Source organism: Miniopterus schreibersii, assembly GCF_964146895.1.
Source record: "Miniopterus schreibersii genome assembly, chromosome: 3".
NCBI lineage: Eukaryota > Metazoa > Chordata > Mammalia > Chiroptera > Miniopteridae > Miniopterus > Miniopterus schreibersii.
Window position 1 is genome coordinate 11143848 of NC_138103.1, and position 140315 is coordinate 11284162.

At 50.4% G+C, this 140315-nt stretch overlaps 5 protein-coding genes across 5 annotated transcripts; 2 read left to right on the top strand and 3 right to left on the bottom strand.

The window, feature by feature from the left end:
• The first annotated feature begins 4334 nt into the window (after window positions 1-4334).
• On the top strand, window positions 4335-33699 carry KCTD5 (potassium channel tetramerization domain containing 5). The gene is made up of 6 exons (XM_081131467.1): window positions 4335-4652; window positions 17296-17404; window positions 19846-19937; window positions 21797-21892; window positions 25163-25288; window positions 31929-33699. The coding sequence occupies exons 1-6, from the start codon at window positions 4401-4403 to the stop codon at window positions 31956-31958; spliced, it is 705 nt and encodes a 234-aa protein (XP_080987593.1). The 5' UTR covers window positions 4335-4400; the 3' UTR covers window positions 31959-33699.
• Window positions 33700-39082: 5383 nt separating this feature from the next.
• On the bottom strand, window positions 39083-46532 carry LOC308554735 (serine protease 27-like). The gene is made up of 6 exons (XM_081132234.1): window positions 46109-46532; window positions 42639-42665; window positions 41804-41966; window positions 40451-40722; window positions 39931-40100; window positions 39083-39516 (listed from the first exon to the last, which is right to left on the bottom strand). The coding sequence occupies exons 1-6, from the start codon at window positions 46158-46160 to the stop codon at window positions 39223-39225; spliced, it is 978 nt and encodes a 325-aa protein (XP_080988360.1). The 5' UTR covers window positions 46161-46532; the 3' UTR covers window positions 39083-39222.
• Window positions 46533-87218: 40686 nt separating this feature from the next.
• LOC308554410 (brain-specific serine protease 4-like) lies at window positions 87219-92321 on the top strand. The gene is made up of 6 exons (XM_081131685.1): window positions 87219-87356; window positions 88446-88472; window positions 88918-89089; window positions 89337-89614; window positions 91063-91220; window positions 91884-92321. Exons 1-6 carry the CDS (start codon window positions 87275-87277, stop codon window positions 92112-92114), a joined length of 948 nt encoding a protein of 315 aa, XP_080987811.1. The 5' UTR covers window positions 87219-87274; the 3' UTR covers window positions 92115-92321.
• A 35508-nt stretch (window positions 92322-127829) lies between these two features.
• On the bottom strand, window positions 127830-132137 carry LOC308554542 (testisin-like). The gene is made up of 6 exons (XM_081131762.1): window positions 132114-132137; window positions 131998-132024; window positions 131631-131796; window positions 130718-131001; window positions 128433-128587; window positions 127830-128160 (listed from the first exon to the last, which is right to left on the bottom strand). The coding sequence occupies exons 1-6, from the start codon at window positions 132121-132123 to the stop codon at window positions 127921-127923; spliced, it is 882 nt and encodes a 293-aa protein (XP_080987888.1). The 5' UTR covers window positions 132124-132137; the 3' UTR covers window positions 127830-127920.
• A 1119-nt stretch (window positions 132138-133256) lies between these two features.
• LOC308554485 (prostasin-like) lies at window positions 133257-137327 on the bottom strand (the record flags this gene model as incomplete). The annotated part of the gene is made up of 5 exons (XM_081131716.1): window positions 133257-133487; window positions 134203-134369; window positions 135795-136009; window positions 136591-136720; window positions 137210-137327. The coding sequence occupies 5 exons, from the start codon at window positions 137325-137327 to the stop codon at window positions 133257-133259; spliced, it is 861 nt and encodes a 286-aa protein (XP_080987842.1).
• Between the last annotated feature and the right edge of the window lie 2988 nt (window positions 137328-140315).

A 140315-nucleotide genomic window follows, 5' to 3' on the forward strand; every position in this document is an offset into this window, starting at 1 on the left:
TGACTATAAGTGATGAATGAAGGCAAAGTACAGAGATAGTATTTAGAAAGATGGACATAAATCACAGGAAGAACATTGAAACCAGTAGTAAGTGGAATGAGTAGGGAGACATGAGGCAAGGGCTGCTGTTTCTCATTACAAGCCTTTTTAGAACTATTTGGCCTCTTCAACATTGATGCAAATAAAAATTAATGAAATGGGTATATATTCTTTGTGGAAGTTCTAAGAAGCTCTCACTTGTGAATGAAAAGCTGTGCAAGGATCTTCGTGACAGCATGGCTTTAATGTGATGCAAAAAAAACACCCAAAAACAACCAACCAAAATATTTATCAAGAAGAGAATGGTAAATTATTGCACATCAGTGCTGGAGAATATTACACAGCTACTAGAAAGAACAGGTCAAAGCTCTGCAGAGAAGGAGAGTGAAGGCAGAGCAGCAAGTTGCAGAATATAAACTGGGGTCTTTAACTTTTTTTTTAAATCCTCACTCGAGGATATTTTTTCCACTGCTTTTCACAGAGAGAGGGAGAGGGAGAGAGAGAGAGAGAGAGAGAGAGAGAAACCGATGTGAGAGAGACACATCGATTGGTTGCCTCCCACATGCATCCTGACTGGGCCGGGGATCGAGGCTGCAACCGAGGTACATGCCCTTGGCTGGATTTGAACCCGGGACCCTTCAGTCTGCAGGCCGATGCTCTAACCACTGAGCCAAACCCGCCAGGGCTTTAATTTTTTTAAAAAAATTAGAGCCTATTACACCAAAACATGGCCATGTAGTTCTTGAGTAACTCAGAGTACAGAGAGGGGAGAGTGACCAGGTTGAGCACTAGAGCCCAGGGAAGCAGCAGGGGGAGCCAACCTCGTTTCAGCCAGCCTCAGGGAAAGGGGGAGGGACAGGGGGAAGTGGTGGCCCTGAAGCGGGCAGCTGAGCAGGTAGCAGGAGCGGGCAGGGCGTGGCAGCGGAAAGAGGAACGTAGGACAGTTCTTAGTTCTCATGGGCCCTCAATAGCGGCCAGTGTGCAAAGCCCAGGCCAGGCCGCTCCTCAGACCTGGCGAGAGGCACGGTACCCCCTCCGTGCGGTGGCTCTGGATGCCCTTCCCAGGACAGTGGACAGGAAGGGATATGGGCTCACCTGGCCCAGCGGTGTTCACTGGCACCCTGGCTGGAGGAATGGAAGGGTCAGCCCCCAGTTTTCTCTGTCCCTTCTGTGCCCAGAGCCTCTGTGCCTGGCACAAGGGTGACCTTGGGCCAAGAGTGCAATGACTTGCCCTGACATTGTGAGGTCACCCAGGGAGGGGGCTGAAAGGCTGCCTTATGTCCACGGCCCATGTGTGTGGAGTACTCAACCAGGCTCTGTGCTCGCACCTGGTCTGTGCTAGTTCACATGTTTCTCACTCATTCCTCTAACCTCACCACACAAGGGAGGAAACGAGGCTCAGTGGCAACGGAACTTGCCTGACTTCACACAGCTAGTGTATTAGTTATCTAGCACTGTGTAATGGAGTTACCCCAAAACGTACAGGCATAAAACAACAAACATTATTTCTTGGTTTCTGAAATCCAAGAACACCTTGGGTGATCCTGGCTCAGAGTCTCTCATGAGGTTGCAGTTGAGATGTTGGCTGGTACTGAGTCATCTAAAAGCTTGACTGGAGCTGGAGGATCCACTTCTAAGACTGGCCATTCACCCAGCTGTTAGTAGATGCCTCAGTTCCTCACCAGGGTGGGGCAGGCACACCACCGGGCTGTCTGGTTGTCTTCATATCATTGCAGCTGGCTTTCCCCAGAGTAAATAAGAGAGAAAGAGCACACACAAGATGGAAGCCACAGTGACATTTATCACCTAACCTCAGAAGTTATACAGCATTACTTCTGCCATATTCTATGTGTCACCCAGAACAGCGTTAACATTTTTTAACATTCCCTTTTCAACCTGGGTACAACTATCTCTGCAGATCCCAGCTTCCTCCGCTTGGTTTTCTTTCTCTCTCCTGTTCTAAGGGGTGGTGCAGTGCAGGGTTTAACACAGGGCCTGACCTACTGCTGAGTGGTTTGAGGGTGGTCACCGTACACTTGGTGGGGTTCTTCCTGGGGGAGGGAGGGTAGAATCTACAGGATAGATCAGGGTCTCTCAAACTGTCATTGTAGGGTATTATAGCATTCCTACCCCTATACACTAGATGCCAGTTACACTTTCTCCTTTTCCTGGCTATGGCAATTCAAAAATTTTCCAGACATTGCCAACGGTCCAGGGGGTTAGGGGGAGGCAGAATTGCCCCAGATGAAAACCACTGGGTCATAATATGCATCAGAAGCCCCAAACTTCCTAAGACTGGGAGCTCAGGGTGGTGGTTTCCCTCCTAGCAGACTGCATTTTAGTGTCGCCCTGGCAGCTCCCCAGGACAAACTCCACACTGGGGCAGCCACAGGACTGAGCCCGTTGCCTGTTCTCAGCCACACTGCTCATGGACTGGACTTGAGCTTTGGTAGCACATCTGGTCTGACCAGGTGTTTTCAGGACGGGGATGCCACAGTGTCAAGCTTAGGATCCTCTACATCCAAACATGTGGACACAAAGCCACACATCTGACATTTAAATTCTGCAGAGAGAAGGGCAGCTCTGCAGAGCCACCTCTGTGGTAGTTGTTTTCAAGTCCAGACTACCTAAATTTGTTTTTTTACTTAATTTCTCCACTTTAGTTTTGGGGGCCATTAATTCTGAAGGGAAACATGCATGAGAGATTTTTCTAGGTACCATGCTCAGTGCCACAAGACTCTGCCAAAGATTATGGCTGAATTGTACAGAATTAGGTCTCCTGCCCTCTTCTGATACCCAGAGCCCCCTCCCTTGGCCAGTCCATAGGCTGAGCGTGCTCACTGCCCAGACTGCAGCGGCTGCAGGTGCTGGGAGAGTTTGGTGCCGGTATTGTTCTTGGACATGTTGCCATACACGTTTTTCCATATTCTTTCTTTTCATATCCAAACCTAACCTGAACTGATGGTGACTCAAGTGGGTGTGGCCCTGGCCTCTTGAGCAGCTACCTGTCAAGTGCTTTAAATCAGGGCAGAGTCACCCCCAGAGCCTCTGAGAGGGGCACAGGCTGCTGGTGGGGCTGTAAATCGGGCTGCCTGAGGGGAACTGGTCTGGGGAGGAAGCTGTTCCAGCAGAGAGCAGTTTTCTCTCTGGCTCAGACAGCTGCGGCGTGCCACTGAACAAGCTTACGAGTATACCTGAATTTTCCCGTAACTAATTTCTTCAATGTGAGGAAACACCAAACTTTATGTACAGAGACCTTTTTACAAAAGGCAAACCTTTTTTAGCTGCGAGATTCACCCTAGTTTAACCCATCTGGCTGAATGACTATGAATAGGGGTCATTTTGTGGGTGAAAAGCCTCTATCACCGTCATGAGTTCGAACATTGGCAAAATTAAATTTCGCAGTATTTAGAGCTGCTGTACCTGTTCCTTAACACAAAACCGGACGAGTCAGTAGTCTGTTAGCTGTCTTTCGGGTTGGTGGCAGTCAGTTAGAACATGTGTAATATTCTCTACCTGGTCTGTAGCTGTAACTGTGATGTACAGGCAAAGCAAAATTTTAAAAAAACTTATGAAAACAAATAATGCAATGATATTAGGATATACACTTTTGTATTTTTATTCTTATATAAGGTTATTTGCTGGCTATTGTTGGCCTCTAATTCAGTCTGTGTTATTTAAAATCAAATACATAGCCTGGGCCGTGGTGCGCAGTGGTTGAGCTTTGCCTCAGAAACCAAGAGGTCACCGGTTCCATCCCCGGTCAGGGTACATGGCGGGGCCTGCGCGCAGGCGACGTGCAGGAGGCAGCCCATCAATGCTGTTTCTCTCTCATAGATGTTTCTATCTCTCTATCCCTCTCCCTGCCTCTCTAAAAATCAATAAAAACATATTTAAAAATATAAAATAAAGTAGAATACGTATACAAATTATTTGGATTGAATTGTATTGATGTACAGCCTTGAATGTATATAATTATTGTAAACTATACTTTACAACTTTTTTCTGGCTTTATTATATAAATTTTCTATTGGGCCAAGGATTTAATCATTACGGTGGGTCTTCGTCGCGACCTGGATTCAAGCCGGAGTCCGGGGACCGTCCAGCAAGACGACCCCCATCCCAGAGACGGTCTCGGCCGCCGCACTTCCGCTTGTGCATCTAGGACCACGCGGCAACTAACTCCGGCCAGAAGGGGGCACGATCGTCGGCTTACTCCGGACCGGAATTTTCTCGTGCCTCGTGACTCCCCGACGGGCGCTTTACCAGGGAGGACCCGTGGGCGGGTCAGAGTTCGGAGGACGGTATTAAAGAACGCACACTTCCGGTGGAGGGGAACTGTGGCTGGGCTTGCTGGGATCATGGCGGAGAATCACTGCGAGCTTCTACAGCCGGCCCCAGGCGGTTTCGGGGCGGGGTTGGGGGGCGGCCTGTGTCGCCGTTGCAGCGTGGGGCTCGGTGCCCTGGCCCAGCGCCCCGGCAGCGTGTCCAAGTGGGTCCGGCTCAACGTCGGCGGCACGTACTTTCTCACCACCCGGCAGACGCTGTGCCGGGATCCGAAATCTTTCCTGTACCGTTTGTGCCAGGCCGACCCCGACCTGGACTCGGACAAGGTGAGGGCCGCGCAGGCCGGCCAGGAGGGGCCGGGTCGCCCTGGCCTGCGGCCCGCCCTGGCCTGCGGTCCGCCGAACACCCCCTGCCCCAGGCTGAGGAGACCCGTTCCGGGCTCCAAGCCCCGCAATCCCTTTTCACTATCTCGACCCGAGCGCCCAAACTCCCTGCCCGGGGCCGGGAGAAGAAAGGAAGGCGCCCTAGCTCCTACTACTCTTGAGGATCTCCGCCACTCCACCCTGCATCTCTCTCTCTAGCCCTCACTGCTCTTTGGTGAAGGTGTCCCACATCCCGGACTTTACAATGGATCTACTTTCTTTTCCTCCCTAGATTCTTTTGCCTCTGATGTGTCAACACCTCTTCTCCATCCAGTGTACTTACTGGGTTTGGAATCAGACAACCCTGGCGTTCTTCGCTTTTCACATTCCAGACGTTTGACTTAATGTTGGCACGGGGGAGTTGACACGGTGGCTTTCCTTTCCCAGTGACTTGAATTTAGAGAATTGGTGCTCCATCGTTTTCAGCTACAATGCGCACCCCGTTCAGCACTCTTAAGGTGCTGTCCATAGAATGATATTTCAAAGGGAATGTTCGTATTAAGGGGTGGATTAGGGATGTCATGGAAGGACCAGGTAGGAAATCTTTTTCACTCTGCTTTATAATTATCCTAGTTTTCCCACTGCCCTCGCAAAAGGATAGGAATTTCTAGGTTGGTTTGCAGCTTGTCTTTTGTATAATAGAATGCTCACACTGCTGTTCCAGATAGTAATAGAAACTAAATTATTTTGTTAATTACCTTTATAAGATTGTGTGGCTGAGGAAGAGTATCTCAAGCTGTACAAACTATACAGGATAGAAATTCAGAAAAGGCGCTGTTGGAAAACTAGTTATTACCTATATTTATTCTAGGAGATTCACAAGCCTTCCTGTTACTTTCCTGGGTCTTTCAGTTGGGCCTACATAATAGTACTTCGCTTTGTTCCTTGCCAGCCCAGTATTTGCCAGGCATAAGGCTTCCCAGAAAAATTCACATCCTTCAAGTTTGAGAAGCATGCCAGAGACCATTCTCAGGGTGGCATGACCTATGATCAGGAAATGAGAACTCTTCAGTTACTGCAAAACCACTGCTAGTGGATAGAAATCAGAGATTGAGATGCCAGCCCTCTGGCCCTCTCCTCCACCCCCAAACTCCCACTCCTCAGCTATTTCCATTGCTCATTTGAGCAAGCTCTCTAAGAGAATTGACCTCCCAGAAAATGACAGTCATCTCAAGGATAGAAATAGGCTTTGTGAGCTATGATTTTCCTTTTATAGCTTGGGTGTATGTTTTACTGTTTTGTTTTTCTTTTTAAACAGTGGGTCTTAGTGGTCATTCACTAGTATTTCTACTCCAGCATTCCTGTGTAGTATATTGAGTCAGATTTTAAATTGCTCTTGTCCATTGGGTTATTTTGAGGCAGTGGCTGGTATTCAACACTGAAACAATTGATTCAGAGTTAGTTAACTCTAGCTTGCACAGTTAAGTCGATTCATCCCTTTATTTTACTGTTTCAAGCCTACTTAAAAAAATTATGCTTTACTGTAATAGGAGTTCTCTGGGGGAGGGTAATTAATTTATCAGACTATTGTTGTTGCTTTTCCAATTATCCACTTAACCATATTTGTTTTTTTCTAAAATGTAAAACAGGTTTAGAACATGAAGGTATTGTAGTAGTTACAGTTTCTGTCTCATAAAATAGTTGATTGTAAATAAGGGTTGGTTTTAGTCACTGATAATGTGAATTTGCCAGAAAGTAATGCTAATTCACATTAGTCATAGTAGGGTTTTTTACTTCAAATAAGGAAATGTATAAGATACTCAGTCTCTTCAGTTTTTTTCTCCTTGGTTCTAATGAAAGAATGTCCCAGAGCACTGGCCCATTGTGGATCAGTTGGTTGGAGTGTCGACTTGTACACTGAAAGGTCACCTGTTGGATTCCTGGTCAGGGCACATAACCAGGTTGCAGGTTCGGTCCCCAGCCAGGGTTTGTACGGGAGGCAACTGATGGATGTTTCTCTCTCTCCCTCTCTCCCTCTCTCCCTCTCTCCCTCTCTCCCTCTCTTCCTCTCTTCCTCTCTCCTTCTCTCCCTCTCTCCCCTCCCTTCCCCTCTCTCTGAAATCAATAAAACATATCTTCAGGTGAGGATTTAAAAAAAAAAAAAGATTGTCCCAGAGATTCACTCTTAGAAAATTAAACACTGAATGAGGAATCTGAGGATTAGGGAGGAGTGGAAGGGATGTTTGCAGGAGTGGGACGCTAGTAATTACAAAATGGAAGAGAAACAGGATGTTGATTCACAGGTGAAAATCTCAAGCCCTGACCTCCTAGTTAAGATTAATGAAAACATACCTGGCAGATAATCCTAGGACTGAAGCTAAGTGTGGGCCTGGTGGAATATTTCCTGCTGGGCATTTGAGTAGTGTTTATTGAGCACCTGGGCTTACGGGAGGTGGTGCTTGGATAGGGGTTGGGTGGGGAGATTTAAGGGGGAGGAGTTCCAAGAAATGGAAGACCTGGAACCTTTCAGGAACCTAATGGGTTTGGAGTTCACTGAGAGAATGCTTCTGGCCTGCTGTTAAAGAACTGTGTCTGGTGGGGAGCTCAGTTGGTGAAGTCATGTGGGAGAGTTGGAGTTACAGGACATTTTCTGGAGGAATGCTTTTTAAGAAGTGGACAGACAGGTTGTTAGGGAGGGTGGGGAGCTAGGCTATGACTGGTCCCCCTCCTCCTAAGTCTTCACATTCTCTGTCTCAGGACTGAGCCTGGGACCCACTGTCCACCATCCCACAAGCCCCCAAATCCTTACCCTCTTGTCTCAAGTTCTGACTCTGGGCTCATTGCCACCATGAAGTTCTCTTTATGGACAGTGTATGTGTGAATTCTCTTTTACTCCTGGGGCTTCCTTGTTGGGGCTGAGTCTGCCTTATTCATTTCTGCTGTTCTGGGTCATTTTTCTCTCCCACAGTCCCTTAGGTGCACACCAAGTGTAGCACTCCTTCCCGGAAGTGCTTCGTAAATACTTGATGTGTGATTCATTCTGGTTATGTCTCATATTCCACTGTACCTGGCTCATAGGTATTGTTGAGCAGGTTAGACCTTGTTTAGAGCTGAATCAGCCCCTGTCTCAGTGTGGAGATGCTTTAGGAGTTTAAGGGCAACAGGAAATACGACTACTTGATGGGTAGCCACTCAGATGAAGTAAGATTTTGGGGGGGGGGGGTTGGTCTCTGCAGCTGAGCCAGGCCTAGAGAAAACTGTGGGTTGCCCATTTGCTTTTGTCTTTTGACAGGGCCATTGTCCTGGTTTGGGGTTGGAGATTCTGTGGCGTCAGATGGGTCTTTGAGGGGTGGGGCCATCATGGTGCTTCTGATGACTTGCCCTTTGCAAGTTCTTTGCTTGTATTCACTCCAGGTGAGTACTTGGTGTTGGCAAGAAATCTCAGGATTGGAAAGATGGTGAAAGGAATTTTATAGACAGGGCTAAGTGATGGGGGTGCGGGTGGAAGTATGAACTTTTAAGCCACTTGCCAAGAGAAGTGGGGATTATTTTGAGTGGAAATGGCAGATTATTTTCATTATAACTAAATGAGAGGTAAAGGGCTAACTCGCCGAATTCTACCAGTGTCTTGTGTACTGATGAGAGCTGCACGCCAGCCAGTCTGAGACCATGAGTGGGTATTGGGTGTCCTGAGATATGGGTGCATGTCAGTTCACACTTTGCTTGAGGATGTGGCTCTGAGAATGTTCTTAGCCCTGACCACACATCCTGGTTTGTTCAGGACCTGAGGGAATGGTCCCCTTGCTTTCTGGGAGCAGTTCCTCTCCTCCCCCTAGTACAGCAGGTACTTGCCCTCAGGGAATGCTGTGGTCACCTCTTCACAAAGTGCCCTGTTTGAAGGCTCCTCTGACCTGAGCCAGCCCTGGAGTCAATGCTAGATAGTCTAAAAAAAGAGTGAGAAGAGCTTGCTTCAGGGCATCAGCCCCCAGGCCATCAGCTGTCCCACCCTCAGTGATCTGAGGGTGGCCTGGGAGGAAGTGGTATCTGCTGCACAGCAGTTCCTCTTTCTGCCCAATGCACATGCATCCTTCAGTTGCTCTCCTCCAGCAGCGGAGTTACTGGTCTTGGCTTAGAGCAGCGGTTCAAATACTGTGGTCCAGCTCATTTTGCAAATAGAGCTGTAGGGGAACACAGATGCCTGCCTGTGGCCAGGTTGTCAGTGGCTGCTTTGACAAGTGGGTCCTCCAGGGACTCTCCAGGTCAGCAGTCACTGGGCAAGCAGTCTTTCAAGTCCTCTAAAGGAGTTGACTGCTTGATACCAAGGGAGAGTTCTGTGTGGCCAGGGTTCCTGCACGCCACCTTCAGGACCAGTGCTCTCACCAGGCTGTAATAGGGCAGCTCTCCCCACACTACACAGCACCCAGAACGATCCAGTCTGGAATTGGTGGGATGTGCATATTGGGTGGGATGGAACATTTTCCCTTTGGTACTCTGGGCTTTTGACTGCCCACAACTTAACTGGCTGTGTTGATTGGGGTGAGTTAATGTGCCTCTCTAGTCATGGGGCGTAGTGAGCCTTGGGGAGGGGGAGGAATGGAACGCCTGCCTCACCTGGTGCTTGGGGCTGGGTTACTGCAGTCAATAGTCTGCTCTTAGTCTCCATTTTTCTTGTGTACTTTTAGAAAGCACCCAGAATGTGTGTCGTGCCCCCCCCCCCATGTCATGATGTGTTTTTATTATTGTTTGTCTCTTACACATCCTCACTGGCTCACCTAAACCTCAGGGTGCCTGCCCCCCCCTTGCTTCCTGGCTGCCTCATCATGCTCCACTCAGAGCCTGTGGCTGGTCGTAGGACAGGCCCTGGAGGGGCTGTTTCTGCTGCGGGCCCTGGAGCCTATGCCCTGGGAAAGTTGCCCAGCTTCCTGGGCAGCCAGTGAGGCTTCTTGCAAGAGATGAACACACTGCTCCAGAGGTCACATGCCATCGCGTGTGTGTTGGGATGGGCTTGAGGCATGAGGGAGGCATCTAAGAGGGGAGTGCCCCCACTGTCTCTCCTGCAGCTGGGTTCTGGTGGGCTCTGTCCACTGTCTCTCCTGCAGCTGTGTTCTGGTGGGCTCTGTCCACTGTGTCTCCTGCAGCTGTGTTCTGATGGGCTCTGGTTTCCTCAGCATTGGGCCACCAGGATCTTGGCCTGCTTTTGCAAGTCAGCTTAGGTGTGTGGGGATGGTTCTGGAAGGATGAGCTGGGCCAGCCACTCATTGCCGATAGATAGGCTGAGGTAGGTTTTTCAAAAGAGAGATGTAGGAGCGCCGAGTGCAAGGCAGTCCTTGTTATTTGTTTAAAATATCTTCAAAACATTTTTTCATATCTTCAAATATTTTTGTGTGAGAAGTACCAGAACCCATTTATAAGACAAAAAGCATAAGAATTAAAAAGAACACAATTTTTATAGGCAGTTTTCTATACAAAAGGTTAGGCGGGGGTTAGGGAGCAGAGGAGCCCCAGGCCTGCCCTTCAGCCCCAGAGCGAGGAGGGGTGGACTCTGCACTGGATCCACCAGCAGAGCCAAGTGCAGGAAGAGAGCAGAGGTCACCTGGGAGCCAGCAGGGCGGTGGCTGTGGAGACAGCTGGTGGTGAGGGCTCAGGTGCCTCGAGAGAGCAGTGGGCCAGGTATGACCCCTGGCCGATGTCCTATCTGCAGTGTCCTGCCTTCCAGCTCTGAGCGGCTGGTACCCAGGGGGACTGAGACTCTGGCCCTGAGGAGTCCTCACTCGCAGGCTGGCAGACCCACCACAGAGTGTTTGCAGCCAGGAACCCTGTGTTCTCACCTGTTTGCATCTCTAGTTGATTTTCTCATGCCAGCAGTTTTATGGTAAACACCCACACTCACACCACGGAGATAAGTAACATGACATCTGCGGGGGATTTACGTGCAGGTGTTGTGTACCTGAGATGTCTCTTGGGAGGGAAGTACCTGAGAAAACCAGGCAGATGGAAGTCCCCTTGCTTTAGCAGCTGTGACCTGGGCAGGTGGCACTGGAGCTGGCAGGTCCACCGCATTCTGCTCACTGCTGTCCGTCCCCCCTCAGGTGACCTTCTTTAAGCAGGTCTGGTCCTGCCGGATTGAATGGGGCCCTGTAAACCGTCTCCACTATTCCTGGAGCTCGGTGGCACCCCCTCAGTTGAATGTGAGGCCCATTTGTTCCAGGAGACTCCTCAGGAGCCTCACGGGTGGGGGCTTTTGCTTCTGGTAAGCTTCATTTGAGTTGTGGGTGGCACCCGATATTCTATTTCTAAGCTACATTGAACAGTGTGCGTTTGCGTCTGGGGAGGCAACCTGGGGTCAGGGCCCCTATGTCTGAGGGGTTTTGTTTCTCCGTGGGGTGCCCAGGGGCCATGCTGAGGGTCAGAATGACTGGGAGCCCTGACATTTGCACCCTTGTCTCTGCCCGGAACCCTGATTTTCCTTTATTCCCCAAGTGTGCTGGGGGGTTTCAGATCTCTGGGTGCACACAGGGCATTGTGGGGTCTCCCTAGTCAGAAGCAGCTGATCCTCCTGCACATGTGCAGCATGTTTGCTGTGTGAGGGCCCAGCCCTGCTCTGTGCATCTGATGCCTAGGCTAGGCCTCTGGTCTGTTTCCTCATTTGTAATTGGTATGTCTGCCGCCTCTTCCTGGTTAAGGATTTGAGAAACTGTAGAAAACAAAGCAGAAGACAAGGCATAGGTGAAGGTTTTATGTGCAGATTTGAAATAGATAATTTCAGGGAAACACACTAAGTGTTTCTAATTAGGTTGATTGCAAATGTTCATGCACAGAAAATCCTATGCTTTTGCCTTTGGATTTCAATGGGAGAAATCTGACAGAGAATATATCTTGCGTTTAACTCGGGACACCCAGCCCTCTTATTTTCAGGTCTCCAATGGCCATTCCTTTTCTGTTGTAACAAAGTAGTGGTTGTGCCCATTTCCTAGTGTGTTTGTGGAAATCTGGAAGTGATTGAAAGGAGCCAAGTGCAAACGCTCTATAAAGGAAACTCACAGAGCTGGAGTGTGACATGTCATCAGAATTATTTTCTGTTTAGAATCTTGCACAAGAGCCTGACATTCTCGACCCTTGTTCCTCGCCACTTTCAAGACCAAGTGGTTTTGTCACGGAGTGGCAGCCCTTAGGGGAAAGTAGCTTCCAATTTATCCACGATGCTTGGCTGGGCAGTGTATTCAATTCTTCCTTTAAGGGCTGGGTCTTACTGCTGGGCCCGCAGCATGGGCAGGGAGAACCTAGGTGGGGGGGCTGTTTGAGAGCGCTCGGTGTCCTGAGCTAAATGCAGGATGTAGTCTCTCTGTCAAATTTCTCCCATTGAAATCTAAATGCAAAAGCATAGGATTTTCTGTGTACAAACATTTGCCATCAACAGCCTCTTGGGCCCCCTGGGAGTGGGATTCAGGGATTCAGCCAACCTGGCATCAGTGGAACCACCCCCCACTCCTCACTGTGTGGCCTGGAGGAGGGGGTATGCTGGCTCTCATTAAACATTCAAGAGTCAAGTCCAGCATTTCTCTTTTTTATGCCTTTAGAGTAGATGTATGTTTTAAGGCCAGCACTTCACAAGTAGGTCAGATGCTAACCCAGTGAGAAGTTGGGAAGGTCAGTAGAGGGAAATGATTTAAAGAGAATGCAGTGTTAATTCTGGCTCTTCTACAGAAAAAGGAAACCCAGCTGGCCACTCCCTAAATGGAGCGCCTGCTCCTTATGTAAATTGAGGGAAGGACAGAAAGAGGGAGGAAGAGGAGAGATCCGGGAGTCTTACTAGTGTGGGTCCAGTTCCTTGCTGTGTAAGTGTGACCACTCCAAGTTTCCATGACCAGGGTCTCCTTCCCGGGCTGGTGCAGACTTGGGGAGTGAAGTGACGTACTGCAGCGTGCTGATAGCTGTTCCTCAGTCATGCTCCACTTGCTAGTGTAGATATCACTCAGGTGGTCCTGTCTGTGCTTGTGCAAACGTGAGCCTAAGACTTCTGAATTTGGGATATTTTGTATTTCTGTGTTCTGTAATTTTCTTTATTTCCACAGCAGCGGCATAAGTGCATGAGGTGCCAAGGGGCTGAGGCCTGGCACGTGTCAGTTGTGGTCTGGTCGGCTTGCCCAGCAGTGATGTCCCAGGGTGCCTGTCCATGGCCCACATCTGCCAATGCTCCTCGCCTCTGGAGCTGCTCATGCCCAGGTGCTTGGAGACATGGCTTTTACAGAGTCCTGCTCATGGGCTTCTAAGTGAGAGTCAAGTCTTTCGTCATCTGGGCTGCAGCTGGAGGTTAGGCCCCATGGAATTTCGGGGTTTTGGTACAAGGGCCTTGGCACTTCTTGTAGAGTTTGAAATCTCCCTTCTGGGGAGCCCAGTGCTGAGACCATAGCTCTCATATGCCTGTGCCTGCCCTGTCCTAACCCTGCCATCTTGGCCCTGTTTCTTATTTTTTCCCCACATCCAAGGATATTTTTCTCCATTGCTTTTCAGAGAGAGTGGAAGGGGAGAAAGAGAGCGAGACATAGATTGGTTGCCTCCCGCACACATCTGACTGGGACTGGGGATCGAGCCTGCAACCGAGGTACGTGTCCTTGGCCGGAATCTTGGAGCCACACCGGGCAGGGCTTGGGCCTGTTTCTTAATGAAGCTAGTCCAATCGAAAGGAGTCCACAAGAAGAAATTAAGGCCAGAGAGTACTGACACGACTCCAGGGAGACAGGCTGGCTTGTCACTGGTGGAGGATGGTGTTGCCTGTCATTGAAGGCCACTTGCTCTTCAACATCTCGGGCTTCCCCTGGTGAACTCCCAGGGCCGGGCCCAGGTGGGTGGGCCTCAGTGCAGGTTTGGCACGTGGGCTCTGAGTCTTGGGTCCCCAATACTAGGACCAGTGTGAAGGAGCCACTGGGCTGAGCATCCTGCTCTCAGAGCCTGGTGATGCCTGGGCAGACCAGGAGCTCAGAGAGTCGTGCCACGTGGGAGAAATGGTATGATGAGGGCCCCTTCTAAAGGCCACTCTGGGTGTAGGTGTCCTTGTGGAGGTCAGCCCAGCAGCAGGTGTATCTGGAGTGACTGGCAGATTCTGGATGCCCCAGAGAGCTGGCGTGTGTTCAGGGAGCATGGAAGTGTGCCCAGCTCTGGTCAGGCAGGGTTCTGTAGTGCATCTGAATGCCTGGCCTCTGGTACCTCTTTCTCTACAGTGTACTCAGCCGAGCTCTCTAAATCGTTGTGTTTTATCGAGTGTGTCAGGGTGGCCCGCACACCTGAGGTTTGGGGATTTGATTCCTGGTCAAGGGCACATACCTGGGTTGCAGGTTTGATCCTCACCCCGATCAGGGAGAGTGTGGGAAGCCACCAATCAATGTGTCTCTCTCACATCGATGTTTCTTTCGCTCTTTTTCTCCCTCCCCCTCCATCTCTTCTTCCCTTCCACTCTCTAAAAATCATTGGAAAAAATATCCTTGGGGGAGGGTTAACAACAACAAAAATAGAACAAGGATTGAAGTATAAAACTCATATGGATTTTTTTTTTTTAATCCTCACCTGAGGATCTGTTTTTTTAAATTGATTTTTTAGAGGGGGGGGAGAAACATGAATGTGAGAGAGATACGTCTATCAGTTGTCTCCCCTATGCACTCTGACCAGGGATCGAACCCTAAACCTGGGTATATGCCCTGATCGGAAATCAACCCAGCTCCCTTCGATGCACAGGTTGATGCCCCACCTAACCAAGCCACATCGGCCAAGGCCACTTGGATTTTTAAAGTAGGTCACACAAAGCACTTGTTTAACTGACACAGAGCTGTTGAGCCTCAGAAAGGGACATGTATTGTGTCCCTTGAGGCCCATTTTCTGGATAAGCCTCACATTTCGAGGCCCAGCCCCAGGGCCAGCTCGCCCAGTCCAGGCTCCTTGTCCAGGTTCTGTCTGTGCCTGGGCTGCTGCCCTTTTCCCTGAATCCCAGTCTGCTGTGTGCTGCAGTTCTTCTGGCTCTCCTGCCCTTCCCTTCTTTTCTGTCCCACCTTTCCCACCAAGTTTTTTAAGCCTGGGTCACCTTTGTGTATTTCATGCTGCTCAGCATACTGTTGGCATGCAATAAACGTCCTTTTCGCCCTGGTTAGTGTGGCTCGATTGGAGCATCACCCCTGCACCAAAAGGTGGTGGGTTCGATTCTCTGTCAGGGAACATACCCAGGCTTCAGGTTTGATCTCCGGTTGAGGTGTGTACAGAAAGCAACTGATTGATATTTCTCTTTCTCCCTCTCTCTAAAATAAATTATTAAAAAAACCCACACCAAAAAAAAGTCCTTTTCTTCTGCCATGTTCCAGCTCTAATTGCATTGCCTAGGTTGTGGTTTGTGTTCTTGAGTCCAGGGTATGAAAATGACCACACTGAGGCTGGCCCTGAGTCTAGGCACCTTGTGACAAGGGAGGCTCCCATCCTTGCCTGAGGATGAAGATGAGCCTCGTCTCCTGTGATCTTTCCTGCGTAACCTTCTGCCAGCTGTCTGTGAGCTAGCAGTGAGCTAATGAATAATTACTGAGATTGGTGATGTGCAAATGTCATGGTTCTGCTCTTTTCAAACATGGGGGGGAGAGGGAAGTGCCCCTCGATTCCGTGTTCTCGCAGCTCTGTCCCTTTCCAGACCTTGGCTCCTTTGTAGGAAGTGATGGTCATTTTCACCTGTCTGGAGGCTGCTGAAGTGACATTCTTCCAGAAGTTGGTCTGTGGGGCCCTTTGCTTGGAGAACAGTAGAGATCCAGAGGCTGGGAGGCAGGGGCCAGTGGGACATTGTGTGACCAGTGCTTTCTTAGATGGGGGATCGGGCCAGAGTATGAATTTGGGAAGTCTGTGTGGTTGGGGCACTGTCCTGGGGGACAGGTAGCCCATGAAGGGAGAGGGGGAACAGGTAGTAGCTGGAAACTGGTTTGAGTGCCAGGTTTACAGGAGAGAAGGCATAGAGATGCTCTGGGCTGAGTGGGGACTGCATACAGTTTAGCTTGGCTCCATGTCCAAGTTCCTGCATGTGTGGAACCTAATTGATCTGATTTAAGAACAGCAACTTTGTGAAGGTGGACTTAAGAAACTCTGGAAACTATGAAGTTTTACTACACAAATTCCAGAATTTAATGTTCATGTATGGAAAATAGGGTCCTACCATGGTGTATTGCTTTGTGGTCAAGACACTGCCTGCCTCCTTTTGTCTCTGGGCTCTAGGGCCTGTGGGCATGTCACATCTGAGAGGTTTAGGAGTTTCCACTCGCCACCTCCCCTGTAGAGATTCCTGATGCTGTCCTGGGCCTGCCACCAGCCAGCTGCTCTTGAGGTCCTTAGTTCTCGCCTGCTAAGAACCTCTTGTGAGCCCTGAGAGCCACTTTCTGGACAGGGAGGCCACATTGACTCAGACTGATTTACTGAGTCAGCCTGAGGGTGGAGATCTTGGCACCCTCTGCCCTCCTTGGGGCCGCTGGTGCAGGTACCGGGCTCTGCCTGGAGAGGGCAGGCTGGCTTGCAGGGTTCTTGACAGGCTGAATGCACTGGTGTGGAGGGAGAAGCTGTTTGGTCCCTCATACACCCAGTAGCCCCATTGGAAGGCTGCCTGGGTAGGGTCATACTCATCAACCAAAATCAGATAAGCAGCCAACATGTCTTCAGTGTCCTGGCATCATTGGATCCATTGCCTTGGTGGATCCCAGTCCCTGTCACTCACTCCTATACCAATGTGGCTTGTTTGCCATAGACTCCCACATGCCTGTTACTCTGCAGAGCCTCTGCAGGGTCCACTCTGGTGGTACCATTGGGTTGGGATTGCCTCTACCTAGTGTCTACGTCCTCTAGGCACTGCTGTAACAGCCAGACAGGCTGTGGTTTTAACTGACCCTGAAGACTCTCCAGTGGGTGGCAAGGAGTCCCTGACTCTCAGAAAGGCTCCCAGTCCTGGGGGCGGAACCAGGGCTAACCCAGGTGGAAGAGGAACACTGCTCACCTGTTTTGTGGACAGCTTGGATTCTGGGACCAATGGGTGAGGCTCCCTTGGTGGTCAGCAGTCACTGTGTGAAGCTCTGGGGAAAACGAGGTTCTGTTCCATGTGCCTCTCACCCGGGCCGTCGCCCCTCACCCCCAGTCCTGCACGCTTGCCCATGGAGGAACCCTAAAATGAAAAGGGCAAGCCGTTGCCACAGAGGCCCATGTCTCGGTGTCCTTCAGAAGGGGACCTGTCAGTGTCAGCCCTTCCTTTAAGAGCTTTCCACGAAGGAGAGTCTGTGAGTCCCCCTTGTGCGATAGTTTCTAAAGTGAAAAAGGATCGACTCTTCTTGAGAAATCTTTGGGGCTGTGAGGGAAGAGGCCCCATTCACAATCACCGGGCCTCGCAGGGGATGAAGGAAGGTACCTAGTTACAAAACAGAACTTAAACGTGGCTTAGACCTGAGATGGCGACAGATCAGGGTTGGATGCTGCAGACGGCAGGAAGCATACAATACTACTTAGGGGTTCACTAAAGTACCATGAACGTTGATCTGGTTTTGCGTTAGCTGTGGGACCACTGCTTTCTTGTCTAGGATTCATGTTGGTGCTTTGTTCTTTATAGGATGAAACAGGTGCCTATTTAATCGACAGAGACCCCACCTATTTTGGGCCCGTGCTGAATTACCTGAGACATGGAAAGCTGGTCATTAACAAAGACCTTGCAGAGGAAGGTGAGTTGAGGGTGGGATCTGGTGAAGGTGCCAACTGGATCCCTCTGAGCCTGAGCAGGTCCTGTGCACTAGGGGCCAGGCTGGCATCTGAGTGCCCATGCCCCCCGCAGAAGCCTAGTTACCCAAGTCCCCTCACTTGCCGCTCTGCTTTCTCACAAATGTGTCCCATGAGGCAGCAGATAGTGGTCTCAGAGAGGCGGAGGGCTGCATGGCATGGCCTCTTCCCCTTCTCTCCTCCAAGAAGCGAAGGCTCATTAGAGCCACGCTGGCCTGTTAGGACCATTGTAGCAGAAGGGCCTGGGGACTTCAGACCAGGCTCCTGCAACCCCACTCCCTGTCTGCAGGGTCCCCCTGGCTGTTGGCAGATCCATGGGCTCTCTCCTTCAAGTGTCCTTGGGAGACTGACTACCCATTCTTACAAGAGCTTTGGCTAAAACAACATTGAAGGCCGTGTGTTAGGAATGTGCCCACCATGTGAGCCTCCCAGGTATCCCTCAGAGTCTGTCACCCTGGGCCTGCTCTCTTTCCAGGGCACCACTGTGCCATCACCTCTGAGTTCTGTCTGCATTCCTAAATGCTGTACTACGTTCTGACTCTGGTCACAAGGAGCAGGGATGGCAGGCACAGCCCTGTGAGCACCAGGTCTGAGGCTGGTGTCTGCATGCTCTGGTGTGGGTGTGGCTCCAAGCACCAGGGTGGTTCAGGACACTATGACTCAGAGTGGGCTCTGGCTTCTTTGTTCTTGGGTCCTGGATTGACTGCGAGTACTAAACTGTGTCCTCCCTCAGCTCTCATCACATCTTACTCCATGTCTTTTCTGGGCCTCTGAACCCCTTTTTTCTTGCTCACACACTTGTATGGTTTGCTCACACACTTCTTTGTTGTTGGGTCCTGGATTGACTGCGAGTACTAAACTGTGTCCTCCCTCAGCTCTCATCACATCTTACTCCATGTCTTTTCTGGACCTCTGAACCCCTTTTTTCTTGCTCACACACTTGTATGGTTTGGATACCATTCCTTTGTGTTGTGTGTGGGAAGCTGTACAATTTGAGGGTAAACTTCACAGCCTCTTCCCAATACGATTTGCTTAGAAAGGGGTACTTTCTGTGAGCAAGCCCTGCCACTTGGCCTCACTCATTTGCGTTCCTGCTGGACTCAGACACTGTTTTCAGGAGAAATGCCCATTTGAGCACCATTTCCTCGTTCTGCCCTTTCGAGTATAACGCGGAGTGTCCAGGTGGAGGAAGAAGGATGTCCTAAAGCTTTGGTGCTCATTTGCAATTCCCTTCAGTCCCCACCCATGGGTCTGAAGGGAGGGGTTGATAGTTACCTCAAGTCATCCTGAGAAGTGACAATTTGGCCTCTCTTTGGGTCGCCCTAAAGAAAGACATCCTGCCATAGCCAGTTTGGCTCAGTGGCTAGAGCATCAGCCTGCAGGCTGAAGGATCCGGGTTTGAATCCAGCCAAGGGTTGCAGGCTCGATCTCCAGCCCCGACTGGGGTGTGTTCGGGAGGCAACCAATCGATGTGTCTCTCTCACATCGATGTTTCTCTCCTCTCTCCCTCCCTCCCACTCTCTCTGAAAAGCAATGGAAAAAATATCCTCAGGTGAGGATTAAAAAAAAAAGACACCCTCTGTCATCTTACCTGGTGACTTTATTAGGAGGCAGCCTGAGTGGGTCCAGCAGCTGGGTGGTCTACTCTGAGCTCCTGATGCTGCTAGTGGAGGAATCGTACTGTGCAGTGAGGTCAAGCCAGGATAACCAGGCATGGCAGCAGAAGGCAGACTCTGAACCTTCTGGAATACCAGAGCCCTTCCAATTTGTTCTTTAGAATTCTTAGAGATTTCGAGTCCCTAAATAAGGTGCATTACAAATGGCCTTCTTTGGGAAGAAAGTTCCTAAATTGGCAAAGAGTCCTGGAGTGAGGAGCCACCTCCTCAACCAGCCACAGTCTGATACTTGAATAGGGAAACGGAGATGCTGAGTGACTCAGACACCTGCACAAGGTCTGGCCAGGCCTGAGCCTCTTGTGGAAGGGAGGGAAGAGTTGGCCATCCCAGAGCAGACATCTGCAAGCTGTGGAGGGAAAATGCCTGTGTTCTGTCCCATGTGCCCAGCGTGGAGCTCGCAGTCCATGCTGGTGGACCTGTGTGTGAACCTGCTGTTCTGTTGTGAGATCTGCACCCAGCAGGTCACTTGGAGGGATTCATGCCAGAGTGTGTTCAGCCAACACATCATTCTCCACCTGAGCCCTCTGTCCCTAGTCCTGGGGAGCCTCACCGAGAGCCAGCAGTGTCTGCATAGAGACTGGTGGGATGTTAGGATGGGGGCTTAGGAGCCTTTAGTGGGCCAGGCACAGGCCATAGGTCCACAGCAGGGCTTAAATAAAAGGCTTCTCCTTTGATTTGGTGAAAATTATAGTTATTTTTCTCTATTCCAGGAGTTTTGGAGGAAGCGGAATTTTACAATATCACCTCACTAATAAAACTTGTAAAGGACAAAATTAGAGAACGAGACAGCAAAACATCACAGGTGAGACCAGTGACGAATGTGCTGGAAGCTTATGAGGCCTGGTGCATATGAGCTGTAGAAAACTGGGCTTAGGAAACAAGTTACAGAGGCAAAAGAAGGGCCCTTGGAGCTTAGGAGAAAGAGAGAAGCAAGGAAAACACACCTGGGGGAGGGGAGTGGGGAAAGGCAGGACCTGCTCCATAGGGGGAGCTGGCCAGAGCTGCTGTTATTATCTGGAGAGTCTTTGCCTGCATAAAACCCTTTCCACACCCCTCCCTTCCCCACTTGGACACCAGCAGGCCCTAAGCCAGAGCTTTTGGCCTGTGTGACGAGGCTCGCTGACAGTGGCTGGTCAAGGGGCCTGGCCTGGGGCGAGGCCTACCACAGTGAGAGCCTAGGAGACTGGGACCACTACCTGCACCGCCCCCAGCCCTCCTGTGGGAGCCAGTTGGGTGCCAGGACAGTTGGGAGCAGACACGTCCATGAACTCCCTGGTCATCTCCAGGTACTTGGCTTCCTCTATCCAGCAGTCCCACTTAACACCTTACTGACCTGCTATTTCGAGCCAGAACTCACCTGTGGGGCCGTCGTGACTAGTCAGCGAGGTGTTTAAAATTACTTAATGTTAAGTGCAAACGTGAGTTATCTCGTGACCAGTCAGCAATATTTAGACATGGAAACACGTGTATACTTGTGACCTGTCAGCAAGGTGATTTTTTTTTATATATATATCTTTTTTGATTTCCGAGAGAGGAAGGGTAGGTAGAGAGAGATAGAAACATCAATGATGAGTCAGTCATTGATCGACTGCCTCCTGCACGCCCCCAACTGGGGGGATTGAGCCCACAACCTGGGCATGTGCCCTGACCGGGAATTGAACCATGATCTCCTGGATCCTAGGTCGATGCTCAACCGCTGAGCCACGCCTGACCGGGCTCAGCAAGGCGATTTAATGAGCCTTGTGACCTGGGCTGGCATAGCCTGTGTGCCTCAGTCTTCCCTCACATAGTGGCATAGTGGAGGTAGAGGAGCCCCTTGTCACAGGGCCAATGTGAGGATTAGAGGGCTCAGGCCAGGTAGTACTCCAGTGTCACTTACTGTCTCACAAGGGAAAGCAGTGTACTTAACGCTGTGACCCTGTCACTTGAGTGTCACCTGTGTGAGTCACTGCCTTAATGTCAGAGAACTGACTGGCGCTCCTGCAGCCCCTTGGTTACACATGTGTCGTGTGTGGTGGCCTCCTCCTCCTGCTGGAGTAGCAGCTCTATGAAAGCACACCCCCTCAAGGGTTCCCAGCACCAGACATGCCTGGAACAGAGCTCAGGGAAAGTCAGATGGTGGCTGGCTCAAAAGATACGTCAATTTTTTGGAAACCAGTTCAGTCCAAGGGAGGGCCCATGTCTGAGCTGCTGTGCGTGTCTGAAAGCTTTGCTAAGAGCAGGGGCCTGGTTGGTCCTGCATTGCTTTCAGGCTTCCCTGTCAATCCCTCCCCAGTTGGTGGATTCAGGGACTTTGCATGGTTCCCCCTTAGAACAAAGATGAACGTCCTTGTGCATTCACGCCTAGACACAGGTGCTCTTGGCATTTTAGGAATGTGACTTGTTTTATTTTAAAATGTAGAAATAGAAATATATTGGGAGGCAGACAAGGAAGCAGGAAACAGCAGCTGTTCCAGCCTATTTTTGTTTTGTTTTGGTGTATGTGTTTAGAGCTGCTTTAGGCATCATGACCTGAGCCTGAGAGGTGGAAAGAAACATCAGCCTCACTGGGTCTCCTGTTGGGCTGTCTCCAGGATCGGCAGCCTCGGCAAGGTTACTGGACTGGGGCAGGAGCAGCAGGGTATGTGGGGCCTATCTTACCTGTGGCCCTCGTTCTTGCAGGTGCCAGTGAAGCATGTTTACCGTGTGCTTCAGTGTCAGGAGGAGGAACTCACGCAGATGGTGTCCACCATGTCCGATGGTTGGAAGTTTGAGCAGGTGAAGTCTCCAACCCCCTCCTGAGCCTGTTAATTACAATGGCCCCATCTGCGTCCTCAGGGTTGTTCACCCCAGGGACCAGTAAGTAATGAGGCATTGGGCGCCTGTGGTTCCTGGAAATGTGGTTTTACTGGCACCTCTTGAAAACCAGTCTGTGCCTCGGAGTTTTGGAAGAGAGGGTGGAGTTGTTTTTAGAGCACTTCTGCCCTGCACCGCCCCCCCGCCATTCATTTTGCAGTTATTCTTGCTCTAGCTCATTCTTTTAGGGGGACTCTTCTCTGAGCTTCTGTCTTGTCTAGTGTGTGTGTGGTTGACATTATGACCATTCTGGCCTGGCCCCACCTCCCTGTCCTACCTCATGTCTGACCAGCTCCTCCTGTGCTGGCTGAGCAGATGGTGCCTCGGACTCTTTTGTGCTGGAGGTGGCACAGGTGGCCTTCCCAGTGGGATGGCTCTTCAGCCCTCCAGCCCCTTTCCTGCCCTTGATTGGAAAGATGCTGCTGATGCTGGCCTGGCTGTGCCCCTCCACTTTCCTCAGCTCTGCTCTTGCCACAGGCTGAGACTGATTTGACAGTGTGTGAGCGCTGGGTCCTTTTCCCTGCTCTCTGTTCCTCCCTGCACCTCTGCATGCTGCTCTCGTCCCCTGCACCTCGTGCAGCTGCATTCAGTACCTGTGGCCTCCTAACACATCAAGGGTGTTCTCTGAGTGGCCAGCACCTTTCCTATCAGCTCGCCGTTGCTATTCCATTTTTTTTTTCTTTTAAAGTATGTTTTTATTGATTTTAGAGAGAGACGGGAGAGGGATAGAGAGATTTTAGAAACATCTATGAGAGAGAGACCTCGATTGGCTGCCTCCTGCATGTCCCCTACAGAGGATCAAGCCTGCAACCTGGGCATGTGCCCTGACCAGGAATTGAACCAGGGACTTCTTGGTTCATGGGTCGACATTCAACCACTGAGCCATGCTGGCTGGGCACTAGTCTACTTTTTTAGGCAAGACTCTGAGGTTTGTGCTTGTGACCCTGTTGGCCCTCAGCCCAGAGTACTGGTTGTGACCCTGTGACCCCAGCTCGTAGTAACTGCCTTGATCTCTGGGCCCCCTCTGTTGTTAGCTGCCGTCTGGGGCAGGTGCTCTCCAGAGAGAGTATGGGAAATTACATGGTTACCCCAGCAACCCTCCTAATTCAGTCTACCCCTATTCTTTGGGTCTTTTGAAATAATGGATTGCATTGTAGAGCACTTGGAGTCCCCTTAAACCATCACGAGAGACAAGTGCAGTCAGCTTTTGTGTCCCTCCCTCCACCCTTAGACCAGCCACCAGGCCTGTGTCGCTGCTCTGATGGTATTGCAGCTTGTCCTGCCCTGCCCTTGCACTGGGGAATCCAGGCACGGTCCTGTGGTCTACATGTGTGTTTCTTGTGCTCTGACTTCATCAAAATCCCACCAGAAACTCAGGAACAGCAGTTTCCTGCTGCCCCTCCTGTTGCCCCTTGGTGTGCTGCCTGGACAAGGGCTGGGGAAATGGGAGCTGCAATCACCAGTTCAGGATCTGTGAACTGGGTCACCCTCAGGTAGAGCTAAGCACCTATGTGGCTCCTGCTGGGAGGGAGAGAGCACCTTCTGCCTCTTGCATGGGCGTCTTCCTCCCCATGACCAGCTTAGGGACTTTGTCCTGAGCTCCTCTGAGTGGATCCTAAGTCCATTGAAAAGAGCAGAGTCCTCTCTTCTCCTCAAGTCTTATTCCCTTTACCTGGTTTGTCCCTTGAGGATGCCAGCAAAAGCCCAGAACCAGAGTCATGTTTATTTAATGAGAAACACTCTGCTTTCAGAAGCAGGAGCTGGACCTGCTGCAGGGGACGTGGGGTGGAAGCCTGGGCCCAGTGAGGTGGCAGAACTGAACCCAGGATCACCCAGTGGTCAGTGACGAGGCTGAAACAAGGTTCTGAGTGAGGTTTGGAAGAGGCTTGCATGCGTCTTAAGAACATGGCTTCCAAGCAGACCCAGTTATAAGTGACTGCACACCCACTGCCCGTTCTGCATCCAGGGCCAGGCACCACTGTGGTCTACAGGTGGCAGGCCCATCTCCTCAGGGGTGATTGTGAACCTACATAGACTTCTAGAGACACAGGGAGAGCATGTTCACCCCTTTTCCGTAGACCCACTGTGCTTTCCGCTCCTTTGGTCACACTAGCCTCACCACTCCGAATGGCCCTCACTTGGCTGCACACCCCCTCCCTTCTCATCCTTTCCACTCCTTGCACTCCGAGCTTCCTCACACCTCTGACCTCTCCTATGAGTACAGATTCATATGTAGGGAGGCCAGAGATTAAGGGGCCTTCCAGGTGTTTGTTGGCTTATAATAATGCCACTGATGGTCTTACTACAATTTTAGTGGTTTTCTTTTGATTAACTTTACATTTAAAAGCACAGAAGCCCTTGGTGGTCCTGGGGTAGGCTGGAGCAGGCACGTTGGTCCTTGGCCTCTGCTTGGCTGTGGTAGTGACTTGGAAGCCCATGGAGATGTGGACTCACAGACTGAGACTGAGACATGCAGAACCCACAGCTTCCTAGCATCATCTTTGAGATTCAGGCAGCTCTACCCTCTGCAGCCCTCCTCTGTCAGCCTTCCCTCCTGCCACCAGAGTGTAGGCCTTTTCGGTTAATAGCCCCTGGGGGAGGAAGGGTCCATCCTGGCTTCTCCTGGGAAGGCCTGATGGCCTCAAGAGAACAAGCAGAATGAGAGCTTGTCCTCATGTGTGCATGTGTGTGTGCTCACACGTGTGTGTGCTCTGGGCCTGTGTGAAGAGGGCAGCTGGTGTGCTACATGACTCTATTCTGCTGCCTGCCTCAATTCTGCTGCCTGCTCCGAGAGGATCAGCTCTGAGCATGACCCCCCACCCTGCCATCCTTTGTACCCTGCTTAGCATTGTGCTCCCCTTTCCCTGTGGTCAGGCAGCATCTCCAGTGGGCCCAGAAACCCTGGAATTGCTGACCGTCCTGCAGAGAAGGCCTGTCCTGCATGAGGTGTACTCGTGTGGTGGTGTGCAGGTATGGGTGTGACAATGCCCGAGTATGGATGTGTCAGGACTTTATTTTTTATAAGTTCATTAAAAATCTGTTGGCTGAAATGTGGTCCTTAATCTCCCAGAGTGTTGGCTGTCTTTGCCATGGTTTTCACAGGTTGGTGCTTTCTTCCTGGTGGGTGGGCTAGTCCTGAGCCTGGTGCGTGTGTGGCTCTGCCCACATCACACCTGCCTTCTCTCCTCCCAGCTGGTCAGCATTGGCTCTTCCTACAACTATGGGAGTGAAGACCAGGCCGAGTTCCTCTGTGTGGTCTCCAAGGAGCTGCACAACTCCCCGTACGGCACTACCAGCGAGCCCAGCGAGAAAGCCAAGGTGAGTGACTGTGGGCCAGCAGGCAGGCAGCAGCCATGGGTACTCTGGCCGCCTGCCAGTGGAGGGGCTTGTGGGGCGGGAGACACCCTTTCTAGGTGTGGGTTTCCCTCAGAGCTTTCTCGTTTCCTGCTGTTCTCTTTGCACTCTGGCTACGCAGGCTTCCTGGCGCCTGCTCACCTGTAATTCTTTTTCATCACCCTCTGATTCTCACGTGAGTGTCCTGAGCAGAGTCCTGTAGCAAAGGACATGTACATCCTGCAGGATGTGGTGGGTCAAGTGGTCTTTGGACACAGGCTCCCCCACAGGGTGAGTCCCTGTGGCTTCTGCAATCCATACACTCTGCCAGTTCCCTCTTCTAACGGGCAGAGTTGCTCCTGGGGTGTTGTGGCTGTGTGTTTTTTTTTTAAAACATATCTTTATTGATTTCAGAGAGACGAAGGGAGAGGGAGAGAGAGAGAGAGAACATCAGTGAGGAGAGTGTCATTGATTGGCTGCCTCCTGCACCCCCCCCCACTGGGGATCAAGCCCACAACCTGGGCATGTGCCCTGACGAGGAATCGAACCTTGATCTCCTGGATCCTAGGTCGATGCTCAACCACTGAGCCATGCCTGGCCGGGCTGTGGCTGTGTTTTTAAATGATGCCACCACTGTAGGGTGTTTTTCTGGGGATTTGGGACCAGGAGGCTGCCAGGTGGGACCCCTGAGTGGCAGCTACCGTGACCACACCCATCCCGAATTAGGAGTTGAGTTTGGTTTGTAAAAGGACTGGATCCTGCAGGTTCTATTATTTTAGAGTCCATAGAGTGTTGCCTCAGTCTGGCACTGGCCAGTCCCTATGTAAACTGGCACCACTCCCTGCTGGGTGCTGGCTCTTCTGTCTCATGGGGAGAGCAGTGCAGCCAGGGCAAAAGTGGCACTGGCATGTCATTTGTTTTCAGATTAGCCTTGTGGCAGGGAGCAGTGGCTGGCCTTGCCCAGAGGTTGAAGAGACTAGTGGCACCTCCTCTGGGTTTGTTTCTGAGGTCAGGGATTCCAAGACAGACAGAACCCAGCATTGGTCTGGGCTGGCTCTACGTGGCAGGACTTTCAGACTTTTGAACTAGATGGTAGCCAGACAGTCTGGCAGCCAACTCTGAAGGGGACTCAGGAGGTCTGAGAAGCCTTAACAGAGCCCAGGAGGTGGGGGTGGGCTCTGTAGCAGCCCTGGTGAAGGCTCAGGGTGTTGTCCGCCAAAGGGCATTTTGAATGAGTTCTAAGTCCAGAGCCAGAAGGATTTTAACTAATGACATTAACCTGGGGCTCCCAGGGTTTTTTCAGACTCACTACCTGCTCAGAACCACTCCTGTGAACTTTTTAGGTCTTTCTTGGAGGTGTGAGCTTCAGGACTAACAGCAGAGTCACTGTGCCTGCTGGCCCTCCACCTGCTGCAGGCAGCTTTCTTACCATAGTAAGAAGTCTTCTGTCTTTTTTTTATTTTTAATTTTTATTGATTTCAGAGAAAGGAAGGGAGAGAGAGAGAGAAACATCAGTGATGAGAGAGAGTCAGTGATTGGCTGCCTCCTGCACGCCACCCCCGGGATGAACCCGCAACCTGGGCATGTGCCCTGACCAGGAATCAAACCGCAGTCTCCTGGATCATAGGTCGATGCTCAACTGCTGAGCCATGCCGGCCAGGCAAAGTCTTGTGTCTTTATGCCTGGGTGATTATCCATCCCTAAGATCCTCCAGAGTCCTCAAGTTCCTGCCCTGTTCTTCTGCAGTGCTTGCAGCTAAATGTTCAGATCTGGGCTGTCCTGCCACTGCTCAGGACAGGACAGTGTGGGGGTTGGTGCAGGTCCTATGGTGCTGGGCAGCAGGCAGGTATGCCGGGGATGGAGTCCTGGTGCTGGCCCTTGGGACATGCTTCCCGCAGAATCAGGTAGAAAGTGACCCCACTTTCCTTGAGATCCCCCAGCCTCATGTGGAGGCACATCTCTCTCTGAGCAATTCCAGGACTCTTTTGTAAGCTGTTTATTTTTAGAAGCTTTTATTTCTGAACTTGAAAAGTTTTCATATCTGAGCTCAGCAGGGCAGCCACCCAAGCTCATTTCCCTCAGGTGGCTTTTCAGCTGCAGAAAGGATGTGTCTGTGCTCTAAGGGAGCACCTGGGGTGGTCCCAAATCCCTTTGCCATTGAAAACACGGCCCTATTTCGCTCTAAAGTGTGGCTCTGAAGTGTGGTGGCCACAGTGACTTCTAAATGGGGGCAGTGGCAGGTGCTCCCCAGGATGTGGAGCACGGTTGGGTCCTCTGGAAAGCCATGGAAAACCATTCAGACTGGATTGGGGACACCTACATGCAGCCTGGTTGTAGCAATTCTGAGGGTATTGGGTGTCACTACTGTTGACCTACCTGCTCACCAAATGATAGCCTGCAGCACATGATAGCCTCCCCTCTCAAGGTGGCAGTGGCTGGAGAGAGCAGATGGGGGTGGGGCAACTTACCAAGGGGAACGGTCCACACAAAAGCTGCCGAGTCCACTACCAGCTGCAAGTTCAGGGGATTCCCAGACCATTTTTTGATTCCATGGTTTGCCAGAAGTATTCACAGAACTCACCACTGTTGTGCTCACAGTTACAGTTTATTACAGGAAGTACAGAGGGAGGATTCAGATGCACCAAGGGAGAGCGCATGGGGTGGAGGCGAGGGAACCAGCCAGACACAGCCTTCTTTGTTTGTGCTCCTCATGGAGTCAGGATGGGTGGCAACATGAAAGGAGCATTGCCCACCAGGATGCTCCCTTAGCCTCTGAGTCCAGAGATTTTCCTGGGCTCGGTCACATAGACATGATTGATTGAAGATTATATCATCCACATACCTGATTGTAGTCTCCTGGCCAATTGATCCTGCTCCCCATCACATTGTTAGACTGTCCAGTGTGGCAGGAACTGAGGGCAAAGGCCAGACCTAGGTTTGGGCAAGGTTCAGTTCTTCACTACAAAGGGAGAAGGAAAGCTCTGGCACTTTGGGAGTGCCAGGGGCCAGGGATGGTGGGGCAAGGGAGACGCTTGAGCCCTGTGTTCCTCCATGGTGTGATCTGGGCATGTGCGTTTGGGACCCAGGCCCCCAAGATGAGGCTGGTCTATGCTTTGCTGCACAGTACAGTGGGAGTTCCTGGTCTCCTGAACACCCATGGTCCCTGAGGACCCTCTGGGCCAGCTTCCCTCACTGCCCCACTGCCTTGCCCTGCACTGATGGTATCCTCTCTTCTCCTTTGCCACATGCTATGTGCCGAGCCAGAGTGATGACAAGATTGGTCACGATGGGAATGACTCAGATTAAGTGTAAATGTCCTGGTGAGCTCTGCTGCCCTTGCAATGAACCCCATACCTTAGTTTCCTTGACCTAGCCCCTCCTCTACTGTATCTGTCCCATGCCTGTAGTTGACAGAGAACTTTCCACGCTAGATGCCAGCTATGAAGGCAGTAGAGCCAGCCTATCTAGGAGTGGGGCTCTCTGTCCCCTGCAGGACCCCTGTCTGGGTGAGATTGGGACCTTGGCTGAGGCGCCTGAGAACCCTGTGTGTCAGGAGTCCTCACCATGGGTTTCAGTGGGCAAGGACGTGGTCCTATACTTCCTGGGTGCAAGGACGTGGTCCTATACTTCCTGGGGGCTGGGCCACCCCAGCCTGCCAGCCTTTCCATCCTGTTGCTGGGCCACGGGGTCAGGGGCTGAGGAGTTGGGCTGTGCTGCAGAGGGTAGACTTTGATCCTGAAGCCAAAGCCTGAAGTGCCCCTACTCTCCAGTGCCTTGGGCAAAGGATGCTGATGGAGAATACGTACGGATCCTCCTTCTGTTTGCCTCCTTAGCCCCCAGCTGCTCCTTACTTCCTTGCCACCTCCCACCCTCTTCTCATTTGTAGTCCCAGCTGGTTCCAGAGCCCAACTTCATTCTCTGTTAGCAGGAACCACCTGGCCTACTCCCTTGTCTTGCACACAGGAAGTCGAGGCCCAGAGAGGGCAGGTTTCAGGTGGGTGAGGCAGGTATCATTCTGGGCTCCCCTACTCCCACCAGGGCCCCCCTTGTGGCTGAGCCCTGCAGGTTGGGACCCTCAGCCTCTGTTCTGGGAGGAGCTCAGAAAGGCACGAGGCACTGAAAGGTATAGATTGGGGGCTTTTTTTACACTTTCAGTGCTGGTTTTTTTCCGGGGTGGTGGTGGTGATTATATAAGTATATAACATCCTCATTTTTGCCCTTTGACCCCAAATCCTAAAATATTTACTATCTGACCCTTTAAGAAAATGTTTGCTGAGCATGGCTCTAGACCAGCTGTCAGAGCCCAGGGACATGCAGCACAAGCTCCATCTCTCCTCTTAAACTTTCTAGTAGCCACGTTAAGTAAGAAGAAATGTGAAATTTATGCTAATACTCTTAATCCTAGTACATGCAAAAAATATTGTTAGTTTAACCTAAAAAATCAGGTACTTTACGCTTTTCACTTCAGAGTCTCTGAACTCAGGCATGTAGTTTGCATTTGGAGCCCTTCTTAGTTTGGGGCTGCATCTTAGTTGGCTCAGCAGCATATGGGCAGCAGGCCCTTGACTTTGACCTGCCCTGATGGTGACCAGTGATAGAAACTATGATAGGAACCCAGCTAGGCATTAGTGGAACCTACGTGAGCTTGGAGGAGCCGTGCCTACTGGTTGGCTGCCAGGTGTTGGCACTGGGCCAACATCGGGGTGGGATGAGAAGACTTCTTTCAGCCTCCCTTCTCAGTTACTGATTTTGCATCTGCTGGCCGGAGCTGCTGTGGCGGCCCTCACTCAGGTCTGGGCTCTGAGAGGGGCATGTGTGGGCTGATCACAGAGCAGCACTGGAGCTGCCCTGGCCTCTGGAGCTGCCCTGGCCTCTGGAGCTGCCTAGGCCTGCCTGTGGGGGTGCTGCTCATGGTGCATGGCCTGTCCTGGTCCCTGAGGGTGGTGGCCCAGGCGAGAGCTCTGGCCAGGGCAGATGGGTCCTGGAAGGGATTTTCTGTTCTCGTTAGGAGATAGTCGTTGGGGCTTCTGCTTTGGCAAGGCAGCCCTTTCCTGTGTTGTCATCTTGCTCTCAAGCCACGTTCCAGTTGTGTGGGCCTTATCGTGTGTGTGGGCCTCATTGTTTTCACCACTTAGTCCTGCAAACTCAGGCACTCCCTCTACTCTGCTGGGCTCCCACAAAGTGAGGGCAGCTCTGTGCTTCATGGTTCCCTGCCAGCCCTAGCTTTTCCTGCAAACAGCAAAGATAAAGAGCCAGCAGACTCTTCTGGGGCTGGGACTAGTGCCTTGGGGGCAGGAGGGACTTGCAGGGCTGATCTGGGCCTCTGCTCCCCCAGCACAGCAGAAGGTATGCCTTGCAAGGACTGCAGCATGGGCTGTCTGAGCAGCCCCAAAGCTCTCAGAGACTCAGGGGGCCCAGGCCTGTGGACCAGCAGGGGTATAGGGGTACCAGGGGACAGCTGGAGCAACTCCCAAGAACTTGCGCCTTCTCTTGAGTCATTTGGATGAGCCCTAGGTGACTATGAGGGACTGGCCACCTTGCTGTAGGCAGCGCCTTGGCTGGTGAGTCAGGGGCCAGCAGGACACTCAGTGTGAGCCTGAGAACTTTACCTGCTTCCTGCAGGGCCTTGCTGGGAGGCAGTGAACCTCACCCTGGCCAGACAATCCATGTGGGTCTGGGCCTGGCACAAGCAGGGCTGGCTCCCTTCTAGGGCATATCCCCATGGCTAGCCCCAGGGCTCAGAAGCACACATTGTCCTTGAAGCCAAATATCTCAGCTTTGAAATTCAAGTGTGGGATGCCCCTGGGTGGCTCGCTCTTACACTGCTGATGGAATCCTAGGGAGGGTCATTTTATAGCATTGGCCATGGCTAGGATGGGCCAGGTTGGGACTTGTGGCCTTTCTGTCCTGGTTACCGGGTGCTTAGCAGCCATACTTGATATATCAAAACAGCAATATTTGCCAGCCCTGAAGCCCCCACCTAGGGACACAGGGTGGTCCCACCCCCTCTACATGGCCTGTGTGGGGTTCGACTCCGTAGGCATTTGCCAGTGCACAGGCCTGTCTCCAGGTGGCTCTGGGCCTTGAGGAACTCCTCAGTCCAATTTGGAAGTGGATGGGATGCACACATGATTCCAGTGGTGAGAGGGCTGGGTGGGGTGGAAGGCTGCTCTGGCCCTGAGATGCCAAGGAAGAGTAGGAGGGAGAGAGGCAGCTGTTGGCAGTTCATGGGGCCTGATAAGGACCTCTCCCCACTCCAGCCATGCCTTTGTGTCTCAGACCTGGAGGAAGCCCAGGGAGGCACCTGGTGGGGGTGGGGGCGTGCCTTTTTGATATCAGGTTGGGATGAAGGGTCGGGAGATTTGGACGGGCCAGCCCCTTGTGTAGGCCAGGAGGTACATGAGACACCCCCTTACATCAAGGGTCAGCTGGGCTGGGCCCCAGCCTGTTCTCAGACCCTGGCTGTGGTGCTGGCTTCCTCAGGCATCTGAGCCAAGGCATCTGTAGGCTGACTGGGGTCTGTGGGCTCCACTCCTTGAAGCAGGGCACTTGGTTGCAGGGCTGCATAGTTCCCGCCTCCCTGTGCAAGACCCAAGTCCTCATTTTCTGTATTTGGCATTTTCAGATTTTGCAAGAACGGGGTTCAAGGATGTGAGGAGCAGTGTTGACAGCTGAAGAAACATTTTACTTTTCCCAAGATGAAACGAACCGCCATGTCGAGGAAGCTTGGCAGTGAGAAGAAGCCTGCTTTTGACAATTTTCTATAGAGATCTGGGTGTGAATCCTTTTTTGCCTCTGAGGTGGGTGGTGAGAGACGCGACCAGCTGTCTAAGGCTGGGCATCTCCCAGTAGGAGGAGGTGTGCTGGCCAGGCGGGCCTTCCTATGGGAGCCTTCGCTCGGTTTTTCTAAGTGCCACACAGGCCTAAGGCAGGATGCTCCTGACCAACCCCTCTAATCACCGAAGATCATTTAAAGGACAGCGTTCTTGGTGCTACATAAACAGTCTGTAAAGGAGCCTGGGCCTCGCTGGTAGTAAGTGGCTGCAGTGCTGTGGCCTGGGCTCTGGGTGTCTGCTGGTCACCCACACCACACCACGCCCTGATTCTCGGGACAGAAAGCCATGCCCAGGTGATTGGTTGGTGGTTCCTAACAGCCTTGGGCAGCTTTTGACAGAGGTGGCCTCCGTGTGTTCACTACTTCCCAGACTCCCACCCCAAGGCTGGGCCTTTTTCAGAGCCGTGCTCCCCTGGCCTGACCTGGCCTGGAACAGTCAAGGCTTCTCCATTTGTATTTTCCAGGAGAGAGACCTTTGCATCTCTTATTTCCCAGTGTGGATAGACTTCCCGATGTTTTTACTTTTTAGAAATGCCTAAAAGTGTTGCTGCATTTTGGATTAATCTGTTAAGTCATTTAAAGGGAGGTAGAAATTTTGTCTTGTTCATCCCACCCATGGGCTCTTGGGGGAGCTGGCGCTCGTCAGTGCCTTTGTCTCGCCTGGGATGGAGGTCAGGCGGGAGGCCTGTCCACCTGGCTTCTGGAGCTGAAATTCCGGGTCACATTGAAAATTGGATGTTTACAGCGCATCACAAATATTTCTCTCTCTTGCCAGCTCTTTCATTTTCTTTGTATAACTATGCAGTTCTCTCTGATATTTCTGGGGTGTTTGAGACTCCACACATGGGCTCTGCCCACCTGACATGATGTTGGAGCTACTAGGATTCCTTTAAAACCTGCTGTCCACATGCTTTGAGAACAGACCTTTCTGAGCTGGTCGTGGGGACTGTTAGAGTCTGGGAGACCTGGCTCAGACAAGCAGCTCTCTGCTTCCTGACCTCGGGCTTCCCAGGGGAGCTGTGCACACTGACACAGGGGCTGCTGATGTGTCGGGCAGAGGCTCTGACACGTCTAGTTTCAAATGCTTCCGGAGGCATCTCACCTGTGCCCTCTTCTCCTTTGCCAATAAATAACCTGATTAACCAAGTTCTCCAGCACCTGGGACTTACCTACTCCTTTTTGTAAGGTCTGTTGTATGTTAAATGTTTGGCTTCAACCATTTATAGCAACCTTTCTATAGGGCATATTTAGCCCCTGGTGACCCATTCTCCTCATGGAGCCTTGGGAGGAGGGCGGCCTTTGCTGGCCTCAGGGTGTACCTGTGGGGCGCTGCTGGCCGCTTATTGTTGTTTAACTTGTGACCTTGACATTATAGATAGGCTTTTTTCTTTTCTTTTTTTAATTTAAAGATATTAAGACTTAATTCACTAAAATTTATTCTAAGGGGATATTTATACTTTTATACTTTTTTAGGTATCTGTATTTTATCAGCTTACAGTTTAATGCCTAAGTTTCCCCTGAAAATAGCAAATAAAATTGTGTATTTATGAATGAGCAGAGCAACTGTTAGTGTCTTAAAATGCATGGAAAAGCTCTTGGTGACACTGGGCACACTTAGTGGCAAGGGTGGCGCTGGGCTGTCTGCCTATTACTGTCCAGCCTGGAGACTGACTAGGGGATTAGTGTAGCACATGCCTGGGGACAAGATAATCTTTGAGTGACTTATTTTTAAGTATTGATGCCTCATCAAATTAAGTGTGTCCACCTGTCTTGTCTCTTACTCTGACCAGAAGCACCAGCTTCAAATTCCTTCATGTCCTTCTGAGGCGCTCCCACGCCGCCCCCCCCCCCCCAACCCCCAGTCACTCTGGCTCCAACTGGTGGCTGCACCTCCCCGGATGCTCTCTACCTTTTAGTGAAATTCCTGTTCCTGTGTCCGCTGGAGAGCTCTGGCTCCCTGAGGCTGGCTAAAGTGTCCTTGATCCCAAGATGCTGGAGTGTCTGGTGTTCCAAACTTCCAGCCTCTTGGAGTGTCTGTCCTGTTTCCAGGGGTGGGGCCAGCCTGGCCAGGGGCCCCAGGGGCCTGGGTGGGGACCTGTTCTGCCTGTCCAGGCTGGGGGTAGGAACTGCCTGTCTGGGGGCTGGGCTCTCCTGTGCTCTGTGTACAGCCTGGGGCACATGGGAAGGACTCCAAGTTCTGCTCTGAGGAGTTTGCTTTCTGAACAGACTAAACTTGGCATTATCCAGCCCCCTGATGCCAACAGCAAACCAGGTGGGTACTTGGGAGGGTTCCAGAGTATCTTGGGTATCCTCATCAAAGTCCTAAGCTTGTCTTCTGTTTGAGCAAAGGACTGGAAAGGAAACAGCCAATCTGTTCTAGGTCCTAAGGTTGAGGAGGGAGCCCTGCCCCTTGGTCCTCAAGCTCCAAGCATAGCCTGTCTGCCTGCCATGGGGATGTGTGGGGAGGGGCGAGGGACACAGCTTTTGGGGCAGCCTCAGGGCCACCAGCCCTTAAGCTCCAGGAAGCCAGAGGGCAGGACAGGAGGGGAAGGCGGGTGCTTGGTGTGTACAGGCTTCCTTCATGGGTCCCCAGCTGCTGGACCTGCAGAACCCATGCCCGGAACCTTCCAGGTCTCTGCACAGAGGCAGGCACTGCCCCTTGACACCTCGCCTTGCCCCTCCTCTTCCCTGCATTTACTTGTATCTACCCAACAGGTGCTTCTGGCATCTTTCATCTTCCCCTGAGCTGGTCACAGTGGCTGGCTGGTGCCCTATTACCCACCAGTCACTGAGCCCAACTGAGGCAATAAACAGAGCAGCTGTTTGTCCCCCAGAGCCTGTGTGCTCAGGCCTGTGGGGCGCTGAGGCCCAGGGGCCTTGGAGCCTGTGTGGTGTCTCCTGCAGAAGGAGCTCCACTCCAGCACCTTTGGAGTGAGCTGTGCTTCACTGAGACAGACTGAAAATCTGGATACTGATGCACAATCTCTGGGTGGAAGAGGGGTCTCTGGCTTTGGGGGCTTTGATGTGCATCCCCTCTTGCCTTCCCCTCCTCCATGCCTCCTGAGCACCTGAGCTCTGGGTGGTGGCATCAGACATAGGGCACACAGCCAGTCCTGTGACATCAGAGCCATGGCTGACCTCTGGTCTTTGAAGCTAGAAGGAGTCTGGGGTCCTGGCCCAGCAGTTTTCCTTCCTTGGGCTCCCATGGGCTGATCATAATGCTTATGTGTGCATGCCTGTGTGGGTGTGTGGGTGTTGTGGTGTGTGTGCACGAGTGTGGATTTCCGGGCTTGGTTGTGATCTGCAGAAGGGGTATCTGGTCCCCCAACTCTTGCTTCACCTATAGGCTGCTGTGGTTGCTACAAGGTAGGCCTTTTGTCATGGTCCCTGCCCTGGGTTGGGCCTGCTCCCCTCTGCCCACCTGTGGGGCAGCAGTCTCTGGTTCTCCAAAGTGTACTTCCTTCTGCTGACCTAGCCCTGGTACTGCCACCCCCCGCCTGGCAGATGGCTCTTGAGGAACTGCTTGGAGACAGTGTGTTAAGTTGTGTCAGAACTGTATCCCTGCCGAGGGTGGGATAGGGGACTGGTGAGAGATGGGGCATGTCTCTCCTTAACCTCCATTCACAACACTAAGTGTGCTGTGAACTGTGAATGGCATGAAATAAGTTGGCTTTCCCTTTTAATCTCCTGGTCTCTTCAAGAGTGTTTGCCCTGCCCGGCCGGGCGTGACTCAGCTGTTGAGCATCAACCTAGGATCCAGGAGGTTACGGTTCAATTCCCGGTCAGGGCACATGCTGGAGTAGCGGGCTCGATCCCCAGTAGGGGGCGTGCAGGAGGCAGCCAATCAGTTATGATTCTCTCATCATTGATGTTTCTATCCCTCTTCCTCTCTCTGAAATCAATAAAGATATATTTTTTTAAAAAAGAAAGTGTTTGCCCTTCCTCTCCATAGCCCTCTGGTCAAGCATATGCTCTGGGTCTAGGTGGGGAGAGTGTTGGGGGATCCCAGGGGTCGGGGAACTGTGCCCTTGGTTGTGCACTGGCCACTACCTTGGCTGCATCAGGGGCCTCACCGAGGACCCCAGACTCGCCCTCTCAGCCCAGCTGGAACGATGTCAGTGGGGGCTAGGCAGCCCTGCCATCTGCGCCACTCCTCCCTGTTAGCCCCACAGGACCTCACCAGACCCCTGCCCTGTAGTAGGAGGATTGGGAGGAGGGGTTAGTGGGGGACCCCAGGGTACCCAGAAAGCTGGGACAGCAGGCGGGAGGAGGCAGAGTTAGGGTGGCAAGTCCTTTGAGGGGAGCCTGGTCTTCACCCATCTCCAGGCAGTGAGTCTTCATTCTGGCCTCCCCACAGAGGCTGCAGAGGGCCTTCCCTCCAGAGACCACCTAATCTCTAACCACCCCTACCACAGGGCCTGAAACTTTTTTTTTAATCCTCACCTGAGGATATTTTTTCCATTGCTTTTCAGAGAGAGTAGAAGGGAGAGAGAAACATTGATGTGAGAGAGACACGAAGATTGGTTGCCTCTGCACACGCCCTGACCAGGGCTGGAGATTGAGCCTGCAACTGAGGTATGTGCCCCTGGCCAGAATTGAACTTGGGACCCATTAGTCCGCGGCCAATGTTCTAACTACTGAGCAACACTGGCCAGGCCAGGGTCTTAAACTTTTTAATACCTCCAGAGCGGGATGGGGTGGGGATTCAGCCAGGCCTTTCTCCAAGGCTGTGGGACTCAGGCCAGACCTTGGTCCCAGCCAGGATGACCCAGAACTTGTCCCTAGGGCTGTGCTCAGGATGCCCATAGCCTGGTTCCCCCCACACCCTCCTGCCTGGGCCTTGGTGTAACTGTTGCTCCTTGAGGGACTCAGAGCCCATCTCCGGTCTAGAGAGGAAGTGTAGCAGACAGTCTAGTCCCCAGGGGTCACAGAGTGACCAGCAGGGAACTGGGGCCACCATGAGCCTCTGCTAGTCATTGTACTTTCTGGTTCTTCCTGCCTGGACGCAGGGATGCACTGGGCAAAGTGGAACGCAGAAAGGAATTATTTGTTCCCACTCTGTCCCCAGGCACAGTTCGCAGGTGCTTGCTAAGTGCTTATTGATTCATTCCATAAATATCTAGGCCTGCTTTCTTCCTGGCACCAGGCAGGCAAGCTCTGCCTGTGTTTGTACAAGCAGGTGTATGCATACACTTGCATATGTGTGGGTGTTTCTATTATGCATGAGTGTGCACTTGTGTGCTAGTGAGTGTGTGTGCATGGATGTTTGGACATATGTGAGTAGAGGCATGGACATGCACACGTGTCTGCATGAATGTGCATATGAGGTGTGCTAGATAGTGTGCGCATGAGTGTGCGGATATATGGGTGTGCAAGGCAGCAGTAGATGAATCCCTGCCCTCCTAGGAGTCTTGCCCAGTTCATTATTGCTGAGCATTGCAGGTAAGCGCACGTACCTTTTGAGAGTCGGTTTATATGCAGGGGTAGAGCTGATGACCATCTGGCCACAGAAGAGGCCTGCTGTGGATGTGCTTGGGCCAGCCTGCGAACCTGAGGTGCCCCATGGGCAGATGCGCCATCATGGCAGGGCCAGAGCACAGTGGAGTCCAGAGCTCCAGAGACCTGTTTGTGATGGATTCTTGGTGTCGACAGGCTACAACAGGGTGCACTGGGAAGGAGGGGCAGGTCTAGGGAGATTGTGTGGGGTTGCTGATGACAGGAGGCAGCAGGAGAGGATGGGGCCACAGAGCTGGGCCCAGGCCAGGCAGCAGGCCTGTGGTAGGGGCTCTCCATGCAGGATTCTAGCTCCTTTCTGAATGGGGGGGAGGGGGGCGTGTCCTTGTACAAACCATTAAAGACACCAGTAGATACGGCCTGAGCCCCAAACTCTATGGAAGGAGTAAGAAAGGGGTCCCAGCCCGTGGAGCTGCCAAAGCCTCAGCCTCCATGGCCCTAAGTGGCCTGGGCCTTTGCCTCTGACACCTGTCACAGCTCTGACTGCCTGTGCAGTGTGTGGACTTGATAGAGCTATAGTGGTCTCTGCATCCCAGAGGCTGGGGGAGGCCCAGTGCCCTGGGCTGTTGGTCCTGCAGGGCCCTGCTGTGCCCAGGCAGTTTCAAGGAGGATGTGGAGCTTTGGAGGGAGGTGGGCAGGCACTGGGGCGCAGGGCAGGGCCCACGTTGCCATCTCCCTGCTGCATCCTCTGGCAGAGTCACCATCTACCCAGTTGCCCTGAGAGGCAGGGGGGATACTGTCCCAGGTTACAGAAGAAACGGGCTCAGAGAGGGCAGCAATTTGTTTAATGTCTCCCAGTAGATGTGGGCCCCAATTCCAGCCCCCCCTCCCCCGCCTGCAGCTTTGGACTTGGGGGAAGTGGAGGCTCAGGGAGAGGTGAGAGTAAAGGAGCTGGGTCAAGGGGGACCTGGAGAACAGGGAGCCCCTGGAAGGGTCCCTGCCTCCTCCCCACTGGGGTAGGAAAGCACAGTTGTAGGGGCATCACCCCTAATGTTATTTGGAGAAATCTTAGGGTGATTCAGACATAGAAAATGGGGGCTGTGATTCTCCCATGCCCCACAAAACCCTCCTCCTCCAGGACCTTCTGCCAGGTACCTGTTGTTTCTGCTGGTATTGTCGCTGCCCCCAGTGCCCGGCCCAGGGCGCCCTGCGGCAACACCTACAGTGAGGGTGGCTTTGGCAAGGACAAGGAGGTAGATGGGGAGCAGGGAAATTGCCTGTGAGGGGACCTTGGGAGCAGGTGTCACAGGGGACACTGAGGACCTGGACTCCAGTGACATCCAGCCTCTGCGGCTCCCTTCTCACTGGGACCCTTTCCCTCCACATGCCCCAGCCAGTGTTGACCCCAATTCACAGCTCCTCAGCACCTCCCCCCACATCAAGTACCTCTCCATTCCCCTCTTGCCCTAAGGATCCACACCTGGGGAGCTGGTACTGAGGTTAGGGTTTTATTGGAGGGTGAACATAAATAAAAATAACTGGACATTTGAGAGAAGAGAGAATCAGAGAGCTATTTACAAATGTACACGTGGGTTCCAGGGCTATGCTCGTCCGCCTGCAAGAGCAGGGCTCAGAAGGAGGTGAGCAGGGCTGCGAGGACCAGGAGGAGGATGTGGGCTACCAGGCAGGGTGCAGAGCTCTGATTGCGGGGCTGCTGGACCTGGGGGCCCCGCGTCTGGCCGCCCGACCTGGCCTGCTGAAACTGCAATTCTGGGATGATCTGATGGATCCAGTTATAGTGGGAGGTAACCCGGATGTAGACGCCTGGGCGGTTCCGGCGGGCACAACCTTCACCCCAGCTGATCACCCCAGCCTGTAGCCACAACTGGCCCACGAGGCACACCAGAGGGCCCCCCGAGTCACCCTGCAGGAGAAGCAGAGGTACCATCAGAGCCCACAGGGGCCTGAGCCCACAGGTACACACACACACACAGCTGTGTTCCTCCCTTTGGCCTCCCCACCTCCCCACCCTAGGACTGTCCCTGCCCAGCTTCTCTCATCCCAATGGCTGCCCTTCCTTTCCTGGCCTGGGGTGCCCATCTCTCTAGCGTCCCCAGTCTACCTGCTCAGAGGACTGTGTTGAAAATGTATTTTCCTGAGTCCCACTGCAGACCTACTGACCGACGCCCGAGTGTGACCCAGGAATGTTTTTCCCGGCTGACCGAATGCACGGCTCTGGTCTGGACCGTGGACCCACCTACTGGGGCCCCATCGTGCTGGCTGGCTCCCCCCTTGACCTAGGCCTTGGGAGCAGGGCTCAGCCTCATCCCAGCCTGACCTTGCAGGCGTCCTTCTTGCCCTCAGCAAAGCCGGCGCACAGCATGTCGTCTTTGATGGTTTTCGGCTGAAAGCCCGACTCGGCATCTTTGCTGTAGAGTAGGTTACACCTGGGCGTGTCAATGATGGGCACAGCGAGTTTCTGCAGGATCCGAGGGTTGGGCAAGCGGTCTGGGGAGGGGCACAACAACCTCAGCTCAGCGGGCAGTTCTTGCGAACCACAGCCCTGTCCCTCCCCATTTCTTGCTTGGGTTTCGACCTCTCGCTTAGGGCTTTGTGGAACAGATTTCCTTCTTTATCCCACTCCCCAGGCTGGGCTCTTTCTGCCCTCCTCTCTCCACTTTCCCGTGGCTCCTCCTCCTGCACCTGCTGCCCGTTTCCCATACCAACTCCAGCATTTGAGTAGAGATTATGTGTACCAATATCAAGAGAAAAAGACTGTTGGTTCAGCGGGGCCCCTAACCCGCCTGGGACCTTCTCTAAGTCATGTCCCCCATTCTTTCCTGCCCCTGCCCCATTACCTTGTTCACTGGGGCTGCCCCAGCCGGTGACCCAGCATTCCATGCCCGACTCAAAGATGACCGAGGAGTCAGGCACACACACGGGGAGAATATAATTGGTGAAGGTCACAGGTGCCTCCAACTCCACCAAGGCCACATCGGCACTGGAGGCCATGCCCTGATATAGGGGGTTGCTTTTCACCCGTTTCACCCGTGCATACATGGCATGTGGCCCTGGGTTCACCAACTGCCGCGCCCCCAGCAGGACCTGGTACAGGGATGTTTCAGAGGTGCTGGTGGGAAAGAGCAGAGAGCTGGTGTAAGGCAGCCCCTTGGGGTTTCAAAAGAGGAGTTGCTGCAGGTTAAATGAAGAAGGGAAACGGAGGAGTTAGTGTTGTTCCTTTGCTGCCAGACACCTCCCTCCTGGCATCCAGGTCCAGTGCCTGACACCTCTTTGCACAATATCTTCAGAAAAGTAATCTCCAGGGGGACACACATCAGGGAGAGGAGGTTAAGGAAGTATAAGCTAAAGCAGCTTTAATTTCTGATTTTAATTCCCAGCTCCACCCCTGGCCAGCTGGGTGACCTTGGGCAAGTCACCTATCAAGTTCTCTGTGACTCAGTTTCCTTGGCTGAGAAATGGGGACAGTAAAAGGCTTGCTGTGAGGGGTGAAGGAGTTGGCTGTCCACAAGGGAGCAGCTGGGGGACAGCCAACTGGGGGTTGGGCCCAGCCCTTCCCGTGAGCCTTGGGCAAGTGAACTACTCCCTCTGAACCTGCATTGCTGAATTTAAGATGCAGAGCTGTGGTGAGGCAAGAGCTGAGGTGCTTGGGAAACCCTGGAGGTCAGGGGCCAGGTGGTTCACAGTGTGATAGCAGGGATGAGCAGCCCAGCCCTTTGGTCAGGAATGGCATGGGTGACCTTAGACAGGGTGAGGAGGAGGAAGGGACAATCTCCTCCAGACCTTGGGCTCATCTGTAACCAGAGTCCCAGCTGGAAAAGGGAGTGTCCTGGATTTGAGGTGTGGGAGGGGGGATCAGGGTGAGGGCCAGGGTGTGAGAGGAGCCTGCCAGCATTTGCAGCAACAGGGCCTCAGCCTGGCCAAGCACCTCACTGCTGCGACCAGCAGTGGTCCTCCGGACTGGACTGCAGGGAGCAAAGGCTGGGGAAGCAGCGGTTGCAGTTGGAAGAAAGCTTCAAAGTTCCACCTGAAGGGAGGACTGGCCAGGAAGGTGGGTCAGTGCCGGACAGGTGGGAGGCGCTGTCCGAGGTGCTGAAGCCTGCGGGGGCGCGGGCTCTGTCAGCAGTGCCCCTGGTGTGGGGAGAGGGCAGGGTGGACACAGGCAGTCGGTGCGGGGCTGGGGGGCGACTTACTTGGAGAAGCAGTGAGCCGCAGTGAGGACCCACCGCTCTGTGATGAGGCTGCCCCCGCAGAAGTGGCTTCCATTTCGCTGGATGCTGACCTGCCATGGCCACTCACCCTCCAAGGCATCCTGCCCACCCACCATCCGGTTCAGCATCCTTGGGCGCCCGCAAACTAGGGGAACACAGCCAGGGCAGTGCTCAACGGGGGTCGGTTCCATCAGCTGATTATCTAGCCCAACCCCACATTCCAGCTTCTACTTTCTGCTCAACTCTGGGCCCTCCCTGTCCCTGACCTGCTCAGGGACCTTGGGCAAGTCAGAGGCCTGGGCATCAGGTCAGCCTCTGACACAGGCATACCCTTCCCAGCTTTGGGAAAGGGCCCTGCCCCCATGGGCTCACACCCCTCACTTGTGAAATGGTGACATCATGAGATATATCTGATCCCATGTCCTGACAAACAGGGGCTCCTAGAAGCCCAGTGGGTGTTGGGAAGGTGCCACGCAGGGTGGGTGACCCCGAGGGAGTCTCTTATTGTTACAGCAGAATGGTCTTCAGATTCTTTCCTGTCTCTTTTTCCTGCCCCCATCTCCATGCTTCATGCCTCAATGGCCCACTTGTGCATCTGCATTGTGAGGCCCATGGGGGCGAGTCTGACCTGATGCTCAGACCTTCCTGTCTGAGCTCCAATTCCATTGAGCCACCAATTTTCCTTACTTTGGGGTTCCCAGTGCCCTGCCCATTTATTCTGGGTCTCCTTCTGGGTTAGTGTGAGAGCCTCTGGCCAGTCTTGCCCCTCTCAAACAAGCCTGCTCCTGTCCCCCCACCCAAGGGTCTTGGTGCTTACCGCTCAATGCTTTGGCTCTCTCAGTTCCTGGAAGGAAGAAAAGAGGGGATGATCAGCCAGCTTTGCCAAAGCCAGGGCCTGTTTCTCTCCTCCTCACTGCTGGCGAGTGTCACCCTCCTCTACTCCATACTCTGTCCCCTGAGGACTCAGGACACAAAGGGACCCAGCAGGAGAGGCCAGGCCTTCAGTTTCCCTGCAGCCCTCACTTCAAGGCCTTCAGGCCCAGACCTATGGATGAGCTTATCTGAGAGGCAGACACTTTGTCATACAGGACGCTAATCAGAAGATGCCAGCGAGGGAACCCCATCATGGCTTGACTCTCCTGCATAGGGCAGGATGGCTCCTCTAGTTCCTACAGCGGTCTCTTCCTCCACACCCCACACCCATCCTTGTCTGGAAGCGCTGCGGAGGATCCAGCCTTAAGCCCTGGTGCCGTGGGGTCTGCATTTCCCACCTTGGACAGCCTGGAGCTGGGATAAAGGAAGAGTCCCTGGGAGCTGCCTTTGCATTTCAGAGGTCTGGACCTTCTCACACAGTCTGTTCCGAGGAGCACATCTCCAATCTAACTTCAATCCTGAGGCTACAGCCCAGCCCCACAGGTCTCTCTGGTCTCAGGGGAGTAGAGAGAAGCCAGCCAGCGGTCATCGTGGATTAGTCTTCCCAAGATTCCAGATTCCCAAGAGCTGACCCCTCACTCAGGCATTCCAGCATGTTCTGCAGTTGGAGCCCAAGATCCCCTGCTGGGTGATGGCACCCTGAGGTGGGGGAGGTGAGGGAGCAGGTAGAAGAGTGAGGCAAGGGCCATTCTTGGGGCCCATCTCCCCAAGATCCATTGCGCCCCACATTTCTGGCCTGCTATTAGGCCTTTAAAGGAACCTCAACCCCAGCCTTGAAGCACCAGCCAGGGCAATAGTCTCATCCAGTGCCGGCAAAAACCTGTAAATACCTGCTCCTCGAGAGAGGTACCTTCCCCCCAGCATATCTGGTTCATTGGGGACAAATCAGGACAGCCTCTCCCCACCTCAGCCCTCGGCATTTTCCCTGTGTCCCAACTTCTTTTGGGCCATGGAGGGTGGGGCAGCTGCTACTGAACAAGTCCTCACTGATCAGAATGGTAACTAGCCCCATGGAGGTGAGGGACCCCTCGGGTGGGAAGCACAGGGCTAAGCCACACATCTCCATGGGGTGCCCAAGGACCTTGGGTTTCTTTTATGGGACCCCCATTCTTCCAGCCAGACTCCTAACCCAAGGGGTGCACTCCCCAGTGCTGAGGTGTTGAGGTTGGATGATGCAGTGAGCAGGGGGTGGGGGACAGCTACGGATGTGGCAAAAGGAGGAGGTGAGCACTGTGGGAGCTGAGGAGGCACAGGCAGGACTGGCCATTCTTCAAAGTAGGGGTACCAAGCAGAAGTGCCGGGCCAAGGTTGGGATCAGCCTGGGCCAGTGACTGGAACAGGAAGTCTGCCCTGGACATTCTGCAGGGTGCCCTTTGAAAATACAAATGTCCCCTGGGACTGCTGCTCCCTCTAGCTCCCTCTTCTTAGTACAATATAATTTATTTAGATTGATAACACCTGTCCCGCTGTTCTTTCTAAGGCCTGATGCTTCTGCTTGCATATGATGCTCCGGTTCATCCCCCCTCCCCCAGCTACTCACCAGCACTAATGTACTTACAGGCTAGTTCCGTCCCTGTGGGAATTTCTCAGAGCCTTGTCCTGGTTCTCCCAACAGCCATCCCCCTTCCCGTAAGTGCAGATGGATCCAGGGTCCACTCCCAGGAGCAAAGGGGCCTGGCAGGACCCTTTTGAGGCTTTGCACGCTTCCTCTCCCCAGCCTAATGCAAGTCTACTTCTCATTCCCAGTGAGTCAGCCCTCTGGCTTCTGAGGATTTGCTCACAACACCCCTCTTCCTGGAGGCCCCTTTACTTCTGGTCTCTGTGGGTCCAAATCCTACAGGTCCTAATCCAGATTGAGGCATAAAAGCAATGCCACCTCCTCTGGGCAGCCCTCTTGCTTGCACTGACATCAGGGAAGCCTGGCTCCCTCTCCTGAGTTCTGTCTTCCCTCCAAGCCTCACAGAGTTCTGCCCACCTCATTCACCCTGGAGGTAGAATTGCTTGCCTCACCCCTTGGCCCAGGAGCTCCTTGAAGGCAGATCCCACATCCAGGGGCTGGAGCCCAGGGAATATAGAGGGACAGAGGGAGAGTGGCTATGGGGGTTGGCTGACCAGGAAGGGGTGAAGTAGAGACCTGGGCTCTGCAGGGTGGGTGTCCTGTCAGGGGCTGGGTGAGCCAGGAAGGGGGTCAGGCCTCTTGTCTGGGCCCAGGGCCCTTGCTCCTGTAGCTGGTGGGGGCTTGGCTGGTGGGGATGGGAGAGGCCCAAAGCTCCAGGAGCGAAGAGGTGGGGGTGAGGAGGGCGTTGAAGTCAGGCCACTGGTCATGGGTGTTTGTGAGTCAAATGCAGGCCTCTGTTTCCACTTTGGTGATGACCTTGATTACTCAGCCCATCAGGAGCTATCACTGTGTCTGTGTTAAACCCCCTGATGGAGATGGGGTCCCTCAAAGAACATTGTTATTCTTATGCCAGGAGGCCAGAGGAGAGGCCTGGGGGCCAAAAGAGGCTGGCTCTCCACACCGAAGTGCTACCCTGGTGGGAGGCCTGGAGCCATGGCTGAGCTGTGGCCTGGGGTGACCCAGCCCTGCCCTGGGAGGTGACTTGAGGACAGGGAAGTGAGGTGGTGGTTAGACTAGCCAGGCTAGCCCAGGAATGCAGGAAGATTTCCCTGGTAGAGAGTAGCCCGCTCCCCCGGGAGGGGCCTGGCAGGTGGGACTCCCAGGCTGGCACCTGCTGATCCTGGCCCAGGATTGGAAGAGGGGACAAGGGATGCAGGGCTTGCTCCTCCCATACCCTTCCTCTCTAGTGGTAGTAGTAGCCTGCACCCCTGGCCCTCATTCTTCCCTAGCTCTCTACTGAGTCCCTGCCAGCTTCCTGGGGCTCCCAGGCTCAGGTGGCAACTCAGCCTTCTGGGGGCCCAGCTGATGGCCATTCAGGGATTTGGAATCCATGGGCCCGATATTCATGCAGGTCCTATATTCATGCAGTCTGTGTCTTCATATGGAGGGTTGGGGGAGGCCAGATGAGAAACAGAGGCAACAAGCCCAGAACTTGGCCCATGAGTGTGACACAAGTGGGGGGAGGGAGCAAAGGTCCTGCCCATGTCACTGCCTCAGGGGTCCTGTCAGGCCTGTGCCCACAGCCCCATCCTGCCTTCTCCATTTCACTGCCCCAGGTAGGACATCTGGACCTTCCCACCTGCCTGGGAAGCCCCACCATTAGGGCCGGGAAGGGGGCCTGTGCTGCAGCCCCAGGCCTGGCCAGGGAGTTGGGGACTTAGCTAGTGCTCCAAGCAGGGCAGAGGAGGCCCCTCTGGGAGCGGAGGAAAGACTTCCTGCCAACACCCAGGACTCACCAAACCGCAGCAGCAGCAGTAGGAGCGGGGTCATAGCTGGCAGCCACCTCATGATTTCAGGCCTGGTTGGGGCGCCAGGTGGGGGACAGCAGTGGTGGGATCTCCTGGAGCACTAGAGTGAGGTGCCGGCCTCCATGAAGTGGAGTTTTATGCTGGAGGTGAGTGTCAGCTCGGCTATGCCACCCAACCTGTCAGCCCAGCCTACCCAGCTCCTGTTGGCAGGAAGGAGGCACCCCAGAACCCCAATTCCTCCATGACCTGGTCCTGAACCCCCTGAATCCCAAAGGGCCAAACCCCTCATCCTAAAACACCTTAAGGTCTTGGAGCAAGGGTGCACCTGTCCCATTTGGGTGTTTGTGGCCAGGGTTTTTCTGCCTGCCACCATGAACTGACCAGACACCCCGCAATTGACCACAGGCCTCACATAAGCGAGCTGACTGCAGTCCATCCAGGCGAACTTCCCTGTTTCATTCATTCATATGTTCATCCATTCATATTTACTGAGCACCTACTATGTACCAGGCATCTGTGAGCCAGAGTCCAGTCTGGGGCTTACATTAATGTGTGTGTGTGGGGGGGGGGCAAGGGAAAGTCCCGGTCACCTGTACTTATGGAACAAAGAAGCGCAGGGGAAGGAAACAGGACGCGGTGGGGGTGCCCCCAGGTGACCCCAGTGCCCTTCATGGGCTCTACCCCCAGGAAACTGGGTCCCAGAAGCACCCACCCAAACGTGTTGTCCCAGGACCGACCCCAGGGTGGCCCCAAACGCCGTCCCCGCCCCCGTCCCCGCCTCCCCCCCGCCTCCCCCCGCCCCCCCTGCCCCCGCCCCCCCCCGCCTCCCCCCCCGCCTCCCCCCCCCCCCCCCCCCCCCGCCGCCCGGGGCGGGTGGTGGAAGGGGCTTCCCGGAACCGCAGGGCGGGCCGCGCCGGGCGGAAGCTGCTTCTGGGAGGCCGGCGGCGCGAAGATCCCGGGCGTCCCTGCCCTGGGTGCGGCCGCCCGGCTGGCTCCGGGGACAAGTGGCCGAAGCGGCGGAAGCGGCTCCAGGAGGAAGTTATTCAGCACATGGGGCTGACGTCAGAGCCAGGGCCGGAGCTCCGCGGCCAGTCCCCGCCCGGACCGCGGGGTCAGGGTCGGGGCGCAGCCCTGCGCGAAGCCCGGCGCTCCCCGCTGGGCCCGGGGTGGGGGGAAATGTGCGGCAGGCAGAGCCCTGCCTCAGTTTCCCCGCCTGCGCAGTGGGTACGTGTGTGGGTTGGGTGTGCTGCGGTGCACCGCAGGAGGCAGTGGGGGCCGGGGCCCTGGTCCCTGCGCGGGGCTCGGTACCCCCCGCACCCCGCGCCCCCGGCCTCCACCTTGGCTCCTGGTCGGCGCGCCCACGGCCGCGCGTGGGGCGGGGCTCCGTCCTCGGCCTCTCGCTCCTCCCCTTGGACGGGCCCGCATTTAGGGACTGCCACCCAGGTGCCAGCCCACCTTCTCCGTCTCCCTGCCCCCGCCGCTCCTCCGCACCCCACCCACGGGGCCTGGAGTTGGAGGGTGAGGTGCCCGGTGAGCTGGGCCACCCGCGGGGTGCAGGGCGCGAGGGAGCGCGGGGCTGGGAGGGTTCCCGACTCCCACGTTCGTTCATTCGTTCCTTCCGCAAGTATATTTTGAGCACATTTGGTGCCCAGCACTGGTCCAGTAACGAACGGCCAACAGCGAGGTGAACGAAGCAGCCCTGAGCTTGAGGTGTGCGGGAGAAAATGTCTAATCACAAACTGTGCAGAACGCCCAAGACCACCTTTCTCCAGGCCCCCGACTGTCAATTCCCCCAGCTCAGAGGGTTCAGACTCCAGCCTACTGCTTCCTCTCTGGCGCCTGTTGCCGTTTGCTCTTCCTTTTTATTTTATTTATTTATTTTTTAAATTTAAATCCAGTTCTTCTAAGGGCAGCTCTGTCTTAAAATCAAGCAAGTAACAACAATGAAAATGTGATCAGAAAGTGAAGATGCCAGAGAAAGTTGGACTCAGTGGACCCAGGTAGTCGCTCCGGTGACTACAGACACAGCAGCCCAGATTCGACCCCACACCCTCAGTCCTGATGCTTGGAGCCCAAGGCCAAGCAGGGGACTGGGCAGTGGTGCCCTGTGGGCAGGAAGCCAGGGCCATGACTTTTCTGTCCACCAAACAAATGAGGAGGATTGGAATCCAGAGGGATTCAAAGACTTAAATATGTTTTTAAGAAGTCAATCCCTTCTAAAAAAAATAAAAAAAAAAAATGGAAGTGGACATTTATCAACTCTGGAAGGGGAAGGAAGATTTTTTACAAAATCAAAAGGCAAACCATAGGAAAAAGATTTACAGGAAATGTAGCTGAGTACTCAAGAAACTGATGAGAAAAACACTGAGACCCTAAAGGTGAAATGAACAAAGGACACGGACATGTCACCAAAGAGGAAGCCAATTTGGTTAATAGACTTACTGAGAAATGTTCAGCATCAGTAGTTAAATGCATGCGGATCAAAACCATGGAAAAGACAGGGCGGCTTTCTGTGGAGTTGGCTGGCGCTGGGGGGACACTATCAGGCAAGGCCGCCAGGAAAGGGGCCCGCTGATGGGCATGGCGCTGGCACTACCCTTCTGTAAATCCATTTGCCAGACTGCGGCTTCAGCTTTTAAAAAATATTTATTTCCTTTGACTGAATGATTTTATTGCTGGAAGTCTAGCCTAAGAGGAATAATATAGAAAAAGCGTTATGGCCAAAGGTGTTAGTGGCCAGGTTATTTACACTCGCAAAACAAAAAAAACACACACAAAACAAATAAATAAAACACTAGTTGGGTGATGGCAAATTAAAAATTCTCTGAAAAGAATTGATTAAAATGACATTTTTATGAAAATTGGGTAAATATGGAAAATGCTTGTGATATAAGGGCAAATTTAAAAAGGATGGGTATGAAGATATGTAGAAAGTATAACTATGAAAACATTTTAAATTTCAAAGGAACCGCAGCAACAATCCAAAAGTGGCAGATGTTCAACGATGACTAGCTAGTTCTATAGTCATGTGAATTTCTTTCAAAAGCAGGTGACAGGAACTTAGACTCATGGAACAAAAAGGGTGTTCATGGGACCTTTGGTCCTGGCTGGTGGGACCTAGTTCGTGGGACTGTCCTGTGACGCTCCAGTTGAAGGGTGAGCTGCAGGACCCAGGGTGGTTCTGACAGCCTCCCTTCTAACCCCCAGGATGCTCTGTCTTTCTGGTGGTGACTGCATTCTGTAACCCACAAGGTGACTCCTGGAGCTGGGAACACGGCCACCAGCTGGCGTCTCTTCCTTAAGGAATGCCAGCTAAGAGGACCAGAGCTGCTCTGCCTCTGTCTATAGAAAGATTGTTCATTCAGAACGAACAGTCCCAGGGAAGGCGGTTAACTGGCCCAGCTTGACTCCTGGCCCTATGATTAACCCAGGGTGGTCACATGGCCACCATGCGGACACAGGACACAGTTTGTTCGAAGAAAAGAAGACGAGGAAAAGACGCTGGTCAGCAAGAAGCAATAAGCACCACACTCTCAGTCAAGTGTGAGAGTAAAATAAAGACATTTTCAGACATGGGATGTATCAAAAAATTTACCCCCCGTGCACCATTCTTGGGAAGCCACAGAGGAAAGATGTTCTCTGACTAAAGAAGGAAGAAACCAAGAAAGCAGGAGATGTGGGCTTTAGAAAACAGAGATCGAACACAGAAAATAAATGAAGGGAATCTCCAGGATGCCTGTGAAGGGAGATTCCGGAATGACAGCTGTGCCACAAGCACAGAGGGCAATCGGTCCTCATGGGAACACTGTGACACAAGAGACAGGAATGCTGGCAGCGTCACCATCATGCCCTGTGCCACTGCACTCCTTTCAATCTGATGAAACTATTGAATGATGTGCTCGACCAAAACAAGATGTAAATGAAGAAAGAGGAAGCCAAGAGACCAAGGACGTAGGGAATTGAATCCAGGACAAAGGGCGCTGGCTGGGTAGCTCAGTTGGTTAGAGCATCGTCCCGATACACCAAGGTTGCAGGTTTGATCCCCAGTCAGGGCACATGCAAGAAACAACCAATAAGCCCGGCCGGGCGTGGCTCAGCGGTTGAGCATCGACCTAGGATCCAGGAGATCGAGGTTCGATTCCCGGTCAGGGCACATGCCCGGGCTGCAGGCTCGAACCCCAATGACTCTCTCATCATTGATGTTTCTGTCTGTCTGTCTCTCCCTCTCCTTTCCTCTCTCTGAGATCAATAAAGATATATTTAAAATAAAATAAAATAAAAAAAGAAACAACCAATGAATGTGTAAATAAGTGGAACCACAAATTAGTGTTTCTCTCTTTCCCTACCATCTCTCCCTAAAATCAATTTTAAAAATTTAAACCAGGAGAAAGGCAAATGCAGTTCCAAAGATGACATCTAAAGGGATGTCCCAGAGAGAAGGAAAATGGGTATCTCAAGGAGGGATGCGGCAGAGAAGAAGAGAAAAAAGAGGTGATATATTTTCTAATGGGATTGACCTTGTGGAAAATTGGAAAGTCTGGGTAGATACAAAAGAAATGGACAACAAAGGCAATTATTAACTTCAGTAAAAAATTAAGAAAGAGGCACTGGCCTGTGTGGCTCAGTGGGTTGAGTCTCACCCTGTGCACTGGCAGTTCCCGGTCAGGGCACATGTCTGAGTTTGCTTCCTGCCCTGGGCGGGGAGTGGCAGGTGTGTGGGGAGGCCTCGGACTGAAGGGTCCTGGGTTTGATTCCAGCCAAGAGCATGTGCCTCAGTTGCAGGCTTGATCCCCAGCCTTCGTAGGGGCCCGTGTGGGAGGCAACCAATTGATGTGTCTGTCTCACATCTAAGTCTGTCTGTCTGTCTGTCTGTCTCTCTCCCTTCCACTCTCTCTGAAAAACAATGGAAAAAATATCCTCAGGTGAGGATTAAAAAAAAAGAAAGAATTAAGCCCAGTCAGCGTGGCTCAGCGGTTGAGCGTCGACCTAGGATCCAGGAGATCGAGGTTTGATTGCCAATCAGGGCACATGCCCAGGTTGTGGGTTTGATCCCCAGTAGGGGGGGTGCAGGAGGCAGCTGCTCAATGACTCATCATTGTTGTTTCTATCTCTCTCTCTCCCTCTCCCTTCCTCTCTCTGAAATTTATACAGATATTTTTTTAAAAAGAAAAAAAAAAAGAATGGAAGCCAGAAGACAATGGAACATCTTTAAAGTGCTGAAATGATGATACCTGTTAAACCATAATTCTATACCCAATGAAAATATTCTTCAAGAATTGGGGAGAAATAAGCAATTTCAGATCAATGAAAACTAAGAATTTATTGCCAGTAGGCCTGTAGTACAAGAGAAGCTCATGGAAGGTTTCAGGCTAAAGGTAGATGATCTCAGATGAAATTGCAGATTTCCAGAAAGGAATAAGAAATACTAGAAATGGAAAATATATAGGTAAATATAAAATATTATTTTCCCCTCCTACGTTCTTTTTAAAAAATATATCTTTATTGATTTCAGAGAGAGGGAGAGAGATAGAAACATCAATGATGAGAGAGAGTCATTTGGTTTGGTTTAAATACATGGGCTGCCTCCTGCATGTCCCCCGCTGGGGATCAAGCCCACAACCCGGGCATGGGCCCTGACTGGGAATTGAACTGTAACTGTGATCTCCTGGATCATACGTTGATGCTCAACCTCTGAGCCATGCTGGCCCGGCTCTTCTTACTTTCTTTAAAATACATGAGCATTTAAAGCCAAACTTATATCGTGGGGTCTTTAACATATGTAGAGCCCCTGTGGGGTGGCTCAGTTAGTTGGATCTCTTCCCATACACCAAAAAGGTTTCAGGTTCAATTCCTGGTCAGGGCACATACGTAGGTGGCGGGTTTGGGGTTCAATCCCCAGTATGGGAGCCAGCTAATCCATGTTCTTCTCTCACATCGATGTTTCTCTCTCTCTCTTTCTCTCTCTCTTTCTCTTTCTCTCCCTCTTTCTTCCTCTGTCTCTAAAATCAGTGTACATATTCTTAGGTGAAGATTTAAAAACCCCACAAAAACATATGTAGATATAATATGACAAATAGTAATATAATTGCAAATGTCATACATTTTACATGAATTGATACATTAACTTTAAGTAGATGTGGAAAGTTAATAAATTCCACTTTTTACATTTGTTATTGAGGCAGCGCATGTATTCAAACCAAACTCCCAGTAATCGATATCTTATAAGGAGTCTGATATATTAACTTTTCAGAAGACACCAAACACTCTAGATTTCACTGGTTTGTACACAAATTTTCACCCTGGCTAAAAATTACTTAAAAACTATGTGCCTGCAATTTATCTCAGACTCTGACCCAAGTAAGAGATAAAAGTCCATCAATTTTTAAAAGCTTCTTGATAAGTTAAAGTTGGCCAAGCTGATCCTTGACACTTACTCTCCTAATCAGGGGTGGGTTGGTTAAAAAATTGAGTACAAGGTCCCAGCAAGGCATGGCTCGGCAGTTGAGCATGGACCTGGGATCCAGGAGATTGTGGTTTGATTCCTGGTCAGGGCACATGCCCGGGGTGTGGGCTGGATCCCCAGTGGGGAGCGCGCAGGAGGCAGCTGATCAATGACCCTTTCATTGTTGATGTTTCTCTCTCTCTCTCCCTCTCCCTTCCTCTCTCTGAAATCAATAAAGATATATTTTTTTAAAAATTGAATGCAAGATATGTTCTGCCTATTTTTCACAGTACTTGTGGTGGTTCTCAGACCATTCTGCCCTTCACCACTGTTTGATATTCAGGTGCTTAAACACTGCCTCAGAACCATTATTCTGAACTGGTATCCAATTAACCACACTGTGTCTAAAAGAAAAAGACCAAAGCCTCATGGTCAGACGTGGTCCCTTAGAGCTTGTTTTGAGGGGGGTGATCAAGAAATTCTAACGAGGAAAGTGATACACACCTGGATGAACTGAGGAGGTGCTGATGGAAGAGAGGGTTTAGTTCCAGACCACCACAATAAAGTGAGTATAGCAATAAAGAGAGACATAATCTTTCTTCTGGTGGAGGATCCTGACTTCAGCTTGTAAAAAACACAACATCTGCGGGGGGTCTGGTCAAGATGGTGGAAAAAGTAAATGCTGTACTCCCCTCCTCCCACGACCACATCAAAATTATAATTAAACTACTGAATAATTATTGTTGAGAACTACCTGAAGTCTAGCTAAACAGAAGTCTTATTACTAAGGATATACAGATGAAGCCATGTCAAGGTTGGTAGGAGGGGCAGAGCCAAGGAACGGGCTGGTCCTACACCCACATGTGGTGGTTAAAAATTGGGAGGGATGGCCAGCCGGGCGTGGCTCAGCGGTTGAGCGTCGACCTGGGATCCAGGTGATTGGGGTTCGATTCCCGGTCAGGGCACATACCCTGGTTGCGGGCTCGATCAATGACTCTCTCATCATTGATGTTTCTGTCTCTCTCCCCTCCTTTCCTCTCTCTGAAATCAATAAAGATATATTAAAAAAAAAAAAAAGTAAAATGAAAGATGCATTCACATGCTTTAAAAAAAAAAAAAAATTGGGAGGGATGTCTTGACTGTAGAGGTCCCCCCTGAGGAGCGAGGAGTCCCAGCCCCACACCAGGCTACCCAGCCCAGGGCTCCAGTGCCGGGAAGAGAAGTCCACATTACTTTTAGCTGTAAAAACCAGCCGAGATTGTAGCTGAGTGAGACAGAGGGCTGTTGGAGTTTCAGGCATTCCTTTTAAAGGGCCTGCACACAAACTTTCTGTCTGATGGACTCACTTGCTCTGAACTTTAGCATTGGGACAGCAGCTCGAAAACTGCCAGGGACATATGGGGAGGAACTGAATTGTCTGGCTTGAAGGTGAGGGCCGAAGGGGCAGCTTTCTCCCAGACAGAAGTGTGGGCAGAGGTCACTGTTCCTTTGCTGAGCCCTCCTCCTGCAGTTTGCAGGTGGGCTCCATATCTGAGTCTCCATCAACTTGGCTAACACTGTTAGCTCTGCCCTGGTGACTCCCTGAGAGCCCCACCCATCAAAGTTGTGGGCCCAAGCCATTTCCAGTGGATTTTCCATACAAATGACCTGTCTTGACTCATGCTGCAGAATTTCCTAAAATCTCTCAAAGATTCACAGACCCCAAACAAGCAGCATCTGGCCTCTGCATGACTCATACTTCTTTTTTTTTTAAATGTTTTTATTGATTTTAGAGAGAGAGAAAGGGAGAGGGAGAGAGAGAAACATTGATGTAAGAGAGAAACATCGATTGGTTGCCTCCTGTATGCACCCTGACCAGGGAACAAACCTGAAATCTGGGTATGTGACATGAAGGGAATCAAGCAAGCAACCTTCCAGTGCATGGGAGGACGCTTGGGCCAGGGCATGCCCCACACTTCTTGCTAAGCAGCTCCAGGCCCAGTACTAGCAGCAGCCAGCCTCAGTTTTCAGCTTGTCCTTTTCCAGGCATCTCCAAGCCCAGCACAAGTAGAATCATCTGCAGATCACTTTGTAGCTCATGCTGAGTGGCCTTAGGCAGGTCACAGGTGGCAGCTGACTTTGGCCTGCATCTCCTGGGAGATGCAGAACCAGCTCATTTGGTGGATATCTTCAGACCATGCTGGAGCACCACCCAACCACCTCCGTGGACAACACACTTAAGGGGTGGACCTGACAGATGCCAGAGACGCACTGGAGCAAGTCCTGCTCTGTGGGGTTAGCTCCCTAGACAGCAGCTTCTCTGCTGTAATCACAGCCGGTCCTCATAGCCAATCGGTCTGGGGGTCAATCCCTTTCACTGATGTGCCAACAGCAATCAAGGCTCAACTACAATAGGAAGGCACACAGCCCACATGAAGGGCACATCTGGAGTGCTCCACTTAGGTGACCAGGGAGGCTATGCCACTGGGACCCACTGGACACTTACTACATAAGGCCACTCTACCAAGGCTAGGAGATGTAGCAGCTCTACTTAATACTTAAATATGAACATGGGGGTGGAGCAACCAAAGTAAGGGACAAAGAAACATGTCTCAAATGAAATAATAGAACAAAACTCTAGAAAAAGAACTGAACAAAATGGACACAAGCAATCTACCAGATGCAGAGTTCAAAATGCTGGTTATAAAGATGCTCAATAATTTTAGTGAGAACTTCAAGAAAGAGTTAGGAAACATAAAAATGGAGATAGAAAACATAAAAAAGAACCAGTCAGAAATAAAGAATACAATAACTGAAGTAAAGAATACATTAGAGGGAATTAACAGTAGATTAGATAGTAGATGAAGCAGAAGATCAAATCAGCAATTTGGAAGATAAGGTTACAGAAAACACCCAATCACAACAGGAAAAAAAAAAAAAAAGAATTAAAAGATGAGAATAGTTTAGGGGCTTCTGAGACAACATCAAATGGAGTTACCAGAAAGAGAAGAGAAAGAACAAGGAATTGAAAACCTTTTTGAAAAAATAATGATGGAAATTTTCCTAACCTGATGAGGGAAATAGACATATAAGCCCAGGAAGCTCAGAGAGTCCCAAACAAGATGAACCTAAAGAGGCCCACACCAAGAAACATAATTAAAATGCCAAAGGTTAAAGACAAAGAAAGAGTCTTAAAAGCAGCAAGAGAAGCCCTGGCTGGGTTGCTCAGTGGTTGGAGTATCATCCCATACACCAAAAGGTCATGGGTTTGATTCTCGGTCAGGGTACATACCTAGGTTGTGGGTTTGACCCCTGGTCAGGGCACATACAGGAGGCAACCAATTGCTGTTTCTCTCTCACATTGATGCCCCTCCCACTCTCTCTGTCTCTCCCCCTTCCTCTCTCTCTCAAAACAAATCAATAAAAATATATCCTCAGGCGAGGATTAAAAATATTGAAAAGCAGCAAGAGAAAAGCAGTTAGTTACCTATAAGGGAGCTCCCATTAAACTATCAGCTGACTTCCCCACAGAAACTTAGCAAACCAGAAGGGATTGGCACCAAATATTCAAAGTGATGAAATCAAAGACCTACAACCAAGATTATTCTATTCAGCAAAACTATCATTTAGGCTCGGCTGGTGTTGCTCAGTGGTTGAGCATTGACCTATGAACCAAGATGTCACCAGTTCATATTCCCTATCAGGACACCATCCCAGGTTTCAGGCTTGATCCTCAGTAGGGGGCGTGCAGGGGGCAGCAGATAGGTGGTTCTCTCTCATCGATGTTTCTATTTATCTCTCTCCCTTCCTCTCTCTCTAAAGTCAATAAAAACATATTTAAAACAGAAACAAAAAACCTATAATTTAGAATAGAAGGACAGATAAAGAGCTTCCCAGACAAGAAAAGCTAAAGGAATTTATCACCACCAAACCTATATTACAAGATATGTTAAAGGGACTTTAGGAAGAAGAAAAAAAAGAATAATAAATTGGCAAAAACTACATATCTATCAACCGTTATTTTAAATATAAAAAGTTAAATACTCCAATCAAAAAACATATGGTAGCTAAATGGATAGTATAACAATACCCTTACATATACTGCCTATAAGAGACTCACTTCAGGCAGAAAGACAGACACAGACTGAATGTAAAGGGATGGAAAAATATATTTTATGAAAATAGAAATGAAAAAAACCCAAAACGGGTAGCAATACTTATACCAGACAAAATACACTGTAACACAAAGGCTGTAGCCCTGGCTGGGTAGCTCAGCTGGTTAGAGTGTTGTCCCAATACACCAAGGTTGCAGGCTTGATCCCTGATCAGGGCAAGTACAAGAATCAACCAATTAATGCATAAAAAAGCGAACAACAAATTGATGTTTCTCTCTCTTTCTTCCTCTCTGTAAAAATAGATTAAAAAAAAAAAAAAGCTAGGCCTGGCTGGTATTGCTCAGTGGTTAGAGTGTCAGCCCATGCACTGAAGGATCATAGGTTTCATTCCCAGTCAAGGGGACATACCTGGGTTGCAAGTTAGATCACCAGCCCCAGTTGGAGCCCATGCAGAAGGCAACCAATCGATATGTCTCTCACACATAGATGTTTCTCTCTCCCCCCCCCTTCCTTCCACTCTCTCTAGAAATCAGTGGAAAAAACATCCTCCAGTGAGGATTAACTAAAAAAATTAAATTAAAATAAAATAAAATAATAAAAAGCTATAACAAGAGACAAAGAAGGACCCAGCAATTTCACTTCTGGGTATTTATCTGAAGAAATCCAAAACGCTAATTCAAAAAGACATATGCATCAAGATTACAGTATGGCAGCCAATTAAGTGGAAGCTACACTGACACCTTCCCTTGATCAAACTGGGATTACAACTAAAATGTAGGAAAACCATCCTGAATAATCAACTGAAGACTAGCTGGAGGGAACCCTCATAGCCAAGGACATAAAGCAGAGACCACATAGAGGCTGGTTGGAAGTGGGGAGGTGTGAGAGGGATGGCTGGGCTCCCACTGGCAGTAGCTGAAGTTCTGAAGGGGTACCTCAGCTGTGGGGGATCTCACTGAGAACTCTGGGGTCTAAATCCCAAGCTGGGCTCCCCAGCCCAGAGTATCAGAATTGAGAAAGGTGCCCATATAACATCTGGTTGTGAAAAACAGTGGGGTTTCTGTCTGCCAGGGAGAGACAGCTGGAAATGCAGGCACCCTCTTAAAGGGCGAAGGAACAAAATTTTCATGTGCAGCCACTAACCTTGGGCTCCAGCAGAGGGAGGGCAGAGTGAATAGTGCTGTGTTAGGAGAATCCAGGGTTGGGGGATCTGGGAATAGAGCTCAGATTCCTGTGCTGAGTCATTCCCCCAGACAACAGCAGGCAAAGGCAGATCTCTGGGTGCTTTGAGCCTTTGCTTGATCTGCTTATGGACCCAGGGCTAGGGAAAGCAGACCTTGGTGTGCATCTTGGTCCTTTCCAAATGCACCCAGCCTCAGCAGAGGGAGCCACAAGCAGTGGACCACTGAAAACTCCAAACAAGGTATTCAAGGCCAGTCACAAACAGCATCTGATATTGACCTGCACCAGAGACCATCCAAACCCCCCCCCCCCCCAAATTGGGAGTCCTAGAAGATCTATCTAATACATAGAAACAAATCCAAACAGTCAGTCAAAATGAGGAGACAAAAAACAAACTCCAAATGAAAGAACAAGAGAATTTGCCAGAAGAAGATATAAATGAAATGGAGGTAAGTAATCTATCAGATGTAGAGTTCAGAATACTGATCATAAGGATGCTCAGCAGCAGGAGAAAAGATATGGAAACTGTGAAGGAAATTAAGAATGACATAGAAATAAAGAATACATTGGAAGAAACAAACAGCAGACTACAGGAAGCTGAGGATCGGATCAGTGAATTAGAAGACAGAGTACAAAAAAGTCACTCAATTAGAAAACCAAAAAGAAAAAACAATTAAAAAACAGGACAGTTTAAGGGAGCTGTGGGACAATATGAGATGTAGCAATATTCACATCATAGGAGTACTAGAAAGTGAAGAAAGTGAACAATGGATAGAGAACCTGTTTGAAGAAATAATGGCAGAAAATTTCCCTAACCTGGTGAAGGAAAAAGCTACACAAGTTCAGGAGTCACAGAGAGTCCCAAGCAAGAAGAACCCAAAGAGTCCCACACCCAAACACATCAAATTAAAAGGCCAAAAATTGAAGACAATGAGAGAATCTTAAGGGTAGTAAGAGAAAAGCAATTTGTTACCTACGGAGGAGCTCCCATGAGGTTGTCAGCTGATTTCTCATCAGAAACTCTACAGGCCAGAAGGAAATGGCATGAAGTATTCAAGATAATGAAAAGCAAGGATCTGAAACCAAGACTACTCTATCCAGAAAGGCTATCATTCGAAATAGATGGTGAAACAAAGAGCTTCCCAAACAAAACAAAAAAGGCTAAAGGAATTTGTCACCATCAAACCAGCATTGCAAGAAATGCTAAAGGGACTATTGTAATAAGAAGAATGTTTGATAACACTCCCCTATGAAGCTGTCCTGACCAGAGCTTTCCTTTGCTGGGAGATTTTTTATTGCTACTTTGATTCCATCAGTGATTGTTGGCCTATTCAGGTTGTCTAATTCTTCCTGATTTAGTTTTACATGATCTTACTCATATATGGAATCTAAGGAACAAAATAAACTGATGAACAAAATAGATCCAAAGACACAGAAGCATGGAACAGACTGATGAATTTCAAAGGGAAGGCAGGGATGGAAGTGTGGATGGGGAGAGATTAATCAAAGAACTTACATGCATATATGCATAACCCATGGTCACAGACAATAGTGTGGTGAAGGCTTGGTGGGAGGGGGGGGTTGTGGATGCGAGGTGGAGGGGATCAATGGAGGGAAAAAGGAAACATCTGTAATACTTTCAACAATAAAGATAAAATTTAAAAAAAAGACATATGCCTCCTTATGCTCATTTCGGCATTATTTATAGTAGTCAAGATATGGAAACAACCTAAATGTCCATCAATAGATGAATAGATAAAGAAGAAGTGGTGCATATATACAATAGAATATGACTTGGCATTAAAAAAAAGAATGAAACCTTGCCATCTGCAACAACATGGATGGACCTAGAACTTATTGTGCTGAGTGAAATAAGTCAGACAGAGAAAGACAATTGCCATATGATTTCACTTATATGTGGAATCTAAAACACAAAATAAATGAACAAACAAAATAGAAACAAACTCACAGATACAGAGAACATTTTGATGGTTGCCAGATGGGAGGGGGATGGATGAAAAAGGAGAAAGGATTAAGAAGTACAAATTGGGCCCATGCCAGGTGGCTCAGTTGTTTGGAGCATTGTCCTGTACATCAAAAAGTTGCAGATTTGCTTCCTGGTCAGGGCACATACCTAGGTTGTGGGTTTGATTCTGAGTCTGGGTGCATACAGGAGGCAGCCAATAGATGTTTCTTTCTCACATCGATGTTTCTTTCTCTTTCTCTCTCCCTTCCTGTCTCTCTATATCTTTATTGATTTCAGAGAGAGGAAAGGAGAGGGAGAGAGAGAGATAGAAACATCAGTGATGAGAGAGTCATTGATTGGCTAGCCCCCAACCTGGGCATGTGCCCTGACAGGGAATTGAACCCCAATCGCCTGGATCCTAGGTCGACACTCAACCACTGAACCACGCCTGGCCAGGCTCTAAAAATCAATAATAAAAAAAGTACAAATTGGTAGTTAAAAATAATCATAGGGATGTAAAGTATATCACAGGGAATATAAATAATATTGTAATAATTATTCATGGTGTCAGATGGGTACTAGGTTTATCCTGGTGATCACTTCACAAGCTATATAAAAGTCTATATAAAAGTCACTATGTTATACACCTGAAACTAATATAATGTTGTATGTCAACTGTAATTGAAAAATAAAAAAATATTTTATAAAACCTCACAACATCTGTGAAGCACAATAAAGTGAAGCACAATAAAATGAGGTATGCCTGTATATCATGTCATCTGCATATAGAGACAGTTTTACTTCTTCCTTTCTGATTTGGAGAACTTTTATTTCCTTTTCTTGCCTAATTGCTCTGGCTAGTACTTACAGTACTATGTTCAACAGAAGTGGGCACCTTTGTCTTGTTCCTGATCTTAGAGGAACAGCTTTCAGCTTTTTACTGTTGAATACGATGTTAGGTGTGGGCTAATCATGTTGAGAGTTTTTATTATGAAAGAATTTTAAATTATATCAATTGCCTTTTCTGTATCTATTGAGATAATCATATAATTCTTATCCTTCATTCTGTTAATGTGGTGTATCATGTTCATTTATTTGCATATGTTTAATCATCCTTGTATCCCAGGGATAAATTTCACTTGGTCATAGTGTATGACCCTTTCAATGTACTCTTGAATTCAGTTTACTAGTATTTTGTTGAGGGTTTTTGCATTTATGTTCATCAGGGAGATTAGCCTGTAATTTTCTTTTCTTATAGTGTCCTTATCTGGCTTTGGTTGAGGGTAATGCTAGCCTTGTAAAATGAGTTTGGAAGTGTTGCCTCCTCTTCAATTTTTTGGAAGAGTTTCAGACAGATTCATGTTAATTCTCCTTTAAATGTTTGGTAGAATTTCCCCACGATGCCTTCTGGCACTGGGCTTTTCTTTGTTGGGAGTTATGGATTTATTTATTACCGCTTCACTCTTCTTGCTAGTCATTCAGATTTTCTATTTCTTTATGATTCAGTCTTGGTATGTTGTTTGTTTCTAGGAATTTACCCATTTCTTCTAGATTATACAATTTGTTGGCATAGTATCTCTTATGATTCTTTGTATTTCAATAGCATCAGTTGTAATGTCTCCCCTTATATTTATAATTTAATTTTTCAAGTACTTTCTCTTTTTTGTCTTGGTTAGTCTATCAAAAGGTTTGTAAATTTTATCTTTTCAAAGATAAAAATCTTTGAAATGAAGTATTTTATTTGAAATGAGAAAATGATTATCTTTTCTACTGTCTTTCTAGTCTCTACTTAATTTATTTCTAGTCTAACCTATTTATTTCCTTCTGCTAACTTTGGACTTGTTTTTTTCTTCTTTTACCTAATTCCTTGAGGTGTAAAGTTAGAGAAAAGCCTTATTTGTTTGAGATCTTTCTTTTTTCTTAATATTTATTACTCTCAACTTTCCCGTTGGAACTATTTTTACTGCATTCCATAAGTTTTGGTGTGTGTGTTTCCATTTTCATTTGTCTCAAGATACTTTTTGGGTTCCCTCTTGTTCTTCGACTCATTGGTTGTTCAGGAGTTTAATGTTTAGTTTCTACATATTTATAAAATTTTCTCTTATTGTCGATTTCTAATTTCATACCATTGTGGACAGAGAAGATACTTGATATGATTTCAAGCTTGTTAAATTTGTTAAGATTTGTTTTGTGGTCTAACATATTGTCTATCCTGGAGAATGTTCCATGTGCATTGAAAAGAATGTCTTTTCTATTGTTTTTGGATGGAATGCCTTGTATATGTGCGTTAGGTTCCTTTGGTCTAAGGTGTTATTCAAGTCCATTGTTTCCTTACTAATTTTCTGTCTGGATGATCTATTCATTGTTGAAGTTGGAATATTGAAGTCCTGCACTGTAATTGTATTGCTGTCTATTTCTCCCTTTCAGTTTGTTAATATTCACTTTATATATTTAGGTGCTCCAATATTGGGTTCATATACATTTACAGTTGCTATATCATCTTTATGCATTGACCCCTTTCTCATAATATAGTGACCTGTGTCATGACAGATTTCGACAGAAAGTCTATTCTCTCCTTCTGTACATGACCCTGGAAATGCAGAAACAAAATGCAAACATCATAAAAACTGAAAATTTTACATTTAAAAGTTGTTAAAGGCAGCTTTAGTTTTTAAATTTGTCCTATGGATTTTTTTAAAAGAATCTCACAGGACTGATTTTGAATCAAGGCATCCAGCTAGATGAGAAAGTTGGGTAAAATTTCCGAGAGTGAGAGAAAGAAAGAATCCGTGTGTTTGAAGAGAGCTTTGGGCATAAGAGCTGTGTCAACCAGGTATGGAGTCAGGATCTCTCAGCCACACTGGGGAACGGTATTCCTTTCTGGTTGGATCACAGAAAGAAGGTAAGAGATATAGCTGAAAAGTTGAATGTTGCTGCAAACATGGAGCTCACAACTGGAGAATCATAAAGATCATCCTTTGCCCGGCCGGGCGTGGCTCAGCGGTTGAGCATCGACCTAGGATCCACGTGATCGGGGTTCAATTCCTGGTCAGGGCACATGCCCGGGTTGTGGGCTAGGCAGCCGATCAATGACTCTCTCATCATTGATGTCTCTCTCTCTCTCTCCCTCTCCCTTCCTCTCTCTGAAATCAATAAAGATATATATATATATCTATAAATATATATATATATATATATATTTTTTTTTTTTTAAAAAAGAACATCCCTCAACCCATTCTGTCAGGACTCAGCCCTCACAGCTGACTATTCCAGCCCAGCCTCAGCAGTGAGAACACCGACCCTTTTCCAGATCCCCCTCCCACCTCCCTCCCTTTAGCCCTTCCATTCCAACCCAGCCTCCTAGGCCCTCCACAAGTCTAGGCCTTTGCCCAGGCAGTGCTCTCAGCCTGGGATCTCCACCATTCTTCTTTTGACAACTTCCTCTGCCTATAAGCCCCACTTGTCTGGGCTGGGTCACAGCCTTGCCTCCTCCATAAAGAATGACTCAGCTTTTACACTTTGACCTGCCTTTTTCAATCCACTTATCACATTCATAGTAATTGTTTACTACCTCTTGCCCCATAAAATTTAACTCCCTGGAGCCATGGACTGTGGCTTACATTAATCTCTGCAGCCCCATCCCTACACAGGTCTGAGGCGCAGTGAGTGCTGAACAGTCTTGAATGGACCGTCTTGAATAGTCTCCTGTTTCTCCTGTTCCTTCCTCTCCTCAACCTGTCCTGCATACGGGTCTGATTCGCTTCCCAAAGCCAAGTGTGGATTATATCACCCCCAACTCAAACTCCTTCTCTGGCTGACCCTCGCCAGGGAAACTTTTAATTGTTGGCATTCAAGGCCTTGCAATGAGGGCTGTTAGGAGAGTTAGAGAGAAGAGGTCAGATGAAAGTCACAGTCAGGGTCAGGGTTAGGCAAGCTGATCTTAAGTAAACTGACAGAGAGCCCTGTTTAGCACATAATTTCCTCCCTCCCTCCCTTCCTCAAGTGTTTATTGAGCATCATGGTCAGGACCTGTGCAGATGGGAGGGGTGCGTAATAAAGAGGAAACTGATTATATTTTTGTGCTGGCCCATAAAAGATATTGATCTTATTCTCTTGTCAGCCCACCCTGACCATGGTCTGACTCAAGCAGTGTGCTGGTGAATGTTTAGCAACCAAGTTTGTGGAAGTGGGGGAGTGATTTCTAGAGTTTGCCAATTTTTATGGCACAAATATTCCCATCGTGGCCCAATGTCAAGCTACAAACATGGTCACTGAATGTGGATTGGAAATAAATACAACAGCAAACCATTATATAGCATTTCCACCATTTAGATATAACAGATACAAACATCTCAAGAATGTAGATAATAGTAAAATGTAGAAAAACAATGAGGAAGTGATGAATTTTGAGTATCCTCTACCTTTGCTTTGAATATAATTTATTTAATTGCAGGTTTACATAATTCGATTTTTAACAATGAATTTAAAAAGCTAGTGCTGGCCAGGCTGTGGAGAAAAGGGACCCTCGTGCACTGCTGGTGGGAATGCAGGCTGTGCAGCCACTGGGGAAAACAGTACGGAGGTTCCTCAAAAAATTTTAAATGGAGCTGCCTTCTGACCCAGCAATCCCACTTCTGGGAATACATCCTGAGAAACCCGAAACACTTATTCGAAAGAACATATGCACTCCTATGTTCAATGCAGTGTTATTAACAATAGCCAAGATCTGAAAACAGCCCAAGTGCCCATCAGAAGGTGAGTGGATAAAAAAGCTGTGGGACATTTACAAAGTGCAACACTTCACAGGCATAACAAAGGAGGAAGTCTCACCTTTTGCAACAGCATGGATGGACCTGGAGATTATTATGTTAAGTGAGATAAACCAGTCAGAGAAAGATAAATACCGTATGATCTCACTTACATGTGGAATCTAATGAACAAAATAAACTGAAGAACAAAATAGAAACAGAGGCAGAATACATAGAACAGACTGAGGGCTCTCAGAGGGGAGTGGGGTTGGGGGACTGGATGAAAGAATGTGAAGGGACTAACCAAAAAACACATATAGCCTGACTCAAGTGGCTCAGCGGTTGATCCAGGAGATCGTGGTTTGATTCCCAGTCAGGGCACATGCCCAGGTTGTGGCCCAATCCCTAGTCGGGTGTGCAGGAGGCAGCCAATCAATGACTCTCTCATCATTGATGTTTCTATCTGTCTCTCTCTCCTTCTCCCTTTCTCTCTCTGTAATCAATAAAGATATATATTTTAAAAAACCATATACATAACAGATACAGACAACAGTGTGGTGATAGCCAGAGGGAAGGGGGGTAGGTGGAGGTGGGCAAAAGATTGGGCAATGGGCACGGAAAGAGAGTTTGCTTGGAGTGATGGGCGCATGATGCAGAATGCAGATATTTTATTGATTGGTACATTTGAAACCTATATGGTTTTGCGAACCAGTGTCACCCCCAATAAATTCAATACAATAAATATAAAAAGATAATGAATGTATTTAACATCCAGCTTGCAAAATTCTGAAAATTTAACCGAGTTCCAGCGACCCGGTACAAGCCCGTCCCAGCGCACTGTTTTCTCCTTGCACGGTTCAGACTTTGCTTCTTGGGAGGGGGCTTTAAGTGCTGCGAAACTCCTGGCCAGGGGGAGGAACGGGCCGGGAGAGCCAAGGCCGGCTCTAGTTCCTCACAACGGCCACGGGGCGGCGACAGACACAGGCTAATGCGCAGCCGGGGCCGCAGGCGGCAGCCCCTGGGCCCTGCGGCTCCTCCTTCGCTCTCGCAGACGTCTTTCCTCTCCCCCATTTCGGGGACTGTCGGCCCAGGGGGCGGGGGGCAGGAGTCTCGGGGCGCGGAGGGGCCGTCCCCACGGCGAGTACCGCCCCGGGGACAAGGCTCTGGTCTGGAAAGCCAGGCGCTCAGGCCGCCCGTCCCTCGTGGCGCGCAGCCGGGCGGCGCCGAGGCTCAGCCCCCACCCGGCGGCCTCCGCCGGGACCGGGCTGGTCCCTCCGCCTCCCTGGCATCCCTCGCGCGGTGACCACGCTTCCGCTGGCTGGGGATCCAGAGCGAGTCTAGGCCATTAATTGGCTGGAGTTAATTAATCACCGGCAATTAGCTTATGTTTTCCCTGGTCCGGAGCCCGGCTGGGTGAGCGCAGGAGGGACGAGGCCCGGGCGGTTCCTCCTGAGTCACCCCGAGGCCGCAGCGCGGGGAGAGCGGGCGGGAGGCTCCGCGGGCCTCCGGGGCCGGCGGGCGAGGGCGCACCGCAGGGAAGCCGGGGTTGGGTCCGGAAACCTGCAGCCTCCCCACAGGCCCCTGCCGACTGCTTGCGTGACCTCGGGCGAGGCATTTAACCCTGATGGCCCTTGGTTTCTGCAGCAGACACTGCGCACCCCTTGCTTCCTTGCTGGCGCCCCTCCAGGGACATCTACCCCGGCCCTGGGCTCAGCCGATGGACTCTGCCCACCGTGTTGGTCCTGGTCCCCTTGCCGAATGCTGGCTCCCTGAAACTGCCATCGGAACAGCCGGTTGCTAAGACAAAGCTGAGTTGGTTGCTTCTCTTGTTCAGGGAGAGCACGGTCTTGAAAGGGCAGAGCTGAGGTCCTGAGGTTTGGGGACCTGGTTTAAGGTGAGCCTTTTAGATGCAGGAGTTAATTCGGACTGTGAAAGGATCTCGTTATATAGTTTAGGATTGTGGGTCACCGCGGTTTAGGAGTTGTCCTCATGGTGAGGTGAGGATTTCAGAGTCTTGGAGCTTCGACAGTTATTTGATGCTACCTGCTGAAAGTTGTGTGGTTTTAAATGGATGTTTCTGGAGTGACAGAGTAAGGTTATATGCACATTTCGTCTTCCTGGGCAGGTGTTTCCCACAATGATAAAGTCACACTAACACAGTCACGTTATTTTGCTTCAGCAAGTGTGAGTCACAGTCCTCTGTTATTTGCACCCAGAGGAAGCCTGCATGGGGTTTTCTAGTGTGTAGAATGGAGACCAGGTTGAAGGGGAAAGGGGAGGTCGTACTGAGAGCATGCCAGGGCTTCAGCCTATTGTAGCCTTTCAGTACAACACCACAGCAAGGCTTACAAAAGTCACTGAGTCCTGAAAAAGTATTCTTACTCTCAAAGGGGAAGAGGGAGCTGCCCAACTGAAATGAATAGATGTGTATTAAACGTCTCCAAAACATAACTATGTCCACCAACCCACTGCAACTCAGAGCACATGGTTACTGGCCCACTGCATTTACTCTGTAGAGACGGGTGCATGTTCAGGTTTGATGGCAGGTTGTGAGGGTTCCAAAACTAAGACTATTCTAGGCTTATCAAGATCTTGAAATGGCCCTGGGGCATTTGACTCCTGCCCTTCCCACTTGCCCTGTGAACTGGGGTGAGTTCCCTTTGTCTAAGGTCCTGATGATTCTGGAACAGTGTTAGCCTTTACCAGTGTGGGCTGCTCTACAAATTGTAGATCTAGGAAAACAAACTATGAGAGAGTGTGGGCCCACTGGAAGTAAGTCGGGGAGGATTCAAGGTTAATCACGTTAGGAGAAGGCAGGAGAAATGAAGTTGCTATTAACCACCATCCCAGCTTAGGGAGTCTGGGACTTGTTCAGGTCGGTTCCTGCACTGCTCCCTACCCCTGCCCACCTCCACCCCACCCCCAGGACAAGTGCAGGGACAATATTAAAAAGATTTAACCAGTTCTTTACAGGCAAGAAATAATCAGAACAGGCTTGCTGGAACCCTTGGAGACCCCCTGTTTCAACAGGCATTAATTCTTTAATTGCTAGATTTTGGGGGCAGTCAAGGGGAGAGCTGGGGTCGCTGGTCATTAAGGGGCAATCGGGGGCTTTGGAAAGTGGCTGTTTACCAACCTGTAGTTGTCATTTAGTTTGGCTCTATCAGAGCATCCTGGCTGAAAATCTGGTTGCTTAGGGGAGTGTGGGAGTTTGAGTTCCAGGTGTGGGACAAGTGGACGTTGGCAGTAGAGCTCTGTGCAGGGCAGGCATGGGTAGGGGGCAGATTCTGATCAGGTGAGTCTCTTCTGAGCACTTCCAGGCTCTGGCACTGGAAGGCTGGAGTCTCCCAGTGAAGCCTCAGCTCCCTGCAGCTCCTGAACATTTGAGCAGCACCCTCACATGGAACTTCGCTAGGTTTTCAGATCCTCCTATCTTTCAGATGTGGGAAATCCTCCCCCCTCCTGTGCCTAGCTGAGGCATTTCTTGTCTCCTCTCTCTTCAAACCTGTGCTCTACTCTTTCACAAGATCTTGTTGGCAAATTAAGCCTTGAGGTCGACTCATTAGCAAAAGGAAAGATAGTTTTCCTTTCCTCAAGGGCAAGAAAGACTGAGTCTTCATATCCTGTCAGGATATGAGGGGGAAATGTTTTGCATTTTATTTTTCTCTGGTAAACAAAGGGAAGAAATAGAAATCATTATACACCTTTAGAAAAGCTGTTGTTTGTTTTTTTTAAGAAAAGAGAGTAGTTTTATAATATATATCAAAAGCTGTAAACACATTTATAACCTCTGACCTAGAATTTCCTGACTAGGAGTGCAACTTGATGAAATGATCAGAGAGAGATGTTTTTCAAAAATTTATGGGCAAGGTTGTTTATTGAAGTATTAGGTACAACAGTAAAAAGAACAGGTGTCCAGTATCAGGGGGCATGGCCTTGAATAAATTATACAACAGCATACTATGATATGATTATAATGTGGTATGATTAACAATATAATAATTAATAACATTATATGATTAATAATCATGTTATGAGTGAATAGTTCACTGACATAGGAAGATACTAAAATATATTACACGGAATAAACAAAAAATGTAGTACTCTGATTCCTGACAAAGACCAGCCATCACTTTAAGCAAACAATCAATCAGGAGGGTCTACGGAAGGAGTTAAGGTTTATGGAGGTTCTCCCACTCTACATAGCAGCAAGAACCCTACACATAAGAATACTACAGAAAGAACTCTATAATACAGCTGTATGGTTCTAACTTCCCCTTTCCTTAACTTCCTTTTCCCTTCAATAAATACCCCTTTGTCTTGGCACACAGGCCAGAGTGTGCACGTGGCTTGCCATGTCTGCATGTACTAGGTTGCAACCCTTTATTTTTTCTGAATAAATCCTTTTTTATGATGATACATCTAGTCATTATTATTGTTCAGTCAACATTCCGATGTTATAAAAAGGAAAATATATATAATTTGTAGCGTATTTCATTAAGTAAAACTTTGTAAGCGGTTTTATTTAATTAATCAATTGATCCAACAAAACTGGGGAGAGGGGGCATTATATGCCAAGCACTGGAGATATAATGGCAAGCTGTTAAAAGTGTAATTTCCAAGCGGGAATTACTATATTTTTTTCAGCATGAAAAAACGGTACCAGAAGGACAGGAACCTGAGCAAGGAATAGAGAACCTGTTTGAAGAGATAATTACAGAAAACTTCTCTAACCTGGTGAAGGAAGAAGTCACACAAGTTCAGGAAACACAGAGAATCCCAATCAAGATGAAACCAAAAAGACCCATACTAGACACATCATAATTAAAATGGCAAACATTAAAGGCAAAGAAAGAATCTTAAAGGCAGCAAGAGAGAGTTGGAAAGTTACCTACAAGGGAGCTCCCATTAGACTGTCAGCTGATTTCTCAATAGAAACACTTCAAGCCAGAAGAGAATAGCATGAAATACACAAAGTGATGAAAAACAAGGGACTGAATCCAAGACTACTCTATCCAGCATTCAAAATTGAAGGCGAAATAAAGAGCTTCCCAGACAAAAAAAGGCTAAAGGAATTTATCACCACCAAACCAGGATTCCAATAAATACTAAAGGGACTGCCTTAAGAAGGAAAAAAAGAGAGAGAGAGGAACAAAGGTATAAGGGGAAAAATGGCAACAAATAAGTACCTATCAATACTAGTCTTAAATATAAATGGACTAAATGTTTCAATCAAAGGACATAGGGTAGCTGAATGGATTAGAAAACATGACCCATATATATATATATGCTGTCTACAAAAGACTCATCTTAGAACAAGAGATTCACACAGACTGAAAGCGAAGGAGGGCAAAAATATTCCATGCAAATGAAAACAAAAAACAAACAAACAAAAACCTGGGGTAGCAACACTCATATCTGACAAAATAGACTTCAAAATAAAGGCCACAGCCCTAGCTAGTTTGGCTCAGTGATTAGAGCGTTGGCCCACGGACTGCAGGGTCCTGGGTTCTATTCCAGCCAAGGGCACGTACCTCGGTTACAGGCTTAATCCTTGGCCCAGTCGGAGCACCTGCGGGAGGCAACCAATCAATGTGTCTCTCTCATATATCTCATATAGATGTTTCTCTCTCTCTCCCTCCCTTCCACTCTCTCTGAAAAGCAACGGAAAAAATATCCTCATGTGAGGATTAAATAAAGGCCATAAGAAGAGACAAAGAAGACTACATAATACTAAAGACTACATAATACTAAAGGGATTAATCCAACAAGAAAATATAATCCTTGTTAACATATATGCACCCAATACAGCAGCACCTAAATATATTTTAAAAACTCTTGGTGGACATTAAGGGAGAGGTAGATAGCAATACAGTCATACTCAGGGACTTTAACACCCCACTGACATCACTGGATAGATCTTCCAGACAAAACATCAACAAGGAAACAGCAGCCTTAAATGACACACTAGATCAGAATAGGCATTCTTCTCAAGTGTACATGGATCATCCTCAAGGATAGACCACATGTTAGAACACAAAATAAGCCTCAACAAATTCAAGAAGAGTGAAGTCATATCAAGTATCTTCTCAGATCACAATGGCATGAAACTAGAAATCAACTACAATTAAAAAAATCTTCCAAAATATTCCAGCACATGGAGGCTAAATAGCATGTTATTAAACAATGAATGGATTACCAATGAGATCAAGGAAGAAATAAAAAATTTCCTGGAAACAAATAAAAATGAACACACAACAATCTAAAATTTATGGGGCACAGTGAAAGCAGTTCTAAGAGGGAAGTTCATAGCATTACAGGCCTACCTCAAGAAATAAGAGAAAGCTCAAATAAACAATATAACCTCACAACTAAAAGAATTAGAGAACAAGAAAAGCTCAGAGTAAGTAGAAAGAAGGAAATAATAAAGATTAGAGCAAAAATAAATGACATAGAGACTAAAAAAAAATACAAAAGATTAATGAAACCAAGAGCTGATTCTTTGAAAAGATAAACACGATTAATGAACCTTTAGCCAGACTCATCATGAAACAAAGAGAGGGGACCCAAATAAATAAAATCAGAAATGAAAGAGTCAAAGTAATGACTGACACCTTAGAAATACAAAGGATTGTAAGAAAATACTATGAACAACTATATGCCAACAAACTGGAGGAAATGGACAAATTCCTGAAAAACACAATCTTCCAACATTTAATCAGGAAGAATCAGAAAATTTGAATAAAGCAATAACAATTGATGAAATTGAAGCAGTAATCAAAAACTCCCAGCACACAAAAGTCCTGGACTAGATGGCTTCACAGGCAAGTTTTACCAAACATTCAAAGAATAAATAATACCTACCCTCCTCAAACTATTCCCAAAAAATCCAAGAGGAAGGAACACTTCCAAGCTTTTTTTTACGAGGTCAACATCATCCTAATCCCAAAACCAGATAAAGACACTACAGAGAAAGAAAACTACAGGCCAATATCCCTGATGAACATAGATGCTAAAATTCTCAACAAAATTGGATCCAGCAATACATTAAAAAGATCATACACCACGACCAAGTAGGATTTATTCCAGGGATACAAGGCTGGTACAGTATTTGCAAATCAATAAATGTGATAAATTGCATAAACTGAAGGAGAAAAATCACATGATCATATCAATAGACACAGACAAAGCATTCCACAAAATCCAGCACCCATTTATGACAAAAACTCTCAGCAAAGCAGGAAGAGAGGGATCGTACCTCAACATAATAAAGGCCATATATGACAAACCTACAGCCAACATCATACTCAATGGGCAAAAACCAAAAATGTTTTTTCTTAAGAACAGGAACAAGGCAGGGATGCCCTCTTTCACATAGTACTGGATCAGACAAGAAGAGAAAATCGAAGGCATCCAAATGGGAAAGGAGGAAGTAAAATTGTCATTTTCGCAGATGACATGATATTGTACATAAAAATACCTAATGACTCCACCAAAAAACAACTAGATTTAACAAATGAATTCAACAAGGTAACAGGATACAAAATCAACATCCAGGAATCAATGACATTTTTACACACCAATATGAACTCTAAGGAAGAGAAACTAAAATAGCAATCCCATTTACCATTGTAACAAACAAAATAAGATACCTTGGAATAAACTAAACCAAAGAGGTAAAAGACCTGTACTCAGAAAACTATAGGACATTGAAAAAAGAGATAGAGGAAGATATAAACAAGTGGAAGCATATATTGTGTTCGTGGATTGAAAGAATCAACATCATTAAAATGTCTATACTATCCAAAGCAATCTGTACATTCAATGTAATTCCTATTAAAATATCAATGGCATATTTCACAGATTTACTTTTTTTTTTTTTTTAAATATATCTTTATTGATTTCAGAGAGAGGAAAGGTGAGGGAGAGAGAGACAGAAACATCAATGATGAGAGAGCCATTGATTGAGCCCGCAACCCGGGCATGTGCCCTGACTGGGAATCGAACCCCCATCGCCTGGATCCTAGGTCGACACTCAACTGCTGAGCCATGCCTGGCCGGGCCATATTTCACAAATTTAGAACAAATATTCCCCAAACTTCTATGTAGCCAAAAAAGACCCAGAATAGCTGCAGCAATCTTGAGAATGAAGAACAAAGTTGGAGGGATCAGAATACTGGACATCAAACTATACTACAAAGCCATCATAATAAAAACAGCCTGGTACTGGCACAAGAACAGGCACATAGGTAAATGAAACAGAACAGATACCCCAGAAATAGACCCACATCGTTATGGGGGCAAGAATACACAATGGAGTAAAGACAGTCTCTTCAAGAAATAGTGTTGGAAAAATTGGACAGGTACATGGAAAAAAAAAAAAAAAGAAAGAAAGAAACTAGATCACCAACTTACACCATACACAAGAAAAACTCCAAATAGATAAAAGGCTTAAATGTAATTCTTGAAACCATAAAAATTCTACAAGAAAACACAGGCAGCAGAATCTCAGACATCTTATGCAGCAGAATTTTCACCAATACATCTCCTAGAGCAGGAGAAACAAAGGAAAAAATAAGCAAGTGGGACTACATCACACTAAAAAGCTTCTGCACAGCAAAAGAATCCATATCAAAATGAAAAGGGAGCCCACTGTCTGAGAGAACATATTGGCCAATAATACATCTGATAAGGGGGGAGAGATGGCGGCGCAGGTCACAGCTGCACCCGCCGCCTCCCGCAACCACGTCAAAATTACAACTAAAATACAGAACCACCAGCACTCAGAGCCTCCCGAAAGCTGGCTGAACAGAAGCCCCACAATCAGGGAGCTGAAGCAGCACCGAGACCGGTAGGAGGGGCACAGACGCGGGTGGATCGGGGCTGAATCGCAGAGAAGAGGCCGAGGGCCCTCACCCGGTCCCCAGTTGAAACCCGGGAGGGACATCTCGGCGGTGGGGGTTTCCCGGAGGAGCGAGGGGTCCCAGCCCCACAGCAGGCCCCCAGCCCAGGGCTCCAGGGCCGGGAAGAGACGTCCCCACAACTCTGGGCTGTGAAACCAGCAGGGACTGTCCCTGAGGGTCGCGGAGGCTGCGGGAGCCCCAGCAGCTCCTCTTGAAGGGCCCGCGCATGGACTCACTCGGACGCTCCCTCTGAGCCCAGCGCCGGGCAGCAGCCTGAAAGGACCTGGGACACTCGGGGAGGAACTAACCTGCCTGAGATCCCGGCGAGAGGTGGAGGAGCGGCTTCCTCCCGGGCAGAAGGGCTGGCGGAGGCCATGGCTCCTTTGGCGAGTCCTCCCCGCACACAGCCAGCAGGTGGGCGCCATGTTTGAATCGCCAGCACCTGGCTCATGCCTTTGGCCCCGCCCCGTGATTCCCGGAGGCCCCGCCCCTCCCCACCTGCAGCTCATCCAGGCCATTTCCAGGAGCTTTTCTGTGCAAGTGGCCTCTCAAGCCTCATGCTTAGGACTTTCCTAAAATCTCTCAAACAAGCAGCAGCGGGCCCCATACGGCTTGATAAGCGGCCCTAGGCCTGGCGCTAGTGGCAGCTGCATTGGCTCATAGCTTGGCCTCTCCTGGACACCTCCAAGCCCAGCACAAGTAGCAGCCAACTACGGTTTGCTGAGTAGCTCATGCTGGGTGGCCCTGGGCAAGGCACTGGCACAGGCTGACTTTGCACCTCCCAGGAGGCCCCAGAGACAGTGCACCTGGATTACAACCCTACCACATCCACGAGGGACACACTCAAGGGGCGCACTTGGTGAACACCAAAGCTCCATTGAAGTAAATCCTGCTCCATAGGGGTGTCTCCAGCACAGCACAGCAGCTCTTTGGCTGTAGTCGCAGTTGGCCCTCACAGCTGATTGGCCTGGGGGTCAGTTCCTCCCAGGGACACCAACAGCAACCAAGGCTCAGCTACAACAGGACAGTGCACACAGCCCACACAGGGGAGCACCTAGAAGGCCCAGCTCAGGTGACTGGGGAGGCTGAGCCACTGGACCCTACAGGACACCTACTACACAAAGCCACTACAAATTCCAGGAGGCATAGCAGCTCTACCTAATACATAGAAACAAACACCAGGAAGCAGCCAAAATGTGGAGGCAAAGAAACATGTCACAAAGGAAAGAACAGAAGAAATCTCTAGAAGAGGAACTAAATGAAATAGATCCACGCAAGCTAACAGATACAGAGTTCAGAATTTTGTTTATAAGGATGTTTAAGCAGACTATTAGGGAAATAACTGAGAAAATAGATAACATAATAAAGTACCAATTTGAAATGAGGGCTACAGGAACTGAAATGAAGAATAATTTACATGGAATTAACAGTAGAGTAGAGGATGCTGAGAATCAAATCAGCAATTTAGAACATGAGGAAACAAAAACACCCAACAAGAAGAGCAAAAGGAAAAAATAATCCAGAAATATGAAAATAGTATAAGGAGCCTCTGGGACAACTTCAAGAGGCCCAACATTTGTATTATTGGGGTGCCAGAAGGGGAAGAAAGAGCCCAAGAAATTGAGAACCTATTTGAAAAAATAATTACAGAAAACTTCCCCTATCTAGGGAAAGAAATGGACTTACAAGTCCAGGAAGCACAGAGGGTCCCAAACAAGAGGAACCCAAAGAGGCCCACACCCAGACACATCATAATTAAAATGCCAAAGGTTCAAGACAAAGAGAGAATCTTAAAAGCAGCAGGAGAAAAGCAGTTAGTTACCTACAAGGGAGCCCCCATACAACTGTCAGCTGATTTCTCAACAGAAACCTTGCAGGCCAGAAGGGAGTGGCAAGAAATATTCAAAGTGATGAAAAACATGGAACTACAACCAAGATTGCTCTACCCAGCAAAGCTATCATTTAGAATTGAAGGTCAAATAAAGAGCTTCACAGATAAGAAAAAGCTAAAGGAGCTCATCACCACCAGACCAGCACTACAGGAAAAGTTGAAGGGTCTTCTTTAAGAAGAAGCTAATGAACAAAAGAATCTGACGAACTAAATAGATCCAGAGACACTGACGCAGGCAACAGATGATCATATTTCAGAGGAAAGAGGGAAGGGGGGTGGAGGGTGGGAAGAGATTAACCAAAGAAGTTATATGCATATATGCATAACCCATGGACACAGTTAATAATGGGGTGAAGGCTTGGGGAGGGTGTGGGAGTAAAGTGGAGGGGGTCAATTGGGGGGGGGGAAATGGGACACCTGTAATACTCTCAACAATATATATTTAAAAAAAAAAAATAGGCACAGGACCTGAATAGGCACCTCTCCAAAGAGGACATACAGATGGCCAAGAGACACATGAGAAAATGCTCAACGTCGCTAATCATCAGAGATGCAAATTAAAACCACAGTGAGGTGTCACTTCACACCTATCAGAATGGCTCCATCAACAAATCAACAAGCGAAGTGTGCTGGTGAGGGTGTGGAGAAAGGGGAACCCTGGTACACTGCTAATAGGAATGCAGACTGGTGCAGCCACTATGGAAAACAGCATGGAATTTACTCAAAAAATTAAAAATGGAACCGCCTATGACCCAGCGATCCCACTTCTGGGAATATATCCTAAGAATCCTGAAACACTAATCAGAAAGAATATATGCACCCCTAGGTTCATAGTAGTGTTATTTACAATAGCTAGGATCTGGAAACAGCCCAAGTGCCCATCAGTAGATGAGTGGATAAAAAAGTTGTGGTAGCCCTAGCCAGTTTTGCTCAGTGGTTAGAGTGTTGGCGGGTGGACTGAAGGGTCCCGGGTTCGATTCCAGTCAAGGGCACATACTTCAGTTGGAGGCTCCATCCCCAGTCCCAGCCTGGAGCATGCAGGAGGCAACCAATTGATGTGTCTCTCTCACATTTCCCTCCCTCTCTCTCCCCCCCTTCCACTTTGAGGAACAATGGAAAAAATATCCTCATGTGAGGATTTTTTAAAAATTTAAAAATTGTGGTACATTTACACAATGGAATACTATGCAGCTGTAAAAAGGGATTTCTTACCCTTTGCAACAGTTGGGTGGACCTGGAGAATATTATGCTGAGTGAAATAAGCCAGTCAGGGAAAGACAAATATCACATGATCTCACTTGTAAGGGAATCTAATGAACATAATAAACTGATGAACAAAATAGGCCCAGAGGCATGGAGGCATGGGACAGACTGACAAATCTCAGAGGTGGTTGGGGGGCAGGGGAAGAGATTAATCAAAGAATTTATATACATGTATGCATAACCAATGGACACAGACAATAGTGTGGTGAAGGCCTGGGGTGGGGCAGGGGCTGGGAGGAGGGGAGTAAAGGTGGGGGGAATTGGGAGACATCTGTAATACTGTCAACAACAAAAATAAAGTACTACATGGGGAAAAAAGTATAATTTCCAAAAAGTAAAAGCATGACTTTCAAATAAATGTAAAATAGGCATGAATCAAAGATTTTTAACTCATTAATTAATGAGGAAGCCAGCAAGATTTTAAAATGGTTTAGCCCTTTTAAAACGGTGGCTCAGTTGGTTGAGCACCCTCCCATGCACCAGGAGGTCGCCAGTTCCATTCCTGGTCAGGGCACATGCCCAGGTTTCGGACTCGATCCCCAGTAGGGGGCATGCAGGAGGCAGGTGATCGATGTTTCTCATCAATGTTTCTATCTCTCTCTCCCTCTCCTTTTCTCTCTCTAAAATCAACAAACATATCCTCAGATGAGGATTTTTAAAAAATGGTTTAAAAGGGAACCTGAAGAAAAGATATAAATAAGAAATCAGGAATGCTGAAATAAATTTGCTAATGGATGCAAAACTGGTCAATATCCTGCAGAGCAAGAAAAGGTAATGTCTGGAATAACCTTTTCTGCAAGGTGGAAGGTAAAAATGTATCGTAAAATAACCTAGTTGAAGACAAAGGCACAAAGACCCACAGAGGATCATATAACTCCAAAGGCCTAGGCAAGGCTCAGCGTTCCATTGAAAGGACACCCAGTGACTTTCTTTGCCCATTTCAGAGTCTTCCACAGTTATTCCTAACAAGCAAAGTTCCTATCCTCATGGAACATACAGTTGAGTAAGGCAGGTTAGAAATGAAAACATAACTTTAATGGGAGAAATGTCTAGGGTGCCATTAAAGGATAATTTTCACAAAAAGGTAAAATTATGACTTTTCTGAATTCACCGCGAAGATTTTATTTATCAGTTAAGGAGGGAGCCAGTAGGATTTTACAACCTGTTCAAAAGAGAACTCAAAGTGTCACACATTTATAGTCGGATAAGGACCACCGAAACGAATGTGCCAGCTGATGCAAACTGGCAAAGCTGTCCGTGCTCACAGCGTAATCATCAGTTGCACTGGTGGGATTGATTTGCTTTTCTAGGAGCAGGAATTATTAGCATTACTATCCGGTTTCTGCCAATTCTGTCTCCACAGAGTTGTGAAACAGCCTAATCAGAGACAAAGCACACAATCCCGATAGAATCAGATAAACCCTGGGGGCTCCAGCACTCCACTGGAAGGATATCCACTAATCTCATTAGCCCATTTCAAACCTCCCACACTTTCAAATCTTCCAAAAGTGTAGAAGACTTGAATTGCGGCTGAGAAAAAGAGTAACAGAGGAGGTATCACTTAAACTAAGACCTAAGAGAAGGAGCCAGCTCTGCAGATGGGAGCAAGACCTTCCAGATAAATGGAACAGCTCGTGCAAAGGCCCTTAGGTGGAAAGGGCTTAGAGGAAATAGAGGCCCAGCCTGGCTGGACAGGAATGATCTAGGGGGAGAGGTCAGCATGGGGGCAGGTAATGCTAAGCTTGGAGGGAGGGGACCAAGGAGTTTGGATCTCCAAGCACAGCGGGCACCATTAGAGTTTTAAACTGGGAAGTGCCGTGATCTGGTTTGCGTTTTGTCAAACATCGCTGGTAGCTGTGGGAGAAGGGATTGGCGGGGAATCAGGGGACCCATCGGGAGGCCGTTGCAGTGTCCGGGGAAGAGCAGATAGGTGGGTGCAGATGCAGAGATGGCCTGGATTCTCCTGTTTGTTCTAGGCCGCAAACACCATGACTTGCTAATGGATCGGTGTGAAATAACAAATATTGTTGCATCAGTCTTCTTGTCGCAACAGCAATAGTGAGGCTGTTGGCCAGGGATGTCTGAGCACTTGCCCGGGGCCCATACTGCTTGTGGGAGCCTCTGTGAACATGTGATAGCTGGACTGGCCCTTGTGGTTCTTACCATCTGAAGTGGGGACAGTCTTGTGGGACTCAGTCCTTAACCTGTGGGGTCTGAACACACTCCAGTTCGTGTCTGAAATAAGTGGTAAGACACCTGGTGTCCACAGAGAATTGGAGAATTGGGTGATATGGAAAACCCCACACATCTGATGTTAAAAGTATTCTGTGTGTACAGAGAAGTTGTTTATCTTTTCTCTTGGGTATGGGTGAGGAGGGAAAGAGTGAATAAAGGGTGACTCTCAGTCTTCTCTCGAACACCTGGGTGAGTGTGGTGCCATTTTTTTGAGATGGGGGTGGGCTGGTGGCATCTGGATTCAAGGGAACCTCAAGGTTCCCTGTTTAAGATGCCTGGTGGGAGTTCCAGTCCCCTGCACCCAGACTATGGCTTGAAGGAACAGCTGTGGGGTGGAAGAGGGAATCTTCTATCTCCCCCAGGCTCTCTTGGCCTCATCCTTCCCAGGGCCCCAGCACAGAGGGGTGTCCCAAACCCTGCAGCTGACTGATTCCTCATACACATGGGCCTCTTGCTCCAAAGCTGCCTGTCTTCCTGGCGGGAGAAACCTCCACACTCTGACTTACCCAGGAGCCATTCATTAGCAGTAATTAGCACAGTCATTCATTTCCCTGGAGGGATGAGTGGGGAGAAGGAACGTGGTTGGAGGTGGCCCTCCACCCTGTGGGGGAGGCTGGAGCTGGTTTCTCCATGCTTCCTCTCCACCAGCATGACTGCATGACGTGGCTACCTAGGTCACCCCGGGGGGGGGGGGGGGGGGGGGGCTAGGTCACGGCTCAGCAGGTATCCCCCCCCCGCCCCCCCAAGGCAGGGCCAGGAGGACCTGCAGATCCCAACTCGATTCTAGAACTGAACTGAGGCTTTTCATTCTGCATCTACTCTCAGAGCAGACATGGCTAATCCCTCGCAGTCAGTCACTTGCAGTCAGTCACTTCCTCCCCAGTGAGCTTCTGACCGTGACCTTTGACCCCAGGGCTCTGAGGTCCTGTCCTCTCTCTGAGTCACTGATGTTTCCCACAAATGCTGGAAGAGTACTCAGCTGGTCAACTCACCCAGCTTGCCCATTTCCCTCTGTGCCTCTCAGCTCACCTCTTCCCACTGGCAGTCTGGGCTGAGCCCTTCCCAGTCCGGAGCTCCCTTCTCTGCTTCTTGGTCACAGAGGAAGCACAGTCCTTTCAGGCTGATATCTCAGTGTCGTGGCAAGAATAGCTCTAGTAGGACCTAGGTAGAAGGGAGAGGATTATGCATGACTATCGAAGGGTCTGGCTTTAGAATATGCTGGTCACATGGTGGGTAATACTGAGGGGCAGGCCAGTTAATATTTCACAGAGGGCTATCTGGGGGGGTGGGAGTGGGGAAGATCTGTTTTGTAGCATTTGCTGACTTCCATTGTGTAAATTATGCATGGCTGATTTCAAGATACTAATATGGTGTGAACCACTTGCAATATTTCTGAAAATTTAACAATCAGTTCTTGCTAGCCAGTAGGAGCTCGTGCTAGCACATCCCGTTAATAAACACATTATTTTAAGGGCAGACAAAGCACAGGGGACTTCAAGTGTACCTGTGATCAGTTGAATTAGCCAGGCACAAGAAGATCATTCTTGTGGAGGTGGTGGTGGAGGCAATAGAAAGGATTTTCCATCAACCAGAGGCAATAGCATGTAGACTGGGAAGTCAGGAGCGGGGGGACAGGTTCTGATGCCCAGAGTGGACAGTCAGTGGCATTTCTGTAGGAGGACTGACCGCCTTTCTCCCTAAACACTCTCAGCCCAGGCTGATGGGGTATTTTTCTATAAAAAGAATAGGGGAGCCCAGCCGGGTGTGGCTCAGCGGTTGAGCATCGACCTAGGATCCAGGAGATTGGGGTTCGATTCCTGGTCAGGGCACATGCCCAGGTTGCGGGCTCGATCTCCAGTTGGGGGCGTGCAGGAGGCAGCTGATCAATGACTCTCTCATCATTGATCTTTCTGTCTCTCTCTCCTTCTCCCTTCCTCTCTCTGAAATCAATAAAGATACATATTTTTAAAAAAAAGAACAGGGAAAATGGGATTAACTCCCAGAGTTCTGGTATACAGGCAACTTTTCTGGAGGAAAAGGTTGTGAACAAAACCGAGGAGAAAACTCTAAGCCGTGAAAGGAAAGCTGGAGGAAGTTGACACAGAGAAAGAGATAAACTAGAGGGGGTTGGAGAAGCAGGTATAATTGCAGCTTTAAAAACAGAAAGCCCGAGGGTCCTAGTAGACCACAAGAACCAACAGTGCTTCATATTCCAGGAAGACATTAGCCAGAATGGAGATGCATGCTGTCACATAATTAACACCTGGACCTTAGAAGTCCAGCTTTTATTTTATTTATTTATTTTTTTTAAAAATAAATCTTATTAATTTCAAAGAGAGGAAGGGAGAGGGAGAGAGAGAAACATCAATGATAAGAGTCATTGATTCGCTGCCTCCTGCACACCCCTGACAGTAAAGCCTGCAACCCAGGCATGTGCTTCAACTGGGAATCGAACCATGATCTCCTGGATCCTAGGTCAATGCTCAACTGCTGAGCCACGCCCGGCTGGGCTAGAAGTCCAGCTTTTAAAGAATCAGACAGTGGGGAGCTCTGCCTTTGGAAAGTATGGGGTCAAGAAAGGGCCTGGAGAAGAGGGATCCCTAAGACTAGAGAATGGAACGGTGGGCAAGGAGTCGGTGCTCACCTTCCATTTTAAAGAAATGTCAAGAGGATAGGTAATGCTATTATACGATGGAAAAAATTTTATCCCGCAGAATGTTAGGTGGGCCTGCGGCGTGTGGAGTGCCTGATCGCACAGCCCAGAGCTGGAGAGCCAGGAGATGGGGAGAGGATTTGATGTGCATGGTATGTGAGGCTGGGTTTCTTGTGGAGGGGAAAAGGGTCAGAGCTTTGGGCCAGGACTGGAATGGGCAAAACTGAGGAGGAGTCTTGGCAGAGACGGAGGAAAATGTGAGGTCTGGGCCATGGGAGCCAGGGGAAGGGCTCTGAGAGGGATATGGGACCTGGGACCTGGGACCTGAGATGGGGTTGGAGCCAAGTTCAACCCAAGTCTTCAAGAGGCAGGGAGTCCCGAGCAATGTCTGATTTCCAGGACAGTTCAGGAGTGTGGTTAGATGGGAGGAAGGACATCCCCATGGGAAGGTGATGAAACACCAGCCAGTGAGCAGCGTCCTCCAATGTCCATGCCACCAGCCAGGCCAGGTTCCTCAAAACCATTAGTGCCCCGAAAAACCTTGTTTGCAGATGAGGACAGCCCAGCCTTGCAAGGACCCCTGCCAGCCCTTCACACCTGAGCAGCCCTTTTTCATGTGGTCATGACAGGCTTGGCAGTGCTGATGGCTTCTCTTCACAGATGGATAAACTGAGGCCCAGATTGGAGGAAGGAGCTACTATTTACCTGGCTCCTTTGGAGGGCTCTCCTCACTCTGGGAGCTTAACCTAAGTCAGTTGAGTGATGGATGGAGAATCTGCTCTGTCCCAGGCCCTGCCCTACAAGAGCAGGAAATGCCCGAGGACCCAGGGCACCAGCCAGCATGGCAGGGTGGCGGTGGGTGGGTGGGGCTGTGCTGCAATCAGGGCTACTCAGCAGTGGAGCCGTGTTGCCACAGCTTCCAATGCCCATGAAAAAGTGGACATTCAGATTTTTTTAGTTTTAGTAAAATGTACGTAAGACTTACCATTTTAAGTGTACGGTTCAGTGGCATTAAGTATATTCACAATGTTGGGCAACCATCACCACCATCCTCTCCAGAACTTTCATCTTCCCAAACTGAAACTCTCTCCCCTTTAAACATTAACTCCCTCTTTCCCTTCCTCCAGCCCCTGATAACGTCTAATCTACTTTCTGTCTTTATGAGTTTGATGACTCTAGGGACCTTCTCATATAAGTGGAATCATACAGTATTTGTCCTTTGTGTCTGGCTTATTTCATTGAGCATAATGTTCTCAGGGTTTGTTGATGTAGCATGTGTCAGTACTTAATTCCTTTTTTTCAAAAAAATTTTGTTTTTATTGATTTCAGAGAGAGGAAGGGAGAGGGAGAGAGAGAGAAACATCAATGATGAGAGTCATTGACCGGCTGCCTCCTGCACGCCCCCTGCTGGTGATCGAGCTGCACCCGGGGCATGCGCCCTGACTGGGAATCGAACCCTGACCTCCTGGTTCCTGGGTCCACGCTCAGAGGGTTGATGCTCGACTACTGAGCCACACTGGCTGGGCGGTACTTCATTCCTTTTTATGGCTGAATAACATTCAGTCGTATGGATGAGCCACATTTTGTTTATCCATTCATCCATTGATGGACACGGGTTGTTCCCCCTTTTTGGCTGTTATGAATAATGCTGCTGTGAACATCGGTATACAAATATCTGGTGTTGGTGTTTTTAACCCTTACCCGAAGATACGTTTTCATTGATTTTTAGAGAGAGAGGAAGGGGGAGAGAGAGAGGGAGAGAAAAACATCCATCAGTTGCCTCTGAGTATGCGCTCCGCCTGGGGATAGAACCCACAATCCCAGTATGTGCCCCGACTGGGGATCGAACCCACAACCTTTCTGGTGTATGGGACGATGCTCTAACCAGCTGAGCCACTTGGCCAAGGCTAAATATCTGTTTGAGCAAGGACTCAGGTAGAGACTTGTACACTCATGTTCACAGCAGCATTAGTCAAAATGCAGATTTAAAAAAATGTGGATTTGCCCAACTTAGGATAACAAACAATACTGCAGGTCTAACAAAACCCACTGGAGGTGTGGATTCCACACCTGGTTTGCAGCCCTGGTCTCAGAACACACTACTAGACCAAGAGGAAGGGGGCTCCTTGAGGCCAGTGACTTCCCTGGAGTTCAGGGTGGGCTCACAACATCATAGAGGACTTGCCATCCCCAAACAGAGCCAGGCCCCGTTAGCCTCTGTGCCTCTCCTTTGCCATGGCGTGAATCTGCCAGTCCCATCCACCCGAGCTCTTCCTGGGGCTGGAATGGTCAATGATGGCACCCCAGCTCTCACCCCCTCTCCAAGTCTCAGCTCAAAAGTGAGCACTGCGCAGGACTCCTGGTTTAAGATTGCATCCCCCCATCCCACCTCCCCACCTCCCATTTCCCCCCGTTGCTGTCCTAACCGCCTCCCTGTTTTGGTTTTCCCCATGGACCTTATCACCTATCAGACTAAACGACTTACTGTGTTGATTCTGTTTCCTGCCACAAGGGCAGGATCATTTGAGGTTTGTTCATTGCTGGATCTCCAGCTCATAGGGCAGCGCCTGGCACGCGATACGTGCTCAGTAGGTCTTGGTTGATGATGAATGAATACCCCTGTTCATATCTCTGCCCTGACCCCGGTGCCCACGTCTGAAATGCTGCTGGTGAGTCACTTCTCTGGGTTGAGTACTGCCAGCTCCAGCTGCTGTTTCATGTAAGGTCTCTGCATGCTGTCTTGTCATCTACACCTTGTTTTGGATTCATCGATGTCCCTAAGATGACCTGGCAGTGAGTGGTAGGGTGAGCAGCCCCATCTCACGTCCAGGTGAAGAGATGCTCAGCCAGGGTGCCTGGTGTGGGTCCAGCATACGGTAGGCACTCAGTCGATGTTTTGCTGAATGACTGTTGAGTCATGCCAGGACCTCCACTTCTTGGGAATCAGACAGCCGGTCCCTGGGGCCCTTGCCCAGGACTTGTGCAAAGAAGTCTTCACTGGATGTTCAGGACTTCCTCTGGCTCCCACCAGGCCCTGATCCTTAAGGCCCTTTTCCTGGCCACCCCATCTCAAGGACAGAAACATCTTCAGTTACATGCCTGCCTCACTTGGGCAGTGACCAGATCTCATGAAAGGCAGGAAAAGCTGGAACAGAGAGGAAATGACAGGCAGAAGGCTGGGGCATCAGTCCCTAGTGGAATCCTCCAGACCCTTCCACTCTCATTTATTCATTCAACAAACATCCTTTGAGGCTCGCGTGTACCAGGCACTAACCTAGAATCCGAGGATCCACGGGAGCTTCCTTACACTGCCCCCACAGCACCCAATTTCAGGGTGGCCCTCCAGCGTCCATGCCCACCGCTACTCCTTTCTTGACACTCCCTCCCCAGTCCCATGGCCTCTGTGCCCACCCCCATGACACCTCACTGTCATTACTTTTCACCTGCTTCCCACCCCTGGGGGAGATGTGTGTTGCCTGAGGATAGGACCCATGTCTTACTCATGGGTAAGTGTCCCAGTGCCCAGCACAGGGCCTGGCATACAGCAGGTGCCCAATAAATGCTTATTGAGTGAGCTGGGGAGGTCAACCACTTCATTTTCAGGAAGGGAGTGGGCTGTGGGACTGCGAGGGGCATGCCTAGTCATAGGGTGCAGAGATGGACCCAGGAGAGTGAGCAGGTGAGGAGGGGGGCACCCTCCTCCCACCTAGAAAAGTTCTGCTTGGCTGCTGAGGGGACCCCACAGAAACTGCTCCTAATCTTGGCCACTCTGTGTGGGTGTTTTCCTGCAGTCCCTCCTCCCTCTAGTCCTGGGACAGAAAATAATGCATCAGCTGGGGACTATTCAAGGCTCCTGCACCCTGTCTGTGGCTTGTCTTTGGATGGGGTGGGACAGGGGCTCATCCCTACAGTCTAACCTGAGCTGCCTCCTGCTCCTCAGTCAAAGCAGGGCCAGTAAAACACACCATGATCAGTGGCAGGGTTCCCAGACCCTGCTGTCCATTGCACGAACTTGGAACCCTGCCACCACTGAAACCCTGCCAGCATGAGGTGGCAGCATGGATGCCCACCCCTGGGGCAGGCTCTAGGGGCAGAACATGTTGGCCAAGCTGGAGTGAGCTGAGACTCTGACGTAGCAGCCCCCAGCCCCTTCCCAGCACCCTGTCCATCTGTGTCTCAGCCCCAGAATCACCCAGCACTCACTACCTCTCTCCTCCAAGCCCTTATGCCCAGCCTGCCCTCTGCTGACCCTCTGCAGGGCCAACTTCAACTTACTCTCCAGACCTCTGTTTCAAGGTCCTCCTTTTCTGAGCAGCCTGCACTGGCCCCGAGTGGAGTCAGGTGCTTCCTCTGGGCTCCTGAGGCCCCACCCACCCTCATGTATGACCCCTGGTGACAACTGTCCATCCACTGGACTGAGGTTCCTAGGCTCCACTGAGTCTAGTCCAGTAGCCTATCTTCAAGCTCAGGTTTCAAATCCAGGTCCCACCACTCACTAGCTGGGGGGCCTTGGGTAAGTCACTAACCTCTCTAGGTGGCCTCAGTTTCCTCATCAGCAGAATGGGATAATAATAAGGGAATTTGAGGATAAAATGAAGTGATTCCTTGTGCACTAAACACTGTCAACTGTTATTGTTATTTGTCTTCCCCCTCCCTAGATATAGCAAAGGCCCAGTTTGAGGTTTGTTGATTAAATGAAAGAAGGGACAAAGATACACGTCTGTTTCAGGGGAGGAAGAAGCCTGCTCCTCCTGCTTGGGGTGGGTGGGGATGTCATGTGTGGGCACTGAATCAGGGGAGACCTGCCCTCAGGGTAAGGGTCTCGGAATCAGGAAGGCAGGCTCCGAAGGAGTATGGGGGAGCACCTTGGGTCCAACACCTGACCTGAGCTCTTCCAGCAATTGCAGCCCAGTGACCTTTTGACCCCCTGCGGGGAGGAGCTTCCAGGACCTCAGGGGCGGGGCAGAGTGAGGGAGACCCTGTCTCCCAGCCCTTTCCAGGCAGCCACCTGGCTGGCCCCGCCCACCCTGGCTTCCTGGGAGTGCAGGTGAAGGGTGAATAGTAGGGCTTCTGAGTGACAGGGCCCACAGGAAGGTGGCCCCAGGACTGGCAGCCACTGGGGGCCTGATTCATGGCTTCCCAGTAAGTGGGTTAACGGGATCCCAGAGCCCTGGGCTGGGCCAGGTCTCCAGGCTGAGTCAGGGCAGCAGGGCCCCTGAAGGCAGTAGCCTTACTGAACCTCTGGGCAACCCCCTTGTCTCCCTAAAGCCCTGGGGCCTCTCCAACACCTCATACCTGAGCCTCCCGCTACTGAGGACCCAGGTCCTGGGTTTGAGCACCTGCCCTTCCCTACATGGAGTCCCTCCTTTCAAGCTGGGAGGACCTTGCTCTGCACTCCCCAACTCCTTAGTCAATGTCAAGGCTATGGTACAGTTCCCCTAGTCTGTCCTCCTGAGGCCAGATCCTGGGCCCACAGCCAGAGCTAGTGTCCTGAGCCCCAGATCCAGAGCCTGAGTCCATTGGTCCTGTCCAGAGGCAGGGGTCTCAGCTAGAGCCCCCCCAAGTTCCCGTTAAGGCTCATTTCCTCCTGGCAGCCCCACCCCTTCTGGTGACCTACAGCCCCAGGTGGCAGGGACTGAGACACTCACTGGGGGGACTGGTCCAACAGCATTCCGCCTCCTAGGATAAAACCTGGGGTGACCTGCAGGGAACTCTGCACACTCCTGGTGGCCAGCACAGCACAGCTCTCCAGGCCGTGGACACACCACCCACAGGACATGCTTGTTTCCAGAACCCCCCCAGCCCTGGGTGGGGTGCGTCTCAGGATCTTAACATCCCTGCTGCTTCTGGCTTCTGCTGGTGAGTCCTGAGGACCTGCTGCCCCTCCCTCTCTGCCCCTCCAGGATCACCTCCGCCTCCCTCTCCACTCAGCTACTCCCACCTCCGACTTCCTTCCTGGTCCTGCCGGAACCCAATCTCTTCCTTTGCTCTCCCCCCCTGTCCCCCACCTTCCACCCCCATCTCTCCCTCCCTCTCCTGTTATTTGACTGCTTCATGCCTCACTTTTCTCCGTGGCCTTGAAGATGAAATGAAACACTGCAGGGAGGTACTACTAAGAGGGCTCATATGCTTCATCTCTGGTGGTTATTTTTGATCAAATTCACTGTTGTCACTATCTCCCTCCCTCCTGTTTCTTTATTTTTAATTATTTTTTGTTAATCCTCACCTGAGGATTTTTTTCCATTGATTTTTTTAGAAAGAGTGGAAGGGAGGGAGGGAGAGGAGAAAGAGAAAGAGAGAGAGAAGAGACATCCATGTGAGAAAGACACATCAATTGGTGGCCTCTCGGATGGCATGCACCCACCAGCTGGGGATCAAACCCGAGACTCTGCTGTGCTCAGGCGGATGCTCTAACCACTGAACCACACCAGCCAGGGCTCCCTCCCTCTTGTTTCTTTGGTCTTCTGGGGCAGCAGCATCCAGGCCTTGGGGTTGGGGTGGGGTCGGGGGTTGAAGGGAGTCTCCTGTCACTGACTCAGATCTGAGGGAGGAAGCCTGAGAGGGTCAGGTGTGTGCCCACCCTCCGTGAGAGACATCTCAGGAGGTGGTTCCACACCCCCCAGCAGGTGGGATGGACCCTGGGCATAAGCTGGAGAGAGCTGATGGGACGGGTGATGCTCAGCTCGTAACGAGAGCATGAGGATTCTGTCCACCCTACCCAGGCTCCAGGAAATGCCCCGCCTGGGAAGGCATGGAGGGGCCTGGGAATGAGAGACTAGAAAGGGTCACTAGGCGTGGGGGAAGGGGACCTCCTCTCCACTGGACACTGGGGGACTTCTCTTCACTGGGCACGGGGGGGATCCTCTCCATTGGGCGCTGGGGGATCTCCTCTCACCTGAGCACTGGGGCCTCTCCACTGGCCTGACCCTTTCCTTCTCTTGTCCGCAGCCATGGTCAATGCTACCAGGACACCTGGTGAGTAGGAACCACCTGAGGGGAGGGGAATAGAGGACGCCTGAAGGGGAGGGCAGTGCCTATGTGTCTGTCTGTGGGGACAGGTCAGGAAGAGGCAGTGGGGCGAGAGTGGGGTTGAGCTAGGGAGCAGGCAAGAAAGGAGGCCCAGAGGGCAGAGCAGAGACTGGGATGTGGAGGAGGGAGGACCAAGGGCAGCTGGGGTCCAGGAGGGCGAACGGCCGAGAAGGTAAAAGGAATAGAGCTATGGGCAAGTGAGGACCAGGTGGAGGGGAAAGGCCAGCCAGAGGGAGGTCAGAGGAAGGGCAGGTCAGGAGAAGAAAGAGCCAAGGGGGTACATGCAGGGCAGAAGGGCAGTGGGAGAGGCGGTGCGGGTGGGCAAAGGGCAGGTGGAAGGGGAAGAGGACCTTGCAGAGGGGATGACAGAAACCTGGACCCTCCTCACCAGCTCCTCCAGCCTGTGGGAAGCCCCAGCAGCTGAACCGGATTGTGGGTGGCGAGGACAGCACAGACGCCGAGTGGCCCTGGGTTGTGAGCATCCAGAAGAACGGGACCCACCACTGTGCAGGCTCCCTGCTCACCAGGCGCTGGGTGGTCACCGCCGCCCACTGCTTCAAGGGGTATGACAGCCAGCCTCCTCCGCTTGAGTCCCCAGCTTCCTACCCACACCTGGGCTCCTCACACAGCCACGGCTGCCAGGCGCTGGTCCAGTCTGGTTCTCTCAGGAGGGACCCTGCCCCTTCCCAGAAGGCTCTTTTGTTTTTGTGGGGACTTTTCGTGTGCACTCTTCCCCAGACACCCCTTCCAGATCCTTCCTGGCCATCTGTGGCTCCTGGCTGACCCCATTCCCGTCCCTCTTCCTTTCAGCACTCTGAACAAGCCATCCCAGTTCTCTGTGCTGCTGGGTGCCTGGCAGCTGGGGAATCCTGGCCCAAGGTCCCAGGAGGTGGGTATTGCGTGGGTGCATGCCCACCCCGTGTATTCCTGGAAGGAGGCCTCCCGCGCAGACATCGCCCTGGTGCGCCTCGAGCACTCCATCCAGTTTTCTGAGCGAATCCTGCCCATCTGCCTGCCTGATTCCTCCATTCATCTCCCGCCGAACACCAACTGCTGGATTGCAGGCTGGGGGAGTGTCCATGATGGAGGTGCGCTTCCTCCCCACCATGCGGTTGGGGGCTGATAAGAACGATAAGGACAGAGGATGGTGAACACTCAGAGACACAGGTGTCATGCAACGAAGCATAGATGCCAGAGACAGACAAAAAGATGGACTACAATCCAGAGATGTGACATCACAGAGGCCTAGGTGGACAGTTTTAGGTCATTTTAAATTAGAAGGTGTCTTTAGCTGTGTTCTAAGGCAACAGCAGCCAGATCACGAAGCTATTAAGTGATCTAGGAATGGCTGAAAGGAGGCATGTGTGGGGCGGAGCCAAATACCATAAATTTGAAAACAGCCTTAAGATTCTAAAGTTTGAAAAGCACCCCTGGTGGCAGCATGCTGTAATTGCAGGCAAAATTCCCAGGAGGAAATAGTCTCTGGAATTGCAACACATAATTGCAAACTAAGTTTGGAGGTTTGGAAAACATCATCTAGAAACACAAAGCAGATTAGATAAAGTAAGAGGCAGTGAAGCAGAAAAAGATAGATGGGAGAGAGGAAGAAAGAAAGAAAGAAAGAAAGAAAGAAAGAAAGAAAGAAGGAAGGAAGGAAGGAAGGAAGGAAGGAAGGAAGGAAGGAAGGAAGGAAGGAAGGAAGGAAGGAAGGAAGGAAGGAAGGAAGGAAGGAAGGAAGAAAAAGAAAGAAAGAAAGAAAGAAAGAAAGAAAGAAAGAAAGAAAGAAAGAAAGAAAGAAAAGAAAGGACAAAGTGAAGGAAGGAAGGAAGGAAGGAAGGAAGGAAGGAAGGAAGGAAGGAAGGAAGGAAGGAAGGAAGGAAGGAAGGAAGGAAGGAAGAAAAGAAAAGAAAAGAAAAGAAAAGAAAAGAAAAGAAAAGAAAAGAAAAGAAAAGAGAAAAGAAAAGAAAAGGACAAAGTGTCAGAAAAATGGGACTTTAACCAGATTCCAAAAGAATTAAGAGAAACAACACCATTTCCGTTATTTGGAGATCCCACTGACAGGTTCCAGTTAGCCTCCCCATGGTCCTTAGGGCTTCTGTGAGAACTGGAACTGTGGACTGAGGGGGTGAGGAGAGAGTCTACATTTCCCTCCACCCCTAGGCTGTCGGGAAATTTTCAAGTCCTCGTGACACTCAACACTGAGTGCTCATTTATTGAAAACTTCATCTGTAGCAGTCCCCATGCAGGATAAAGCAGTGCCTTGAGACAGGACAAAACCTGGACCATTGGGCCTAACCATATGTGGGCATCAGAGATCTTGTTAACAATTCAGAGCTTGAAGCTGCATGTTCATGCTCTGATTCAGTAGGTCCAGAGGTGGAGCCCTGGAATTTGGGTTTTCTGCAACCATCTTGGGAGAGCCTGACAGAGGTGATCCATTAGCAGTTGAGAAGCAATGCTAAAGGGAATGGAGGAGGGAACTGAGGAGGCAACCAGGAAAACTTCCCACGCCTGACTCTCTCCTCTTGCCTCCCAGTGCCCCTGCCCCACCCTCAGACCCTACAGAAGCTGAAGGTTCCCATCATTGACTCGGAAATCTGCGGTCGCCTGTACTGGCGGGGAGCTGGGCAAGAAGCCATCACCGAGGACATGCTGTGTGCTGGCTACCTAGAGGGGGAGCGTGATGCCTGCCTGGTGAGCACCCACCTTCTTCCCAGTCTTGCCCCCCTGAGCTTCCTCACCGCTGGCTGGGCATCTCCCAGAATCAGCTGTGACCTGCAGACCCCTAGATGCCTGCACAACAGGCTTCCATGAGGTTCAGCCACTCACTCATACATCCAACATATACTGAGCACCTCAGGTGTCCAGACCCCACTCTCAGGGAGCTTGCATTCTCCTGAGGTGGGGGTGCCACATCCTCCGCCACAGCTGTCACTGATGGAGGATGGCAGGATAGTGTTGTGTTCAACGCTTGGGCTTGGACATTGTAAGGCCTGGTCGAAATTCCTACTCTGCTACCCATAAGTTGCCAGCTTGGGAAGTCATTTCGTCTTTCTGAGCCTCAGTTTCCCCATCTGTGAAACAAGTAACAATACTCTCTGCCTGACCTGTGAGGGAAGAGGTCTCACGCAGTGTTTGTCACCAGAAGTGAGCCTGGAAGACATGTCCTACCCGGCTCTCTCACCTGGGTGGAATTCCAGTGCCTGGGCCTCCAGGATAGATAAATGACACACCATCCCCCCACACCCCCCCCACACCCCGCAAAAAAGGGAACCGTCTGCCATCCGCTGTGTGGGATCCTGGGCTGAGCCCACCCGCTGCCTTATGTGGGTCCCTAACCTGCCCTCCTCTCTGTAGGGCGACTCCGGAGGCCCCCTGATGTGCCAGGTCGAGGGCTCCTGGCTGCTGGCCGGCATCATCAGCTGGGGCGAGGGCTGTGCGGAGCGCAACCGGCCGGGTGTCTACATCAGCCTGACCGCCCACCGCTCCTGGGTGCAGAGGATCGTGCAAGGGGTGCAGTTCCGCGGGCAGTCGCAGGGGATCGGGCCGTCTGGATTAGGAATCCGGGGGCGCGGGGCGGCAGCCTAGCCACGTGCGGGTCCCCGCGTTGTAAATAAGCCACCTACCTCCTGCGGGCGCGTCTCTCCCGCTGGGAGACTCCGCCCTCCCGACCCAGGCTCCACCTCTGGGGCCGACAGAGCTTTGTGTACATACGCTAATGATTTTTACAGTTATTTGTAATCCCGCCCGCATATTTTATTTATTCCCCCAGTTTCAATAAATTATTTATTCCCCAGGTCCTGTTTTTTCCCCCTTGAATGGGGACACTGGGAAGCAGGGGTCCACTTGGAGTTAAAACGAGGGGAGGTAGGGGTCCTGTCCGCCTGGAGTTCAACATCCTGACCCCTGACCTTTGCACTGTCCTTCCACCGAGAGGAGGCAGGAGACCCAGTTCTGCCACGTGAAAGGCCCCCAAGGGCTTGGGGGTTGCGGGCCCTGCCTGTTGGGTTTCCAAAGCAGGACTGGGTGGGAGAAACCACTCCTATGAGAGTGGGGTGTCCCCTCCCCTTCCCCTGCGCGGAGAGGCCGGTCTCCTGGATGTGAGCTGAGGCAGCCATGCCTCTGCACCCCCAGGAGCTGACTCACCAGTGACTCACAGCTGATTCTGTGAATCCTCCCTGTGGAGGAAGGAGCGCAACAATGAGACTGCAAGCTCTAGGCCCTGCCTCACCTTGGGCTTGAGTCACCCGCCTGCACCCACAGGGGTGGGGTGAGAGCAGTGTCCCAAGCCACAGGAGTTGCCTGGCTTCCTGCCCTGCGGGGGACCCAACTAACACTCCTGTTCCCTTAGGACGGCCTTTTCCACCCGCCACTCTTCTGCAGCTAGGCCTCTGGCCCTGCCCTTTTCCTCTGCCCCCACACCCTCACATCTGGAACCTGTCCTAGTCCACCCGGGCTTCCCCGAAATAGTGAATGCAAAAGAGATTCATTCTAAAGCAAAGTCAAGAAAACAACTAAGTCCAGTCATGCTAAAAGAGAGGTGTCTCCAACCAGAACCAGTCGGTGACGTGAGTTTTCGAGAAGGCAGTGCAGGTTTTTGTTTTTTGGTATCGTTTATTGGAAGTACTTTTCTAAAACATTTGTTCATATTGTTTTGATTACCCTTAGGTTATTAGTAGATCACAGTAAATGCTGTGGGGTTGGTTTTACTAAAATAAACAAACAAACATTAAACTGGTTTCCTGCTCACCTGGGAACCAGCCTGGGGAGTGAGTGGGTGGGTCAGGTGGGAGCTGGATCCCGGGCCCTCCCCTTTGTGACCTAGTCCTCTCTTTTTTGTTTTTGTTTGTTTGTTAATCCTCACTGGAGAATATTTTTTTCCATTGATTTTTCAGAGAGAGTGGAAGGGTGGGGGACAAAGAGAGAGAAAAACATCAGTGTGAGAAGGACACATTGACTGGCTGCCTCCCTCACGCCCTGGCGGAATCAAACCAAGACCCTTCAGGCTGAGGGCCGGCGCTCTAACCACTGAGCCAACGGGCTAGGGCCCCTAGTCCTCTCTTTGCCTGTCACTCTGCCTCTAGTTTCCTTACCCTCCTCCCTTGGCTTCAGTCCCCCTACCTCACTTGCTGCCCCTGCCCCTCCTTCGGTTTCCCCTTCTGTCCTGCAAGCTCTCACCCTGCTCTTTGCTTCCCCACCTTCCACTCCTGAGCCCCCCTTCCCTCATTCCTTATCCTTCCCCCAGGCCCCCTCCTTCTGTCTTCTCTGCCCCTCAGTTTCTGCCTGTCTCTCACCCCACCCTCTCCTTCCCCTTCAGTAAACAGAGGAGCTCCTTAAAGTGGCATCCTGGCAGAAGCCCTTGAGAAAGGGATGCCTAGAAATATCTGCCAGGGTGGAGAAGTTGCCCCACAAATGGCAAGATCCTCCTGGGTGAAGTGGGTTTTCTCTGAGTTGATCAGCCTCCAGGAAGCCCCTGATCCCAAGGACACCCTTCTGCCCATCTCAAGGAAACTGAGGGACAGGCTGGACCTGGAGTGGGGACCAGGTGCTCCAAAGTTTGACAGGACTTCCAATGACTCCCCCTCCCCAATCAGGGTAGGGGGGTCCAGAAGGTAGAATTATACCAGTCCAGCCCTGGCAGGGTCCACACCAAGATCACAGAGGAGCCCCTTTGCTCCTTGGTTGGAGGCAGGCCCAGGAACATGCCCCAAATCTAGACCATTCTGGGTGGGAAGGCCTCACTACTTTGGCTCCACAGATATCACCTGCCTCTGGAGGCTGCAGACAAGACCCTTAGGACTGCCCAGCTGTCCCCTCTAGCAGAAGTCTCCTCCATTGGGAATGGGGCCAATATGCCCATCCTGGCAGATGTCTCCACTCACCTTTGACCTCCCACATGGAGCAGCCCTTTATAGAGTCCTCCATACCTTCCCAAGGGAAGGGGCAGAGACATCAGACTACAGTGACAAATGTCACGACAGCAGAAACTGCCTTAGCTGCAGGCTGTGAGGTCTGGCTATTGCTCCTTCACAGGCTCCTTCCTCAAATCTTTAACCGCTCAGGAGACTCCCTCCCAAGCCTGGGACCTCCCAACTCTTCTCCACTCTGCATCCAGAACAAATGTGAAAAAACACACATTTAACCCCACAACATTCCCCTAGGTGGCAGGCTTCTCTGGTCGGCTCAGCCAACACCCATTCCAATCCCCGTCCTTCGCTTCCTCCACCTTAGGGACTGGAAAAGCTAAACACTCACTTCCTCAACCTCCCGCAAGGTCACAAGTGCCTAAGGTGGTTTCTTGGGAAGCTCTTTTTTCCTGATAAAAGGGACGTTATCCTTTCCCACCTCCCTCCTTCTTCTAGTCTTGAATGCAGGGAAGAAGCCAAACTCAAGAGGCTACATACTGTATGATTCCATTCATGTGACACTGTGGAAAAAACAAAACTTTAGGGACAGAGAGCAGATAGGTGGTTGCCAGGGGCTGGGAGAGGAAAAAGACTGAGCACGAAGGGGCATGGGGATTGTTTTGTAGTGATGGAACTGGCTCTTCTCTTGATTTAGGTGGTGGTTACAAAACTGGATTTGTTTATCAAAACTTCTAGAACTATACACTAAAAATGGTGAATTTTACTGTGTGTAAACTACTACTCCATAAACCTGATTTTTTAAAAAACCAACAACACAAAACTGTGGAATCCTCCTTGGCTCCTCTCTTTCTCTCATTCTCTAAATTCAAACCATCAGCAAATCCTACTGGTTCAATTCTATCTTCAAATTATGTCCAAATATGGTCACTTCTCACGCTGGCCCAAGCCACTCTCTTCTTTATCCTGGATTTCTGTTATAGCCTCCTACCTGGTCCCCCTGGTTCTGCTGTTGCTCCTATCAGTCCATTCTCAGCACAGCAGCCAGAGTGGTTCTCTTAAAACCTATCATATCATGTCATTCTTCTATTCAAAACCCTCCGATGGCTCCTTACTTTACTTAGAGGAAATGACATCACCTTTCTGGCCTCCCTTCTTACCTCTCCTCTCCTTGCTCCCAGCGCTCCAGCCTCATTGGCTTCCAGCTGTATTCTGGGACACAATAGGTGTGCTCCTGCCTCAGGGCCTTTGCACTTGCAGTTTCCTCTTCCCCCACATGACTGCATGGCTCACTCCCTTACTTCCTACAGATCTCTGCTCAAATACGAGGATGTCACCATCGTGTTTATAAAAGCAGTATTCCTGTCCCCCATTGCTTCTTTCCTTTTTCCAGGATATTGATTACCTGTAACACACTATCTGTTTTACTTGTTCCTTGTTTATTGTCCCCTCCCAAACACACATAACTAATAGATAAGCTTCTGCCCCTGTATTTGTCAGATTCTGTTTTTACTGTTTACTAAACTATCTTACCCAAGAGATATTTTGAGTTTATTAGAATTAGATCTTTATCTTATCCACCTTGGTATAGTCAGTGTCCAGAAAAAGGGCCTGGCAAAATAGCAGATGTGTGTTTCATGAGTCAATGGTAAGGAGTATGATCTATTCATCAGGATGGCGACAATGTAGACATATCTCTTTTGTTTTTATAATGACTCACTCATGCACCGAATTCTCTCATTAGCAGAAGTTCATGCTCTCTTGAGACTGCCCCAATGTCTGCATGAATTATCCAAGAGTCCTAGGGCTTTACTTGACCCAAAGAGACTAATTCTATGAGAACTGGAAAGTCCAGCAATCCTGCACTTTAGCTCCATCGGTTAGGTCAAGGTCAAGTGGTGATGCTGATGAACAGGAGCTCCCGCTGTCCGAGACCAGCCCCCTCTCACCCCCGTGCCCTGGCGGTGCTCTTGCTGATCCAGCTCGCTGCCAGCCCTGCTCTGGTGTCCTACATGTGCAACTGAAGGTTGCAGGCCCTGAAGGTCGTACTCACAGGCCTAGTCAACGTTTCCCAGGGTAGAGTGCCCAAGTGGCCTTGTCCAAAGGGCCTCAGACACTTGTGTTGACCCTGGATCACTTGCGGTTTACTTCCTGTTAACGGGCCCAGTGGAACTCTCCCAATTTATCAGGGTAATACTAATAATATCAAACCTCACTAAATGTGACTTCCTTGACTGGTCTCCTAACTGTAATAAATTCAACTAGTTAATGTTTTATTCACCATTGGGTTTTACACCCATTACTTGTTTTGTTTCCTCCCATTGGTAGATTTTGCATTAAATCCTTTTAGTTGCTTTACGTTTCCCATGTGTGAGTAACATCTTTTAAATTCCCTGTTCCGTGATGATATGGGTTCCAGGAAATGCTACTGATATTTACTTGTCATGGCTCTGTTTGTCACCCAGCCTGTGTACCATGCTGTGTAGCCAATAGATACTGCGTTTAATCCACATTCCAGGAAGTGGTAGCCATTTCATTGGGTACCCCATAAAAGGCTAAGAACAGAGTCCCTTTTCTTTATTTACTTATTTTCAGTTTTCTTTCTTTTTTTTTAAATTGTTGACAGTATTACAGATGTCCCCCGTCCCCACCTGTTGGGAGCCGGTGACGTGTCTGGACATGGTCCACGGAGCCTGAGGCTCTGGAGCCAAGGACTCAATCCTCCCCAAAAGTTCCCATTAGAAGCCCAGATAAAGGTAGTTACCAAGGTCTGAGCTCATGCAGGAGGCAGGTGTTTACTCTGAAAGAGCACTCATGTGGCCTTGAAGGAACCACTCTGTATTACCCCGACCTCATTATTAATTGAGGCTATATAATAAAGGCTTTGAAGCCATTTGGGGCTGCACCTCATTGGAGGGCAGCCCTCCTGATCCCATAACTTTGTCTGTCTCTTTCATTCCCACCGCTCGAACTCAGGTTTGTTCGTCTTTCAGGCTGGTTCCTGACACCCGCCCCCTTTGACACCCTCTGCCCAGCCCCTGCCCCACCCCAGGCCTGCACCACACTATTGTCTGTGTCCATGGGCTATGCATATAAGTTCTTTGGTTAATCTCTTCCCAACCCTCCTTCCCTCTGAGATCTGTCAGTCTGTTTCATGCCTCCATGCCTCTGGACCTATTTTGTTCATCAGTATATTTTGTTCATTAGATTCCACATATAAGTGATATTTGTCTTCCTCTGACTTATTTTGCTTAGCACAATAATCTCCAGGTCCATCTATGCTCTTGCAAAGGGTAAAAAAAAACACACAAAACCTTCTTTTTTACAGCTGCGTAGTATTCCATTGTGTAAAGGTACCGCAGCTTTTCATCCGCTCATCTACTGATGGGCACTTGGGCTGTTTCCAGATCTTAGCTATTGTAAATAACACTACTAGGGGTGCATATAGTCTTTCTAACTGATGTTTCAGGATTGTTAGGATATAGTCCCAGAAGTGGGATCTCTGGGTCAAAAGGCAGCTCCATTTTTAATTTTTTTGAGGAAACTAAACAGTTTTCCATAGTGGCTGCCCCAGTCTGCATTCCCACCAGCAGTGCACCAGGGCTCCTCTTTCTCCACACCCTCGCCAGCACTTGTTGTTTGTTGATTTCTTGATGGCAGCCATTCTGGCAGGTGTGAGGTGATACCTCATTGTGGTTTTAATATGCATTTCTCTGATGATTAGTGATGTTGAGCATTTTTCCATATGTCTCTTGGCCATCTGCATGTCCTCTTTGGAGAAGTGTCTATTCAGGTCCTGTGCCCATTTTTAATCGGATTGTTTGTTTGCCTTTTGTTGAGTTGTATGAGTTCTTTATAGATTTTGGAAATTATCCCCTTTTCAGTTGTATTATTGGCGAATATGTTCTCCCAGACAGTGGATTCCCTTTTCATTTGGAGGATGATTTTCTTTTTTAAAATGTTTTTGTTTTCAGAGAGGAAGGGAAAGGGAGAGAGAGAGAGAAAGATCAGTGATGAGAGAGAATCATCTATCATCTACCTCCTGCACTTGGATGGAGTCTGCAACCAGGGCAAGTGCCCTGCCTGGGTGTTGAACCGTGACCTCCAGCTTCACGTGTTGACGCTCAACCGCTGAGCCACCCCGGCAGGGTGAGGATGGTTTCTTTTGCTGTGCAGAAGCTTTTTAGTTTGATGTAGTCCCATTTGTTTATTTTTTCCTTCTTTTCTCTTGCCCTAGGGGATGTATCAGCAAAAATTCTACTACTTGAGATGCCTGAGATTTTACTGCCTATGTTTTTCTTCTAGGATTTTTATGGTTTTGTGACTTCTTTTAAGTCTTTTATTTATTTTGAGTTTATTCTTGTGTATGGTGTGTAAGTTGGTGATCCAGTTTCCTTTTTTTGCATGTACCAAGACAGAGTTCCTTTTAGACTTGCTCCTTGGCCCTATTATCATTTACTTATTCGATCACTCAGATTTGCCTATAAAGGAGTCTCAGGTCAGCTCAGGCCTTAACAGTCCATAAACAAAGGGTCCTATCACCTCTTTTTCCCACCACAGTGGTGCTCACTGGCCTGATGTTAGCACAACTAAAGGGGCTCCTTACATGATTCCACCCCAAATTCAGGTAAAATGAGGTCCTATGGGCAGGCTCTATCTAATCCAATATGCCTGGTGTCCTTTCACGAAGAGGAAATTTGGACACAGACATGCGCTGTGCACAGAGGAAAGGTCATGTATGGATGCAGCAGAAGACGGCCATCTGCAAACCAAGAAGAGAGGCCTCAGAGAAACCAACCCCCTGACACCTTGATCTCAGAACTGAGAAAATAAATTCCGGTGGTTAAGCTGCCCAGCCTGTGGCGTTTGCGACGGCAGCACGTGAACCAGTGTAGACTGGGAAACATTAGTTCTTCGCCACAGACGGTTTAAGAAGCATTGCTCTGGGCAGTGTGACCTGGCGTTTCTTCAGCAGGTGTTCACAGTTATGGCATGACATGTCTTCACTTTTGGGGGACAGTCCTGGGTGATCCCTGTCCTGGTGTAATTGCTAACACTCTCACGAGTGTCCAAAAAGCTGGACGATGTTAGTCTCCCCAGTAATGACTTAACTAACCCAAGAGCCCCAGTCCCTAAAACCTTGTGATTTTTAAACTCTTGCTTCCTTGTATGGTCACATGGCCACCAACTGGCCACGTTAGGCCTTCATCTCACAGCTCTGGCCAGGGGTGAATCTACCACCTCCTACCCTTCCTTCCGGTGACACAGGGCAGTCCACAGGGGCCCTGGGAACTATTACCAACTTGGTGGCCAGCACCCTCTGGCTGTGTCTTAGAAGCAGGGGCAAAGCCATGCCTGTCAGATCCAGCTCAGCACTTTCTTGAGGAAAGAAACATTGGGAAGCCCTCACAATAAACTCCTTTGTGACACAAGGTGGTCCTGCTTTTAGTCCAGTTAGCCTAACGAGGGCTGTGTCCCCTCTGCCCCTCTCCTCCCTGGAAAATTTCACTGAGGAGGGCCACTAGGCCTGTCCAGGTTCAAAGCCAAGAGCTCAGGACTGATGGAATCGTCAGCCCCAGGCAGAGGGAGAGGATGACGGGTGGGTGTAGACTTGTCAGCTCTGCAGCCTCTGCCCTTCCAGGGGCCAGAGGAGCCCGGGCAGCCTCTGAGTTAAGCCTGAGAGGACCGAGATCAGCCCGCTGCCCCAGAAGGCTTGCTCTCTCTTAGCCACACACCTAGGATGTTCTGGAATGGTCGTTCCTTTTCCCCATGGAGTTGCCTTCAGAGCTCTGTCCTCTGCTCTCCCTCCCAATCCCCCTCACCCTGCCTCCTCCCTGCCCTTCTGCCTTCGTTTGGGGGGCTGCCTCCTGGACGGGCCTCACTGGACCCCAAGGAACAGCACGAACCGGGTGGAGGTTTCCGGACTTTCGGATTCCTTGTATTATCTGATAACTTCTTCTCACTAATAACTTTCCTGTATTATTTTACTAATGGATTCTCTGGCCCTTTCTTCCTCATAATAACCAGAAAGAAGTGAGGCGGGGGTACAAATGGATTAAAACAAAACCAAAACCCCTCCTTTTTTTTGCATTTGTGCCTAACATTTTGATAAGCCTCCCTTGCATGAGCCTGAACCACCTCAGAAATCTCAACTCCCCTTCTCCCCAAATGACCAGCTGTCCAGGGCGCCGCACCATGCAGCGCTGTGCTGCTCCCACCCAGGTGCCCCTGTGTGTGTGTGTGTGTTCCTCAGAGCCCCCCCACATTTTCCAGCTGTAGACAGCCCAAGCCACCCCACTCACCCCCAGGGATGCCTCCCCAGCTCCCTCTCCCCCTCCCCCGCCCATCCCATTGCTGCCAGTAGTGAGTTAGAAGGAAGGAGCCTGACCCAACGGAAAGAGTTCTTCAGCCTGACCTTGACTGCAATACAAACACAAGCCCCGTTTGTCTTCTCGTTCCAGGGCCTCATCCACAGGTGGTATTTGTAAAGGATTTAGAAGACTGACAGTTCTGCTTATAAAACTCCACCCCCAGCCCCCGGCTGATTATAACAGACAAAGAGGGTTCTCTTGGTGCCTGGGTGGGAGGAGTAGGGGTGGGTCCTGGCGCCCGGGAAGCGGGGTGGGGGTGGGGGTGGGGGTGGAGCAGGCGCTGCACCACCTCCAGCAGCTCCTCTCAGCATCTGGCTGCCTGGTCCATCCTGACTGCCCAGTGGGGTGTCTTTCAAAGGCACCCCCAACGGCTGGCAGTTTATGCTCCCTGTGAGCCTCTGGCAGGTCCTGAGATTGGCGACCCAGCTCAGGGGGAGGTTAGTGGCCAGGAGCTGCACCGGGAGGTGCACGGTTCACTGGTGGAAGAAGAAGCCATGCGTGGCGGGCACACAAACGCCCCTTGTAGGGCTGAGCCAGGACATGGATAGGGAAGCGATTATGATTTACTCCCATGTTCCGGGAGGCTGACAGGCTGACTTCTGTCCAAAGGCCAGGCTGTTTGGCCAAGGATGGGGGGCAGGAACCAAACGCAGGATAAACAGTCCGGTCCTCAGCTTGGACTTGGGGCTCAGGCCCTGCCCTGGCCTTATCTCCAAACTTGTAGTTGAGTAACTGAGAAGGAATTCACAGGGACATGGCAGCTCTGCCAAAGGCACTGAGTGGGCCTGGGCCCCTCATTCCCTAGTTCCCAGTAGTGGAAAGAAATCTGCAGGAAACCCTTGTGTTACGGGAGTGCTAAAGTGACTGGGCACTTGGAGTGCATGGACACTCAGGAAAGGACATCTGTCCCCCCATGATGGTGAGCACTGGGCCCATTCTTTTTTTCTTTTTAAAAAAATATATCTTTATTGATTTCAGAGGGAGGAAAGGAGAGGGAGAGAGAGACAGAAACATCAATGATGAGAGAGTCATTGATCGAGCCTACAACCTGGGCATGTGCCCTGACCGGGAATCGAACCCTGATCGCCTGGATCCCAGGTCGACGCTCAATCACTGAGCCACACCCGGCCGGGCTGGGCCAATTCTTGAGTGAGGGGTGGCAGAGGGATGGTGAGACTTGGGTTTAAATTCCACAACTCACTGGGTAAATTACTATAACTCATCCTGGGTTTCCTCCTCTGTACAAATAGATTAATACCCACCCCACAAGTGTTTGTGAAGAGTAAATGAGGTAACAGCTGTGAAAACACCTAGCATCAAGCCTGGCCCCAAATAGGTGCATGATGAATGCTAGAGTTCCATCCATCCATCCATCCATCCATCCATCCATCCATCCATCCATCCATCCCCTCAGTGCAGGAAAAAGTTCCAAATCACAGAGTCTTGGTAGCACGTATCACAAAACACTTCAGCAGAACCCAGTTTCCAAAACAGCGCTTGGGAGCCAGTCCCTTTCACCACAGGATTTCTCAGTATTGTCTAAGCCTGACTGCTCCTCCCCTCCCCAGACCTCTCAACCCTCAGCTTCAAATGGGGTCATCTGAACACACCAAGATTTGGATTCTCTTGTCTCTTCTTTCTGTTTCAAGTCTCCCTGGGCAGTTTTTCTTTCTGCACACCTCCTCTTGTCCTCAGAGAAATTCTCTCTTCCCTAAAGCCAACTTCAGTGGCTGGGTGTTCTATTTATTAAACTTAAACACTTTTGAAAGGTTAACGGTCGGTGGTGTGCGGGCAGGCTAAGTAGCCATCTCAGATGGTGAATAAAGAAAAATTAAATTTATTTAAGGAAAAGGGGGTGGGGAATGGGAATATCCAAAGGGAATGGCTACTTAGCGCTGAGCCAAAGGGTACTGGGTCCATGATGGCAGCAAAAATATACTTGAGGCAGTGAAACAAGGAAGGTGCACAGAAGAAGCAACAGGAGAGCTGAGGCTGGGCTGCTCTGGCTCACTGGGAAGTCAGAGAGAAAAGGGGGCCTTGGAGACAGGTTCAGGGGTAAGCCCAGGAGGAGCTGCTGCTGCCCTTTGCTCCCCTGGTTGCAAGTCTCATGGGATCCCTTTGGAGGGAAGAAGGGGGAAGGAATGGAGCTGGCCTGCTCCCCTAGTGGGGAGTGCACACTGGGTCCTGTCCTGAGCTTACTTATCTCTCTCTTGCAGGTGGAAATCTTGGGGGAGGTCTCAGAGGAGTGTCTCAATGGAATATTCATCAGGTTTCCAGGTGTACTCTTTCACTCTTTCAGGGTCGTGGTCTCCACTGAATGGTCAGTGCCAGGGCAGGGGGTCATTAGCCAATGTAGCTGGTCCTGAGGCAGCCAGGAGGCCACTTGTGTGATTTCACTGCTTATCTGGGCCTGGAGCTGAAATACAACTGAGGCCTAGATGCTATCTTTAGAAAGGAACCGCTTAGGGGTCTAAACCTCATGACTAGCCATATGCTACGGGAAGGACAGATTACCCTGGGGACAAGGTTCTTGTTTTCCCAATTTCACCCCTTGCTAGGCATCCTGGGCTTCCTGCCCTGGTGAGTCTTCCTGCCGTGATGAGTCTCCATACCCTAGTTTCTGTACCTGGGTTTCTGTACCTGGTCCACTTAACAACTTCTATATGTCTAAATGCATTCTAAAAATATTGGAATTGTTACCGGAGAAAAGCATGGGTGGGAGGGGGATTCTTGGGGCACCGCTGGAATAAGCATTTCCGGAGGCCCCCATGGGAGGATGGGATATGGTAAAAAGCTTTATTTCCCTGGAATTACATCCCTGGGTTTCCGAAGTTCCATTTCTCTTAGTCCAGTCATAGAAAAAGTGTTGCTGGGGTTTTAGTAAAGCTAGAAGCAGAGTCATCAGTGTCCAGAGTTTCCTTTCCGTGCTGGAGCTGGGTCCAGTTCAGGATTAGACTAGTTGCAGCCCATTAGTCCATTGTATGTGGGGGTCCATGTGGCTGTGGGCCACGAGGGCGAATGCCAGGAAGCCCAGTGTGAGCCATGAGGCAGGCGTGCCAAGAGGAACCAAGAGCAATCAAAAGAGCGAGCTCCTTTGTTCAGGGGATTAAATATCCCAAATTTTGTGCCCTTGCAGTGGCCATGCCCATTCTAGCCAATGACCTTTATTCTCAGGTGTGACTGACAACAAGCACCTTCCCTGTGTCACCCCAGCTTTACTGGGCCTGCTTCTACTCTCCTTCCAGTCCAGCCCTGTCCCCCAGCCATCTGCAGGGAATAGACCTGTGGCTCCCTGGGGAGGGTAAGGCTTTAGCTTCCTGGTGAGGCTGCCCAAATGGCATGGCTATAATATCTGGCCTTCCTTTTGTTTCTTTCCTATTATTAACAACTAGGTTAATTACAATAGTATCAGACTGAGATTCCTTAAAATGTCAACAGTGAGTACCTCTGGGTAGTGGGACTTCTTTTCAATTTAGCTGCATTTCCTAATTTCTGCAATATACATGTATGATTTTTAATAGAAAAAAGACTATTTTAAAAGCACATTTCATAGAAGAGTTGATTTCTCTTTCTCTTTTCTCTCTCCCTGCTGCTGAAATGTCTTTTCCTATTTGCCATTGTATGGTAAATGGGAACATGGGCCCCTTCCCATGTTCCAGCTCCCCCTCCCACCCTGTGAGGTACAGTCAAGCCTATAAGACTGTGAGACCTTGGACACCTGGCCAGCAACCCGGTCCAAAAAAGATCAAAGAGAAACTGCTTCAAGATGTAAACAGCTAGTGTTTGGATCTCACACAGCTTGTACCCGGGCCCATCTCCCTCCCCCTCCCCTTCCATGCCCTGTTTTTCTCTGTTTTCCAGACTCTATAAAACCTTGTGCTGGGAAAGTTTGGGTGGGGGCAAAACAATAGTACTGGCTGTCCCCCCCCCCCCATGTGACCCATCTGCAGGCCAGATGGGACTTAGCAGGACAACTTCACCGGCGGCAGCTGGTGTGGCAGTCAACTTCATGGGTTGCCCGCCACCAGTGCACACGTTAAGTCCTAATAAAGCCATGTCTTTCACAGCTAGTCTTCTGGATTATTTCTTTGGAATCCACAAACAATATGCTGAGGTTTTCTTGGACCTCAGCACTGTGCATAACAATTGATGTATCAACAGGATAGATTCTTGAGAAATTCCTGAGTTAAAGGCTGGTGAAGAGGGAATGAGCCCGGCCGGGCGTGGCTCAGCGGCTGAGCGTCGACCTGGGATCCAGGCGATCGGGGTTTGATTCTCAGTCAGGGCACATGCCCGGGTTGTGGACTTGATCAATGACTCTCTCATCATTGATGTTTCTCTCTCTCTCTCCCTCCCTCTCCTTTCCTCTCTCTGAAATCAATAAAGATATATTTAAAAAAAAAAAAAAAGAGAGGCAATGTGTAATGTAGTGGGAGGAACCCCACTTTGGAAAAGGAGCTCCATGTGGTATGAGGTGGCAACCCTGGGGACCACATGAGTTTTCTGGGGACATCCGGAAAATGCCAGCAGGGCTGCTTTCAGTCCTGGTATCGGTGGTGGAAGCACAGCTGGCAAAACGAAAGAAAAATTTAAAAATGAGTCTTTTGAGCACCTGCTGGAGGCTCGGAGGCCACAGGGGTCCTGGGGATCGTGGGGGAATTGGTGCCGCCCCACAGCCCTGTGCCGGTTGCAGTAGCAGCATGTGAAGGGGGAAAAACTGGCACTTTCATATTCTAATTGTTACCTTGGAATGTTACATCTTACAGAAAAGCAAAGTTCTTTGTAAATTGCATTATAATCAAATGTATAACCATGTCATTTTAAGTTTTGTCATTCACAGACGGTCACTGTTTTATTCTGATGCATTTGCAAAGAGCTTCCATCTTAAAGATCCATGGAAAGAACTGTGGAAAGAACTGTGACTTATAAAGGTTTTTGAGAATAAGTTTTCAGATCGCAGCTTCAAATTGGATTTATAAGACTACTGACAGATGATCTGAATTTTAAAAAAATTATATGGCCTTGAATGAACTGAAAATAATTATTGTTTTTATGGCTTTGTTAAAAATATTACTAATTTTTAAAACAATGTTTTGTTTTCCAGATATAAGGACACTTGTTTTTTCCTTAGAGCAGTGTGGTATGTTATACCTTTGTGAGAAATACCAAAGCATTTATATTTTTCTCCCTACCTGCTCCCTCTAGAATTTGGAAACTCTTAATGAATGAGTATTATTTAATTTTCATGGCAGTATGGTTGTTTGCATGAATTCAATGAGAATCTGTTCTCTTTATAACAGGGCACAATTGAAAACTGATTTTATGAACCAAGACTTTGAATGGCCTGTCATGTTTGAGAGAGACATGTATAGACTCTGAATGTCACCAGAAAACTTTAAGGAATTAAAACTGACTTTGATTAAATAAACTTTTGCTTGTATTTAAAAAAAAAAAAATTGACTTTGAGCCCTGCCAACGTGGCCCAGTGGTTGAGCATGGACCTATGAACCAGAGGGTTGCAGTTCAATTTCTGGTCAGAGCACATGCCTGGGTTTCAGGCTCTGTCCTCAGTCAATCAGTGACTCTCTCTCATCATTGATGTTTCTATCTCTCTCTCCCTTTCCCTTCTTCCCCCTGAAATCAAGAAAAAACACACAACATATTAAAAATAAATAAATAAATACGACTTCGACTGATTCCAAATCTTGACTATTGTAAATGAAAAAACTCACAAACCCAGACAACAATATGGTGAGTACCAGAAAAAAAAGAGTGGGGGAGATGGAAAAATATCTAGGGGAAATACATAATAATAAAAGGAGACTTGACTTGGAATGGTCAACACAATACAGTGTACAGATAATTTATTGTAGAATTGTGCACCTAAAACCTTTGTAGGCTCTTACAAGGAAAAGGCAACAGTGGGATTGGCGGAAGAAGCACCAGCAGGCTTTTGAGGAAGGGAAAGGAACAGTTAAACAGGTAGAGGCATTTGGTAGCTCTGATCCAGCCCTACCCGGGGAATTGGATGTACTCGTAACCCAAGAGTGAATGTCATGGGGTCCTTGGCAGTGACAGAAGAGGCTCCACATTAGAATAGGGTTTTAGTCCCAGGTATGGAAAGGGACTGAAGAAAGATACAGCCTAATGAAGAAACAGCTCTATGCCACCTACCACACCCTGCAAGCAACAGAGCCTATAACTGGAAGCTCTTCTGTAATGGTGCAGACCACCTATCCCATCAGGGGGTGGCTGTATGACATGTCTCACACCCCAAAATCTGATGCAGCACAGACACAAACTATAATAAGATGGAGTGTTTTCCTGCAGCAGAAACATGTCCATTCAACATCTCCTCTTAGCCGGGAACTGCAGATACCGTTGGGGCCAGTCACCTTTGTGTCAAAGGAGATGTTGAAAAGGCTCCCAAGGAAGAGCTTACTGGTCCTTTGCCAGGGAAAGCAGGTAAGGGCCCAGTGCTACCTGAAGCATGGTCTACTGATGGCTCATGCAAAAGACAGGCCCTTAAACAGCATACTCAGGGCTGGACTATCAACAAGAGACCCCTGTGGGAACAGACCATGTGGATTGGCATACGGATGGCTGTACGGACTAAGGAGGTGACCCTTTATCATGTCACAGAACATCAACGGTTACAATGTCCAGGGAATGATGAAGCAGATATCCGGGGGATCGTGGTTTAATTCCCGGTCAGGGCACATGCCCGGGTTTCAGGCTCAATCCCCAGTTGAGGGTGTGCAGGAGGCAGTAGATTAATGACTCTCTCATCATTGATGTTTCTGTCTCTCTCTCTCTCTCTCCCTTCCTCTCTCTGAAATCAATAAAGATACATTTAAAAAAATGACTCACATTATTACAACTTGTCAATAGTGTTGTGTATGTGCGGAGCAGCATCTGTGCTGACAACAGGGCATTATATACAAAACTGGGCTAAAAGCCACAACATTGAACAGTGACAGCACCTCCCTTGTAATCCAATAGGAACTGGACTAATAGAACGTTATAATGGACTGTTAAAAAATGCCCTAAAAACTAAAGAAGTGTCATTACAAGGATGGACCACAAAACTCTCTGACATACTACTAACCATGAATAAAAATCCCCAACCAGATAGACCTGCAGCTTCCAGATGCCACAGCAGACACAGGCATCCCCACTGGGAGTGCAAGTTCAAACAATGGATATTAAAATAAGACCTTGTTGGGGAACGGAAAATAACTTGTTGTTGCCAAGACCCCAAGACATACACCCTGGAGCTAGTATATTAACCTGGCCCTGGGAAACTTTAACTAGTACCTGCTGGTGGGCCCTCTTAGCCCCATGGGGGGAGTCTTGCCCAGGACTCGCTCATAAACCTACCATACTGGTAAGTGACAACTACTATTCCATCTGGCAGATTTGTATCCCTCCTCTCACAGCTAGTTTTCTAGGCCGGAGGGGATGTCAGCGATCAAAAGGTGACACGAGGCCAGGGAGACCACCTGAACAAGCACTATTCTTACAGGATAGAGCAATGGCCTTATGCACCCACCGGCGCTGAGCTGCCTCTGTTGGTGCCCACGAAACATTTGTCTTACTCTCCTTAGTTCAGTGCAGGCCAACAGCTTTGAGAGATGGGCTGATGGAGTGACTTTCTGGTCCAATGTTTCAGACTGTTGGGTATGTTCAGAAATGTCCCTCTCTGCTACTGCTGGGCTACCTTGGACAACAAATCCAGTTAGCCTGACAGAATGATCTTATCTCAACATGATTTGAAAAATTTTCTTGGGACTGCAAATCAACTTTGTATACTCTGATACTAATATATATGTCTGTTATTCCTTTACTGTACATTAGATTGTTGCTGTAAAATATAAATGCAATGTCTCACCTACCTTCATCCTTCCCCAGAATATATGCTGAAAACATAATGGGCAAATTATATAGAAATGGAAAGGGAAGGCACCATGTTGGGGTGAAATATATGATAAATAGGAATATGGGCCCCTTCCCATGCTCCAACTCTCCCTCCCACCCTGTGGGAATATAGGGAGGGCCATCTGTAAGCAGACTTTGAGACCTTGGGAACCTGGCCAGCAAGAAAGGCCAAAAGGAAACTGCTCCTAGATGTGAGCTTGGGTTGTAAACAGCTGGTGTTTCGACCTCACAGAGCTTGCGCACAGGTTCCGACTCCTTCTCCTTGCATGCTCTGTTTTTCTGTTTTCTGTGCTCAATAAAACCTGTGTTGGGAAAGTCTGGGTGGCGGCAAAACAATAGCACCGGCTGGCTGCCTCCAGGGTGGCCCATCTGCAGGTCGGATGGGACTTAGAGGGATAACTTTACCGGTTGGCCGCCATTGGTGCACATGTTAAGTCCTAATAAACCCATGTCTTTCACAGTCAGTCCTCCAGATTATTTCTTTGGAATCCACAAACAATATGTTGAGGTTTTCTGGGACCTCAGAACTTTGCATAGCAGCCAACTTTGGGACATGGGAAATGTTTTTAGTTAGTTCATCGAATGGCTTTTATATCAAGGTAACAGGGATATTTCAAACTTCAAACGAGAAAATTAAGGCCTCAGAGAAACTCCATCTTCTGCAGGATAAGAAAAACCCTGCCTCTAGCCACACTGATTTGCATTTCTCTGTGGTCCGTGAGGCCTCTGGGAGAGCCCAGGCAGAAGTAGATGGAGTCAAAGTGGGAAGGAGTCCAGGGCTGTGTTGTCAGTGAGTCTCTAGATCGTCTCTTCACCTGATGCTCCAAAATAACAGCCAGAAGGAAAGAGTTCAATATAAAAAATCAAATATCTGGGCAAAGTTTTGGGGTGAGACTTCGGAAAGGAAGATATGTGAGTGGGCAGTATGCACACAGAAAGATGGTCATCATTAGTTCCAGGATGGCCCAAATGTAACAGATGGACAATGCCAAATGTTGGCAAGGATGTGGAACCACTGGAACACTCATACATTGCTGGTGGGAATGCAACACGGCACTTTGGAAAGTGGTTTCGCAGTTTCTTATCAACTTAAACAGACACTTACCCTATCACTTCCACCCCTAGACATATACTGAAGAGGAATGAAAACTTATGTCTACTCAAAGATTCATGCACAAATGTTCATAGACGCTTTATTCATAGTGGCCCAAAACAAACAACGCAAATGTTCATTGGCTGGTAAATGGGTAGATTAAATGAAATGCTACTTAGCAATAAAAAAGGAACACACTACTAAAATACAAATAACATAGGTGAATCTCAAAATCATAACGTTGAATTAAAAAAGCCAGACACAAAAGAATATATAGTTCATATAATTTCCTTTATATGAAATTTTCAAAAAGGTAAAACTAATTCATAGTGACAAAAAGCAGATAGATTACCTGGAACTGAGTTTGGGAGGGAACTGAGTGCCAAGGGACACCAGGAGATCTTTTTGGAGTGACAAAAGCTGTTTGCATTTTAAGTTACATAGGTGTATACATTTGTCAAAATTCATCAAAATGTACTGTTAACATAGATGCATTTTTATTATATATAAATTATGCTTCAATAAAGCTGATTAAAATACAGGAAAATTCAGGGAGAACACAGTCGAATATCAAAACTCTATAGAGTATCACATGATCTAACTTTAGAAGAAGTAGACAAAACCATGAAGGTTGGTTTGAGTGAATGCTCCATCAGTGGGCATTATTGTGAGCCCTTGGACCTGGCAGCGAAAGTCACCTTTTAATTAGGGAATCTAAAAAGAACTTAAGCAAATTCACCAAAATGAGGAAAGGACAGGGGGCCTGTCTCGAACATTTTCTGTGGCTGACCTTCTGCTCTGGGCAGTTGCTTCTGTGTTTCCAGTCCCTTGGGGGTCATCTTGGGCAGGACCTGCTTTCTTCCTCCTCACATACCCAGGGCTCTGCAAACATCCCTTGGCTTTGAACCATCCCTCGCCTTGGTTGGTCAATGTGACTGTTCTCCTTAACCCTCATTGGCTCTTCCTGTGTCCCATGGGCTTGGTCTGTGCTGTGGGGCTTATTTTTCAGGAGGCCTGTGGATAGGAACACAAACACTGAGCAACCAGCATCCCTCCAGGACACCCCAAATGGAGTCCCTGCCAAGGGCAGGGCGTTCAAGGCCCCACTGGTGGTGGATGTGGCTGGACGGTGCCTGGGCATAAATGGACAGGCTGAAAGGCTCAGACTATACAGAGCAGGTAGGAGGGAGGCTGGGGGCTGGAAGGGAAGGGGGAGGCGAAAGTTGACCCACCTGGAGACTAAATCAGGGAGAAAGGGTGAGCAGAGTCCTCGGGAATCAGAGTCTTTTTCAGGGCTAGCTGCATACTTTGGGGGACCCAATGAAAAATGAAAATGTGAAGCCCTGCCCTGGCCAGGTAGCTCAGTTGGTTGGAGCGTCATCCTGGTGCCCTGGGGTTATGGGTTCAATCCCAGGTCCGGACACATGCAGGAGTCAACCAATGAGTGCACAAATGGGTGGAACAGCAGGTTGATGTTTTTTTCTCTCTCTCTCTCAAAATCAATCAATCAACAAAAATTAGAAAGAAAATGTGAGGCCCCTTAATCAAAACTTATGAATTTCAGGATGGTGTCAGCAGAGCGTCTGACCAGTTGGGGCCTGTATGAGCCACTGTGCAGGTAGCACAGTTGTGAAACAGCCCCGGATTCTGTCTTCTCATTAATACCTGAAATCTGTAAGAAAAGAAGGTTCTCCTCAGTTCCCTTTACTCTGCCTCCAGGGACTGCAGGACCCTCACACCTGACCTCTCCTCCCCAGAGCCTCCCCTGATGTTTCCTTGAAGTTAGTCACTCCTGACCCCAAGGTCCAGGTCGTGGGGTGCCACCTCGAAGCCATGCTGTTGTTCCTGGTCCTCTCACTCCTCTCCAGTCCTGCCTTCAGGGCTCAGGGTAAGACTCTGCCCTTTCCTGTCCTTACCTACCCATCATGAAGCCCTGGCCTTCACCCCTGCTGAATGCAGAGCTGGACTAGACATTTGAAGATGAGGTCTGTGGCCCCAGGAACTGTCCTGCCTCCTCACTTTCTGCCCCACTCTCTCTGATATACATCTGCCTGCAGAAATGCAGGACTGGGGCGGCAGCTCCCACTTCTATGTAAGGGGAGAATAGCAGGGGGAGGGCCCAGGGGGTCTGGATCTTTGTGGGGATGATGGGTCTCCTCAAGGAGTGACTAAGACTCAGGGTTTCCCGGGCTGGCAGCCCAAATGTGCCGACTCTTTGCTGCTTCTCTGAGGATGGTTTCAAACCACTGGAGCCCTAGAGCAGACCCTGCCTTCCCAGCTTGTGCTTCCTAACTATTCCACCCAGCACCACCTTTGTCTCACTTTCTCCCCCTGACCTGAATGCCCCCACGGAGGGCCCGAGTGCTAGAGGGAGAAGGGAATGATTCAGGCTTGAGTGGGGAGAGGCAAGTCCTAAATGAAGCTAGTGAAAGTGCTCAAAGCTTGGAAAGGCTCACGCACACATGTGTCAGAAGGGGAACATCTGAAGGATCCCTTCTCCAGGGATTTCCTGGTGCCTTGGTGGCCTTGGTAGTGAGCAGCAGAAACCTGCTGCATCACGTACAGTTCTGTCTCCCTCATCTGTCCTTTCCTCTGACCTAGAGGGGGGGTCCCCCCTAACAGACCCAATCCTGACCGCTCCCACCAGTGCCCTCTCCTCCCACAGCACCCAAAGTGTCTTGGGTTAGGGCTGCCAAAGTCAGCAAATAAAAGTACAGTACACCTTGTTAACTTTAACTTTCAGATACACACAAATAACTTTTTAGTATAAATACGCCTCATGCAGTATTTGAGATATGCTTATACTAAAAAAAACACACAAATCAATGTTTAGGACATAGTTATACTTTTTAGCAATGCAATGTTTGATATACCTATACTTACACTAAAAAAGTATTCGTTGTGTATCTGAAGTTCAAATTTAACTGAGTGTCCTGCGCATATCTAGCATTCCTACTTGGGATGCATCTTGGAATGTAAGAACAGAGATAGCTGATTTAGAAAGTCTAGAGCCTGGCTGGAAGACCATTCAGGCCATCTCTCTGTCTTTCCATTTCAGTTTCCAGCCCCTTGGTGGACAGGCTGCCCCACAGGCCCCTATTCACACGTGACACCACCAGGCACAGGCAGAACCCAACTGGCCCATCTCCGGCCCTGAGAATGGCTGGCTCAGCCTGAGTCAAGACCCACCTGTGGTCCACGGGGCCTAGGTGACGGCTGGGCCAAAGGGCTCACTCTGGGTGGCTGGGGGAGGGGGCTGCAGGAGGAAGGCCCAACTGGGAAAGCCGCCCACCCTCTTAGAGAGGCCTCCCCACCGGGGCAGCAGGAGGCCACCGCCCACGACACCTGGGCTGCGGCCTCTGCCCCAGCCAGCTTGCCGCTGTCCCCAGGACCCGCTCGGACAAGCAGGGATAGACTCAGGGGCAGCCGGGGAACCAAGACCACGGCTGCGGGTCTCATGCCCACACTTGGGGCCAGACTCTTTGGGGACTGAGGATGAGGGATGTGTCCCAAAGGGGCCTCCGAAACTTTTTGGAAGGAGCGGCCACGACAACTTGTCCGGAGGACGGGTGAGCAAAACGCCTGTCCGGGAGAGGGAAGTGCACGCGCGGGACAGGGAGGAGCCCCAGGGGGCAGCCTCGGGGCCCGAGGGTTGTCACGGAGGGTAGAGGGCTGGAGGCCTTCCTAGCCTGGGGGTGCGGAGCTGGGAGGAGGGTGGCGCGCGCGGGGCCCGTGAGTCCTCCTGCTTCCCACAATGCCCCTGAGCCTTGGGCAGGCGCCGAGGCCCCGACGGCCGGGCGCGGGAATTCCTGCGGGCGGGCGAGTCCCCGCGGGGGCCCGCAGCGCGCGCCCGCACCAGCACCTGCGCGGGAGCTCCAGCAGGGGGCGACAGGCCGTCTTCGGGCGCCCGGCGGGCCGCGGGTCAGCGCGGTCTTCCCGCCGCGGCCCGCAGCTCCCGTCAGCCGGCGGCCGGCACCGCCGCTCCTGCCTCTCCGCGATCGGCGTCAAGTGGCGATCTGCCGGCCCAGGCGCCCCCGCGGGCACCGGAGAGTCGACCACCGCCGCGGGGAAGGGGTCCCAGCGAGGTCGCCCGAGGGTCCTGGGTCCCACCTAACGTAGCCTCCTCGCGGCCTGGCAGGGCCGGGAGACGAGGTGACTCGCGAGCACCAACCGGCATGGCCAGAGAGACCCTGAAGGCCCGTGTTGCATAAAGGTTCTGCACATCCGTGCGCCTGCATGGTCCTTGTCACCAAAGGGAGTGGGCCTGGGCCCCGCCGGGCTCCCACACCCACGGTTCTGGCCCTGGACCCGGGCGCTATGAGAGGATTGCACCCTGATGACCTCCCCGCCCCCACCCCCAGCCTGAGAGCAAGTGGGGCGCCTGAACCAACGCCTGACTCCGTGGTGCCAGGCAGAGCTTGGCAGGAGGACGTGCTGGGTTTGCTGCGGGAACGATGGAGGGATTCCTGAGAAGCGGTGCACAAATAAGGGTTGACTGTGCCACCGACTGTGCTTCGCAATCAGTCTGAACAACAGCCCCTGAGCGGGTGCCATGGTCTGCGCCTCCTCCCCCTCTTCTTCCTGCTCCCCTCCCCCCCTCTCCTCCTGCCTGATCCCCATCACCAGGCGAGGACTGTTAGGGGGTTGGTGCCCTTCCTTTTCGAGTCAACATTGTCCCATTTCTGACCATCCTTGTTGCTACACCAGGAGGTAGTGGGAAGCTGGGTCCCCCCACGCTTTGCAGTTGTCAGCACCAAGAAAAGTGAGCACGGGTGAAAGGGGTCAAGAATCCTTTTAGTACTGAAAACAGATTTCCGTTTCTGCAAGCCAAGGGCAAGACATTAATTATGCAGCAGCAGTGGCCCTGGAGCTGGGAGAGCAGGATGAAGGTGGGACAACAGGTGGCTTCTCCCCCAACGTTGAAAGAAAAGGGGGCCCTGCAAAGCTACCTCAGATACACTTGTGAAAATGTTTCTTATATGTATTCAATAAATTTCTGTGCTTTTATTACTGACACATTAAAAGACAAGTCTGAAAACACCCATACTTTTGAAGTAGTGATGAGTGTATATTTCCAGGTATCTGGGACAACGGTCATGAATATGACAAGGTCACAGGCACTGGTGAGGAGGTGAACAAGGTCACATTCATAATTGAAGGCAGAACAAAATTCCCAGGAGAAGACAATGGAAAAAAGGAGGTAACGTTTTCCCTCACCCAAGTTCATGGGTTCCTTGAATTTTCCCCACAGGCTCTAAGTTAAGAATCCCTAAGTAGCTCTCAACCAGCATTTAAAATGAAAATTAAAGTAGAGAAAAGAAATGGGTCAGCCGTCTCTCTCACAGAAAGATGAGAACCCAGTTGGGAAATCTTTGCCTTGGTCTGTGGGTCTGAGCCCATACTTTGCAGCTGGACCTCTTCAAGTTGAACCTCTTTTTCTACCACATGCTGCTGTGTGACCTAGGCCAAGCCACTGTGCTTTCTGTGCCTCAGTTTTCTCCCTTTGCAAATGGCAACAATGGAAGTCCCGTCCTTAGAGGGCTGCTGTGAGCAGGGAGTTCAGGTGGGATGGGGATTTGGCACGATCACTGTTTGGCTGTTGTACTTTGATAGGCCCGTGCGTGCTCTGTGTCACAACATAGAATGTGTTTCTTCCTGCGGGTCATGGTCCAAAATGTTTGGAAGCCTCGTCCCGGGAGGATTTTGGGACTCAGACCTTGGCAAGAGCTCATGTGGGATTCCAGGCTTGGGAAAGGGCATGTGAAGAATGCCAAGTCTGGGCTCTGCACTAGTTTTCCGTTGCTCTATAATAATTTACCACACTTCAAGGAGCGCTGTCCTTGGCTCTCTCTGGCTCTCGCCTTTGCCCATGTTGATCCCTCTGTCTGGAAGGACCTCTTCCTCTTGCCTCCACGTGGCCAGTTCTCACTCGGCCTTTAGGACTTAGCTCAGACATTGCCTGCTCCAGGAAAGCTTCCCTGAATCACAGCCCCACCGCCCCACCTCTGGGAAGGTGCCTGTGCACCATGTCCTTCCAATATCCCCATCAACGCAGATGCCACAACCAACTGCCACCATCTGCTTCTGCAATCATCCCCCATGAGATGCCCTTCATGTCTCTTTTTCTTTACACCCCCAGTACCCAGGAGAGCCTGGCATGGGTGAGGTCTTGGCAAATGTGTGCTGAGTGAGTGAATGAGTGAATGAATGAGTGGCTTTCCTGAGGCCCCTTGCACACTCAGAGAAACCTAGAACTGAGCCTGGGCCAGCAGAGGCCAGCTGGCTGGGCTTGGGGTGGGGAGCGGAGGGGACATCTCCTTGAAGCCTGTAATCCTCAACCATTGTGGGATCAGCCCAGGGTTGGTCCTCGCATCCTTGACAGAATCTCGAGGGCCTGGGGTGTCAGACCCACCTCCTGTCTCATCCCGCAGCTCCACTCACTGAGCTCAAACCCAGAGGCCAGATCCCCCAAGCTCAGAGGGCTTTGGCCATACCCCAGACCCAGGAACCACGCCTGCACGCACTGTTCCTGAAGAAGATTTATTTACGGGCTTCTGAGCCAGGGCTACCACCAGCCTCGGGGCCTCAGCAGGGTGATCCATGCCCCCTTTCTTGGGGACCCAAGAGCGCTCGTGTTTTGTAGTGTTATTTGGTTGTTCTTTCTCTTTTTAATTTGTATTTATTAATTTAAGGGAGGAGGAGAAAGAGAGAAAGAGATTTGTTTTTCCACTTATTATATACTCATTGGGTAATTTTTGCATGTGCCCTGGCCAGGGATCAAGCGGCAACCTTGGCTTATGAGGACGATGCTTGACTCGTCTGGGTGGTCTGTGGTTGTTCAGTGACCGGATCTACCAGAGGATAATCCCAATGAAAACCGATGCCCGTGATGCCAAGGGGTTGACGCTGGCCGAAGAGTCCTATGAGCACCTTGTCGGGCTGATCGGGGTAGGCGACAAAGCTGCGGCCATCTTCCTTCCCAAATGTGGCCCAGCGCCCGAGGTTGGTATATATGACCAGGTGGCGGAGGTAAATCCTGTGCGAGCCGTACACCCCTATGATGTATTCATCTGGCTGCAGGATGAATTCCTGGGCACGCCCACCTAAGACTCCAAGTCTTTCGCTCCAGGAGGATCCATATTTAAACTGGATACTGGGAGAAAGGGGGAACTTTGAACACTCTGGATCCAGGCTGACTCACCACTCCCCAGGCCCTCTCTCCCCCACACTACCCCTCCCCCCAGCCATCAGCAAGGAGAACATTCCTGTCACTGCAGGTAAGTCCCTGAGCACATGGTTTGGGGTTCCTGAGACAGACATGCTCGTCTCAAACCCTCTGCTCTGCTGCTTTGGGGCTCTGTGGTCCGGGGCTTGTTGCCCAGCCTCTCTGGGCCTCAGTTTCTTCATCTGAAAAGTGGGAGTGATTGCTGGGAGCAGGCACTGAGATCATCCATAAGGAGAGCTCTGCAAAAGGCCCGATCACCATGACCCTCAGGCTGTGCCAGCTGTCATCCTTGCTCTTGGCAGGGAGCTATTCCATGGCCAACCTTGGGTTTCCTGAGACCAAGTCACTCCAACTAGATCAGGTCACAGCCCTGGGAAGCAAGTGACTTCTCACACTCACCTGGGGGAATTCCACTAGCTTTGCTCATCTGAGCTTATCTGTGTCCTTTCTCCCACCTTGGTGCTTATCCCAGAGGCTCCTTCTCCATAGCTCCCTGTCCATACTCTGTCCCCTTTGGTACTGGCTGCTCTGCCCCATTCTCTCTCTCAGGTCCCCAGGACCCCTTAAGTGCAGAGCAAAGATTTTCCCCAGGCTTTGAGCAAGGATACCACCCTCACATTAGGGGAATGGCCCAAGGCTTTCGGCCTCTACACGCTTCTGGCGAACTGTATTCAGGCAGTGGTCCACTCTGACCCTCACTTCCTTTCATCTTTGACCCTAACCTTCCCCTGATTTTCCCATCAGGTATTCTCAGACCGAAGGGCTGGTTTTGGTTGAGTTGAGTTTGTGTTGAATGGAGAAAGTAGGGAGAAGCATCATCTACCGCTGTTTTAGATCAACCCAAGAAGCAGTGTCTGGACCTGCAGTTGGAGGCAGAAAGAAGTGGGACTGGTATGCAGGAGAGGAGGTGACTGAGGAAAAGGAACAAACCGAAAGGTGATAGCTGGTGGCTCTGTGACTCCAAGGACAGAGCTGGCCTCAAAGAGTCAGCAAGAGCCTGGTGAGGATGCTGGAGAAGAGGCAGGTAAGCCCCCCTCCCCAAGTTCCCAAGACTGTGGCATGAGTTGGGACATGGCGATAGGGCTTTGTGCCCTGCTCTTACTCACCTCCTAAATATGCCTATAGGACTTATAAACACCCGAATCCCAGATATATCTTGTGTGTTTTCTGTAGAGCTACTGAAATACGAGCCTCCTCCATTCCCATACATCTCTAGAGGGATGAAAAAACCAGGTGAGGGAGAGAGAGAAAAATCACATGGTAATATATAGGTTATCTTTTTACAGAACTGGACAAAGCCATCCAGGCAGATGGGATGGTCCTGAGACTAGAGTTAGTCCAGGGTTGGGCCTAGACCTCCTCAGGGTGTCCTCATTGGAGCAGGTGAGGGTGGCCACCAGGGGGGTGGGCGGGAGGGAGACAGACCCAGCCAGACTTACGATCTGCCCAACAAGTGGTGCTCCACAGGAAGGTGAGGGTCAGCCACAGCAGCATGGTTTCTGTCTCGTGAGTCCCAAGGCTCCTGGAGAGAAAGGACAGGCCACCTGACTCTCAAAGAAGAGCTCTGCCTGACCTTGTGGAGCCCCATCCATGGGAGGGGAGCACCACCCTACCTGGCCAGGAAAGTCTTGTCTCCCAGTCCTGGCACTGGGGAGTCTTGCATCTGGGCACCCTTCACCTGGCCTTTTATACCGTCCCAGGCTTTGTGGGCCCCCATCCAGAAGGAAGGAGCAGGAGCCACCCTGGGGACAGAAAGGAGCTGATCGGTGGGGGCTCTTCCTGGGGGAATCCCCAGAGCCATGCTCGGGGAGGCTCCCGGACATGCTGTGTTTGTTGTCTTGCCCCAGGGCCTACACAAACAAAATGGGACTGGGATAGGGATTTTGCTGTCATCTGAGTCTTTCTTCTCAGCACCCGAACTAGGTCTTGACTTCAGAGGTGGGGAGAGGTTTGCTGACAGCCCTTCCTAGGTTGGCCAGACAGATTTCAACCCCAGAAGGGGCTGTAGGTAGAATGTCCACAGAAGTTTTGTGGGGCCCAGGGCTCCTGCCTTGTGCACAATTGTGTCAGGACCTCATTCAGGTCTGGGCAGAGCCCAGTGTCCCTTGGGCTTTCAGGAGTCCAGGTCAAGCACCCCGCTAGCCCTTGGAGAGCCAGAGAAGACTATCAAGTTCGGTGTGTCTGGTTTGAGGTGGAAGAGATGCCCCAGGCACTGGCCTTCCAGGGTCTGTCACCTGGAAGACGTCTGTGATCTTTCCTCTGTGCCAGGCCTGGGAGTAGCTGGGGATGTGGGGTGACCAGTAGCAAAGGTGTCATGACAAGAGGCACAGAGGATTGGGGACAGGTGAGCCTCCAGGCCAGTTCTTCCAAGGGGGCCTGGGGCCTGACTGAGGAGTCAGACTTTATCTAGAGGTAACAGGGTGCTTCTCAAGGTTCTGGGGACCCAGCTGGTGCAGCAAGCCCAGGCTTTCTGTGAGGGGTTAGAGCTAAGGCTGTCCACAGGGCTTCCCCAACCTTTTGGAAGAGCCACAGGGTCATAGTCATCAAGGTAGGGGCTGATGCCCTGGCCAGTGTGGCTCAGTTGGTTGGGCCTTGCCCCTTGCACCCCAAGGGCTGCTGGTTTGATTCCCCATCAGGGCACATGCCTAGGTTGCAGCTCAATCCCCAGTCAGGGGCATGCAAGAGGCAGCCAATTGATGTTTCACTCTCAGGTCAATGTTTCTCTCTCTCCCTCTCCCTTCCTCTCTCTTTATAAATCAATGAAAAAGTCTTAAAAAAAAAAAAAGATAGGGGCTGATTGTGGGTATGGGTGCTGGAGCCAGATCATATCTAAATCCTGTCCTTTGTACTTACTAGTCATGTGATTTGGGGAGTACGCATCACCTCTGTGTGCCTGGATTCATCTGATATATGTGGATAACAATAGAACCTACTCACAGGATGTATGAGAATTCAATAAGATGCTTCTCCAGCTAAGGGCCTGAACACCAAAGACTTTATGCCATGCAGGCAGGTGTGCAGGTTTTGCTTTGCAGCATCCTTTGAAATCACAGATTAGAAACAGCAGGCTTATACATCTAGAAGAGACCCATTAAATAAACGATGGTGTCATCTCTGTAGCAGAATAGTACAGGAGTGTGAAGAAGGAATGGAACACTCCTGCTGCACTAACACATTGCTCAAGGACACAGGCCAGTGGAGGCAAGGGTTCAGAATGGCCCCATTTGGTTACACAGAAAAAGAGAATGGCCTCGTGTGTGCACAGACAGACTGCTCCGGGGGTGCTGGCTCACCAAGAACTGAAACACTGGTTTCATCAAGATGGCAATGCTGGGAGGACTGGGAGGTGGGGTGGAGGCCCTGTTTAGCTGGCACCTTTACTACCTAGGTTCCCAGGAACAGGGGTCAGCTGCTGTGGCCTGCAGCCGAATCCAGCCCTCTTCCTGTTTCTGCACAGCCTGTAAGCTAAGAATACTTTTTACATGTTTAAATGGTTAGAAAAAATTCAAAAGAAGAAAAGCGTTTTGTGACACAGGAACAGTCTATGATATTCCAGTGCCATCACCCATCAGTGAAGTGTTATCAGCACACAGCGCCACCCACTCATTTGCATTTGGTCTGGGGCTACTTTCACCTACCCACCGGCAGGGCTGAGTCCTTGTAACAGAGACTTTGAGACTTAGAAAACCCAGAGAGATGTGGCAAAAGGGGAATTCAGAGGGACTTGAAACAGGAGGACTCCACATGCTGTGACTGGCTTTGAAGATGAACAGGGCCAGGGGGACTGGGTGTAGGGCTTCTACACCTGCAAGAAACTGAATTCTGCAAACAACCTGAATGAACGTGGAAGTGGGTTCTTTCCTAGTTGACCTGAGACACCTTGACTTCAGCCATGTGAGACCTTAAGCAGAAGGCCCAGTCACACGGTGCCGGACATCTCACCCACAGAAACTGAGAGATAATAAATGTGTATTGTTTTAAACTGATAAAAATAAAAAAGACTCAGAAACCTAAATGTGGCCCTTCACCCACAAAGTCAACTGACCCCTGGTGATCCCTATTTCCCTACTCTGGACCAGTCACAGCCCTGTCCATGGTACTGGCCACAAGGGGCCAGAGCGCTGTAAAGAGGTTCCATTTAACAACCACCTTTTAGGAAAGACCAGAGCAGAGAGGAGCTCTATCCTGAAAACTGTGCCTTTTCCTCTGGCCCAGAACTGGTCTCCCTGGAGAGGATCTTTGGGGCTCAGGCCCTTCCACCCCAGACTCCAGGAACCTTCTGCCAGAAGGAGGCAGAAGAGACCTAGGATCTCACAAGCAAAGCCCTGGGAAGCAGGGGCCAGCAGGCTGCACAAAGGGGCTTGTGTTCCTGCCCCAGCCCAGCCTGAGGGAACTTATGGGAGTTTTGCTGCCAATTCAGGCATCTTCTTCCCAGCTCTAGGTTGGCAGGGTTTGAAGCCCAGAGGAGGGCCTGTCTGGGCCCAGACTCCAGGAAGCACTACCTGGGGTGAGAGTTGGAGGAAGACACAGTTTCTGGCCTGAACAAATAGGGAATGACAGAAGTTGTCCAAAAGTACTCATGAGGTGCATTTTCATAGAGCCAGGAGCATGGTTATAACCGATGCACACGCACACATGTGCTCACACATGGATACACCCTAAACACACACACTTGCCCACTAACCCTATGCACAGGAGCTTGCACACACTCCGCACACACATGCCTACACTTGTGCACACTTGTGTAGGAGGCCCCAGTCTTGGAGGAGACCCGCCCCCTCTTCCACTCTGGCCCAGAGTTGGCCCTGAGACTGAGGGCTCAACACAGGCCCTTTGTCCCTCAGGATCAGGGCTCCCCACCAGGGGATTTACTGGGCATTTACGAGGCCATAATCCCCTTCATGGGCGTGCCCCAGAACTCACTGTGTCAGGAGCCCAGAACAATGGGGCCTTCTCCCAGCAGAGCAAGCCCTGGCCTGGCTGGTTTGTTTTTTGAAGGATGGGTCAGGGCTGGCTGCCCTGGTTTCCCTGCCTTCTGGGTGTGGGGCTTGGGCAGCCTGAGGCACAGCAGACAAGAGGGGCTCCATCCCCTACCATCTCAGCTAGTTCAGTCTTCCTGCCACCCTAATGCAGGGGAGTCCCCTTAGAGGCTGGAACCTGTGTCCTTGACTTAAATCTTAGGTCTCATGGGTAAGCCTGGTCTGGCCTGAGCAAAGGTATAGTAAACAGCAACTCCACATGGCCTCAGCTGATTCCTGGGGCCCCAGGAATCAGAGGAAAGAGCCTGCTGGGGAGGGGAGGGAGAATGACTTTTGTGGTCTCTATGGCTTGCCCTTGAGTGGCTGCTGCCAAGTTGGAAGGCCCACCCTAAGGGGGGTGATTCAGCTTTGCATTTCCGAATCTCTCAATGCTCCCCCACTCATTTATTCACTCACTCATTCAAATTCTCTATTGGATGCCACGCAGTAAGCTAAGAATTTATGTGCACTTTCCCCCAGAGAAACTCAATACTTTTCTTAGAAAACCAGGGCACCCAACCACACATTTTGTCTAATCCTTTATATAATTAAAATTCCATTAGTGTAAGTGTTGAAAATAAAATGAAACTCTACCCAAGTGTCAAGCTGAGTAGAGCCAGGTTGCAACTCCCCAAGGCTGCCCTGGCACGTGTACTTGTTACCTTGTGTATTAGCTCGGGCTGCTGTAACAAATACTATAAACTGGGGGGCTTAAGCAACAGGCTGCACACCATCTGAAGTCCCCAGAACCCCCCCAGCTCCATCTGCCTCCCTCCTTTGAGGGGCTCCACTACGTTGCTGAGGCCCAGCACTCTTAGGTAATTATCCCCTTTGTAAATATCTCCTTGCTGTTTTCTAGAGTTTGGAGGTGTCTTGGAGAAGCAGACATGTGGGTCCAGGCCTCCGTCCTGACCCACCCCCCAGCCATCCCTCCATCTGCCTGTCCTCGAATCTGTTTTACCAAACAGATTTCTGGAACAACATTCAAACAGAACTATGGTTATTTCCAGATGATGGGAGTTGGGGCTTTTTTCTCTTTTTTTGGAATTGCTTCTTTTTTTTTTGATTGTGCCAATTTTACAAAAACAAAGTAATTACTCTTTTAAAAACTGAGATGCATTTTTTTAACCTACAAGTTCACAAAGGATATAAAAGTGGAAGTCCTCAGTGTCAGGAACACTTGGGAAATGGGGGAGTGTACTGGGGACCTTCTCATGGTTTAAAAACCTTAAAAACAGGAAGCCCATTTGACTAAAGCATTACACCCAGAGAAACATTATCCTGAGGAATGGTTAGGAAGGTGTGCCAAGGTTATAAATAAAGATTTACACAGAGGTATCGTTTTTAATGACATTTGTCAACAACTCAGATGTCCAATACCGAAAGGATTAAATCTTTGGTTCTGGTGATTTTCAAAAGTTTCTTCTTATGCTCCTTTCTAACCAGAATGCATTGATTTTATAATCATCGTAAAGCTATTTTTACTTTGTAAAGAAGTCTGGTTCTGGAGTGATGGGACCATTTCTCCTGTCATCTTAAACAGTTGTCCAGGCAGCAGCGTGATCAGGCTGAGAAAGACAGGGTGTGCAAATAAATTCCTCCTTGATCCGCGATCCACGTCTCACATTAAAAGGAGAACGAGCCTCTTTTGCAGGAGGATGATATGGGTACGTGGCTTTCACCTGGCCGGAGACTCCGAAAGGGAAAGGCCTCCTGGAGGTGGAGGAAAAGGGGGACTCCAGTGAAGAAGGCCTCTGCCGAGGGGGGCTGCTCAGCCTGGAGACTGAGAATGATGGCAACAGGGATGCAGGGAGCTGGGGTCATCTCAACACAGATTGGGAATAAGCATTGCTTCGGTCACCTTCAGTTACCCACAGTTTTACATACCTGCTTTATTTAGTAAATATCCAAAGAGAACCCAGGACTCTGCCATTTCCTAACCTGGAGATGAGCGCTTGGGCAGCGACGCCTCAGCTCACCAGTGCCCCCTCCTGTTTTATGAGCCACATGGCAGGGACAGGCCCCGAATGCGCAGGAATCCACCTGAGAAGCTGGAGGATGTCTGATCAGGGCACCCTACAAGAGGGAGGGATCAGGGGAATCCTGAAGATCCAACTTGGCCCTAGAGACCCTGGGCAGCATCTCACAAGTCCCTTATGAAATTCTTCCAAAACCAGGGTTCTGTGGTTAAGTTTGAGGAATTCTGCAAACTATATTTCCTCTTAAAGATTCCTGATATATTTTAGTATATCAAAGTCACTGAAAAATCCTGCAACAAAGAAATTAATTTAACTTTCCCAAACACCTGTGATCATAGAGTCCTTTTACAAACAAAGTCCACCGACATCTCTTGGAAATAACGTTCCGCTGAAACCACTGCTGAAGAGGATCGGAGATGGGGAGGAGGCCTGGGCTGTCCCAGGATCGGTCTGCAGAAGGGGGAGGAAGATGGTCATCTTGGCTCGGCTTTCATGCTGGGCGTCAGGAGTGGGGAGCTCTCTTCTTCTCAAAGTCCTGCTGGCTGGGCCCAGATGAAGGTGGCAGCAGCCAGCACACCCCTAGTGCTTACTCTGTGCCAGGAATGCTTCTAAGTACATTCACTCATTTCATTCTCACAACAGTCTATAGGGTAGGTACTAATTTTCAGGTATAAAAAACTAAGTTGAACTCTCCTTCATTGCTGGTGGAAACACAGCACCGGTCCTTTGGAAGGCTGCCACTTTGGAAGACTGCTATACAGTTTGGAACATGTCTAAATCCAAATAATGCCCACAGGGCCACCCACGGGGTCTTCTGGTAGCTTGAGGGAGCTGTTTCTTCAGATAAGAGAGGGTCTCCCTAGGGGAAAGGGGATGGACTCACTTGTTTCTGAGGTTCTCCAGAGGCGGATGCTGAGGGGGAGCAGGTGTGAGGGAGGGAGGGCCAGTGCGGGGTGGAGACTAAGGGGGGGCTGGCTGCAGCCCGCTTCTCTTTCAAGGGGTGCGGAGCACAACAGAAGGGTCCAAGGAATTCCTCCCGGAGCTGGAGGCAGCCAGGCCAAGGGCAGCACCGTCCTCATTCTCTTTGCATCAAGTGGTGTCTCCTATTCTCACTCTGTCCCCAGGAGCCCATCAGCTTTGATGTGGGGACTTCCTTCCAGGGCCAGGAGGGGGCGCTGTCCAAAACTGTACAGCAGCCTGGTAGGAGCAGAGACCTGTGCCCCCAGGGGTGTGGGAAACACCCCATACCAGGAGGGTCAGGGAAGATGAGGCCTTCAGAGGCCATCTCAAACTCTGTCCAGATGGGACCCCAGAAATCTCTGTAGGGCCAGAACCAGCCCCCGCGCTGCTCAGCAGAGGGGCCCAGAGGACCCACCCACCCAGGTCATCTCCTCTTTCCCAGTCAAGCCCAGCCTTGCAACCAGCCTGCCCTAGGCACCTGGAGGAAAGGTAAGGTATGAATATTTCTTGGTTTGGTCCATTTATTTGTTGACTGGCCATCCCCCCAATGGGGAGGTGATATTCCTGAGGGCAGGTGGGCAGGCCCAGGTCTGTCTGGGTTACTCGTGAGTCATGAACTCCAGGAAATGGAATTGCACTCCCTACCCCCACTCAACCCCCACCTCCACAGCAAGGCCTACACTGGGCCTGGGCTCCTAGTCTGGGTCCTGTAACCCCTTGGGCCCTGGGTGGCCCAGTTAGCTGTCCTCTTCCCCTCCCCCAGCCGTGTCTTGGGTGCCTACACCCAATGCTGCCACTTGGCTGGGTCTATCTTCCTGGTGTTGACTCAGATCCTCCTGGGCCTGGCCCCTGCTGGCCCCACAGGCTGCCAGCCAGGTTGGGACCCAGGTCCCAGTGCTGTTGCCTAGGAAGGGATCATTGCGGGACTCTCATCCCCTCCTGGATACCAGTGTGCCGAGGGCAGGGCCTGAGCAAACAGGGCTGGTTACATGACTGGATCCTGCTGCACACTTTCCAAGACCTTCCTCTTCCCTCCTGCTTCCTAACCCCAGGGGCTTATTCTGGCCCCATGGGGAGCTTCCTAGTCTCCCCAGGACACTGAGGATCTCTAACACGAACCTCTCCAGCCAGCTGGGAATGAGTGCGGTCACCTGGTACCTCTGCACTAGTCAAGATTCCTATTCTGACACGCCAGGGAGTTGTGCATTGTCAGGTGTATACCACTAAGGGGGCTCCCTCTCTATACCTTTCCCTTGTTTTTGAGTCCCCTCTGAACCCCAAGCCCTCTTCCACTTCCGCCTGTTAGGGACCTGACATGATCTGATGGGACCTTGCTCTCCCAGGCAGAGCTGGGTCGGCCTGGCCATTCCATGGCTAGAAGTTGGAGGACATACTGTTTCATTTTGGACCTTGAGTTTGTTGTATAGTCCTGACTCCTCCACTCCCAGAACTTCTGATTGTCTGTTTTCTGGCAGTTTCGTGTTTGTCCTACTCTCCAACCCACTCCACTTCACAGCCTGAAGCCTGCTGACTTCCTCTTCTGATTGCTTTCTGGCTCTGCCACACTGTCACTTTTGAATCTCTTTTCGGGTCCCACTGGATGGGTTTTGCTGTTTTTGTATTCTGGATCTTCAATTTTCTGCGTTTTCACTCTGGACTTGCAGGAATGCAGGCTACGTCATGAATTACTTTTCTATTGCTGCTGTAACAAATTACCACACACTTAGTGGCCTAAAACAGCATAAGTTTACTGTCGTAAAGTTTGTCGGCTAGAATTCTGATAAGTGTCCCACTGAACTAAAAGCAAGGTGTCAGCAGGGCTGCATTCCCTCCTGGAGACTCTGGAGAACCCACTGCCTCACCTTCTCCAGCTTCTAGAGGCCGCCTCGTCCTTGGCTCGTGGCCCTTGCTGTCTTCAAAGCCAGGAACAGTGGGTTGTGTCCTTTTCATATCACATCAGACTTCCTCTTCTGACTCCGATTTTTTTAAAAAAATGTTTTCATTGATTTTAGAGAGAGAAGGGAAAGGGAGAGGGAGATAGAAACATCGATGAGAGACATCGATCAGCTGCCTCCTGCACGCCCCCTACTGGGGATCGAGCCCGCAACCCCGGCATGTGCCCTGACCAGGACCACTTGGTTCATGGGTCGACGCTCAACCACTGAGCCACACTGCCGGGCTCCTTCTTCCAGCTTTAAGGACACTTATGATTACATGGGGCTCACCTGGATAATCCAGGAAAATCTCCCATCTCATGTCCTTAATTTAATCACATCAGTAGAATCCATGGGAGTCAGGAGAGAAGTGCCCACAACCAGCATCCTGGTCCTCCAGGAGTTTGATGGAGGGGCTTGTGTTCCCTGTGGTTTCTCAGAGGCCCCAGTGGGACTGTGCCTCAGTTGCCCACACAGTAGCCTCCTCTTTCAGGCAAATGTCATTGGGTTCTTCCTTCCCTGCCTCAGTTTCCCCACTCCTCACTGGGGCTTCTTGGTATCACCTCCCAAATAAACTACCTGCACCTCAGTCCTGATTCCAGGTCAGGCTTTGGGCGACCACAGTAAGACCAGGAGCACCTGGCATCTGTGTAAAGGGACCACCGGCATGAGCACTGGGGTGTTTGGGGGCGTTTCCTCCACAGTACCCCCACTCCAGTCTTCTGAGCCCCCAGGGACCCTGGTGCTACTAATGCCCTTCCATAAATTATCTTTCTGATTGAATTAACCTGAGAGGGTTCTGTTGTTTGCAGCCCAGACCTGTAATTGGGGAGAGATTTAGGAGTTACGGAGTGGTCTTGAGGTGGACAGGACATGGATGACCATGAGGGAGTCCACAGAATGTTCTGCAAAGCATCAATTAGAACATGCAAATGTGTTTATTAGCAACAGGACAGGAGGGGGCTGGGCCTGACGCAGCAGATGGCCCTGACTCTCAGGAGCTCTGTTGGGCTCAGGCTGGCTGCAGGGCTGGGGCAGCCCAGAGGAGGTGGAGGACCAGCAGCAGCAGCCAGGAGCATGGCCTGTGAATGTTGCTGCGGGCAACCAGCTTCTGCATCCACTTGAAGTGCATACTGACGTTGGTGTAGACACCGGGCCGGTTGGGCCTACCACAGCCCACTCCCCAGCTCACGACTCCAACCTGATACCACAGCCCTTTCTTTTCGCAGGCCAAGGGTCCGCCTGAGTCGCCCTGGGGAGCAGAATGGGTGAGCAGGGCCTGGGGTGGGGCAGGAGGGGTTAACAGAGAAGGTAGGGAGAGCAGGAGGGGCTGTGGAGCTGGGAAGACTGGGTACAAATCCTACTCCTCCCCCCTAGAAGCGGCCAAGTTTCTGCATCTGCAAAGGGGGGCAATGGTCTCAAACCCCTTGGATTGTCATGAGGACCATGGCTCTCAGGTCTGGGGCTGGGCTGGTGAGAGACTAGGACCCAGAAGGCCTGGTTAGGGTGGGTAGGGACACTCACGAAACAGGCGTCCTTGCCACCTTGAGCGAAGCCAGCACAAATCATGTCTCCCCAGATGTTGTGGCTGAAATAAGGCTGTGAGTAAAGGTAGTTACACATAGTGGTGTTTATGACGCCGACCTGCACTTCCTGGAGGGTGTAGGGAGACGGCAGATCTACGTAGGAGTTGAGGGGACAGAGAAAGATAGCATCCTGAGCCACTGCTCTGCCATCTGGTTGGGAGGAATGCATAGGTTACAGGGCAGGGGGGCAGGGTCCCTGGGGTACCAGTGGTGCCTTGATGAGTCCTCTGCTCTAGCCGAGCACCCAGCACATCATGGGTGATGAGCGATATCCCAGAAGGACCCAATGGCAGTACAGGCTGTTAGAGCGCCTCCCTGAGGCTCAGTTTCCCTACAAGCAACATGCAGATGACAGCCCCCGCCAGAGCCAGTAGAGAGACCTTAGCATGCACAGGGGAGAAGACTAATGCAGCTAAGAGGTTTTAGAATTCATACATTTCAAGGCCCGAGCCAAGAGCTTTCCTAGGCACTCCGAGTGCTCCCACAGCACTCCCAGGCTGCAGCGCAATCATGACCCACTTTTAGGTAAGAAAGGTGCACCCGAGAAATGGCAGAGCCTGACGTGAACCCCGGTCTATCCAATACCTAAGTCCTGGCTGGGATCTCTACCTTATCCTGCAGAGGGTTGTGACCACAATAACATCAAAAGTTGACATGTGGCCCCGCCAACGTAGTTCAGCGGTTGAGTATCGACCTAGGATCCAGGAGATCTCGGTTCGATTCCAGGTCAGGGCACATGCCCGGGTTGCAGCTCGATCCCCAGTAGGGGCCATGCAGGAGGCAGCAGATCAATGACTCTCTCATCATTGATGTTTCTCTCTCCCTCTCTCTGCCTCTCTCTGAAGTCAATAAAGATATGTTTAAAAAAAAAAAAAAAGCTGACGTGTGGGCAGAGCCTCTGGTCTGCAGGGCACTCTGCTAAACCTTATGGATGAACGCTTTTAAACCTCAGAGCCACCCTCTGAGGTGGGAACTATTATTACTCCATTTTACAGGTGAGGAAGTTGAGGCACAGTTAGATGAAGTGCTTACACAAGGTCTTCCAGCTAGCACATGGCAGAGCTAAGGTTTACACCAGGCAGAGGGGCTCCACAAGTCATCTCCACGTGTGAGAATGAGGGTGGAGCCTGGGGCTGGATGTGACTACCTGTCAGCCTTGGGCCAGGGAGGGAGGGAGCAGTCTGCCTGGCTGGGCCTTCTGGCTCACACTCATGCAGCCCTTTGGGGCCAGGGAAGTCTGTAGCAGGGGCACCTTATTCAGTCCTTCCTAGGAGAAAGGAAAGGACCCCAACTCTAGAGGGAGGCAGGTCTAGTGTTCACTTTTCTATCCCCAGTTCTCTCTGCCGTACAGAGAGAGCCCTGGCTTCTCCACTGACCCCTTCTGGGGCCTTGGGCAATTTCCATATCCTTGTCAGCTTGCTCATCTGTGAAGTAGGTGTAAAAATGTTTCCAGCCTCATTTGCAAGCAAGGTCCTGAAGGAAAACAGATGGTATCCTGCTACCTCCTGAGTCCCTAGAGCCTAGAACAGTGCCGGGCACAGTGTGCAGGCAAGAGCTTCCTCTGTTATTATTGCTATTTAAGGGTGAGGCAGGGATGGCGAGGCCAGGGAACAGTGTAAGGGGCAGTCCAGGCCGAAGGCCTGTGCCTCCCCCACCTGAGGGCACCCTGGGGGAAGCTGTGCCCAGTGGTTTCAGGGCATTCATGGTGAAAGATAAGCAGGTGACAGCTCCTACTGGTTCAAGGACTTCCTGTAGAGCCAAGGTTGGACTGTGGCTTGAAATTTTGAGACTAGAGAAATGGGCTCAGCACTCCGGGAGAGTAGGCCACCATGGATAGATAAAGAAGGTATGAGCAAGCCAGCGTGGGGAGGTTTGATGGCTTGGGGGGGTGAGCTCCAGGCTGAGGCCTTTCTGACAGGTCCTCCCACCCCACCCCCAATGCCCTTGCACACTGGGAGTATAGCCTGGGCCAAGCTGGCTGCCTTCTCACCACTAGCTTCTGGCTCATGGTCTCTGGGGGAAAGAGGGAACTGAGTGTTGGTATAGAAAGCCCAGCCCTTGTAGGGGGGAGCACAGCAGGTGGGAAGAGAACACTGAGCAGGCCCACGAAGGGTCCCAGTTGTGTAGGGTGGGGGCCGGTGTAGCTGATGCAGCTGGAACAGAGGGTGGAGGATCATGCCCCTGCTCTCCTGCCCCAGACCCATAGCATGTCCCCAGCCTCACCTTCACCTTCTTTGATTTCCCCCCAGCCAGTCACCCAGCAGTCAGTCCGGTTCTGGAACTCAGCGGAAGAGGTCAGGACACAGATGGGCTGGATGTACTTAGTGTAGGTGACAGACGAGGTCAGCCTCAACATGGCAATGTCATTGGATACAGCCCCCAGATACCTGGGGCTCATAACAATACGCTCCACCTGGTAACGGTTGCGGTAGGCCTGCAGGTTCCAGATAGCAGGCTCGGAAGTCAGCTCACCAAACTGGACTGTCCACACAAAGGGGTCAGTGGACCTGGTAGAGAGGAGAGAGCAGTCAGGAAGCCTTATTGGAGGGTGAGACACCTGAGCACACCTGCTCCCATGGTGGTGAGAGGCCAGAGAGGCTGCAACCAGAGCCCCAGAAACTGGGGACTTGGGGGGTGGTGATGGGGCAGGAGTGATCTGGCTAGTCACTCAACCAGGCTGTCACCTCTCAGAGCCATCCTCAGAAAAGAATGAGCAGATGACAGATGCCAAAGTGAGCCACTCAGCAGAGTGGAGTCAAACCAGCTTCAGGGGCCACTGCTGCCACAGGCCAGGCTCTGCCCAGCACCCGCCCGCCCCGGCTCATTCCCCCCACCTGGGTGCTCCCAGGGCGGGACCAGGAAGGTGAAGGCTAAGGTGCCATTTAGGGAGAAGAGAACAAGGAAGTTTTTAGAAAAGAACAAGACACATAAATGTGCGCTGGAACCTTCTGGAAGACCCTTCTGGAAAAAACTGAACAGGGCTCCCTGCAGGGACACCATCAGAACTCCTAAGGATGTGACCAGCTGCGGTGGGGCCTGCGGCTCAGGAGAACATGAGGGTCATATCCGTGTACAAGCGCGTGGTGCAGACCCAGGGTCCCGTTCAACTGGCCACCCCCACCCCTCCGAGACTCACGATTCAAAGCAGTGCGCCGCCGTGAGCACCCAGCGCCGGTTGAGCAGGCTCGCTCCGCAGGAATGGGAGCCCCAGATGCGCAGGCTGCCCTGCCACGGCCAGCGCCCCAGCTCCGCGTCCTTTCCTCCCACCACACGCGTCCCTATGGCCCGTCGGCCACAGGGCCCTGGGATGGACAGACCGACACAGGGCTGAGCTGCAGGAAACAGGCCCATCTGCCCACCCTCGCCCGCCCAGGAGCGCGAAGGGGAGGGGCTCCCCAGGGCTCGTCCTGGGGTCATGCAGCTGAGGTACAAGAGGACGCTGGGGACCCTCCCCCACGGGGTCTGCAGCCGCCCGCCCCTCCCCCCAGGGGCCCATCAGTTACATGTGAGCAACGACGAGTTCTCGAAACCTGGGACGAGAGAGACGAAAAGATGAGGGGCCCTTTGCACTCTAGCCCAGCTGTGCTGCGCAGGGAAGCGAGCGTCCTGGGCGCCTTACCTGCAAACATCGTGTCCTGTTCCGGCCACTCTGGGGGGAGGAGAAAAGGTGAGCTGCCCTCGGTCCCCAGGCGCCCCATCCTCCCCGTCCCCCAAGCTCCTGCCTGAACTCACCCTGCATCTCGAGTTCGACGCGCACCAGCAGCTGCGCCAGCAGCAGCGCCACGACCGGAGCGCCCATGGCTCCTCTCCCGCCGCCTGGCGCCCCCTCGGCTTCTGCCGGCTCCAGGGCCCGGCTGGGGCGCCCCCTGGGGGAGAGGGAACCCTGGCGCCACCTTCTCCAAGCTTGACCTCTCTGGGCCCAAGGCCTTTGGGGTACATCTGACCTCACAGCGCCCCAGCTTTGAATTTCTCCTGGGGCTGGGTCCCCAGCCATACCCCTTTGCTATGGCCCAGAAACCAATGCACCTAAACAACCCCTCTCTTGTCTGCAACCCTGGGATCCTGGCTGCGCGGCTTGCTGCCCCCTTTCCTACCCACTCCTTCTAGGAAGGACCAAGGACCTGGCCCACAGCCAGGACTCCCATGAAAGCGCACTAACAAGTCCTCATCGGTGCCCGTTGGGGCTCAGCCTGTTAGGCTGACCCAGGAAGGGGATCCCTCACAAAACTTGCTTTGAGAAATGGTGGCCTTGGGTCTTGTCTCTTCCTGAGGCAGACAGGCTAATCCCTGCCTGCCCAGGCTGCTCCCTGGCCTCAGGCCTCAGCCCCTCTCATCCTTTGGATTAAATCTCAAAAGTTGAAATGATCTTTCAAACACTTACATTCCTGGGGTTCTGGAACTCAGCCTTGGATGGTGGGGGAGAATCAGGGGACACCAGGTCTGTTCCTGTGGGGGGGGGGTCCATAGGCTGGCAGGGAGGGTGAGAAGGCAGCTTAGTGTCTATGGGGGAAACATGAGAGGTCTGCAGACGGAGAGGTAGAGGTATTACAATGGAGGGCTTTCTGAGGGGAAGGGGCCAGGGAAGGTCCCAAGAGGACAAAGGATTTGGTGAATGGTGGGGAGAAGTCCCTGTGTGAAGCTGTATTCTGCATTCCTGGCAGGGGGCAGGGAGGGAACATGGGTTTGAAATGTGGGGACTGAGGTCTCAAGGTTGAGCTGCATGGTCAGGCAAGCCCCAGGGAGATGGGGGCGCCCCCCGCGGTCACAGAAACAACAATAAGGCAGTGAGGAAGATCCCAGCAGGGCTTGGAGAGAAGCTCCTGTTGTCTGGGGTTGAGCTCTGGACTGTGCTGAGAATCGATGTGGTGTAGACGCTGACGTTGGTGTAAACGCCTGGCCTCTTGGGGAGGCCATGGTCAGACCCCCAGCTCACTACCCCTGCCAGGGTCCAGATGCCATCAATGTCACAGACCAGGGGGCCTCCAGAGTCACTCTGGGGAGAAAGAAGCAGCCCAAAAGTGTAGGGCAGGAGGGCTGGACTGCTTAGGGCCAAGTGCCCTCCTGATGCAGGGGGAAAATTGTGGTTCACAGCCCCCACCCCTGTCCCACCAACCTCCCTTCAGTACTGCTGGCCAGGCCTAATGGACAGAGCATTGGTGGCTTGGATGTTTCTGGAAGGCAGGAGGGTTGGCTGGTTTCAGAATTAGGGATGAAATCCCTGGCAGGTGGGACAAGCAATGTGATGGAAACACCCTATTCTCTGCATAAAACTGTGTTTTTCATAGTAGGGCCTCAGAGGAGCACTTCTGTGTTGCTAATGGTACTGTTCGCTTCATTTTGATGAAAAATATCTGAGATAAAACAATACTAAGAGGCAACGGGAGATAAAGTATGTCTTGCTAATAAGAGCAGTGAAGGAAAGACAGGACCAACCCAGTTCAGAAGTAACCTGCTCCTTAGGAAAATTGGCTCACAGCCTCTGAGTGTTATTTTTAGGAAAGCAAAAAGAAAGCAAAGCTTTAGGGAGAGGGGTAGGTCACAGTTTGCTTAAACACACTTGCAGGCATTCCATGTTCTGATAATATTTATATGATATTTGAAAGGGAGGCAAGGTTCAGGAACATATTTTTTCCTTTTGAATTGACCCTTGAATTTAAAAAAATGTTACCGTCATCTGCTTTGGGGCCCCCACTGGCGTGCTTGCTCACTCTGCAGGCGTCCTTCTGGCCACTCTCGAAGCCAGCACACAGCATGTCCTCCAGGATGATGGGCTCCTGGCTGGGGGTGACAGAATTTTCATGGTAGTAGGTGTCGCAGGTATGGGTGTCATTGAGGAGCAGCTGAAGCTCCTTCAGGGTGAAGGGTGGAGGGAGCGCTGGGGTGGGGAGCGGAGAGCAGAGCTCAGAGCACAGAGGGGACACTGTGGCCTGCTGGCTCTCGGCTGGCTTGCCTACTCTTTGATGGACTGATGACAAGAAGTCATTTCTGTGTGTCGTTCCTCTGCTCCCCGAGGAACAGGAACCTGCATTTGTGCTCAGGAAACCCAGTGATCATGCCAGGGTGGCAAGGTGAGCCTGTGTTTAACACTCGAAACACCAAGAAGACGTGTTCTGTTCCTCCCCGGAGCAGGGCGTGCAGAGGTGAGGCGGGCCTCAGCCTCCCTCCTGGTGCCGGGCAGGGCAGTGGGGTGGACACAGCAGGGGCCTGGGCGCGAGCTGGGACCTGGTTTCATAGCCCTGCCCGGGGACTGTGGTCAAGTCACTTCCACCAAATGGCCTTACTTTTCTTGGCTTCCCAAGGGTCAGATCAAAAGTGGGTTGAGTAGCACCCCTCAAAGCATCACGTCCACCTGGCACTGCAGAATGTGACCTCGCTTGGAAATAGAGGCTTTGCAGATGTAATTAGTTAGGACGAGCTCAGACTGGATTAGGGTTAGAGTGTCCTCATAACTGACAGAAAAGGAGACACCGTAAGACACACATGGAGATGGCCACATGAAGCAGAGGCAGAGAGAGGAGTGACGGAACCACCAGAAGCTGGAAGGGGGAGGAAGGAGCCTCCCCTAGAGCTTCTGAAGGGAGGGAGGCCCTGTGACACCTTGATTTCAGGTTTCTGGCCTCAAGAGCTGGGAGAGAATGAATTCCTGTTGTTTGAAGCCACCCGGTTTGTGGTCATTTGTTACGGTAGCCCCAAGACACTAATCGGAGGTGATATTACAAACATGATGATGATGATGGTAGTTGCTGATAAATACTGAGAACTCACTCTTGCTCGGCCCTGCTGGAAATGCCTAAAATACATCATTCCATGTAACCTTCATGTGCACATGAGGTTGGCACTCTTGAGAGCTCCACTTCCCAGAGGAGGAAACCACAGCCTGGCAAGGCTGATGGCGGCCACTCAGCCAGGATGGGGCAGCCCGGCTCTGACCCAGCCCCGTGTGGACCGGGTGATGGGTGAATTCTGTGGGTAAACACATAGGTGACACAGGCACTAGCCCATCAGAATGGTCTAGGCCCTGGTTGGGCCGACATCCCAGAGCCCTCTGCTAAGCCTGGCATTAATCCTTTGGTTATTGGATGCTGGGGGGATGGACTGGGGAGCCCAAGGTGGGGCCTGGGGCAGCGGGTCTCAGGTGGGGTCTACATTGGCTGGGGCTGTGCCAGTGAGTGTGGGTTCCATGTCTGGTCTGAGTGAGGGTGGTGGCAGGTGCAGCTGTCCCTAGGGAGTGTGTCAGGACCAGTCTCCACTGAGTCATGACCCCCACCCCCACCCCACCACCAGCTCTGGGTGTTCTTACTTTGATTCATGTTGGTGTTTCCCCAGCCAGTGACACAGCACCAGGTGCCATGACCCAGTGGGTCTCCGAGTTTGGGGAGGCAAACTGGAAGGATGAGTTCACTGAAGGTGACTGCGGAGGCCAGCTGCGCCAGGGCAATGTCCCCACTGCCGTGCACCTCCATGTAACTCGGGAGGGTGATGACCTGGGCCACGGCCTGGAGTGCCCAGGGCACCCTGGCCGGGGGGTAGGAGAAGATGGTGCCCAGCATCACAAAGTAGGCGGACAGTGGTTGGTTCTAGCAGCCGGAAATCAAGGGGTGTCTTTAGGCTATGTCCGGGTCCCATGGACGAGAGCTAAAGACAATCTTGATTTGAGGGTCCTAACATTACAAAAGGATTTTTGTGTGAGTTGAGCACATGCCAGCAATGACAAGCACCTTGTTTAATCCACAAGCAACCCTGCACGGTGCCAAATTCTTCCTATTTGGGAGATGAAGTCACCTGTCCAAAGGCCACCCAGTTGATAAGTAGTGGCCTTGAAGCTTTGGATTTTCAAGGGACATCCTAGTGTGGGAGCTTTTGTTTTCTGGAAAATGAATGCTTTCTTGGGAGGGCCAGTGCTGAGTCTGTCTCCTCCCCCACTCTCTCCCCAGTGCCCAGCCTGGGGACTGGGGGAATCCTGAGTGGATAAGTGAGACCCTAGGAGGACACATTCCTGGCCTGTCTCCTGCCCAGGCTCCTGTTCAAATGGGGAAGGGAGGGTGTCGGGGAGGGGTGAAGGGCAGGTCCCAGCTGGCCCTGGCTCAGATCCTCGCCTGCTGAAGCAGTGGGCTGCAGTCAGCACCCAGTCCTCGGTGATCAAGGAGCCCCCACCCACATGCTGTCCATAATCCCTCAGGCTGACCTGCCATGGCCATTGGCCTGATGCAAGTGCGCATTCACACGCTGCAGGGTAAGGCAGTGGCTGGGTTATATGAGGTCCCCTCTGAGCTCTCCTCACCCTGCAGATCTGCCCTTGTTTATCCCTGCCCCTTGTGGACTGACATCTTGTCCCCTTTGATGTAGGACCCTCTCTCTATGGGAGGACTTATGACACTGCGGGGAGCTGCACAGCAGCTGAGTTGGGGAAAGTAGACCTGGGGGCCTGGATTGCTCAGCCCAGCTTAGTGGGGACAAGTAAGGTCTGGCCAGCTTGTGGAGGTTCTGAAAGCAGTGATATAAAATGCGTCTGGCAATGGAGTTTTGGTGGAAGCCAGAGGTGCTGAATCTGGGGGAGTGGATGCTGGCCCCCAACAATTGGGTTTCTTAGAGGACCTGCCCAAGTACAAGGCTATCAGGACAGGGTTAGGATTACATATCTCTCTTTACCTGTCCCCCAAAACTCAGGCCTTCTCTCCTGCACTGCCTGTCTCCTCACCCCGATATTTGTCTTACCTGAGTCCAGGTTTATCCGTCTGGCATTTTCCAAGGATAGGTTGAATGGGAGAGCTGGGGGGCTTCCCTGAAGGATTTGCAGGAAGGACAGCAGGATGGCCATGAGGGCCAGCTCCATAGTACCTTCCAGATGCCACTTCTGGGCTGACTCTTGGGGTCACAACGTCCTCAGACACACTCAGGAGGGGGAAGATGACTATAGCTCCAACCCAAGTGTCTGGGCCTGTCCTAGGGTGGGGCTGGCACCTCTACTCCATGTCCCCAAGCCTTTGGCCCTCACACTGTTCCTGGGCACAGGGACCCTGTCCTCTTCCACATCCTTGGAAAGACCCTCAGGCCTTCCCTCCCTGCCCTGGCCCTGGCATCACAGTACCAACCTCTCCCGCCACCTATGGGGCACTTACGGTGTACCGGCACTCTGCCAACCATGCCACCTGCCTCTTGCCTGATTCCCCAGGAGCCTTTACGATCCCCATCTTATAGCAGAGGAATGGAAACTGATAGTTGAAGGACTTGTTGAAAGCCCTTCAGGCACAAAGCCAGATAAATCTACTTGGTGCTGTGTATGGTGCCCAACACCCCTGGAGGGGGAAGGGGTGGGGGAGTAGAACTGCAAACTCTGGGGCACATCCCACTTTGCACCCTTAAGCATTCATTTTCAACCTGGGGCTCTCGAGGGCCTGAGGTGGGACCAGAGTGTCTGGGTCTTGAGAAGGGGACCCTTTATTCAAGGAGGTGGAGCAGCTGGAGGAGAGGAGGGATTTTCAACCTGAGAAGATGACACCCCAGTGATATTCTCCTCTGACCACAAGTAGCAGGCACCTTGACATCCATCGCCCCTGCCCTGGGCTGCAGATGTGACCCTGGCCTCTTGGTCAGAGGCCTTACAGAGGTTGTGTGGGCCAGAAAGGAGAGCTGAGCAGCCTTGGGCACGGGCAGGGAGAGGGCTGTGGGAGACTTCTGATTCCTATGTTTTTTCTTTGTTTTTTTTGGTTTTTTTCCCCTATGTTTTTTCCACTTGCCAAAAAGTACCCATCCTTCTGATGCCCCCCTCTCCAGGAAGCTCTTCCTCCAAGGGCTTATTACCCCAGGGGGCACAGTGGGTCTCAATAGCCCCAAATGCTTGATCTAGGCCAAAATCACGCTCAGCGAATACTCCAGTGTTATTGCTTTTCCCTTCTACCTGATCTCTTGATTTCTGAGGGAAAAAATGTTGATTTATTTGTTCCTTGAGTATTTAAAACATTTTTTAGCTTTATGTATTTCAAAGCTCTGTTGATGGGGGCATAAAGGCTCATGCCTCTTATATCTTTTCAGTGGCTTATAAACTTTATCAATGTAAAACATCTCTGTAGTTCATTGGCTTAGCCTTGGGTTCTGTTGTATCGGAAATTATCTGATCTGTGATAATACACAGCCACTTTCATATTGTTTGCTATTTCTTTACCAATATGTATATTTAAATTAAGACAAAATGAAAAGGAATCATGATGCTGATGCTGGAGGGACAAGTCCCTAGTGGGGACTCGAGCCCCAAGCCCAGGGGTTCTTCGCTTTGAGGAAAGAATCCAAGATGCGAGCCAGACAAGAGGTTAAAGTAGAAAAGCAGGTTTTATTGAGCAGAGAGGACAAGCAAGAAAAGCCACTTTACAGACTGAATGGCAGACTCTCCACACGAGGGAAGGAAGAGAGACTCAACCATCTCTAGAAGTTGAGCTTCTATCTGTGTGTAGCTTCTATGAGAAATTGCTGATATGGGGAAATAGTGGGGAAAAAAGGTCAGGATTAACTTTAACCTTTACAAAGTATATTTTGTGGTCTGTCTTCCCCTTATGGTACGGATAAACGATAAGGTTCAGATGGGTAGCTATTGATCAGTTTTTGCAGGGATTGTCTTTGTCCAGACGCTCTTAGTGGTCTGCTAGCCTCTTTGGTCAGCCAAGCTCCATGCCAGGCAGCACGTAGCAGGCCCCTGACTTAACTTTGCTGGATGTTAGTTGAGTTGTATAGTTCTCACACCCCTTTCCTATATTACTTAGAAATTACAAAAAAATTAAATTTCTTAACCTACTTCCCTTATTGAAATATCCTTGCTAGAATACTTGTAAAGTAGTAAACTAATTCCATTAACAGTATTACCGATTTTTGTGACTACCAAAAAGTTTTTTATGATTCACTGATATCTCATGGGGACGAAGGCACATCCTGCTTGCTTGAGAGGGTGTTTGAGAGCTAGATTATCAGAATTATGTAAGAGCCAGTTCATTTCATGATAAACCCGGTTTAAAGACATCACAACAGTCCTTACCATAATAATCAGTGAGTTTCTTAGAACTCACACCCATTCAATAATCCTTTTTGTGCTCACAGGTGTCAGGTCACCGGCTAAATGTAATACTGAGGAGGTAAAATATTCACAGCGCAGGTGCTCTGTCTGCATGTCTGTGTCTCCCACTCCCCCCAATTCATATGTCGAAACCCTAACCCCCAGAGTGATGTTGCTCAGAGGTGGGGCCTTTGAGAGGTGGTTTGGTCCAGCGACCAGAGTGCCCAGGAATGGGATTAGTGCCCTTATAAAAGAGGCCCCAGAGAGCCCCCTCTCCTCTGCTGCCACCTGAGGACACGGAGAGGAGGCGACAGCTATGAACCAGGAAGAGGGCCCTCCCCAGATACTGAATCTGCTGACACCTTAATCTCAGAATCCCGGCCCAGGATGTGAGAAATAAATGTTTGTGGTCGATAAGCTGCCCACTTTGTGGTATTTCGTGATAGCAGCCCAAATGTGTTAGGACACCCAGCAAAGCATTTGACTTGGAAATGTTTTTCCTACGTGTGTTCAGTACGTCCTGTTTCTGCTGATGTTACTTTCAGAATATACAAAGTGGAGGAGAAACTTTATTTTCAGACTTACATAATCTGGGATAGTTTACAAGGCTGTAGACTGATACCTGGAGTAGATGAAATCAACACCAAGTGCGTACCTGCCTTTCTAATGATCTGCTGGCGGGGCTTCTAGAGCCTCACCTGGTCTGTATTTTCCCTCAACCTTTTATTTTATCTAAAACACTTTTTATTATGGACATTTAAAAGTATACAAAGATGTAGA

Excerpts from the sequence above, each read along its gene's own strand:
- KCTD5 (XM_081131467.1), top strand. The coding sequence starts at position 4,401 with ATGGCGGAGAATCACTGCGAGCTTCTACAGCCGGCCCCAGGCGGTTTC. Across the intron at positions 4,653-17,295 it reads CCGACCTGGACTCGGACAAG|GATGAAACAGGTGCCTATTT; the intron begins GTGAGGGCCGCG and ends TGTTCTTTATAG. Across the intron at positions 17,405-19,845 it reads CAAAGACCTTGCAGAGGAAG|GAGTTTTGGAGGAAGCGGAA; the intron begins GTGAGTTGAGGG and ends TCTCTATTCCAG.
- LOC308554735 (XM_081132234.1), bottom strand. The coding sequence starts at position 46,160 with ATGAGGTGGCTGCCAGCTATGACCCCGCTCCTACTGCTGCTGCTGCGG. Across the intron at positions 42,666-46,108 it reads ACTGCTGCTGCTGCGGTTTG|GAACTGAGAGAGCCAAAGCA; the intron begins GTGAGTCCTGGG and ends TCTTCCTTCCAG. Across the intron at positions 41,967-42,638 it reads GAGAGCCAAAGCATTGAGCG|TTTGCGGGCGCCCAAGGATG; the intron begins GTAAGCACCAAG and ends GTGTTCCCCTAG.
- LOC308554410 (XM_081131685.1), top strand. The coding sequence starts at position 87,275 with ATGCTTGTTTCCAGAACCCCCCCAGCCCTGGGTGGGGTGCGTCTCAGG. Across the intron at positions 89,090-89,336 it reads GCCGCCCACTGCTTCAAGGG|CACTCTGAACAAGCCATCCC; the intron begins GTATGACAGCCA and ends TCTTCCTTTCAG. Across the intron at positions 91,221-91,883 it reads GGGAGCGTGATGCCTGCCTG|GGCGACTCCGGAGGCCCCCT; the intron begins GTGAGCACCCAC and ends TCCTCTCTGTAG.
- LOC308554542 (XM_081131762.1), bottom strand. Across the intron at positions 128,588-130,717 it reads GGAAATCAAAGAAGGTGAAG|ATCTGCCGTCTCCCTACACC; the intron begins GTGAGGCTGGGG and ends ACTCCTACGTAG. Across the intron at positions 128,161-128,432 it reads GTGGCAAGGACGCCTGTTTC|GGCGACTCAGGCGGACCCTT; the intron begins GTGAGTGTCCCT and ends TCTGCTCCCCAG.